General features: G+C 48.6%; 9 protein-coding genes across 12 annotated transcripts; all 9 read left to right on the top strand.

The window, feature by feature from the left end:
* Positions 1–2346: 2346 nt before the first annotated feature.
* HOXD13 (homeobox D13) lies at positions 2347–4416 on the top strand (the record flags this gene model as incomplete). Its single annotated transcript, XM_082630461.1, has 2 exons — positions 2347–3124; positions 3911–4416. 2 exons carry the CDS (start codon positions 2347–2349, stop codon positions 4159–4161), a joined length of 1029 nt encoding a protein of 342 aa, XP_082486587.1. The 3' UTR covers positions 4162–4416.
* Positions 4417–8945: 4529 nt separating this feature from the next.
* Positions 8946–10024, top strand: HOXD12 (homeobox D12; the record flags this gene model as incomplete). The annotated part of the gene is made up of 2 exons (XM_082630459.1): positions 8946–9635; positions 9786–10024. The coding sequence occupies exons 1-2, from the start codon at positions 9062–9064 to the stop codon at positions 10022–10024; spliced, it is 813 nt and encodes a 270-aa protein (XP_082486585.1). The 5' UTR covers positions 8946–9061.
* Positions 10025–16534: 6510 nt separating this feature from the next.
* HOXD11 (homeobox D11) lies at positions 16535–31174 on the top strand (the record flags this gene model as incomplete). Its single annotated transcript, XM_082631230.1, has 3 exons — positions 16535–17309; positions 18044–18499; positions 31041–31174. 2 exons carry the CDS (start codon positions 16535–16537, stop codon positions 18277–18279), a joined length of 1011 nt encoding a protein of 336 aa, XP_082487356.1. The 3' UTR covers positions 18280–18499; positions 31041–31174.
* HOXD10 (homeobox D10) lies at positions 25945–28601 on the top strand. Its single transcript, XM_082631229.1, has 2 exons — positions 25945–26726; positions 28064–28601. Exons 1-2 carry the CDS (start codon positions 25982–25984, stop codon positions 28339–28341), a joined length of 1023 nt encoding a protein of 340 aa, XP_082487355.1. The 5' UTR covers positions 25945–25981; the 3' UTR covers positions 28342–28601.
* A 724-nt stretch (positions 31175–31898) lies between the features above and the next one.
* On the top strand, positions 31899–34117 carry HOXD9 (homeobox D9). Its single transcript, XM_082630462.1, has 2 exons — positions 31899–32819; positions 33167–34117. Exons 1-2 carry the CDS (start codon positions 32030–32032, stop codon positions 33406–33408), a joined length of 1032 nt encoding a protein of 343 aa, XP_082486588.1. The 5' UTR covers positions 31899–32029; the 3' UTR covers positions 33409–34117.
* Positions 34118–38349: 4232 nt separating this feature from the next.
* Positions 38350–41990, top strand: HOXD8 (homeobox D8). Of its 2 annotated transcripts, none has more exons than XM_082630768.1 (2): positions 38350–40138; positions 40524–41990. In XM_082630768.1, exons 1-2 carry the CDS (start codon positions 39592–39594, stop codon positions 40814–40816), a joined length of 840 nt encoding a protein of 279 aa, XP_082486894.1. In that variant the 5' UTR covers positions 38350–39591; the 3' UTR covers positions 40817–41990. The 2 variants fall into 2 exon arrangements, with proteins under 2 accessions (XP_082486894.1, XP_082486893.1); XM_082630767.1 differs by having other exon boundaries at positions 38352–40138; positions 40521–41990.
* Positions 41991–46232: 4242 nt separating this feature from the next.
* HOXD3 (homeobox D3) lies at positions 46233–82353 on the top strand. Of its 3 annotated transcripts, XM_082630336.1 has the most exons (4): positions 66498–66620; positions 76806–76911; positions 77461–78084; positions 80195–82353. In XM_082630336.1, the coding sequence occupies exons 3-4, from the start codon at positions 77544–77546 to the stop codon at positions 80950–80952; spliced, it is 1299 nt and encodes a 432-aa protein (XP_082486462.1). In that variant the 5' UTR covers positions 66498–66620; positions 76806–76911; positions 77461–77543; the 3' UTR covers positions 80953–82353. The 3 variants fall into 3 exon arrangements, with proteins under 3 accessions (XP_082486464.1, XP_082486462.1, XP_082486463.1); XM_082630338.1 differs by lacking the exons at positions 66498–66620; positions 76806–76911 and adding an exon at positions 46233–46303; XM_082630337.1 differs by lacking the exon at positions 76806–76911.
* HOXD4 (homeobox D4) lies at positions 59686–65213 on the top strand. The gene is made up of 2 exons (XM_082630339.1): positions 59686–61241; positions 61785–65213. The coding sequence occupies exons 1-2, from the start codon at positions 60821–60823 to the stop codon at positions 62129–62131; spliced, it is 768 nt and encodes a 255-aa protein (XP_082486465.1). The 5' UTR covers positions 59686–60820; the 3' UTR covers positions 62132–65213.
* A 13443-nt stretch (positions 82354–95796) lies between the features above and the next one.
* Positions 95797–97136, top strand: HOXD1 (homeobox D1; the record flags this gene model as incomplete). Its single annotated transcript, XM_082631234.1, has 2 exons — positions 95797–96442; positions 96802–97136. The coding sequence occupies 2 exons, from the start codon at positions 95797–95799 to the stop codon at positions 97134–97136; spliced, it is 981 nt and encodes a 326-aa protein (XP_082487360.1).
* Between the last annotated feature and the right edge of the window lie 43089 nt (positions 97137–140225).

Raw genomic sequence — 140225 nt, forward strand, 5'->3', positions numbered from 1 at the left:
TATTTATCAGATAGAAAATGGAGCAGAAATTCCAGGGCACAAAAATCACAGATATATTTAGTTTTGAGAGACTGAAAGTTTGTTGGTTCCAGTTATGTCTTAGAAATATTTCAACAGATTTATTTGAGGTAACAGAAAAAAATTTTTAAAAGTATCTCCATGTTTTCCCTCTCTGAGAAAAAGAAGGGGATACAAAGGAAAAATAAGAGCATTTCAGGGGGCGGCATCCCACGACTGGTTTGGTACTGAAATTGTTGGGTAAAGAGAACCCAGCCAAACTCTTCCAAAAAGTCAGCAACCCTGTCACCTGGCCCTGACTGGCATTTTTTTAAAAAAAACAAACAAATCCAGCTTCTCTTGCTAACTTCTGCCTTCTCTCAAGTAGCCGAAATTGTTCTTACCAGCAAACTTCGATTCTCTACAATTTTCTGCAGAGGCTTAGGCCCCTCCTGTCTTTAATTGATCATGAACATGTCTAGGACTTCAAAAAGGTCAAACAAATTCTCCTGCTTTTCCTTTCCAGCACCCCTCTCATAACTTTCCCCTTTATTTGAGCCTTTTATGGTTACTGCGTTTTGCGTGTCAACAGTCCCAACACCAGCAGCCCACCTTGCGATGACGGGCCAGGTCCAAGAGGGCCTCCCTTGCTCTTTTAGTTGCCCCATCCAGGTCCTGTCTTGATCCAGGAACAGTGGGGCTAGGTGACAAGCTGGCTTCACCAATCACAGGCTCAGGGGAGTGATTTTCTTGGAGGTGGGCTGGACTGGGGTGTTGCTGCTACAGAACGAAATGGGCTCACTCTGAGGCTCTCCCACCCACCCCAGTACTGTCGGCTCATCAGATCTAATGTTGCTCCTAAAGTGGAGCCTTAGAGTTGCCGCAGGACTCACATAGGCTCCCCGCTAATGTCTAAGATGGAGGATGATGGACTGGGGTTCTGTGGCTGAGGAATGGAAGGGATGAAGAGGGCTCAGGGTTGTGATCCCTACACCCTGGCGGGGCTGCCCGGAGCCCACCCTACCCCCGCGAAGTCAGGCCCTGTTGCTCTGGGCTGCTCCCATCACGAGCCCCAAATTTGCTTGGGAAAAACACCCTCTTAATTTGCCCCTCTCACTTCACTGCAGTTGGCAGCTTGGAAAAGAAAACGAAACAAAGGTCCCTGGGAAAGTGAACTTTTCAATTAATTGGTGTGAGTAACGGGCGGGGGTGGGTGGTGTCTGCAAAATACAAGAGGCAGTTCGGCTGCTGGGCGAGGCGCAGAAATTTCCTGGAGGGCGGCAGAGTGGCTTTCTCCGGGCGCCCTTCAGAGGGTCGTTCTGCGGACCCGGGGAGGCTGCGCCAGGGCTGGGGAGCCCAGCTCGGGAGTGCAACTCCCGGCTGGCCTGAGTGTAGAGGCGAATAGCGTGGACCAGGCGTTCGGACTTTTCTCGCTGGGGCAGATCCTCTGGTTCGCCGCGCCGAGGACGGGTCTTTTCGTCCGCTTGATTTATTTGTAAGTCTCTGTCCCCGGCCCCAAGAGCGGCTTCATGGGCATTTTCCGGGTGGACGGTGTGTGCGTATGGGGGGGAGGGTCCAATTGGTCTTAATTCGGAGGATCGCCTGGGAGAACACGCGTTAAATGCCTTTGCCCCGTAGCCATACGCAAGGTAGAGAAAATTAGCTTCCTCGGGTTTGGGGTCTAGGTCAGCTAATCCGAGGAATTTAAACAACAGGATCAAAAATCGGTCTGTTTTCACATCATTCCGATCATCCCTGTCCTTCTCCTTCATTAAGCTGTGCAGCTCAGGGAGCCAAGGAGAGGTGGCAAAAACTGCCGTGGCCGAGACAAGGCGCAGGCCTCGGCGCCCGCCTCAGTCGCAGACGGGGCCTAGGATGGGCGGTCGCGCAATCAGCTCGTGGGGGTGGCTGCGGCGCAAACGCCTGGGTCCGGGGGAGGGCGGGAAGGGGCGGTGGGCTGCGCGAGGGCTGGGGAGGGGTAGGGGTCGCGGTGGGTGGGTCCAAGGGGCCGGGGCCCGGAGCCAGGCTGTCCCGCGACCCCACCCCCACGTGGCCCTGCGCAGCCAATGGCACGGCCCCGAGGGGGAGCCCTCGGGGAGGGAGGCGGCCCCCCGACCGGCTCAGGCCCCCTCCCAACCTGAACTTCGTTTTTATAAACGTCCCGCGATGAGCTAACCTGTTGGAGGGCGGGCTGGCGGGCGGGCGGGAGGCTCGCAGAGGGAGAGAGGGCAAGAGGAAGAGGGCGGGAGCGAGAGAACGAGAGAGAAAGGAGAGGAGGGAGGAGGCGCGCCGCGCCATGGGGTCGTGCACGGGGCCGGGGCCAGGGCCGGGGCCGGGCCAGGCCGGGCCATGAGCCGCGCCGGGAGCTGGGACATGGACGGGCTGCGGGCGGACGGCGGGGCCGCCGGGGCGGCCCCGGCCTCCTCCTCCTCCTCCTCCGTGGCGGCAGCGGCGCCGGGCCAGTGTCGCGGCTTCCTCTCGGCGCCAGTGTTCGCCGGGACACACTCCGGACGCGCGGCAGCGGCGGCGGCGGCGGCGGCAGCGGCGGCGGCGGCGGCGGCGGCCTCGGGCTTCGCGTACCCGGGGACCTCTGAGCGCGCGGGTTCCGCCTCGTCGTCGTCATCTTCGGCTGTGGTCGCGGCGCGCCCGGAGGTTGCCTCCGCCAAAGAGTGCCCGGCGCCTGGCGCGGCCGCTGCAGCGCCCCCGGGCGCCCCGGCCCTGGGCTACGGCTACCACTTCGGTAACGGCTACTATAGCTGCCGCATGTCGCACGGCGTGGGCTTACAGCAGAATGCTCTCAAGTCGTCGCCGCACGCCTCGCTGGGAGGCTTCCCGGTGGAGAAGTACATGGACGTGTCGGGCCTGGCAAGCAGCAGCGTACCGGCCAACGAGGTGCCCGCGCGAGCCAAGGAGGTGTCCTTCTACCAGGGCTACACGAGCCCCTACCAGCATGTGCCCGGCTATATCGACATGGTGTCTACCTTCGGCTCCGGGGAGCCTCGGCACGAGGCGTACATCTCCATGGAGGGCTACCAGTCCTGGACGCTGGCCAACGGGTGGAACAGCCAGGTGTACTGCGCCAAGGACCAGCCACAGGGCTCCCACTTTTGGAAATCATCCTTCCCAGGTAGGGACGTTGGGAAAAGGGGAAGGACAAGAGGGAGAGATGCAGGGAGGGAGGGAGAAGAAAAGAGAAAGAAGGAAAAGAATGGACTGGGAGTCTACGCCCCTGCTTGGGAGTTGGGCACTTATCCTCCTCCCCCCAGCCATGGTTAACCCAGTGGAACAGTCGGTCCACTTTGTGTGAAACCTGTAAATTCATCCTTTGATTTAAATTGCCTCTCTCACAACCCTTTTCTTCCTGTGTGCGGCATAGGCCTATTTTTCTCCTAAAGTTGAAGTTCTTTGCTGCCCTTTGCTCGGGCCTTGGCCCCTCCTCCCCAAAGAGGTGTCACGGAGTTGAGCCCCACTTTTCAAGGACATGAATAACCCAGAGTGACCACTGAAGCTTTCAAGAGCTCACAAGCTCCAAACGCAGGAACACGAAAAGTCAAAGTTTGAACAAACAGTCTAGATATTTCTTTTTAAGTCTGTGTATGTTTGTGTGTTCGCAACCAGCATTTGCAGAAACTGTCCTTATGAGAGTCCCCAGCAACTACACCATAAAATCTCAGGCTTGTTAAGATGCCGGTTTGAGAAACCATGATGATCCATCATACTGGCCTTCACTTTCAAGTGTAAATAATCTTTCTTTAATAACATGTAAATAATATGTCTGTGTAAATAATAATAAAGTGTAAACAGTCTGTCTTTCTTCATTCTCTGTACCCCCTCCAAGTCTACACACACAGTCCCCAGCTGGGTGCTCCAGATATCCTGGTCTAATTTTTCCTGTGCTGTTTTTTTATACCAGGGGATGTGGCTCTAAATCAGCCAGACATGTGTGTCTACCGTCGGGGGAGGAAGAAGAGGGTGCCCTACACCAAACTGCAGCTCAAAGAACTGGAGAACGAGTATGCCATTAACAAGTTCATTAACAAGGACAAGCGGCGGCGGATCTCGGCTGCCACGAACCTATCCGAGAGACAAGTGACCATTTGGTTTCAGAACCGAAGAGTGAAAGACAAGAAAATCGTCTCCAAGCTCAAAGATACTGTCTCCTGATGTGGGCCAGATTGGCCACAGAGAGTTTAAATGCTTCCACTTGCCTCCAAAAGACCTTTGGAAAGACTTGAATATGTATTTAATTCCCCCATTCCCCTGCCAGTAATGGCAAATTTTGTGAATTGTTTTTCTCTCTTCCCTTATCTGGCTCTAAAACCTCTTGCTGCCCAACCTGACTTCATAGTTCTGTTTCTTACTTGTTTATTTTTGATTTTGCTCCTGTCTAGGCTTATTTTTATGACTTTTTAATGTTCTGTTTCTCCCTCCAGGCCAGTATAAAGGACTTGAAGTATTTTTAAATAATCCCCCCAAATGAATTTCAGAAGTGCCAGTTTGATTTTAGGGTTTTATTTTTTTAAATCACTTTTTATGCCTGTTTCCAGCACTTCTTATCTTCATAATCCATTAGGGCAGAATGATTTGCAGTCATTCATGTGATTGGGTAATTGAATCATTAGCTCTCAGCAGTCTCCCTGAGGCAAATGGAAACAGCTCTGGGCAAGCAGTGTTCTAGGGTCACTGGGAAAGTCTAAAAATAGGAGGCTGGAGGGACTGTGATGGCTTTAAAAGCAGCTACCTTATTAAATAGGGTTTGTATCAATATTGGAGTGAAGACAATCTTTCTGACTTTGGGTCTTTCACTTGCAGTTGTAATTGTTTGTGTTTAATACACCTTGTAGATTTGTGCTTTTATAATCTTTAATTTGGAAATAATGTGTCCTCATGATGCCTTCATTTCTCTAGATGCAGATATTTAAATGGCTGCAATTGGCAGAGTGACCCACGGATGGTATAAACGCATCCCCTCTCCTTGGCCTGTGGGGCTAGAATTGAGACCATCTCCTCAGTTCCCTGAAAGAGGCTTGAATCAGTGTGGCCATGGGTGGGGACTTTTATCCAGAAACTAGCGAAGAACTTGACTGTCTGAACAAATGTATTGGGCTCTCGTGGAGCTTTAAGACATCTAACAAATGTGGAGCTCTGAAGTCCAGGAAGAAAAAAAAGATGTTTCTGAAAGTGGTGATAAATAACTACTTTTAAAGTGCTGCATATTTATACAACTGAGAGATTATTTTTGTAGATGCAATGTCTGTGAGCTGAGATACATGGGCAGTGCTTCAGGCATTTAAAAATCACTTTTTTACTCCTAGGGAGATGCAAATAAACAGAACTCTTTTGTTTCTTCTGAGTCTTTATACATTTGTTTTCTTTTTCCAAGCTTGTGTTGCCTCTAGAAACTGGTCTTATTTATTATAAAATCTTGTTATCCTGAATGCTGTGGGATTCCCTATAGATGAAGGAAACTCAACACCAGTTCTGGTCTGTAAAACCTCCAGGCTCTCCACTTCCATCACCCCTTCCCTCTCCTTTTCCTGTGCCTTTAAGATAAATAGTGATAACTTTAAATTAGCATATAATTTGTGGTGTCTAAAATTATATTTTTTACCAGACCAGCTCAAAAAAAATTCCCAATTAAATTCTACTTCTGAAAAAGAAACATTTCAGGCTTATCCCTTATCGCCTTCTCCCGGCAGCCTGCACACAGCAGTTGAAGACTGAAACCATAATTATACACCCTAAACCTCTAGACGCAATTTTTAGGCACTACGAACTTTCTTTCTGAGGGCTTTTTGCCACTCAGGGAAATGGCCGCTGAGGAGCTGGATGCCTCGTCGTTGTTAGCGCCCGGGCGCGATGAATTCAATGGCTGCTAACTTTTGGTATGTGAGTTAAACACAGTTGTGTAAAACCTCACACGATATGTAAACTCTTCTGGCGGGAGGATTCCCCTATGGATCTGCCAGAGAAGGCGCAGAGACCCAAGGTTCGGAGCTACTTTCGTTTTCTCCTCGGCTTGATTTCTTTCGTATCTTGCAACCGACTTCGAGCAGGCAACTTCGTTTTAATTGAGCCAGGCAGATAGAGAGAGAGACAGACAGAAAAGGAAAAGTGACCATGATTCAATCTTTCAAGAAGAAATAACTCCTGAAAATGGGGCCACACCGTCCCGACCTTCCACTTCAGGAAGAGTTTACTAACATTTTCTCTCTTTTTCTCACAAGACGTGTTTTCATTTGAAACGGGCCTGTTTCCCCTTCTTCTCCATCGTTCCCCCCCCCACCCCCCCGCCTTCTTTTTTGTAAATTCCAGACTCCAGGGCCGCATCCTATTTCCCAGGTCCATTTCTCAGGTTTCCTGACGTGGATAGGGAGGATTGCCTCGAGGTTTTCCTTTCATCTATCTGTAGTCTGCCGGTCAGTTTTCCCCGCCTAAGAGAAACGGGAGGTTTGCTGAAGATTAAAACTGCGCTCAAACGCTCTCCAGTGGAATTTGAATTGACGGCTAAATCAATAACAGATGAAGACTTTGTTATTTATATGCATTCCTTTTATATTCTGAATTGAGGAGGGATGAGCGGAGCCGGTCGGTGGTCGGAGGGCTGATAGGGAGGCCCGCGAGGCGAAGGGAGCTTCAGGGAGAGGCCTTTGCTTCGGGTGGAGACTGAAAGGCCGCAGGAAGAGCGCCTCCAAAACCTGGAAGGTTACGAGCGCCGCCGGTGGAGAATCAAGGCCGGTGCGTCTACGCGTGATTCAAGAGGCGAAGGAGGCTTCGGATCCGGGACGTACTGCCATACAAAGGGGCGGCCGAGACGCTTTCCAATCTTTGACAGCCCGCTGGGTCCATCTGACTCCGCTGTCCCGGCCAGCTTTGCAGCTACGATCTCCGGCTTTCCGAGACGCTCGGCCGCGCCCGACAGCGGGCCTTGACCGCACGAGCTGGCGACCCCAGGCCGGCTGCGCCGCCCTTCACTGTTGATCTTGACCGTGCGGCGGCGCCTCACCAGGCGTGGAGCTCGCTCGCCATCTCCTGGGCAGTCAGCGGCATTGGCAGAGCTCGCCGTTTAGCTCCTCAACCAAATCCTCTTTCCCATTCTCCAGCTCACCAGCAAAGCCTCCCTCCCTCCCTGTCCCCGTCCCCAGCTGCCAGCTCCACGGTACAACTTTGTCTGCTGGACCTCGGAAATTATAAACCCAGGAGATGAGGTGGGGCGGCTGGGCATCACCTGAGCCAAAGAGAAATGGAGTCTAGTTGTTCTATTTCTCTTTTAATTCCTTTACACCTCTAGTCCCATAGGGCAAACCGCAGCTATGCGGCTGCCAAAGCGTCCAAAGGAGACACACCTGGACCTGGCAATGCCGGAGAATCGTTGTATAATACTGAGGTAGGAAGAGAGAAGACTGCAGGGACCCCTTGGAGCTGGAGCTTTCAGACCTAGGGAGGCTGTAGCTCCTCGAAAACAGGGCGAGTTTCCCAAAATGAGAGCCTAGGTTCCCTAAGTCCCTAGGAACTGAGGTTGCAGCTTGCGCCTACCCCCCGCGCCCCTCCCCCCCCCCAAAGGACAGGGAATGGAATACGTCTCTGTTTCTGAGATCCTAAGGAAACTCCGACAGAGCCCTGAGGAGCCCAGACTTGCCCAACCCCTACCCCTACCCCCACCCGCACCCCCTACCCCCGCCCTAGAGCAAGAAGAAGAGGCCGATTGCGTTCCCCAGAGCCGCCCAGTTGGTCGCCATAACTCACACAATAAAGTCGCAGCGCGCTGGTCAGCCTTGCCCTCCGGCGGCGCCTGTGTGGTCTCCGTGCCGGAGCTGGCGGTCTAACCAATTCCAGCTTGGCTCGGGGACCGCGAGGCGGGCTGCAGGCTGGGGCGGGCGCCAGTCACGGGGTAGCTGGGGGTCTTGGGACCGGAGGCAGGAAAGGAGGATCCTTAACCCTCCGGGAGGAACCGCGGCGGGGACCGCCACATTGCTCCCAGCGAGGGAGCGCTGCCGCCCGCCACCCTGTTCGCCAGACCTCCGAACCCGCCAGCGGCCCGCGCGCCCCTGGAGGCGCTGAGCAGAGGAACGCTGCTAGTCCGCTGCCTCGGTGTGCCCCGCTGTTCCCGGCCGGTGGCTCTGGCTCTTCTGTCCTTCCACATCAGATCAGGGGAGGTCGTCCTGCACGCCACGGAGTGGATTAACACCTTGGAGTTCTGGTTTGAAGGGCTGCAGTCTCCAGGGTGACTGCTGGCGATTAAAAGAATGTAGCCTTTGGCCACGATTGGCCAATCAAGCTGTCCGGGTCCCCAGGCCAGCATTCTCCATGGACCTGGATGGTGACTTTCTTAGGAGCAGAGGGCTGGACCATGGAGAAGCACACCAGGAGTGATGTGAATCCTGCTTCCTGGGCGCCAAACTTAGGCAGAATTTGTGATGCATTCCTCTTCTATCAGCAAACTATGCCTGCGGCCGGGGACCTAGGGCTCAGGCAGCGCCGGGTCTTCCCTGCCAGATCATGCGTGCAGAGTCCAGTCCAGAGGGATGAGGTGGGGAGGGACGGGGTAGGAGTAGCTTTGCTCAGGCCTAGCGACAGAGTTAATGACCCCACCAGACCAAGGGCTCTCTGGACAAGCCAAGAAGTGCACCGTACTGAAAAAGGCCTCAGCTGCGAGTTAAAGCTGGTAGAAGCAAGCCTGGCCCGTGCAGCCAGCGGAAAATGGGAGTGCAAAGCCAGTCAAGACCAAGAAGGGCCCCAAGGGACATTGAGGCAAACGCACCCGATGCCCAATGCCCCCAGCTGCTGAAATCGGCCTGGAAACTCGAAGAGGCTTCACCTTTGCTCAACATGCCTTAGCTCTGCTTGGCAGCCTCGTCATTCGCCATCGAATATTGCGGGTGTTATCATAATACCCTGAATGGGGCGGGGAGGGGAGAAACGGGTCGGGGGATGTAGGCGGTGCTGAAATGACCGGCTTTGAAGAACCTGCAGGCAAAGTTTCGTCCAATCGTCTGAGCCTGTCCTCTTATTCCCGGTTGTAACTAAATACTGCTGCAAGCGCAGCCCAAGCCCTTTGTTGGAGATGTGTGAGCGCAGTCTCTACAGAGCGGGCTATGTGGGCTCGCTTCTGAATCTACAGTCGCCCGACTCCTTCTACTTTTCCAACCTGCGGCCGAATGGCGGCCAGTTGGCCGCGCTTCCCTCCATCTCATACCCGCGCGGCGCGCTGCCCTGGGCCACCACGCCCGCCTCCTGCGCCCCAGCGCAGCCTGCCGGTGCCACCACCTTCGGCAGCTTTTCCCAGCCCTACCTGGCTGGCTCTGGGCCTCTTGGCCTGCAGCCCCTGGGCGCCAAGGACGGATCCGAAGAACAGGCCAAGTTTTATACTCCCGACGCGGCCGCCGGGCCGGAGGAGCGTGGCCGTGCGCGGCCTCCCTTCATCCCGGAGTCTAGCCTGGCCCCCGCGGCCGCTGCTCTCAAAGCGGCCAAGTACGACTACGCGGGTGTGGGCCGCGTCGCGCCGGGCTCTTCGGCCCTTCTCGAGGGGACACCCTGCTCCTCCGGCTTCAAGGACGAGACCAAGGGCCCGCTCAACTTGAACATGACAGTGCAGGCGGCGGGCGTCGCCTCCTGCCTGCAACCTTCGCTGCCCGACGGTAAAGGGTGGCCACGCTCCGCGAGCGACGCTCCCCGGGCCGGGGTGGGAGGTGGGGTGCAGGGGAGAGTGTGTAGAGGGAGGGAGCCGCCAGGGGCGGGCAGGCACCCGGGAGCGGGCCGGGCTGACTTGGGTTGGGGCTGTGTTGCAGGCCTGCCGTGGGGGGCGGCCCCGGGGAGGGCCCGCAAGAAGCGGAAACCCTACACTAAGCAGCAGATTGCGGAGCTGGAGAACGAATTCCTTCTCAACGAATTCATCAACCGGCAGAAGCGCAAGGAATTGTCCAACAGGCTGAACCTCAGCGACCAGCAAGTCAAAATCTGGTTCCAGAACCGGCGTATGAAGAAGAAGCGCGTGGTGCTGCGCGAGCAGGCGCTGGCGCTATACTAGCTCCCCGTGTGGCCCCGGCCGGGCCGGGCTGGGCCTACCTTTTTTCACCGAGGCCTGGCGTGAAGGAAGTGAGGGGATAGGGCTTTTCCTTCTGCTCCTTCTCCGCTGGTTCCAGGTACCCTCCCGCTCAGACAGCAGCTCCAGAAGCCTGCAGGAGATTTGTTTGGAGACCTGGCCGGTTGAGCATCCACTCTTTCCCCTTTCTCAGAGAAGCCTGCAGAAGTTGCAGCACAACCTTGGCCTTGAGGCTTCCAGAGTGGGGGTCTGGAGTCATCTGTCCTAACTCTTAGCTGGGGCGTTATTATACCCAGGGCTCACTCCAGTGTCCTTGTACTTGGATTTCTGCTTCCACCTGATTAGTCTTCTTTCCCCCCCCCTCCCCAGCCCTTTCTGCATCTAGCAGGCACCTAACTAGAGCTCAGAGTGGAATTGAATTTAGGAAGAACTCCCGGGCAGATTAGAAAGGGTTGAGGGCACAATTTTGTCTCTTTGCAGCCAAAGCCCCTTGTGGCAAAGCCAGAATCTCGACTTTGGAGGAAGGAAAGGGCGCCGTCCCCCTCCTGTATGCCCTGGCTGTTTTGGGAGGACAATAGCCATCCTAGACCTTCAGACTTCAGGAGGAAAAGGGAGTAAGGGGCATGGTCAAACTCCAGAGACACCTCAGAGTCTGGCTGGACTGACCCCTCCGGCTGGGCTGAATGGATTGGATACGTCCTTCCAGTGGATGGGACGAGGGAGGCTGGGGCTCCACAGCAAACTGCAGCTTCCAGACCAGACTGGTAACATCCCCCTCCTTCTTCCACCTCCTCACACATGCCCAGTGCAAAGCCCTTCACTCTGCAACTGGACCCCCAGAGCTGAGCTCTGGTGAGGAGAGCTGCTGGTTGGCTTTGAGACTGGGCTGCACTAGGAGGAGGGGGAAATATCTGGGGGGAGGATAAGGGAGTGAGCCAGGAAGGGGGGTGTCCTACCTGTAAATATGGCTTTCCTGTCGAGGTAGGCAAAGGTGTTGACCTGTCTGTCTTTCTTGAATTACGGTAATGGACCACCACAGGGAGAGGTGAAGTCTCCCCCAGCAGTCAACAGTCAGGAGGGCTAGGAAGGAGGCCCTTCTGCTCCTCAGCCCCTTCTCTGCTCTAGACCAAGTAGAGAGAAGCAGAAGTTCCCCTCTCTTCACTCTCTCCACCGCCCACGAGCTCCACCAGGGGCCCTGCCACTGTGCTCCTTCTGAGGCCATGTCTGACCGGCTCCAGCAGAGCCTGAGAGACTCCGGGCCCTGCCTGGCTTCCTTTGTGGAGGCTGCGGTTGCTGAATGCCAGATAGAGATGTCCTGGGTATGCTGGAGTGTCCTGCCTTAGCTTCTGGGAACCCAAGGGCCCCCCAAGCTCCTTCTACCATCTCTGCCCCTTTTCTATCTCCTTCAGAGAAGTAGCACCCCGCCCCAACTCCTAGCAAGATGCACAACAGCCAAAGAGTTGAAGATTCCTTACCAAAGTATGATGATGATTTATTTTCGGTGGAGGACCAGGCCTGAGATCTGGAGCGGGCACCTCACAGGGAGCCCTAAGCCTCATCCCAACTGACCTCAGTTGATGTTTAGATGAATTGCATTTTCTCTGCTATCTAATAGTTTTCATGCATGTTTTGTTTTGTTTTGATTTTGTCAAAAACAATCGCGTGTATACATCAGACATACAGAAATGTTTTGAGTGGAAATAAATATCCAAGTCCCAGTCATGCTGTCATGGGACTGATGTCGATTTTTCAAAACGTTTCAGATTCCCTTCTAATGTTTTTCAGGCCACCAAATTCATTTTTCTTTCCTGGTTGCGGTTCCACTATGGGTGCTGACTGTTCATTAAATGAGAAAATGGCTTCCAAGTCAGTCAGGAAATGGTGTATAAAAGCCTATAAACAAAATGTGTATAAAACATCCAAGGTGGGGGAACCGTGAGCAGATTTCAGCGTGTCTCACACACTAAGCGACCCCTCGGCTTGTTGCTGGCTGGGGCTTCCACGTTTTGCCTAAAGTCTCAAACTTTGAAGCTTGCTGTTCAGGGGGCTGCCAAGATATGTTCCTCGGGTTTCAATACAAAACATCTCTCCCTGCCATGTTTCTGGGTCAGGCTTCTTGTGAGTAGGCAACGCTCTGTGGAAATCCTCCACACTGGCACTTCTGCCTGAAACCCAGCAGATTCCCTTGGGAAACGTGGCCTCTGCACCCCCTAGGCCTTCAGAGCCTCTATCGCAAGCCAGGAAAGCTAGGGCCTGCTTGGTATTCACCGAGCTCTTGCAGGTCCCAGCTCCCAGCTAGCTCAGTTATGGAAACTAGAGAATTGCTAGCTTTTAGTAAGTGGGAGAATTAGCAAAACCGTTAAGTCTCTAATTCCGAGCATTTAGTGGTTCCAACTCCCCTTCCCTGAAGCTAATTTGATGAAATATATTTTAAACAGCTCCTAAAAAAAATACAGGAATAAAGGAAGCAAGAAGCTGCCGAGGGAGGCCCTATCGTTAGAAATGTTTCCCCACCTGGTGGGGCTCAGGGAGGTGACGGTACCAGAACTGAGTCTCTCTGAGTCCCAGAAGGTTTGCCCCCTTCAAGACAACTGAACAAAGGCAGAGGCCACACTCAGACCTCAGGTCTGGAGGGCTGGGTAAAGGGCCAGGGAACCAGACTTAGACCCAGGCCTAAGACAACACAGGGAGACCATTTCTTTGCAATATATACCATTAAATCATTGTGTTCTTTTTTCTGTAGCCTGGGATGTAGGGTGGGAGGAGATATTCATGGAGACCACTCCCCAAAGAGATTGAAATTATTCTAAGTGTAAAATCTTTTCTGTCAATTGGAGCTTCAGCAGTGTTTTTCAAATCCATCCTTTCTACTGATCCATATGAATACAAAGGTGGTGGTGTTCTCTCTCCCTTCCTAACCAAAGTCCTGGCAGGGATTTGGAACCACGATGATATTTGAAAGAAATAAATACCCGAGAGAAATGTTGAAATCTAAGTGTTTAACATTCCCTCGCACAAAGACAAATGCGTCCTCTGAAATGCTGCAGTCCAGGCAGGCCTCTTGACCAAGGAAAAGGTTTTTAAATGAGAAAAAACGGCTTGGTCTGGCATTCAATCGGCTGCGAGCTCAGAGGGCCGACCAGGAGACGCTTTTAAGGCCTGGGGGCTCTCCCCACGGGAGGCGGGCTGGGGAGGCTTCCGGGAGGCGGGCGGGCAGAGGAGAAATCCAGAACCGTTGTAAATATTCATGTCTGTGGAGGTGGAGGGAGGGTGTGCCCCTTCATCCCGCCTCTCCCAGCTGCATCCACCCCCCGTTAGTGGGGAGGGGGGGCTCGGTGCCTGTCCGACCGTCCTTGGACAAAGGTAATCTCCCCACATTTTTGTTCTTCAGTCACTTGACTTAAGGAGCCCATTCCGAAGACTCTGCAGGGAAGGGACTGGCTCTGGGTGCTTTCCCCGCGTTTCTCCTCTTCTTTCGTTTCCTAAAAGAGCATAAATAATTAAAGTTTGGCAGGGAGGAAAAGCTTTCTTGCAGAACTGTAGTGGCAATAAATGAAATGACTCAGAATCCCTTCCCCAGTCAGCTTTTACGAGAGCTGCCAGACAGTGTCTGTTCACGTTCTCCAGATACCAGGGGCGCCCTGACAAAGTTAAGGTCAAGTTAGTGTCTTATCTTGGGTGGCTCGAAATTACCGCATCGCGTCCGGGCGCTGCGCGGAAAGCTACCGCTCGCGGAGCTGCTGGCTGTGCCCGGAGGGTCCGGTGCGCTGCCTGCACTTCGAGTGGGGCCGCGCAGGCAAAGACAAGGCCACAGCTCTGGGATCTTCACGGTAGGTTCTCGAGCGGGACGCGCGGGTCGGGAGGCTGCGGTTTTCCTTGGGTTTCGGGGAAAGGATGGAGGAAAAAGCTGGGACCAAAGGAAGAAGCGGGCTGGGCCCAGAACGAAAGCCTTGGCTTGGGGGTGGGGGTGGGGGCCCACGCTAACGCGCAGAGAGGGGCCAGCCGCCCCTTTCCCTGTGCACCCGCGCGCCGCTGCAGATGGCGCACCCTCCCCCGCCAAAGCAAGGCTCCAGCCCGAGCGCCGTCGCCATGTCGTTGAACTTGAATGGTTCGTCCTCCCCCATTTCCCTCTTTAGCCGTCAGCAGGCTCCACTTTGGGGGCAGCGGGCTGCCTGCGCCCCACCCGTGCAGAGAGAAGGTACCAGAATCTTGCGCACTTGCAGACACATAAAGACCCAGCCGGAGGCCCCTGCGGTCCCTGCCCTGGATCCTGAGCAGCCCCTTGGCTTGTGTGCAGTGTCCGGGGAGCCATTTTAGGAGACAGATCCAGGGGCGTCGACCACGAGCCCGAAAGGGAGAGAGGCTTGGGCCGCGGATGGAGATGGGCAGGCAGATAAGTGTGCCGACGGTCTGGGCTAAGGAGAAGGGGGCGAGCTGGAATCTGGGCGAGAGTGCCAGCTGCGTGGAAGGTGCACATAGGATGGGCAATTCTGGTGGGGGGGCTTCTTGCCCTCCAGTCCCACCGACCTGTTTGCGCAGTGTTCTGAGGGAAGCTGAGATGGGAGGGGGGCGGAGGAGAGAGAGTGGGAGGGAGAATGCCAGGGAGGAGAAAAAAGAGGAAGGGGGGAAACATTGGCCAGAAAATAGATATGAGCTCTGATCACCCGCCTTTTTTCTGTCTGTCGGCATGGTGGGCAGAGCTCACGGCACCGGCACTGCGGCGGCCGGGGCCAGGGTGGGAACCAGCTTCACAACCTGCACTGCCTGTCCTGGGCATAGGGCTGAGGCCCAGGACCAGTGCTGGGATTGCCTGGCAGAGGAATCCTAGGGATAGGGGCAACTTCCTGCCCTCGGTTCTGGGATTTGGGTTTGGGGAGCTTCTTTCTGAGAGACTGATTTTACCTTTGGAAAACGCTGGCTTTCCCAAGGCGGGAGCCCAGGCCTCGCCTGGACCCCCCAGGCTAAAAAAGAGGGACGCAGCCACCGCCGAGGAGAGTGAGGCCTTGGGGCGAGTGGGTGGGGGGCCCTCAGAGCCGAGTGGAGAAGAGGGGCTTGAAAAAGGAGCCAAGAGCTTCTGAGAGCCCGCCCCCCACCCCCCAGAGCCGACGGATCTCCGGGGGGCCCCCAGTGACCCTGCAGGCCCTAGGGTGCCGCAGGAGCCTTGGAAAGGCACGGCACGGATGCGTAGGCCTTGGCGGGGCTCCGACGCCGAAAAGGGGCTGGGTGTGAGGCTAGTTGGTCCCAGTCCAGGCCAGAAGGCAGAGAGGGTGAGGAGGGCGGAGGCACCGGCGTTTTGTCTCCGCTTGCGGGAAAGCGGGAAGCCAGGCACCCTGAAAGTAGGACTCTAGATCCTTTTGTTCACTAGATCCCCCAGCTTCTAGAGGGCCACGGGGTATCTTCGCTGGCTGAACTCCCTTCTTGCTTTAGCACTGGGAGAGAAAAAGCAGAGAGGTGACAGGGAGAGAGATAGAGGCGGTGACACGTAGCTAGGGGAAAGGAGAGGATCAGGGGACAGACAGGAAAGGAGGGGAGTGATAAGAGGAAGGAAGAAGGAAAAAGGAAACGGGGAGGTGAGAGAAGAGAGGACAGGAGAGAAAGAAGTGAGAAGAATGAAGGGAGACAAGGAAGGAGAAAGAGAGACAGGAAGGAGAGAGGGCGACAGGGCCGAGTGGGCACCGAGGCCCTGGGCCGGGTGAGCCCCTGGTAGGGTTTTGGCGTGAGTTTTTTGAGGCTGGCATTCGCGCTCCCGGTCGTCCATGGAGAGAGCCAAGTTACTCCGCGGCGTAAGCGCTGGGCAGAGAAATATGTAAATCAGGGCTCCTTGCGCCCCGAGAGAGGCGCAATTACGCCCCTTGAACAAGAAGCAACAAGCTCCCGGCGGGCAAACTGAAAAGGGTGGCGGCGTCGCGGGGGAGGGAGCGGCTGCAGGAAGGGGTGTGGGGGGTGGGAAACTCACACCCTCACACCTAGTCCCCTGTGCCCGGAGCTGGGGCTCGCCCCTCAGCTCTCCGCTTCTTTCCCTTCCCCCTTCCTCCGCCTTCCTCCCCCTCCCTCCTCCTCCCAGCCGGCCTCGGTCGGCGTACTTAAAGGCGCGGGCGGGCGCGGGCGGGCGGCCCAGCCGGGAGGTGGCAGATGCACCCAGCAGCGGCAGCCGACGGCGGCGCACAGGTGACCGGCCTGAGGCACAGCCTGATCAGGGGGCGCCCGGGGAGAGCTGGCTGGAGAGGGAGGACGATCCGCCCCCAGCGCGCGCGCGCGTCTTGGCGCCAGGAACCGTCCCGGAGTGTGTTGCACTGATATAGATATAAGGACATTTCTCTCCATGGCGTCACGTGACATAATTACCACCAGAATCAATCAAGATGAATAGCACGTCAGCTCCCGGTGGGGATTTTTGCTTAGTTGATCCTGGCCCAAGCCTCTTGTGCAATCGATGGCTCAGGTTGGCGGCGCGGGGAGCGGCCCGGGGCTCGCCGGCGCGCACGCCGCGGAGCCATGAACGACTTTGACGAGTGCGGCCCGAGCGCAGCCAGCATGTACCTGCCCGGCTGCGCCTACTATGTGGCCCCGTCGGACTTCGCCAGCAAGCCGTCGTTCCTGTCACAACCGTCGTCCTGCCAGATGACTTTCCCCTACTCTTCCAACCTGGCGCCGCACGTCCAGCCAGTGCGCGAAGTGGCCTTCCGCGACTACGGCCTGGAGCGCGCCAAGTGGCCATACCGCGGCAGCGGCGGAGGAGGTGCAGGGGGCGGCGGCGGCGGCGGCGGCCCTGGCGGGGGCGGCGGCGGCGGCGCCGGTAGCTACGCTCCCTACTACGCTGCAGCGGCGGCGGCGGCGGCGGCGGCGGCGGCGGCCGAGGAGGCGGCCATGCAGCGCGAGCTGCTCCCGCCCGCGGGCCGCCGTCCGGATGTGCTCTTCAAGGCGCCGGAGCCGGTGTGCGCCGCGCCCGGGCCGCCGCACGGCCCCGCGGGCGCCGCCTCCAATTTCTACAGCGCCGTGAGCCGCAACGGCATCCTGCCGCAGGGCTTCGACCAGTTCTACGAGGCTGCACCCGGGCCCCAGTTCGCCGGACCGCAGCCCCCTCCGCCGCCCGCGCCGCCGCAGCCCGAGGGCGCCGCCGACAAGAGCAACCCCAAGACGGCGGCCAGTGGCGGCGGGGGAAGTCCCTGCGCCAAGACAACCCCCGGCTCGGAGCCCAAGGGGGCGGCAGAGGGCGGCGACGGCGAGGTGCCCCCAGGGGAGGCGGGGGCTGAGAAGAACGGCGGCGCAGGTAGGCACCGGACACGGGGTGGGCGGCTGGGCTCGCGGGCCGCGGGCGCGGGGGGGGCGGAGGGGGCCTCCCTCTGCTTGCGCAGTTTTATGTGCTACTTTATAAGCGTTCGAAGGAGTTTATACATCCTATAAGATTTCCCGGGCCGTTGTAAAGCGTGTTTACGATAGGAAACCAATTTAGGTAGACTTCGATGAGGACATTAATCGCTGCAGAGAGCTTTCCCCCAGTTTTGTGCGTGCGGTGAGGGGGATTGGTCCTAGAGTCCATGGAGGGAGGGAGGAAGGGAGGAGAGATTTCAAGCCAATTTGTGAGTGAGGACACTCGCGCCTCCTGCTTTTAAAGGGGTGGGGTGGGGGGTTGGGGACAGTTTGATGCTTGAACTGGACTTTATCCAAGCCGCTGGCTGCCCGGCGCGCTCGTGTTTCTCTCCCTTCCGAGTCCAGTTCAGAGCCTGCCTCGCCCTCTGCTTCCCCACCTCGATGCCAGGCCGTGTGTGTGTGTGTGTGTGTGTGTGCGCACGTGTGTGTGTCTGGGCGTGAACACACGCCCACGCCCGCACTCTCTCCTGTGACCGCCCATATATCATCCCCCACGACGCAGGCAGGGCCTTTCAGCGGCAGCAGGGGACGTCCCCAACGGGCCGAGGCCTGGCCCTCGCGCGGGCCCGGGCGGGCGGCCGGGGGGTGGGCAGGCAACGGCCTCTCTCACCTCTTGGTCTTTTTGCCTTGCAGTGGCCCCCCAGCGATCCCGAAAAAAGCGCTGTCCCTACACCAAGTATCAGATCCGCGAACTGGAACGGGAGTTTTTCTTTAACGTGTACATAAACAAAGAGAAAAGACTCCAACTTTCTCGGATGCTCAACCTCACTGACCGGCAAGTCAAAATCTGGTTCCAGAATCGCAGAATGAAAGAAAAGAAACTGAACAGAGACCGTCTGCAGTATTTCACTGGAAACCCCTTATTTTGAGAGCTCCAGGAAGCACCCCTCTCCCCTGAGCCCCACTCACCCACTCTCCTCCCCACCAGCCTGCCCTGGGCAGGCCCAATGTCCTTGGGTTTAATGATGCCTCTTCTCTGTGGAACTACACGATTCCTTCCCACGGTCAACTCGGGACCTCCCAGCGACCACTGCAGCCTGCGGACGAGGTCGGGGACTTGGCCGAACGGATCCTAATAAGGGGAAAATGGTAAATGCAAACGTCCCTTTACAATTTTACCGCCAATGCGCTGTTGTTCTCCCTCCCTCTCTCTGAGCTCCTGTGGGCACGCTGTGGGATCTGTAGAGAGTTAGGCCGAGGGGCTGGAAGGCGCTTGTTTTTGTTCTGAGTTTAAGGGACCGCATCCCTTCCCTTTGGTGAATGCAGATTATTTAAACTCTGGGGAATGTACCTTTGGTCTCTCGTATCAAGGCACGGGTCACTGTCTTTTGTGTGAATAAATGGTTTCTAGTAAAATGGAGGTTACAGCTTCAATACACTGTATGAATTTTCCTCTTTGAAGAAGTTTAGTGTCTGATTAGGATATTTTAGTGGCCAGAACCTTCTCTTCCAAGTAACTGAAAATCAAGTGAAATGCTTTTTAATCCCGCTAAAATAAGAGTCGTTCCCTCCCATCCTTTCTAGGCTGCACTGGCATTAAAAATCACTTTAGGGATGAATCTCTGGATTGAAGACGTGAGCCAGCCACACTGGTGCTGCCTTCTCCAGGCCGTGAGGTTGGGGCAGCAGGAACCTAAGAAACAAATCTCCTTGCCCACCCCACCCCCAGTGTAGTAAACTTGGAATTCCTGAAAAAACAAAAGAAACTTTTAAAAAAACTGCTTAGGAGATCCAAATTCACTCTTAACAAGCTGTCAAGAATGAAGGGTCCCTTAAAAGAAGAAATTAAAACTAGAACCTCTCATTGGAAAAAAAAAAGTTTGCTAAAGGGAAGGTATCAGTGGGTGGAGAGGGCCTGGGTCCTTGTTGGTGTCACACGGGCCTGGAGCAGAGAAGGTAACCCCTCCTCCCTGGAAATAGGGCCCAGGGCTGCAGACCCACTTCTCACCACATTTACTGCTTCAAGGTAAAGAATGTGGTAGGGGCCGCACTGCACTTTATGTTGCAGGGCCAGGCCAGGCTGTTTACAAAACCTTGAACTGTCTAGACAACACCATAAAAGCCAAAGTTCTAAACAGCTTAATTGGGTTATATTATACACCTTCTGGTGGGCCCAAAGGAGATTTCCGCAATGTGCAATAAACTGGAAGAGTGAGAAGAGCTTTTCTTTCTCTGAAAAGAATAAAGTGAATCTTATGACTCGTAACCTCTCGTAAGCCCAAAGTCAAAAAATAAATCCATAAGAGGCACAGCACCCCATGCATCTTCCAAGGGGGCATGCATTTCCAAATGCAAAATTTTTTTGATTACCAAAGCTTTTGGGGGGAAGGAAAAACATAAGTGCATAAGTGTATGCCTTTGAACTTCCAAAATGTCAAGGTCATCACCTTTAACCTTTCTGAATAATTAGGTGCCTTAAGGTTCTTCTGTGATATTCAACTGCCACCCACTGTCATGCACACATGCTCACACACATCCAGAACCACACACACGTTTATGACCACACAGAATCATATCGGGGGCTCACCATAAATCTAAGCCAATTCCTGATTTCAGGATCAATAACCTTAATTTCCCTTCAAACATTTGTGTAATTCAATAGCAATTGACTGCTTTTAAAAATACTGGTTATATTAAAATGTCCACCAGCATGCTTTTAATACAGCTAGGAAATGCTGAGATTGTTTTGGGTTTTTTTTGTGGGGGGAGTCATAGATAGTAGTCCTTTTGCTCTAATGAAGAACCGAGGTTTTAAAAGCAGGTATTTGAAAAAGGAAGGTATTACAGACTTACTTCTTTATATTTGAAAAAATTTGTCACCCTATCAAATAAATTATTGCACTTCCTATGATATGGAACAAAAGAAAATATATTTATACTGTTTCCAAAAATGTCCCTCAACCTTTGGTTAAAGATGCAATAGAAACAAAGCCTACAGTGGAATAACTTCGTTCAGAAGGGGATTCCTTTGTTTGGAATTCTAGGCATCCGTTACAGTGTCAGTGCCCTAGTAATGTGATCGTTCCAGGAGATTAAAACTGGTTTATTTCTTTCTCTCTCCATCTATCTATCGCTCTCGCTCTTGCTCTCTCTCTCTCTTTTAAACTGCGTCTAAATGTAGCAAGCTTGTATGTCCACCACAGTAGGAGAGCCGAACCTAGAGATACCATTTCCCGTTTGCCTGGCCTTGGAGAGCCACACGGGGGCGTGCTCACGTTCCAGAAGCCGCGTTTGTCGGAGAGGCAGCGGTACCGTATCTTTCCAATACTGGATTCTAATAGCGGTTAGAAATCGCAGAGGTGTTTGATGTTTGTTTATTCTAAGCAGCCATGAGGTTGGGAAGCTGTATAAAGCCAGAGGAACGGGAGCAGATTCCTGAAACAAGAGATCACCTAATCGTTGTCTTCTTAAAGTTGTTGCAAAGAATACCTCGGTATAACCTGGTGGTGTCGAGGACAGGGTTTTAAAAGACAAATATGTGCATTTCAAAATAGGTCATGCCACTGCGAGTTAATTAAATTACGGAACTCAATTTTCTTGGTGGTTTGAGTGTGGAGAGCCATGGGAAGGTAGAACCACCCCTGCCCAAAACCGCGTCCGCCTTGCACGCTCTCCGACAGCCTGGGGTGATTAAAAGGCTTTTGTTTAAGACAGATCAGGGCGCCGGCAACTTAGCTGAGTGTGGTCTCAGAAAAATGAGACGCGTGGGGACCTAGCGGGTCGTTCTGCGCGAGGGATCCCCCCACCCCCGGTCGTGCCTGGTGCTCGAGGCTACCGGTAGCACCGGGAGGCGCAGGCAGGACTGAGTTGGGGCGCCCGGGCCAGATTGGGCTAATGTGGCTGCGGGGAGCGTCAGGCAGTCCGGGAAACGTTTAAACTTCAAGGCGTCGTGGAATGGGGAATGCATTTGAAGCAAACGGGCTTTGCTTTTGACAGAACCCTGGCCAGCCTTCCAAGCCGTCTGCTGGCCTTGAGCGCCGAGTTTGATTTTGGCACAAGCTCTTGGAAGCAGTTTTCTCACTGCGTGCCCTCCTCGACCCCACTCCCACCCTGAAAAGCCCCTGACGTTGCGGAGGGCCTGTGCCACCATCCGCCGTCCAAAAGGGAAGTTCCAAAATGAAAGGTGGCAGTTCCTTCTTTCCTGAAGTTCATTGTAAGTACATGCAACCTCGGAATTAGTGAGGACCTCCTCACTCCGCTATCTCTGCCCCCCTCCCTCCAGGCCCTGGACCAAAGACTCTGGGTCCACCCCTGGGAGTTGGCATCTGCTTCAGTGGAGGCTGGGGGCCGTGAGTCTCCCCACCCTATGGGAGGCGCCAGCCAGAGGCATTGATGTTCCCCACGCATACCCTGGCTCCTGCCTGTCTGACCGTGGGTCCAGCTTAGCTATTGTGAATCGACATTTCCGGGAGCCTAACCCGGGCCTCAGTCCAAGTGGGGTGAGAGCCCCCCTCCCCAAATGTCGTTGCGTTCCTCTTTAGGCAGCTCCAGTGGGGGAGCTTGTGGCCTTTCAGGGACCCTTGGCTTTGGCTGGCAGCCTCCCCCAGACCACGGATGCCTAGCAATCTGCAGTTCCTTTCCTCTCAGCAGCGCCCAAATTGAGCCTGAAAAAGGCCAGGGAATTGGATCAGGACTTCTGGGGTCTGCAGACCTGACCCCTCTTGATCATTCGCAGCGTGTGGGGCTCATAGAGCATGGCCACATGTCTTGAATCGCTGAGGTCTCAGATCCTGGAGTGGAGGGAAATTGGGAGAAGTAGTCTTTTGTGTCTGCAAAGGGAAGAGGTTCCTAGACTGCTGGTCCTTTTGCATGTCTCCTTAGACCCCTCTTTGTATTGGTGGTGGCTTCTCTAACCTCCCCAGTTGCCCCCTTGATTTCTTTTTACTTTGGCTGGGAGATGCACGGTGCAATCTGGAAGGGTGCTCTGAGGAAGCAGCTTTTAAAATTTGTGCCCATCCACTCTGCCCCCCAAAAGTGGCACAGCCCTGAGAGGCCACTCAGGGCCCAAATTCAGGGTGAACCTAGCCCCAGGTCCACTCAGGCCCAGGGCCGCTGCCCTTCTTCCCGGTGACAGGAGAGCAGAGATGCAAGCCGTTTCTTGAATTACAAATGCTAATTCCTTGCTAAAGCGACCCTTTTAATTTTTCTCTGGAAAGAACTGTGCCAGGGAGAAGGATGTCTTGGTACAATTGTGGATATTCATCTCCTTTATTGTGCAATATTGATTTATTATTAATGGTAACTGATCTAAAGATGATCGAAAACAGCAGCTATGTAGATGCATTAAATACTTGTAAGCAAAATAAAGCCTGGCCTTCAAAGCCTTGCTTTTTCATTCCATTTGCTTTATCTTAGCCTTAGAGTCTTAGGCAAACTTTCCATCCTCCCAGGCTCAGATCATTATCTTGTACTATTTCTATTTTGCTTGATTTTTATAATAAAATCTCTCTGAAATATTGGCAGTCTCTGGCCTCAAGGAGCTGGTCTGAAGACAGAAATTTGAAAAAGAATAAAAGAGAATTTTGTAATAATAGATCCAAAATTATATCTGATACACATTTTTCCCCTGTGAGTGAAGAAGACCTATTTAAAACTAAATCCAATGTGGGAGTGACTTTTGAGCTTGAAGGCACGGGGAGCTGAAACAAAGTCCCCCCACATTCGGAAGGCAGATCCTGCCTGTCCTGGCTCGTGGCAGACCTACCCGTTCGGTGAGGTATCGCTGGGTTTTAGCTTGGATGTTTTATTCATGTATAAATAAAGATTATGAAAGGGCATTTGATGGGCATAAAATTCTCGATTAGATTGAACACTCTTGCCTCTCTTGTGGAATAGAGAGAATTGGACAGCGGAGTTCCCAGCAGCTCCCTTGGCCGACAAGCAAAGGGAGGACAGTGCTGGAGCGCCAGGCTGGCGTCAGGGCGCCTGCCACGAGAGTGTGCAGCGGGCACTTTTTCCAGCCCTGGGCATGCTTAGCTGTGGCTGAGATCATGATCTCCGCCTTGAGAGAAAGCAACTTTAAGGGTGCTAGTCAGTGGCTGTTAGCTTTGAACAGGACCTTAGCAGACTAGAGTCAAAAGTTGGGTTTTTTCCCTGCCTTCCTCACTCCCCCACCCCCAGGCTTAAAAACAGCCACCCTTGCCGAAGGTAATGTTTAAACCTCCGCTTCATCGGCGGCATCCCGCAGCCAGAGCAGTTAGAGGCGCCAGGCTTTTAACCTGACAATGATGTTGTATTTGAACAGCTGCGTAAAGGTTTAAAAGGTCTGTCTCACTGCCACTGCAGAGTTTTTTAAAAGGGGTTATTGTTTGGGCGAGGGCACTGTGAGGGGACAGTCGAAGCGGTCCCAAGGCCGAAAATAATGTCCAACGACTGTTTCCACCAGGCCAGGGGGATTCCTTTTGGGGAGGGGTGGACAAAGAGTTTGTTGGAAAAGGTTTTTGTGAAGGAGTGAGCGGGCTATTATGTCCCCCAGTAGACTAAGCATCAGGCTCCAAAAAAAAAAAGGTTCTGCTGAGGCAGAAACCCAATTTGCCCACAAGTTCAGTCTCTGGGCCTGAAATCCAAGGCCAGCCCATGACAGGACTAGTGTGGGGAGAAGAAAACACGGATGCCTTCCTGGACAGAGAACTGGTTTACGATCAGAGTTTCCAGGGCCCTTATCCTCTCCCAGATGCAGGAAAGGGGATCCGGGAAGCCGGATCAGCTCCAGCGCCCTAGCCGGGGTCCCTCGTCCAGGGCAAACCTTTGGAAATCAAGGTTAAAGCTCCCTGCTGCTACCCGGAGGCCACGGCTTCCGAAGGACAGTTCACCGCCTGCAACCAGAGAACAAGGGAGGAAGTTGTTGAAGAAGTTTCTCATAAAACTCTGAGTTTCCATGGTGGTGCTGGTGGTTGTTCTTTTAATGAGGTTGACCACAACCCCAGACTAAATCCTCTTTATAGAACTTTCCCTCACCAAAGGAAACAGAGGACTGAGGTTTCCCCACCTCCTTTTTCCCTCCCTTCCCTTACCCAAGCAGAATCGAATCATGTCAAATACTTTTAGGAATTGTCCAAAACTATAAAACTCAACTTCTGACAAAAGTATAGCTTTTAATATTTGACAATTTGTGTTAAAACAAAAATTGACCTTCTTGGTTAGCAGCGAAGGGGAAAAATCAATAGTATAATTTTCAATAATTCATAAAGCAAACGCCATTATGCTAAATCTTAACTATTAATCTTATCCTTTACAAAGTCTCAATTGATTTGTTAATAAAATATCTTCCAGTGTGTGGCAACAGCGGGTATAACTCTTTAAAAACCTTCAGAAGCCAGAAAATTACCAAGTAGCCCAAGAATGTAGATGAGAATTTTATTGATCACCCTGATTCTTCTTAATATGTATTAATAAATTCCACAACCTTTTGTACCTTGCACTTGTCAGAAACCAGTGCTTTTACAAAATCCATAAAAGGAAAACATATTTTTCTGTGCAGAAGAACCCAATGACACCTTTGCATCTCTCTCTCTCCTGCTTGGCCCAGTCAGTTTTCTAAAACTTCTGGAGTCTTGAGGGCGAGAGTTTCCTCCTTTCCTAGAAAACATTCTTTTCTCTCTTCCTTCCTCTTTGCCCTCTACTATCAGGGCGTGTGGGGAGGGAATCCTTGGTTTAGTTGGTTTAGTTCTTCCGCTGGGAACCCGGGGGATGCTTTCGCGGATACCGAACTGCTGGCGAGGGACTGTCTCCGGGCTGAAAGCTCCCAGCGGCCCGACCCTCAGAGACTGGGGTGTGGTTCCACGGAGAGCCGAAGGCTCGGGTAGCCCACCGGGGCGCGGAGGCGCCGGGGACGCGGGCGGGCGGGCCGAGTCAGAGGACAGCGCCGGGGCCGGTCCGGTCCTCGGGGCTCCGCGGGGCCGGCCAGCTGCCTGGCCTCTCGGCTCTCGCGGCCCTTCTCGCCTCCGCTCCCCAGGATATCTTGGCCGCGTCTCCGCACCAGATCTCTTTACTGTGGACCCTTGGGGTGGTATGTCTCAGAGCCTGGGGAATCCAACTCACCTTCCCAGGCTGCGTGGGACAAAATGAACCAGGCTGGGCCCCCAACCCCGCCCTGGCCCCGGCCCTCTTGGGCGCTTTCTGCCTGGGCGTGTGCGGAGAATGCTTCTGTGTGCTGGCGCCACGGCGCCCCGGCTTCCCTCCCCGCGTGTGTCCTCCCGGAGACCCCTCGGGCCGAGCCTTTCCTTCCGCCTGCGGGGCCCAGCGGCTGGAGTGGGGGACGCGAGTGGGGCGGGCGGGCCGAGCGAGCCCCGGCAGGCTGGCGGACGGCGGGGAGTGCTGGGCCGGTTGTCTCCAGCGCGCACTATCGCGGTCGCGTAGTAGATGTCGCTGTTGTCCGTGCTTACGCGGCCGGCTGGCCGGGCTCTGGAGCACGTGACCTGCGAGGAGGCTGCGGCTCAAGGCCATTTTCAAATCTCATTGGCTTGGTTGTCATGTGGTCGGCAGAGGCATCCACAATTACACGGGGAATGTTTTCCTAGAGATGTCAGCCTACAAAGGACACAATCTCTCTTCTTCAAATTCCTCCCCAAAATGTCCTTTCCCAACAGCTCTCCTGCTGCTAATACTTTTTTAGTAGATTCCTTGATCAGTGCCTGCAGGAGTGACAGTTTTTATTCGAGCAGCGCCAGCATGTACATGCCACCACCTAGCGCAGACATGGGGACCTATGGAATGCAAACCTGTGGACTACTCCCGTCTCTGGCCAAAAGAGAAGTGAACCACCAAAATATGGGTATGAATGTGCATCCGTATATACCTCAAGTAGACAGTTGGACAGACCCGAACCGATCTTGTCGAATAGAGCAACCTGTTACACAGCAAGTCCCTACTTGCTCCTTCACCACCAACATTAAGGAAGAATCCAATTGCTGCATGTATTCTGATAAGCGCAACAAACTCATTTCTGCTGAGGTCCCTTCGTACCAGAGGCTGGTCCCTGAGTCCTGTCCCGTTGAGAACCCTGAGGTTCCTGTCCCTGGATATTTTAGACTGAGTCAGACCTACGCCACCGGGAAAACCCAAGAGTACAATAACAGCCCCGAAGGCAGCTCCACAGTCATGCTCCAGCTCAACCCTCGCGGCGCGGCCAAGCCGCAGCTCTCGGCCGCCCAGCTGCAGATGGAAAAGAAGATGAACGAGCCCGCAAGTGGCCAAGAGCCCGCCAAAGTCTCCCAGGTGGAGAGCCCCGAGGCCAAGGGCGGCCTTCCAGAAGAGAGGAGCTGCCTAGCTGAGGTCTCCGTGTCCAGTCCCGAAGTACAGGAGAAGGAAAGCAAAGGTCGGTATGAGCAGAGTTGCCACCCCAGCGGGGCGCGCAGCCCGGGAACCCGGCAGAGAGAGGGAACGCCTGGGTGCCCAGTGCCGAACCTGGCAGCCTGGGGCCCCGACTGGCAAGTGCCACTCCTCCCCGCTCTTAGAGGGGCAATCTTAGTCCCGAGATGGTTTCCGCTTTTCCCGTGCTGCCCTCAGCCTCCTGGCTACTCCTGGCCCCGTGCTGAGGGCGCCCTGGCAGAGGAAGGGCTTGCTGGGTTTATTTTTCCTGAGCTAGACCTGAAATGCAACAAAAGAGTGCAAATGAGACCCGCGGCTGGTAAACACGGCCCCAGAACCTCCTTTCTCCTGCTCAGACTTGTAGTCCCAGCCCTGCCTTTCACCCAATGATGATTTTAACGTGGTCCAAGGCACCGTGTTCGTGTTCAAGTGTATGCACCCCGCATCCTGCGAGCTTGGGGACGGCAAGGGGAATGAGGTAGCTGGGCCGGTTGGTGCTTGGGCCGAAGAAAGAACAGGGCTCCTTGCCTCTGCGGAGCTAGGTAACCTTGGCTTTGTCTGGGGAAAGTGCTGCAAGCTTTGCAAACCATTTGCAAAGGGGACAGAGGCAGAAGGGGGAGAGAATGGAATGTGTGTGGCCCACCCAGCAGGGCCAGCCTGAGGGCTGGGCAGGGCAAAGAGCCAGGGGCTCTGGCTTTTCTGCCCCTGATCCTCTCCCCCAGTGCTCAGCAAGGAGCTACATTTCTGGGAGAATGTTTTTGTGTGGGGGCAAGAAGGCATAAGAATTCAGGAAATTCTTGGGCACACAACGATGCCCAAGCAGGGCGGAGAAGGTGGACTCGGTTATCTTTTGAAAGAGAATTGGTACCTATAAACATGGCTATGCAGGGCTCCCTGCCTGCCTAGGAGAAGTGGGAAAGAAGTGGCAGACTTGGGGATCTGAGGAAGCAGTCGGGTTTGTAGGCTTGTCAGGCTGTGTCTTGCTTCTTCCACTCTATCCCTGTTGTAAGATGATCACTTAGAACGTTGCTGGTGAGATCCTGAAAGTTTACTATTGTACTAATATTTTGTGCAGGTCAGAAAGTAGAGAGAGAGAGAGAGAGAGAGGGAACGCTGACACAGAGGGCGAGAGTACCCACCCATCGTGTCATTTGGGGTATTTTAACTAATCTGGCATCATTTACAAATCCCTTCCAGGGCCCACCTCGTGTGAGTAATGTGTAATACCAGCATTTCCCAAAGGGCCTGGCTGCCACAGGGGTCATGGCCAAGGGTACATTTGAACAGACTGAGAGAAAAAAAAATTCTTGATATTTTTTCTTCTTCTCCCTTTAATTTTGTTAGAGGAAATCAAGTCTGATACTCCAACCAGCAATTGGCTCACTGCAAAGAGTGGCAGAAAGAAGAGGTGCCCTTACACTAAGCACCAAACGCTGGAATTAGAAAAAGAGTTCTTGTTCAATATGTACCTCACCCGCGAGCGCCGCCTAGAGATCAGTAAGAGCGTTAACCTCACCGACAGGCAGGTCAAGATTTGGTTTCAAAACCGCCGAATGAAACTCAAGAAGATGAGCCGAGAGAACCGGATCCGAGAACTGACCGCCAACCTCACCTTCTCTTAGGTCCGAGGCCCGTCAGAGGCCAGGATCGGAGAGGGGGCACCAACTTCCAGAGCCGAGTGCTGGAGGACTGGGAAGGCGGAAACAAAACCTTCATTGCTCTTTGTTTTTTGTTTTTGTTTTTTTTTGTTTCCTGCTAGAATGTGACTTTGGGGTCATTCTGTTCGTGCTGCAAGTGATCTGTAATCCCTATGAGTATATATATATATATATATATATATATATATATATATATATATATATATATAAACTAGCACATGTAATTTATTTTTTTCATCGTAATGCAGGGTAACTATTACTGCGAATTTTCGTTTGGGTCTTAACTTATTGGAACTGTAGAGCATCCATCAATCCACTCGTCCATCCAGCAGTGTGACTTTTTCATGTTTTTCCTAACACAAAAGGTCTGTGTGTGTGGTTAGTCCATGAGCTCATGGCGTTTTGAGTACATCCAGTACTTAAAAGTACTTTTACATATATATTTTAAAAAGATTAAGAAAACCCACAAGCTTTGGGGGGAGGGACTAAAAAAGCACATTACAGTGTATCTTTTTGCAAATGAGTTTAGCAGTTGTCCTTGGTGAGATGGAATATTGAGAATTTGCCTTGTAGCCTTTGCCTTGTGGTGCATCTATGGTTTGGTAGAAGTACAACAGCAACCTGTCCTTTCTGTGCATGTTCTGGTCGCATGTATAATGCAATAAACTCTGGAAACGAGTGTACTCCCTCTGCTTTCTGAAATGGAAATATGTTACGGTGGAAATGAAAGACTTTGGTGAGATTGTCTTCCTGTTAAACTGCTTGTTTGGGGCAGTTGACCGGGTGGTAGAGAACAGGAGAGGGGAAATGGGAGAGAAACACTGAAGAGGGTCTTTGGTGCTGAAATTTGGCAGTGGTCAGGGGAGTGATAATCCAGACTGTGTGTGCTGTTTTCCTAGTTGGGAAGAAGGAGGGTCCCCTCTCCCCCTCCCCCCATGATAGTAACATAATTGATTTGTCAGTGGGTGTGAGCTTCCCCTCCAGTCTCAGCCTGGTAAGTAAGCCTGTGCCCAAACCGCATTTTCCTCGCAGCTCCCCACTTGTGTGTCTTCCTCTCTTTGGTTTTGGTTGTTAGTTTTAATGCTTTCAGTGGAGTCTTGGAGATTTCTGGCTGGTGTGCCATCATCAGGGGCTGGGTTGAAATCTGTCTTGCCCACCTGGAAGCCACCAGGTCTCCGTTACAGGAGCAAGGACAAGCAGCAACTTAGCATTGCATCGGATCCAATTCGGCCCCCATTTCCCTCACACCCACCCCCATCCCCATCCCCACCCCCACCCCCATCCCACGTGCAAGACAGCCAGGCCAAAGTGTAGTTGAGGATGGGTGAGTTTTCCCATCCCACGTTGCCCTGGTTTCCTTGTGGAAGGATTTTATGCTCAGTCATTACCTTTTAGTGGCCTACATGAAAAAATTTTTTAGAGGAAGAAAAGGTTTTCCCCAGTTAATCCTCCCCCTATTTAATTACAAAATGCTGGTTGGAGCCAGTGTATCTGGGAGGCAAGAAAATATACGAAGGGTGACCGAAAGAGAATTTACAGATGAACATGACTTCCCATGAAGCCCCGTGTTCCAGCTACCACCATGGCTCAGAAAACTCCAGCCAGCTTTCACGTGTGTGTGTGTATAGGTAGATAGATAGATTGCAGGATCCTCAGCCCAAGAGGGTCCAGACTTTAGTCCGTCCAGGGAGAAGAGAGGAGAGGCCTTGGGGGGATGAGCTGACAGAGAATTCGTTACCCCATGTTGTACTGTGGTTTCAGAGGGTCTCCGATAGATTCAAGCAGCTTCACAAAACACGTCCTTTTCATTTGTCCCCTTTTTTAGGGGGTCTGGGCCTTAAAACCTCATCCAAGGAGTCTTTGGGAGACTCAGTATTTATTCAGAGTTTTAAACTTCCTCCCGAAAACGAAGAGTCTTTCCCAGTTCCAAGACAGAACCCTTTAGGGGAGCCATTTCCTAGGGTGGAAGAGGGATGGCTGCGCATCAGTGCCAGGTTGGGAACACTGGAATAGATTTGCCCAGACCTCCATTGGTTGGGCAGAAGAGGAAGGCAATTTTAGCTTCTCAGTTTACCCCCTGCGATGTGGGGAGCATCATTCGTTGTTGACAGGGGCCATGTCTCGAAGGAAAACCCGTGCTACAGGCAAAGGCAGCTCCTCTGGAATAAAATCAGAAAGCCATTGGCAAAGGCAATCGATTAGGCCAGAAACAGCCATTTCCCCCTTCCTTTCCGGGGCTCGAGGTGGGCTGGGAGCTCTCCAAGGGTGCGCTGGGCAACTTGTAGAGCGAGGAATATATCCTCCACCGCCGGCGCCCTGGCTGCTTTTGTCTCGGCTCCCAGCCGGGCTTCCAAGGCTCTGTACCATGGATTTGGGAGTGACAATGGGCATTTCCCTCAGATTCAAGGCTGCCCAGCCTTACCTTTGGAGGCTTAAAAAAAAAAAGAAAGAAAGAAAGAATTCCTAAGAGAGTAGACAAAGGACCAAGACATTTAAAAGACATATCCGGAGTCCACTCAGAGGCCTTTAAGTGGGAACCATGGGAAGTGGCCCGGCCCAGGGAGATGCTGGCCTCTTTGAGGCGAGTCGGGGGCGGGGGGCAGCGGGTGGGAGCGGGCCTGCTCTACAATCTGGGTTCTGCCCTATGGCGTGTTCTCTTCCAGGACCTTTCCAGAAGTCCCGAAGAAGACAAGGCACCCTGGCCGCCACTGTCCGCGCGGTGCCCACTGCCAGCTTGCGGACACTTACGAGGGCAGACAGAGCCCGGGCGGTGGCCGCCGCCACGCCCAGCCCACGGGCCAGGCCGCCCCAGCTCACCCCTCGGGCCTCGGCGTGTGCTCAGCCTCACATCGGGGGTGTGTGTGGCTGCGCGCGCGTGTGAGTGTGGTAGGGGGAGGGGGCCCTCCGAGCTGCTCCATCCGTCCGTTTTATTAGGGACACATTAATCTATAATCAAATACACCTCATAAAATTTTTATTGAAAGGCATAATATCATTACAGAGGTCTTCCACCTGTTTTAAACAACACGACAAGCTGTGAGAGAGCGTGTGTGTGGGTATGCGTAGGGAGGGGTGGGTTTGGGTCGGGAGAGAGGCACGGGGAGAAGAACTCCCCTCGGGCGCCAGGGGGGCCGCCTCCGAAGGCCGTCCTGTCTCGGGCCGCACCGGCGCTGCGCTCCCCCCCGCCCCCGGGCTACTCTGGGCTCTGCCAAGTGCTGGGTGCGCCCAGGACGCACGGCCGGTAGCTCCGAGCCCAGGAACTGGGGAGGCAGCACCAGCTCCGGACTGCAAGACCGAGTGCGGCCAGAAGTGGGGAACAAATAGTCCCCAGCGCCTCCTCCGGCCGCGATCGGGCGCGTGGTCCCAGGCGCCGCCGGGCTGGCCGAGTCAGGCCGGGCTGAACCCGGCGCACGGGTCGGGACCCGCGGGCTCTAATTGCCACGCTTATGTTGATGATTTTTTTTTTTTTAATCACAGCAGCCCCCAGTTTAGCGGACTGATTTACTCCCGGTATTGGTAAATATGATCACGTGGGCCGCGCGACCAATGGTGGAGGCTGCAGCCTGCGAACTAGTCGGCGGCTCGGGCGCCGGCGGGGAGCGGCGCGGCGGCGGGCAGTGTAACCTTGGGTGGGAGCGCACGGCGCCTCAAAATGTCCTCCAGTGGCACCCTCAGCAACTACTACGTGGACTCGCTCATAGGCCATGAGGGCGACGAAGTGTTCGCCGCGCGCTTCGGACCTCCAGGGCCTGGCGCGCAGGGCAGGCCCGCAGGTGTGGCCGACAGCCCGGCTGCCGCCGCCGCCGAGTTTGCCTCGTGTAGTTTCGCCCCCAAATCGGCCGTGTTCTCCGCCTCGTGGTCCGCGGTGCCCGCCCAGCCCCCAGCGGCGGCGGCGATGAGCAGCCTCTACCACCCATACGTGCCCCCGCCGCCCCTGGCTGCCGCCGCCTCCGAGCCCGGCCGCTACATGCGCTCCTGGATGGAGCCGCTGTCCGGCTTCCCGGGCGGTGCGGGCGGTGGCGGAGGCGACGGTGGCCCGGGCCCCGGTCCCAGCCCTGGACCCAGCGGTCCACCCAACGGGCGCCACTACGGGATTAAGCCTGAAAATGGAGCGGCACCGGCCGCCGCCACCGCCGCCACCACCACCTCCACCTCCACCTCCTCCTCCACTTCCTCGTCTTCCTCCTCCAAACGGACTGAGTGCTCCGCGGCCCGGGAGTCCCAGGGGAGCGGCGGCCCCGAGTTCTCGTGCAACTCGTTCCTACGGGACAAGGCGGCAGCAGTGGCTGGGGGAACCGGGCCCGGGGCGGGGATCGGGTCTGGGTCCGGGGCAGGCGGCTCATCGGAGCCCTCGGCTTGCAGCGACCACCCGAGCACGGGCTGCCCGCTGAAGGAGGAGGAGAAGCAGCATCCGCAGCCGCCGCAGCAGCAACTTGACCCAAGTAAGTGCAAAAGAAATTGCCCCCTGATTTATTGCTGAAACCTGTAAGGCTCGAATGTGCAAAACTGATAGTTTTACTAACCTATAAAAACGTCTAGACGCCTACCCTAGCCTAGGCGAGCAACACGCACCCATAAAAAAGCTTCCCATAACCACCTACCCTGGGCGCGCGGTTTGTACGGTAAACAGAGCGCGGGCATTAAGGCTTTTTATGATAATTCCCCCCAAGTTGTGAAAAGCAGCCATCCTTGGTGAAATTAATTTAACGGCCTCTCTCCCCCACCCTGTCGTCTCTCCCTGCCTCCCCTCCGCCCCTCATTCCCCTTCTCCAAACACCCCTCTTCATAGACAACCCCGCAGCAAACTGGATCCACGCTCGCTCCACTCGGAAAAAGCGCTGTCCCTACACCAAATACCAGACGCTTGAGCTGGAGAAGGAATTCCTCTTCAACATGTACCTCACCCGGGACCGGCGCTATGAGGTGGCAAGGATTCTGAACCTCACAGAGAGACAGGTCAAAATCTGGTTCCAGAATCGTAGGATGAAAATGAAAAAGATGAGCAAGGAGAAATGCCCCAAAGGAGACTGACCCGGCGCGGCGCCGGTGGGACTGCTCGGCTTTGCAGTGGCAGAGGGTTTTTTGTGTGTGTGGGTGCTTGATTTCCAGAAGTTCTCCAGCGATTCGGACATTTCCCCCCCGGCCTTTTTTTTAGGTAGAAGTGACTGTGTGGTTGGTTTCTGTGAGGTATTTGGGGGACTGTATTTGCTCGCTTATGTGTTGGAGAAACCAAGTGGCTTTGGGGTGTTGCCCTATCCCGCTCCCCCGTTTCCTGTCCCTTTGGTTCCTTAGGAAATGCTATATTTTGTGAGTGCACGCCGGCTTGAGGAGCTCTCTCCTGTGTAAATGTCCCCTATGTTTCTGAAAAGTGCTGTAGTTTAGCCCCCAGCGCTGCTCAAGCAGGGGCCAAGCGCACCCCACTTCCGAGAGCGAAGGCAGAGCGACGACAATGAGGAAGCCGGCCTAGGCTGAGCCCCGGCCGTGTTGCCCACCGGTTACGGAAGCCCACTTTCCTCAGGGAGCCCGCGGGCCCTCCACTGAGACCTGGAATGAGGCCGAGAGAGGAGCCCAGGGCCTCCGGTGGGTCGGAGGTTTCTTCTCAGGGCACTGGAGGAGCCGCTCTCTCCCCGGGAGGGCTTGGCTCCCGTGGGCAGCCGCGGGTGTAGGCCCTCCCGGTTCCTGCCTGAGGACCAGTTGTAAATGTTACCGCTTCCTACCAATAAATGCTGACCTGATCAAATGGAGCCCAGACGCTGGCCCTGAACATTGTGTGCTTGCTTTCTCCGGCTCTCTGCAAAATGTCACCCTCATGGGACTTCTCCCCCATCCCTGGGAAGGAGACGCTGCTAAAAATCCGGGGCCCTTCCACCTGAGAGGTTTCTCTGATGTGCCTCTGAGTCTCCCTCTGGGTGGGCAGGCCCAGCCTTGAGCACGGCCCCTGGGGGCACTTGGCCGTCCTCCCCCCGCCCCCCCTGCCGCCCAGCCTGCTTCCAGTGCCTCTGCGAACTCTGTGCCCTGGCCCCAGTGTCAGCCTTGCAGCAGTGCCCGCGGCCCCACGAGCTCCAGAAGCCAGGCACCCTCTCGCTGGGGCTTTGACGTACCGTGCCCCACCTCTCCCTCTGCTCATGGAGTCGTAGCCATCGACACCCCGTCTCCAAACCAGGGAGAGGCCAGTTCTGCACTCTGGGGCAACTCTTCCAGGTTCGCGGGGCTGGCTGGCTGGCTCCGGGAGGGCTGAGCCGGGTAGACCGTGAGCTTCCTCTCCTCCCACGGGAGCCCCAAAGTGACCTTAGCAGATCAAAATGGTCAAGGCTCTCCTCCGCAGCTATCCCCACCCCGCTGCCCCTCCCCCCACCCAGTTTCTGTGTGTTTAGCCCCCAGCTCGGCCTTCTGAGGGCCGCGTTCAGAGGCTAAAATGAAGGTCATTGTAAGTGAAGGATCGGGCCCAGCCCAGCCTTTGCAGGCCGGAGAGGCAGGCGCCGGGCGGCCTGGGCTCGGCGGAAGGCGGGGGCGATGGCAGAGTTTTGGGGGATCCGGCTGAAAGAGGGGACTTGAAGGAAAAGCAGAGGGGGGCTGGGAGGGAAACCCAAGGCCCAGATCCGGCAGAAGGTGCTGCGTACCCCCGCCCCTGCGGCCAACCCGATACCTTGGGCTCTTTGAAAACAGGAAGAGACAAGGTGTCATAAAGCCATCGAGCCGGCGAGACGTCTGGAGGTAATGAGTTTACGACAAGCCCGGCGCTTCTCTTTGAAACCATCTCATTTTGATGTTTGTGTTTGTGGGAGGAAAGGAAAAATGCAGACAAAACTGGGTCTTAAAATCTGGACAATAAAATGTAAACAGGACTCTGTTGGACTAAGAAGGCAGGGGCTTGGGACCCCCGGATGAGCACCTAGGGAATAAAAATGGAGGGCGGTAGGAAGGAAGAGATGATATATTTCTGATTTTTAAAATGGGCTGGGTATTAGAAGTAGCCGGTGGGTGGCTCTCAATAATATTTGACTATGGCCGCCTTCTAGCTTGTACTTTAAAAAAGAGAAAAATAGGCCTGTTATTTGGGGGTGGGAGAGTTAGTGATCTTGGGTCATTTACTTAGGCCGAGCGTCTCCCAGCCGCATGGTCGGCGGGAAAAGATGCAGTTACTTAAATGACCTTTCACAAAAATATCTGGCCCTCCACTGCAAACCTCATAGCAGAAATATTGTTGGAAATTATATCTATTTGCTTATAGAAAAATTAATCGTTACAGCTGAATTAGAGGAAAGAATTTTTGAAAATGAGAAAAAAGATTAACCTCTCAGGAAACACCTAAACTGATTAAAGTCTTGGCTTAAAAAAAAAATCAAGTGGAATGCTTAGTCAATTCACTTCACTATGTGACTTTTGATATAAATTTAATGTCTCATTTATTGTGCATAGAAGTTCCAGTGAACACCGCCCAACAGGGCCTTTTCAGACAGCCATTCAGAGATACAGCAAAAAGCTTCTAATTTGACTTCTATCCCCCCTCCATTGTCCAGTGAAATGGGCCTGAAGCATTAAAATTACAAAGTTAAAGTAGCAAATATTCACGATTTAATGCTAAGTGTAACGGCTTTAAAAGAAAAAAATTAACAAATGTAACTTCTATAATTTCTTAGTTTTTGAAGTCCCTGGCTCCATTGGGGAAAAAAACAGGCCTGTTGCAGTTGATATTCAGAAAGTTGTGATTTAAAAAAATCTAGCCCATCCTATAATTGTGGGCGATTACAGAATGGGGACTTACTGTGTCTGGCAAAAGAAGGGCTGGAAGCTTTTGAAAAAGACACTACTGGAAGCTCTTGGGAGCCCAAATATCTTTGGCATTCAGGAGCCCCTGTTTGCTGCACTTGACTCGTCGACAAAGGGATGAAGCATTATTAGTGTCAATGATCCAAGCCCCAGTCAAACTAAAGAACAAGATTGGAAATGGTTTGAGTCCAATAAAGAGGTTAAGCTCCGTCGGCTAGAGGTGGCATTTGGCCACTAGAGAGCGCCGTTGCTCCACTTTGTGATAGTAAAGCTGGAGTTGCGGCGGAAGAAGGTTTTGATTAAAGATATAATCTTATTTTAAATTTCAAATCAGGATAAATTTAAGCAAAAAGAAGCAATGTGCACTGTTAAATTCTCCAGAAGGGTTTGTTACTTATAAAATTTTGGCTTAGGATTTCAGAAAATTTGGACTACGGCACAGCTGAAACTATAAAACGTTATGGTAAGTCAATGCATTGTATCAGAACAGAAATGTGTAAAAGCATACATCTTTATTTACGAAGTTAATCGCACTCTGTTCCCATTCAGATTATAAACAGAATGCTTGAAGGAAAAAAAGCCCAAAAAACTAAGTGTTTTGTCCCAAGAGGAAATGTTGTGTTATAATGTTTTCTTAATTAGGCCAGAATGCGTAGAAATGAATTCTGTAGTGTTTCTTTTTCGCTCCCCGCCCTCCCGCCCCAGGAATCACAAAGTTCTAGAAGGTACCTTGTATTATTGAGATCTAGGCTCGTTCTTCTTTTTCCCCCATTCCATTCCAAAACCCACTATCGAGGGTTTAAACACGCACACGCACACACGCCAAACAGTGAAATAAAAAGGCACAATTACAATCCAAGGCTTTATTGAAAATAATACTCTTTTAATTGGGTATTTGCAAGATTGGAGTACAAATCGTTAACTGTCAGAATCAGTTCGTTCGCCTTCGGATTTAAAGGAAATTTTACCTGGTGATAACTGGCAGAAAACAACAAGAAAAAACCCTTACCCGTCACCATGCTGACAACAAAAGCCTCCTTGCACTCCCTGCTAATTTAAAAGTTAAACAAAGCATGACTTTATCATTTGGAGATTCATTAGAAATCCGTTTATCTTAACCATTTTCAGCTATTCCCTGTAGAAACAATTGAGTCTTAAACGTTATCTTGTTATGCCTTTCCATCCCGACCTTATTTTCTCCATTTGCAAAATATGATATTCAGTCCACTCGGACTGACCTCAGGAGCTCACTCACAAGCTGGGCCAACCCACAAGGAGAGAGGGGTAGTTGAAATCACTCGCCTGCTGCACCTTTGGGAGCCGTCTGGGGGTTTTAGACGTTCGCATTTGGCGTGAAAAGACGGGGAGGTGTGTTTTAGCTTTAGCTGGAGCTTCCTCGGTGGGCTCGGGAGTGTTTCTGAGGTCGGTTCCCAAGGCCGGTGGGCCTGGCGCCCTCAACAACAATGGATCATCCCAAGGAAAAGGATAACCCAAAGAACCCACGAAAAAGGCAGAATAGGCAAAGGAAAACGCACTCAAATGTAGAGACCTATTACATTTATTGGACATGAAAACGGGAGGAGGGAGTGGGAGATGTGGGGAAGAGAAAGCGAACGGTGGTGTAACGCCAAGCGGCTTCAAAGCGAGTTTCTAAAATCAGAATATTTTGCCGATTCACACGCGATTTCCCCACATGACACGGGACGGTCCTCTTCCTCCTCGCTCATAAGCTAGAACGAGTTTCTATTTTTTTTTCTTTTGGAAAAATCGGTAACTTTTAAAGCTGAGCCCGGCACCCGCTCTCGGCGGTAACTTCACCGGCTTGTTGGATGAACTAGAATCGTCAGAAGACGCGCGCCGCCTGCAGCTGCTTGGAACCGGCGCGATCCGAACGCCGGCCCGGAGGCTCCTAGGGGCGACTCGCGGGCGTCGGTCCCCCGTGCTCCGCCCGGGGCCACCGCCTGCCCTGGTCCGCTCCGCGCCGGGGCTGAGACCCGGGAGTCGTGCGTCTTGCCCGAGGAAATACCACCCACCCCAGCGTGAGTCCTCCCTTCCCGCCTTGGAACATTTCTGTCCGCTTTTCTATTTACTCCCTCAGCAATGCTAATGTTTCCCCCCGCCCGCCCCGCCACATTCTTCAGCCTCCCCCCTGCGCCTGGTACTGACGTCTATCGAGGGTGAAATGATGGAAACTATATTCATGGGCATGATTTCCATTAAATATCAATTAACCTGGGAGCCTCAGCCAGGCGTGCAGTGCTTCAAGGGTAAATGTACATCTCATTTCCACAAGGCCCGCTCGGCTGGAAAAGAAGGGCTTAGATTCGCTTTGATAATGCAAGGTATTGGGGTCACCCTTGTGGCCTTTAATCAAATTACTTGGATAGGACCTAACGCAAATGTTCGGTCCGGATCTTCTACACGGCTTGCCCTCGTTCCCTGGGCTGCGCCCGCGTGTCCAAAGGCGCAAAAGCCACAGCCAGCCTCTGAGGGGCTGCTCCAGGGGCCCGGGGAGGGAGTCATTTGCTCCACAGCCTCCTGGGAGTGTCCTCCCTGCCTCCCTCCCCGCCAAGTGTAAGGCTCTGCTGCGCCCCCGCCCCGCCGGCCGTGGCTCGCATTCCCTCGGCCCCCGGGGGCACGGCAAGCCCTTGGCAGTGCGGCTTTATGGGCCCCCTTTAAGGCCGGCGGAGGCATCTCCCAGCCACTGTGAACCGTCCACCGTGTGCAGCAGTGTCGCCTCCGCGCGGATCCCTCCGCGCGGTTATCTCGCGTCCATCTCGCTCCGTCTCTGCGCAGTGGCTTGGTGCGAAAATGCCTCGCCGGGGCGCACCGGGGTGGCAGCCTCGGCAGCGGCGGCGAGAGCGGTGGGAGGGGGCTGCGGGGGGGGCGAGGTGAGAGGTGGCGGTGGGCAGAGGGTGTTTTTTTCCTTTTCCCTCCAGAGCGGGGGTTTGTAAACCGAAGCCAAAGAGTGTCCCCGTGGGCCGGGCGTACTTTTTTTTCTTGTCCGGTGCGCTCCTGCAGGGCCGCCTGGTGCTTGAGAGGAAACAGTGGAGGCAGCGGGGCAGGTCACCCGGGGCGTCGGCGATTTTACTGAGGCCGAGCCGGCGCGCGCCGGGAGAGGCCGGGCGGGCGGTGGAACGCGGGGGCTGGGTGAGGCCCCGCGACCCGCCAGGGAGGCGGCGCGAGGTAGAGGCGGCGGGCGCGAGAGCGGAGCATGAGCGCCCGGTAGCCGAGTGCCCGCGGCTACCCGGCCTCAGAGGCGACGCGAGGGCGGGCGGGCGGCAGCAGCAACGTAGCCCGGCGGCCCCAGCGGCGCCAGCAGCCGCCCCAGAGGCCCCCGCGGCAGTGCGGTCGCGCTGAGGCGCGTTCCCTGTCTGCTCCGCGCCGCGCGCCGCCCGCCCGCCCGGGGCCGCCCTTCCTCGGCCCCCGGCCGCCGCCGCCCCGATGAGCTCGTACTTCGTGAACCCGCTGTACTCCAAGTACAAGGCGGCCGGCGAGGCCATCAATCCCACTTACTACGACTGTCACTTCGCGCCAGAGGTCGGCGGCCGCCACGCCGCCGCCGCCGCCTTGCAGCTCTATGGCAACAGCGCCGCCGGCTTCCCGCACGCGCCCCCGCAGGCGCACACGCACCCGCACCCGCACCCGTCGCCGCCGCCTGCCGGGCCGGCTTGCGGTGGTGGGGGCGGCCCCGGTCCCGGCCAGGAGTACTTCCACCCCGGAGGGGGCAGCCCGGCCGCAGCCTACCAGGCCGCCCCCCCTCCGCCGCCGCCGCCTCCCCCCTGCGGCGGGATTGCCTGTCACCGGGAGCCCGCGAAGTTTTACGGATACGATAACTTACAGAGACAGCCGATTTTTACGACCCAGCAAGAGGCCGAGCTGGTACAATATCCTGACTGTAAATCGTCCAGTGGTAATATTGGCGAGGACCCAGACCACTTAAATCAGAGCTCGTCTCCTTCTCAAATGTTTCCCTGGATGAGACCACAAGGTTGGGATGCTTTTTTTTTTTTTTTTTTTTTTAAGCGGGGAGAGGGGGAGAAATCTGCTTTCATCTCACGTTGTAGCTTTAAAACTCCCTTTTCCTCTCCCTCTCCTTTTCCTTTTTGTGTAGCTTACAGTGACTCTTATAAAGTAAGATAAACTTTTTTTTAAAGTGGAAACCATTTAAAGATGATGGGGACAGAATGATTGTGAAGACGTTTTCTCTGCCCCTCTTGACTGCCCATCCTATATATATATCAGACCTAAGGAGAGTTGTGTATATTTCACCCCTTAGACCCGTTCCAGAAACCTTCAGCAACCTGCAGATGCACCATTACATTTTAAAAACATTTATTTTCCTTTTTTTTTTTTCTGTTTGTTTTAATCAGCAGCTCCTGGTAGACGAAGAGGAAGACAAACCTACAGTCGATTCCAAACCCTTGAGCTGGAAAAGGAATTCCTTTTTAACCCTTATCTGACCAGGAAGAGAAGAATCGAGGTTTCCCACGCCTTGGCCCTCACCGAGAGACAGGTAAAAATCTGGTTCCAGAACAGGAGAATGAAATGGAAAAAGGAGAACAACAAGGACAAATTCCCGGTTTCCCGACAGGAGGTGAAGGATGGGGAAACCAAAAAGGAAGCCCAAGAGCTGGAGGAAGACCGAGCCGAAGGCCCGACAAATTAACTTCCACCTTTAAAATTTTACCGCAGATTATTGAAACTAATGATCAGCATATTCTGGTGAACACCACCTATTTTCTTTGTTGGAAAGGACTTTACCTGTATTTCAAGCTACCTTCATGTCACTGCTCTTGAGGTTTCTGCGCTTTGAGAGGGATTTGGGTGTTTTTTAAAAAAAGTTTCTAGTGTCATACAGAAACAGCCCTTGAGCTGTCCTATGTAAGAGTAATTTGATACTGACCTTGTAGCTATATTTTTATAATGGTAGTTTTTAATGGCTGAGCTGGTGATTTTGCCTCAACAACGTAAACTTCCTAATGTTTAGCACTAAATAATTGAATATAAAATGCTTTATTAATCAAACAAGTGCACTTGAACATTTAAAATCTTTCCTTTATGGTGAGTAAATTAAAAGAAGTCTATTAATTTTTTTAAAAAAATTATGCCTGCAGAATATTTACTTTATATTATTTGATTAAAATGTATTATTTATATTTTTTCTTTCTACTTTTATAATGAATGGTTCGGGTGCCTTTTGTTTACTCCTAAAAGGTTTCTTTGAGTATTTTGTAAATGTAATATCTCTGGGAAAAAGTCTGGGCCAAATATTCAAAAAGCACATGTTAGCTGAAGAGTGTAGTGTGTAGTCCTGGCTCTGCAGCTGCCTTAAACTTGGGGAAAATGTTGGGCCAGTGACAGAAGTTTCAGGACAATGTCAAAGTTGACATTTAATCATTTTTCTATAGTTTATACAAATTATGGCAATTTAATCATCTAGAGTGAATGAATACTTGAAAAGCCAGTTATAACATTTTCACTCATATACTTTTTACTTTGGCAAGTCGCCTTGTGGAACGCCTCTCGTTTCTGAACTTGTTTTCGTTTTGAACTGTGCTTGGTATTGCCTGAAATTGCTAGGTCTCTGTGCTGTGGCCACCGCTGTGATTCTGTTTTTTTGAGGAGGTGCCATATTTATTTGTATTCCCTTCGCTCTGTTTGCACGCCCATTGTGAGCCAACTTGCTGTGCACGTCTCAGATGTCGGTTGGTACGTCCTCTGCTGTTCTCCAGGTTGGCCTCACCTATTTGAAACAATCCTTGAGAGCAAACGCAGAAAAATCCGAGTGTAAACAACCGCTGCAGAACATAGCTAGCTCCTTAATAAAAGAAATGAATCTTTTTCTAGAGCTAGTGTCTTTGAGCGCCGTCAATAACCCTTTTCCTGAGTCAGGAACAATTGCCTGGGCTCACGTGAAGGCAACATCCTGCTAAAGCATCTATTTGATTTTTTAAAACGGGGGGGGGTATGTGCACCCTTGCTGTAAAAATAAATAAATCAGTGCAAGGAGGGGGGCCTCTCTTTCATTCTAGAGAGGGCTGGCTAGGCTATCCCAGCTTCATCTTGCTCTAAATAACCTTGATAAGATACTTGGAAAGCTTTGAACTTCGCAAAGGACTGGAGTCATAGGTCCAGTGGGGAACAACCCAGAGTCCAGGTTACACCACGGCTTATTCCACTGAGCTGGCGCTGATGCTGGGGTTTGGGATCTGTTATTAACAAGATACCCATTTTCTATTTGAGGCTGCTCCTACAGCTGCCATTTTATGAGGGAAGAGGAGGGGGAAGAGCGGCGGGAGGGAAGAGGAGAAATTCAAGTAAACTAACATTCCTCCCCCCAAGAGGGAAAGCACCTTCATCAGGTAGGCATTGAAGAATTCTCTTCTTTTTCTAGATGCCTGTATATTTTTAAAGAGGTACATTTTAATTTCCAGAGTAGCTTTTATTGCACAGGTAAGAAACTGGATTCCTATAGTTTTAGGCCTGTATCACGCCCTCAGGCGTTGGTGAGCTGTTTGCCTGCTGTTTCAAGGACCACGGAGATGTTGGCACTGGTTCGGCAAGAGGCGAAGCACCACCTGGCTTTCTATCCAGGGAAGAGGCCGTGGCTGTGGCATTCGCTGACCTGAGCCAGGAAAGACAATTTTAAATCACGGGTGGTGCACGAGAGGAGACAGCTGCAAACGTGCATGCTGCATTTGGAAACATTTTGCTCTGTGTATTGCCTGAGACTCTGCTGTTGACTGGTTTAGAGCAAGTATACCAAGTGCCTGAAAGCATGGCTAGGGAACAGCCTGGCTGGGGAGAGGGTGGGAGTAAGCTGGCTAGAGACTGGTGCTGGCTGAGCTCCAGCTGCCCTCCATTTCAGAGACTCCTCTATTAGCAAAATTCGCTCTCTCCTACACAACAATGCTCCCCCAAAATCATTTTTAGAGCCATTGATATGGGCAAGACTTTCTGTATGGTGTGGGACCTGGTGCATGGATATATGTGGAAATCAGTGAAGGAAGGGAGGTAAAAATGTTCTTATTTCCTCTCCATTTTGTGCTACTCTGAAAGTGTTGTACCTTCTGGCCCCATCGGCCCCCTAACCCATGGTAAACTCATAGCTCATGTACAGAAAAAGGCTGTTGTAATAATTAGTACATTTGAGAGTATTTGTACATTTACAAATTTGGTATTTTTGGTATATATTTTGTGTATTTGTACATATATGTAGATTAGTCATGTGTAGAAAGTGTTGGTAATGAATGTAGGTATATATGCTTCCTTTTGTAGCTAGGAAAAGCATAGATTTGTCTGCAAATAAAGAGCTTGTGGAATTACAGATCACACACACTCACCACCTTCTTTCTTACAGTGGCTAGAAACCCCCATCACAGTGTTTCATGCAGACAACTCGCAATGACGAGTGCAGGAGATGCCCTTCTAATTGGCTCAAATCTGAAAACATCCGAGGGTTTGCGGCAATAAGCAAACCAACATTTTTGCTGCAGCAATTTGCATAAACCTTCAGAGAACCCTTTGCAAACAGCCGACACTCTGGTGCTCTGGACTGCTTAGAGAGTCTGCTTAGAGAGGTTTGTAAACCGTTTACCGAAAAATCGGACCCTCCAATGTTAACACTGGATGAGAAAACCAAGAGTCCGAAGTGATTTAGGTTCTCTGTTTGCGTGGACCAGAAACACACAAAAGAGGGTGTGGGTCTCAATGGTTCCTAGAGAAAAGTCAGTTCAGGGGCTCCCATTTTGTGAGATTCCACAGAGCCCAGCACGTGGCTTACAGGCTGCACAGGGGGAAGTGCAAAATATGGCTGCTTTTTCAAAAATGCAGAGTCTTTTCCCAGCCCTCCTTCCCCCAGCTGAAAAGGAGGGTCATAAAGCTCTGCCTTTATTTGGGTAGAGGAAAATTGACAATTGAAGTAATTTCTCAGAATATTTCAGAATTGAACAAGCTCTGTTCAGTTCTCCATGTACAGACCAGTGTAAAGTGCTCTAGCTTGGGAGGGTCCAACAACGTGCTTGATTTTCCTGTATAATTAAAAATATTGTTTAATTATTCTTCAGTGCAGAAGGTGTTGCTATTTCACGACCAAACCTCTGTCCTCTGCTTCCCCAGTGTTTGCTGAATCCTCGAGCATCTGGTGGTGAACAGGGGAAGAGAGAAAACATTTTAATGGACCCTGGCTGCAGCTATGGTTACCTCCAGAAAAGTTGGAGCCCACTGACTTTTTCTAGAAAGAATATGACTTTTGCTGACACGTGACAACAGAAGTACTTTAATCAAAAACATCCAAGGTCATCGGAGCTTTTTCAAGGGATACAAATGGCCTGCTCCAGAGGGTGCTGCGTACTTCCTGCTTAAGTCCATGTCCACTTAGGTACTACTGGGTGTGAGAATGTTAATAGAGAACTTTCAAATAGACATCCAACGCAAATGTTTATAAACATATTACTAGAAATCCAAAAACTGTGTCCTTGAAAGGATGGGGGGTGAGAGGTTACCTCTTAACAGGCAGGTTCTAAAGCCTGATGGCCATGCCCATGCATTAATGATGAGGGGAGCCAGCCAAGGACATTTACTTTCAGCTGGGGCTCACTGGGGCAGCTTCCATGAGAAGTGCAAAGGGAATGTGACTCCTGCCTTTGAAGAAGAAGGACTATTTTTTTTTCAAGCCTGAAACTGGGGAGTTGCTTTTTCCCTAAACAAATGGAGCCCCTCTCTTCTTCAATGTTGCATTGACCAGGCTTGTCAGTGGACAAACATTTGGGGGGCAAGGGAAGAGGGGCTACAATTAATTCCATATAAATGAGAATTGCACTTAGGGGAGACTTAAACAAGGGGTTTCAGAGGGAATCCAAAAAGATTGCCTCTCCTCTAACCCAGGACTGTTCAGGAGGATGTTTATGCCGAGGAAAAGGATAGGCATTGGGAGTTGAAACTATTATTTTGGAGAAGTTGACAAGTACATAAAACCATTTCCAGCCTTTGAGCTGGTTGGCAATTCTCCTACCGCAGAAACTGGAAGAAATGGGAGGGACCCCAACTTATGTAGGAGAGGGTTGGTGGTGGGGAGAGCACATTTTCTTGGCCTGCAGAGCCCAGGTTTTCTGCGCAAGGTCAGACGGGCTGGCTTGCCTGGAGATAAGAGGGACAAAAACCGAAAGTGCTTGTCTGCGGCCTTTTGGTGAGGTAAGGGGAGGGGAAGCCAAGTGAGAGGAGAGTTGGAGGGGTGACCGCCAGGATCACCTCCCCAAGCGAGCGCGGGGGGCAGTACACCGCACTCATTCTCCCTGTAACACAGCGCCCAATGAGCAGAGGTTTCAAGGCAAACCACCAAAAGAAAAAATAAAAGGAAAAGAATTCCTAGAAAAAGGAACCGTGAAGGCAAGAAAGGCAGAGAGAGCAGTAGAGAGGGACGTAGAGGAAGAAAGAGGAGAGGAGGGAGGGAGGGAGGGAGGAAGAGGAGGAGGAGGAGCGGGAGGAAGGAGAGGAGAAAAACAGAGAAGAGGGAAGAGGAGAGAGAAAGAGGAAAAAACATGGCGCTTGCGAGCTGTATGTGCAAAATCCGCAAGGAATTGCAGTAAATTCCTTTTTGTTTGAAGAAAATTTACAACTTGGTAATAGACCTTTTTATGACCTATTTGCGGTCGTCATTGGCTGCGGCTGGTCATGTGCAGGCTCCGCTCGCCTTCACGGCCTTTTTCCTGATTTCCCAGGCGAATTTCCCCCCGCATTCTGCCTTCCTAGAGCCTCACCCCCTCTTTTTCTAACCTTTGTCTCCGCAGAGGTGGGCTCCAGTCGCCGGCTGCGGGATTGCGGGGTCCGCGGCGGTCTCGGCGCCCGCCCGGCGCCCAACTTGGCCCCGCCGCCCCTTCGCCCCGGCCGCGCCGCTGCCGCCCCCGGAGCCGATGGGGAGCCCGGCGGGCGGGAGAGCCCGGAAGGAATCCGGGGCGCCGAGGCCCCGGCCGGCGCCGACACCGCCCGCCGGGAGCAGCCGGCCTGCTCTGGGTGACCGAGCCGCGCGGTTCCGACGCGGCTCCTTCTCTAACATGAGCGGGTCCCTGCCGCGCAGAGCGCGCGTAGCCCGGCAGCGCCTAGTGGATTACAGCAGCCGCCCCGGCCGACCGCCGCCTCCAGCTCGGCACCTCCGGTAAGAGCCGTCTCCTCCCCGCGCCCCCAGCGCTGCCACCGAGAAGCTCGAGGCGCCCACCCGTTTGGGCAGTTCGGAGATCCCTGCCCGACCCCCTCCCCTTCCCCGGGACCTGGGAGTGGCTGCCTGCGCCCCCTGCCCCAGATCACTCCGTCTCTGAGCGGGCGTCCCCTGGGGCCCCGGGTGGGGTCCGGCTGAGCTCAGAAGTCGAAGGGAAGCCCTATTTCCTCTGGAGATTATGGGAGGTGGATAGCGGCATAGATGGAGAGCCCCTCGATCCCCACCCTGTGAAGAGTGTGCAGATGGTTCCTGGATGTGTCAGCTTTGCTGGGGGTCACTAAAGGCACTCTGTAGTACAGAGCGGTGTTTTGCGGTTTGTCTGTGGTCAAAGGTACCTGGGAGGCTAACAGGTGTGTTTTGAGGGTTGCAGCTTGTGGGTGGGGTGGATTCTGTGTATCAGGATGTGCTTGGTTTGATAATCTAGGCTTTGATGAGTGATGCTAATTTCTAGGGTTTATGGTTTATTGGGCCTTGTATATGAGATGGAATTTTAAATATTAACTGCTTCTCTAGTTCTTAGATAATTTTTGTAACAATTCAAGAAAGGTTCCTCACACATCTAATAATCTGTCAGGTGAATTTGGATTATTCTGTGCCACAAAGTGGATGCATGTTTTGAGAGGTAGTATCAGAAAATCTGGTGCAGGTCTTGGGGAAAAACCAAGAGACATTTCAGAAATTCGAAGCATGTCTAAGTTCAGACATCACGTGTGTTTCTTATTTGCCGGATTGGGGAAAAGAGTAGATATTTTGCTCTCTAAATGTACTGTCGTGGTGTGTGTGTGTGTGTGTTGCCTACGAATGAATATTATATAGCAACATTTCCAACTCTACTTCAAAATTACTGGACCAAAATATCTATGAGTCGAAAGAAAATTATTTGCAGAAAAAATGCTATTTTCTCCCACGGATTTTGAACGGCAATTGAGGATGCAGTTCTCAAATCCTATTGCCTGTTCTCTCGTGGACACGTTGTGAAATATTAAAACCTTTGGGACAATCTGCCGCATTGCGCATGAGGTTGACCTGCGCGCGGCGGAGTATCGTTTTTTCAAGCACCCAGAGGAAAACCCTAACATTTTAATGTTCTCCCAAATATTCCAGTGTAACCGTGCTGGCCGTAAAAGCATTTCTGAACAATAAATGACATCTTTGTAGAAAGGTATTTTTAGTAATTAACGATGGAATCATGCGAGTTTCAAAATGGAGGGCCACGATTAGCGGCCAGTTGACGTCTAGCAGAATTGTCGTGGATCCCTATGATCACTAATAAATTAGAAACTCAGAGTGATTTTTAAATCTGGAACGTCTGTATTTTGTGAATATTTCTCTATTACGGTACTGCTGAGATCTTCTTTCATATTGGTTTAGAGCATTACCTACTGAAAAGCAGGGCCCTGGTCAGGGGCTCACAAGGCCCTCCCCTGGCAACTCCAGAGCCTAAGGAGCCCCTAGGTTGCCTGAAAGCTCAGTGGGGGTGGGGATGAGTTGTGGCCTTGATGGCCAAGCCCTTGTGTCAGAGCTTCAGTCGCCTTTCCCTGGGTTGATGGCTGAGCGCGCCCAAGTGACTGAGAACCTGGGCGGGCTGCAGGTCCGATTACGCAGCAGAGGGTGACGTCATGGGTAGATATGGAGGACTAGGGGGCTCTTTGTAAGTCCCATAGTAGCATTAAGAGTTTAAATGGTCAATTGCATTAAGAGCTTAAATGGTCAACTGCATCTAAGGGAATAAATAATCTGCAAATCACATTTGAACGCAGGCCATTTAGTCCAAGAGGAGACTAGTTAACGCTTTTGCCACTGCCAGAAATGCCCCCACTGTCCCGGTTAACCCAATTTTTAAAAAATTAAACGAAATTAAAAAAGAACACTTGGACCCTAGGACCTCACAAGTGGGGGAGTGTAATTCTCAGCGTCCTTGGGCCGAACCTCTATCCCTTTGTACATCAGGGAGCCGGTGGCACGTCCGGGCCTCAGTGTCTAAGGTCAGGCAGTGAGCTGGGCTTGTGCTCTCCGGGAGGACCAGAAAAAAGCTCGTTGTTATAAATGTGGTCAAGCACCAGGGCTGAAAACCAAACGTATTTTCCTGTCAGATGCTCCTCCAAATAAATATATTTCACCAGAATTCTGTTTTCCGAGCTCGAGAAGCAGGGGAAGGAACAAAGACAGTATTTCACTCTGGACTGGCAGGCAGCTGTTAGAGGTATTTACGGCCTTGCCGCAGTGCGGCCGCCGGGCAGGGCACGCGGGGGCACCGGAAGCTCGGGAGAAGCCACCAAGAACTCGGAATTCCGATTTAAGTCCAATTTAGGGCCACTTTTCCGGAATTGGTGTGAATAGATACCCTCTTTCTAGGAACTGGTCCCTTAGACTTCATAGTTGTGCAGACTGAGGGAGAAGTTGTGCTCTCTGAACATAAGGTGGTTCTCCCCCACCCCGCCTTGATTAACGACTTGGGAGAAGGCGTGCATTAGATGTGAAACTGCTGATCCAAACGAAAACCTTGAGAGGGTTCACCGGCAACATGGCGATTTTGTTGGTTTGGCGCAACAGGGCTTGCAGATCACGTTTGAGGCTTTTAACACAGGTTTTCCTGAAAAAGTATGTTTCCTGCCTCTCTAAGATGGGGCGTCCAAGCGCTTCTGGAGGTAGGCGCAGAAGCAGTGCGCGGTGCCTCACACCGCCCAGCACTGCGCACAGCTACCGCACAGCTCAGTGCCCCGAAGAGCCTGCCTTGCCCGCTTGCCCAGCGTCCGGCGCATGTGCAATGAAATAGCCCAGCCTGGGGATCCAACCAGCAAAGCACGGAAGGGGGGAGGGGGCGAGTGGACTCAGAGCAGGAAGATATAACCCGATCTCTCCAACTCCTCCCTCAGGATTCGCCACTCATCTTTCCTTTATTCCAGCCTTCATTCTAAATATAGTCAAACATCTTGCCCTTGACTACGTTATTTTCAATCATCTTGACTCACCACCCCACCCCAATTTAAATCTGTACTTTAGAAACAGTCTGCAAATGCGAGCTAGTGGCCAAAAGGAAACCAAATCTTCTTTCAAGGTGTTAAAATAAGCACTCACACATACATTTTTTAACACCTTAAAAGAAGATATATGTGTGTGTGTGTGTGTGTGTGTGTGTGTGTATCTATCTGATCCTTGGGGAAGTGTATAGATTTTCTTCAGCCTGGTGCTTCTGCTTTGGGAAAAGGCCTTTCCTCTTGGCGCCTGTTCAAACCGCCAAACTTCAGGCCAATCCTTCAGCCGGACCATTCCCAGATCTTGTTACGCCAGCGCAGCACGTTCGAGGGCTCTGTGGGGACCACTGGCTCAGCAGAGAGCGGTCAAACAATAAATAAATAAACGGACAAACTGGAGGGCTTTTCCGCCTGGGCTCGCCTAATTAATGGAGGATGCACGCTCCTGGGCCGCGAGCTTGTTGTCAGTGCTGCGGGGGGAGGCGGCCTCAGAGCCCTCTCAACTCCTTCTGACCGCCCCAGGGGACAGGAGGACCAGCTCGCAGCCTCTGGCGCGGGAAGACCTCCGCCCGCGCGAAGAAGCCCGGGCCTCGGGTTTCCGGGGCTGGCGCAGTCCCCCTGCTCTGCTCTCTGGCACCTTGTCCAGGAGGAGGCGCTGTAGGACAAGCGTCCTGTGGGTTACGGAGGCGCGGGAGATGTCCCGGGCGCCAGCGGCTGGGGGAGGGGAAGACACGTGACCCCGCCCCTCCGCCCCCGCCCCCGCCTCCGCCAAGTGTTTTCCGCCTGCGCGGAGAGTTGGCGGTGCTGCGCCTACACCCAGGGGCGGCTTCCCGAGCAGAGGCAGCCCAGAGTCCCGAGAGCCAGAAGGCAGGTTCGGGGGTGGCGGGCCACCTCAGTTCCTCTGCCTTCCTGGAGGGGGCGCGATTTTCGCGCGCTGGGCTCCTAAGAGCAGGAAGAGTTAGGGTCCGGTGGTGGGGCAAGCTGCGTCCAATCCCAACCAGCCCCCTCATTTGGGCTGCTGTTCTTGCCACTTTCCTTTCCCGTAATTCCTGGTACCTAGAACCGGTAGACTTGAAAAGCCGAGCGTTCAGCCCCTCCTCCCTCAAGCTGACAGGCCTCGCCCCTGGCTCACCTAGAACAAGGCCTGTGTCCTGGGACTTCCTCGGGCCTCCCTCGAGGCTCTGAGATCCCGGGTGAATCCCACTGACTGTGCGGCTTGAGAACAACGCAGATGCTCCTCTCTCCCCTTTTCCACACCACCCATACACTCTTGTTTCCCCGTTGCGCCCATTTCAGGCCTTTGGTGGGGTCCATGAGGTATTGCGTCAGCTGTGACACCCAACTTCAACGACTGGCTCGGATCCAACCCCACTGTTCCTCGTTGCCTCCTGGCAGCACAGTCTTTTGTCTCCCTCTTTTCCCTACTTTAGGGCAGTGATTCTTAATGAAGGCCTGCGTTCAAACCTCTTGTTTATAATGCAGGTTCCTGTGTTTCTTGCCATACTTACTGAATCAGAATGTCCAGAACCTGCAGTTTGTAAACACTCTCCACCATGGCAGTTAGGATGTATGCTTATGTTTGAGTACTGGTCAAGGGTCTCTCTTGCTTCTTCTATGGTTCTTTGGTCTCCAGAGGCCAAGTTCTCTCTACCATTCAGCAACAGCCATTCCCCTAGGTTTGGGGGCTCCCTCCTTAATTAGGTTTTCTAATGTCACTACCCCATAAGCTGACTAGTTGCTCCCATATAGGGAAGGACACATTGATCCCTTGCTAACTTGGAGATGTTTTCAAAGAGGCGAGTAGGTTCTGGGTACAGACCTGCCTTCTTTTAAATCTTTATCACTTACCTGCTGTGTGACTTTAGGCAAGTAGGGCAAATTCTCTGGGCTTGTTTCCTCATTTAGAAAGTAGGGATAATAAGAGTACCTTCAAATGTTGTTATGAGGATTTTTACTTACGTAGCACTACTATATGCCCAGCACTATTCTAACTACTTTACATACATTAACTCACTGATTAAGCACTTAAAATAGTTTTTTTTTGGCACAAGCCAAACATTCAACACCTGTTTCGACCACATATTGAATAACAAGCATTCAATAGGAGTTCCTTATCATCAGTATCCTTTTTCTGTTCAATAATCAGGCCTAGACCTTCAGAGCTGAAAGAGACTGGTTCACTCACCTAATCCTTGAATTGTACAGAGAAGACAGGATGAGGTTTGGTCACAGGAGAACATGGATCTGGGACTTTTTCTTTTGCTGCAGTGGGCCTCATAGGCCCCGCTCCCTTGGGTCTCAGTGTCTGGCCCCTGCCTACAGGTAGACTTCAGGGCCAAACCTAGGAGGAAAGTGCCCCTAGCTCCTCAGTGGGCAGATGTCAGGTAGGGGAGGCTTCACACCCACATGGGCACATCTGTGACTACTACAGAAGGCTCAGGCCTTACCACAGAGCAGCCCTTACTTTCCACCTTCTGGAGTCACCTTCTCCACCACCACCCATCAGTCACACCCACTAGGCCAAGCATCCTCTTTTACAGCCCCAGGGCAAGTACCCTCTTTTCAGTCTCTTGAAAGCTGGGATAGGGTGGGAAAGCAAAAGGCCAGTGAGCAACAGCAAAGGAGGCAAGGAGTGCCCGACTCCCCCTTAATCTGCTTGAGTTCCAAGATCTGGGCTCCAGGACCGTGGCTGAGCCACAGCTCCAAACTTGGGCCACAGTGATGTCAAGGTGTGTCTTAAAGAGGCCTATGCCCCCCAAATCTCCATCAGCCCTTCCAATTTTTTAGATTATTTATATCTTTTAAAAATAATTATATGTATACTATTTCAGGCTATAGCCCACACATATGTGCGCGCGCACACACACACACACACACACACACACACACACCTGCAACCAGGTTCTACGCCTTAACCCTGGCCTCCATGACTTCTGACTATAGACTTTTCGTAAGAGGGCCTCTGCAGCCCTTGGTCAAGCTGCTTCTCTTGGCTTAACCAGGAGTCCACCTGGGTCAGATTTTCTGTCCAAACCCACCTAGTCTCTTTTGCTATCAATCATGTCGGGCAGAGTTTGGCCCATGAAACCGGGCAGTGCTGTAGCCACCCAGCCACCTCCATCTCTTGTGCCATCTACCCTCTGTTCTTGGTTCTCAAAGGACTTAGGTAACCCCCCAGATCCTGCTTTTCTTGGGACTGCTGGAGCCTTTTCCAATCTCTGGCCCCGCCATCAGAGATCCTGCCCCAGAGCCTGTTCTTTTGGATGCCACATCTCACTGTTAGAGTGGTTCCCTCTGGGGTCACCTTTCCTTCCCAGAGGACACCAAGGCAGAGCTCCAATGAGCAGACTCCATTTAGGGGGGAGGGGTGGGGGTAGCAGGAGAAGTGGTCCTCTTTCAGTGATGGGATATAATGCCAGGAATATGGAATTATATTTCTCTCCTGCTTGGGACTCCCTGTTCAGCCCTTTTCTGGCTCTACCGCCAGCCTGTGTCCCTAAGTGCCTGGCCTGGCAGTCTTTCTTTATCAGCCCCCAGCCTAGGGAGTTCATCCAAAGTCCCATCCCCACCTATCCTGGTTGTGCAGACAGTTTAAGGGAAGAGTTCAGTACCACTTCTGGGCAAGAGGCCTCTTGAAAATCAAGGTCAGGATATTCTTTCCTGGGCCACATAGCAAGGGCCCTTAGGTGGGCAGAGAGTGGACCTCAATACATTTGGAGTGCAGCTGATGCCTCTTGGGGCCCCTTCAGTCTCTCCTGCCTGGGAGCGGCTCTGGCATCTGGGTTCCTTCAGGGAACCCTAGCTCATGGAAGCTCTCTGAGCAGGAATTCCCAGGACTGGCTTTTTCCAGCCCAGTGGGGAAGGACAGTGTCCAGAGTCTCAATTTACCCAGAACCCAAATTCCTTACAGGTTTTTAAGAAGGCCCCCACCCCACCTCTTCTCCCCGACCTCTTCTTCAGGACTGTTACCACCACCATTGAAAGTCCTTGGAAAAAACCCAACAAATTGGCCCAAAGTAGTCTTCTGTTCTCCCTGGTGCTTAGCCTTCTTACTAGACAGGGTTTGCTCTTCCCCATCTGCACTCTGTCATTCATCTACAGAAGCCCAGCATTGAGGGCAGGGGCCAAGGAAGATTGGAGGGAGTTAGACACTCTCTCCTTTAATCATGTCGCCTGGCTGTCCTAAGACTAGAAAGTAATTGAAGTTGTCTGCCTCAGTGTCTTCCTTTCTTTTCTCCTTTTCCCCTACGCATAGCTAGTTACTTTGCTGTTATTATCTAAATGTACAGAGTAGGCTATATAGTTTTATTCTTACGAAAGCCACAGTGAATACTGCAGGCAAGTCCCAGTTACCATCCTTTATCACCATTCATTCAAAAAATATCTACTGAGCCCTGAGTAGGTGTCAGACATTGTTTCAAACACCATCTCCTCAGCCTGGTCTTCTCTTTACATGGCCCCTCCCCCATAAAAAGCTCATAACAATTGCCTAGAATGTCATAGGTCCTTTGATTCATCCTCTTGTATTAACTTAAGGACAAATAAAGAAGGCTTTTCCCAACCCCTCAAACTTTTGTTATTTTTTTACAGTGGATTAACAGAGGCTTGTTTAGAAGCTGCTCACCTAGTGCTAATAGAGTCAGAAAACATGTTTTAAAGCATCGATCTTTACTCATATTTTAAAAACAGATGCTACCAACTGTAAAAGGAAAAGGTACTCCTAAGTGGCTAATGGCGGGGGGAGGGAAGAAATAGATGCCGTACAGTCCGGGCTAATAGCCCCCTGCTTTCTAGCCAGTGAACGTGAAATCAAGAAATGGGTTTAGAAATGCACAGAGAATGGGTGGAAATTAGGATGCAAAGAGATTTTTGTGGAAAGGAGTCTCTTTCAAGGGCTTGATGGGTTTGCTGATGAGAACTTTTACAACTGAATTTGATTTAGAAATCATAGATGTATATGTGCTTTACAAAGCTACACAGAACACCCATTCTTTTAATCGGAATAGTCAAAATCATACGTTTTCACACTGGTAGCAACTCTGGCAGGCTATGGAAGGATGTTGGGTGTCAATTCTCTTTTCACTCACTCCCCTTGGTGGGAGCTGGGGGCGTCTTCCCCACCCCCGCCTACCTCAGGCATAGCGTGGCACATTCTACTCCATGGATCAGTGCTCGGCCCAAGCTCCTTCTCTTGGCTTTCACAGCAGGAGAGCCCGCTGCCTGCCCCTCTCTTAGGCTCTCCCTCTGGTGGTGGTGGAAGGGTAAGGGTGGGGGAGAGAGAGGATCCCACCCAGATTTGGACCCCCAAGCCCTGTGGTTGGGACACTATGGGACTGGGGACATCTGACTTCCTGGGCTTGGGTTCCTTGAGAGCCTCATTTACTTCCTCACACCCTGTCCCCTTCACACCAGGGCTGTTTTATTGTTTTATAACCTTCTTTAGAGCTTCAGTCGCCAAAGATGCCGATGGGGCTATTCTCCACTTTCTCACTTTACCAAACCCCAAGTCTTGCTGTTTTAAGCAGTTTGGTCACTTGCAAAGGCTTCCCTTCCAGATCTAAGCAAACTATAGAAACCTCTAGGCATGTGGCTACCTTCAACTTTCGCTGAGCTCATTCGCAACAATACAGAGCCAAGTGTTAACTCCAGCTGCCCCCCCACCCCCCAAGCCCACCCAGCGTCTCCCCAACCACCCTTTTCTTATTGAAGCTAAAACAAAATCTCAAATAACTTCTGGTATAAGCAAGTAAGAAGTGGCCTTTGGCTTTCCTCTTTATTTACCACATCCAAAGCTAAAAAATGATTGAAATAAAGGAGTTGATGGTACTCACAGCGGATGCAGCCAAAGAATCATAAGACATGCCCATCAACCAGCCTTTTCCAAATAGCACTATCTCCCAGTCTCAACAGACATCCCTGAAAAGATGCTATTTGAAAAGCCTGGGGTATTGATATGAATATGACTCCCTCCTTGCATCCTAGATATTTGGAATTATTTAAATGTGAGGGAACAGTTGCAGTGAACCTTTATTTAGTGAATAAAAGTTTAAAGCGGAAGGTTATTTATGGTTCTTCCAGAGATGGAACCTGAGTGGCTATTTACGAACACGTGATCCCAATAAACTTTGTTTTATGGCTTGAGAGTTGACAAGCCAAAATATAATTCCCACCATAAATTAGGTTAAGAGCATACAAGTGCAGATGCTTGGTTCCTGAAGCAGCAATAGAAAAGTGAGAGGCTCCAGCTAGCGCCGGGCTCAGGAGACAGGTCTGCTCCCAGCTCCCCTACCCACTAGGAGAGAAAATCAGTAAGTCATTTATTACTTCTTCCAGGACAACTCCAGGGGTGGGGGATTTCTCTGCCCCATCTTTTCCACCTGGTGTGGGGAGAAGTCCCCTGGAAGTTAATTTTAATTTTAGCTTAAACCTAAATCAAGAGATAGGATGGGAATCCTGGTTTTCTCCTCTCCCTTCTAGACATAGAAAGTTAGGAATTGAGGGCTCCCACCTCACAAGAGGGACTTTCTGTCTCTCTCCTCCTCATAATGGGGCATCTGCTTCTGAAGTGGAATAAAACGGGTAGTCTAGGTGGACAGAGAGAAAGGATAAGGATGGAGATGGCTCTGCCTTTGTGATTTCTCAGAGAAGACTGCCATCCCAGAATAAAACTAGAGGAGACTGAAAACTTAAAGCTGGACACCAGCCCCCGTGAGGATCACTGCTTTGTAAGATTGCTTTGTGGGTCCTCCAGCAAAAATGCTGACGAAGTGATGTCATATCCATAGAGCTGGATAACAGTCTAAAGCATTGCCATTTACCTTTAAACCCATCGGTTTTCCTCTTCCTTGGTTATCATTTGGGTCCTCATTTCCCTTGGAGATTGCTCTTTGTTTTAAATTAGAGCAGAAGTGGGAAGGCAAGTTCCAGCCTTGCCTGGTCCTTCTTTGGGAAGGAAAAGACAGTTTTAGGGGAGTGCTGGTAGGGGCTGGGGAATTTGAAACCAATCTGAAATTGGAAAAGGGGTCTGAATTGCTCCTAGCGCGAGACAGACGGGGAGCTGGGGCAGGGGACAGATGCAGCGGCTAACCCCCTCCCCAGTGGACCTGCGCCCACCCCGCCGATTGTGCAGAAGAAAACACACAAAGGCCCGTTTTCTCCTCGCTTCCCGTTTTCCCACTGGGGAAACCCTGTTACAGACAGCCTGAGTCGGGCCAAGCGAAAAGTAAGGTTTTGCTCAAGGGGTGCATAGAGTGGGGGAGGTGATGGGGGCCATACTCTCCTACCTCGTGGGTCTGCCCTTGAGCACTGCAGTCTCCCGCTCCGCGCTCGGAGAACTTGGCGCAGTTCCTGGGGGCGGGCACCCGAAGCAGGAGGGAGGTCTGTGTATTGGCGGGGTGTCTGGGCCTTGTCATTTTTCTGTGTATCATCTATCTTTATTATCCTGTGGAATTTAAGTGACCCCCGTTTTCATTGCAACAGGTTCGGGACCGTGAGAAACCGCCGCTGTAAGTACCTTCCCGTTTCTTCCGAATCGCGAAGGGGCGGTATTGATAACTGGGGTGGTAGGGGAGAAGGGCCGCGCCAGGGGAGTGGGCGGGGGGAAGAGCAGCCCTGACTCCCCAGGCCTGGCTGTGAGAGGGGAGCTCGAGTTGGAGGTGGAGGATCTAAGTTGGACTCCTGGAAAGATTTTCTGGGGCCTGGTTTACAGTCACCTAAGTAAGGGAACGGGCCGCGGCCTCTCGCCCTTGTCTCCTTGGACCTCCCTGGACCTTCCCGGCCTTCCCAGTCCTCCCCAGCTCGCACAGGTGCAGCTCCGCCGCAGCGACCGCGTCTGTGAAGAGCTTGCAGCTAATTAGCAGCCCGCCCTATTAAGTCGCGGCGAGCATCGCTTTCTGCTCGAATCAACCTGCTGAACACCCAGGCAACGCGATCCCCCTTTGACGCCCAGCCCAGCTCAACCCGGTCCAGCCTGGCCCAACCTTCTCTAGTTTTTTTTATAAAAAGCAAGCAAACAAACAAACAAACAAAAAACCGCAACCCTCTGTGGCTGCGGGTGTGTGGGGTTGGCTGGCTTCCGGGAAGGGCTGCGAATTCTGAGCTTTACGTGGAAGTCCCTCCTCCCCCCTCCCTAGGCCCCAGCCGCGGCGGTTTGGGCCCTGGAATGGGGAACTCCGGCCGAGCGAGGAGGGAGGGATACGGCCCTTCTAGTTCACCTCTGCTTCTCTATAACTGCAATTTGAAAATTTCTGCACCAGAGCCGCTAGCGTTGCAGGCAGACGTGGCGGTGGGGGGTGGGTGCGGGGTGGGGCAGAGATTCTTGGGGTCTTGGGCTTGGAAGTTTGGATCTTTCTGAGTTGCATTTGCCGCAGAAGACAGGTACATTTCTGAGGAGGCCTGTGAAATCTCCAGGAAGGCTCTCTCATTAAGATGATGGTAGTGGGGGGAGAATCAAGGAAAGACCAGTGGCCCCTCCCTCATGCAAAACGGAGATGATTTTATTTTCATAGGAGATGGAATGTGCGAAGGTGTTAGGAACCAGGCACCCTCCCTCCCTGGTGAGACATCCTCTCTCTAGGGTCCGGGAAGCTAAGGCTTGGCTCTGGGCCAGGTTTCTGCCCTCCAGGCTGGGCAGCCTAATCGATTCCCTGGGGGCTGTGTCCACCCCCCAGGAGTGGAGATTCCGCCCAGTACGTAGTTCACCTCTATGAGTCAGGCTGTCTCAAGTGAAACAGGGCTCAGGGCTCCAGGCTGGAAAATCCGGTGTCCCCAGGAACTCCTGGTCTTGCCCTCTTCCTGAGGCTGCCCTGGCTCTGGGTGCTTATCTCTGTGGATTCTCCTTGCTTACAAACCCACGATCAGCACCCTGTAGCTGAACACAGCACAAAAAGCCAGAGACATCAAAAGCATTTGTATGGGCAGTTGAGCGAGAGGTGAATATTTAACGCTTTTGTTCATCAATAACTCATTGGCTTTGACCTGTCTGAACAAGTTGAGCAATAAGGTGAAATGCAGGTCACAGCGTCTAACAAATATGAAAATGTGTATGTACCCTCACCCGGCTCCCCACCCGTCCCAGCAGGCTCCCCCAATTTGTCTGGATAAAGCCTAGGCCCAAGGTCCCCAGGAAGGCAGGTGTGTGGGAGCTCTTGGCATTAGAGGAAGTTGGGGGGAGCCCCCCTGGGACAAGGGAGCTGGGTGTGGGGCAGCCTCAGAACTCTTGTTAGAATTGGCACCCAGGATATCCCTACAAAATAGCCAAAGCACTGGAACCAGAGGATGGTGGTGGGGGAGTGCGCAGGAAGCGTGCACCGGGCAGAGTAGGAGAAGCCAGCCAATTTTTCCAGGCAGAGGGGGGCTCCACCGCACCAGGCCCAGGTTGAGGCTTGAAAATAATTTTTGAATCATGAGGGTAAAATCAAAACAATCAAAAAAAATTAAACACCTCTAGCCTACAGTCAGGGATCCAAAAGCCCCACCGGAGCCCGGGCATCCCTCCGCCCCTGAAATCCATCCGGGCCCTGAGTGCTCTTGGTGCCCTGAACCGAGGGGTGAGCCCTGGACTGCGCTGGGGCGGGCACAACTCGTGAACTTTTGTACTCTTGTGTGCTGCTGTCGGCAAAGCAAAAATAATGAAACTTTGTGATATGTTTGTAAATGATTTCGAATGACCCCTTGCCCTGCCCTTCACCATTAGTGCGCCGGCCTCAGCCCAGGGCAGCTCGGTGCCTGCAAGCAGTGCCTGCCTCGGGGTCTGCAGCAGCAGCCGGACGGAGAGGCCAGCCGGGCTCAGGGCCCTGGAAGGTAAATGCGCGACTTCTTGGAGAACTAGCTTTGTCAGCCAACCTGGCTTGCCCTGACAGTGGGCAGAAGAGTGAGCAGAGGATATTCCCTCTTGCCTCTTTTTCTTCTGCCATTGAGGGCATTTGCTCCTTTCTGGAAAATACCACTTGCTAAGGGAGTGGGGTTACGTGGATCCGGAGAGGGGGGTAATAAAGCCGCCATTTCTGGGATGGATTATTTTTCTTCTTTTCTTTCTTTCTTAAGAAGACTGTCCTGATTCGTTGGCTGCTTGGTAACCCCAGCCCTGGTACAAGGATGGGGAACTCGTTGCTGCAAATTGCCACCAAGCGCTTCAGGCTACCTGAACCATCTCTGAAAGGCAGGGTGGCTGCGTTGGGCTGGTGGCAGCTCCGAGGAAGAGGCAGGGGCTGGCAACGGTCTGGGTACTCGCTCTGGGTGGAACCTGGAGGTAGTAACGTTGTCTATATATACCCTGTAGAACCGAATTTGTGTGGTATCCACGTAGTCACAGATTCGATTCTAGGGGAATATATGGTCGATGCAAAAACTTCACATTTCTCCGCAATAGCCAGAATTAGAAGTGGAGGCCAGAGGCAGCCGGCGGGTCAGTCGCCTCTTTCTGTTTTACTACCTTGGAATCCAGGAGGATCGTCTGAGCCTGGTGACATACAGCAGCCTTTTCCTGGAGAAGCTCCTCACCTTTAAACAGGGCCCCCTGTGTAAACCCCTAATTGGTTGCATGTATGCAGGGCCATAGGGTTAGGTTTGGGGGCACTGGGGAGCAAGGTGGGAGTCCAGGTCGCCCCAGCCCCAGGTCTGCCCTCCAGGGGCATAAAGTTGGAGGGTGCCCAATGAAGGGACTCATTGGCCATTACTGCCATGTGAGAAGAAGGTGAGCTGGGCAGAAGGAGTTTAGGGTCCTTTGGGGTCCATTTGGGTGAGCTGGGGGTGCCCTCACCACCTTCCTGGGCTACCCTTCAGCTGCTCTGGCTAGAGCATCACGGAGGCTTCTTGCCATACCAGCAAGGGCCAAGATTTGGCTGGAAACACCCCGGCCTCGAAGAAAGCTTGGCAGTTACTCATTGCCTAATTTGATTCAGGCCAGCCAGATTGTAGTAACTTTTGGGTGACCCTGATGAAGACAAAGCCGGGATTCGGCCTTTGTATGGCAGAGTCCCCGCTCCGCAGGCTGGGTGGGCGGGAGTCCTGCCTGCCTGGGGTTCTCTGCCCAACTCAGAAGCCACCTCTTCCGCCTACTTTTTGATGCCATGCACCCTGACAGATATGAGGATTCATTCCCCCTTGAACTGTGCCCATTTTGGGGGGCTGATTTCAGGCGGGGTGAGTGGCGAGGGCACTGGAGGTTAGCAAAGTCAGTGGCAGACAAAAGCTGGGGTTACCTGTGGGGAATGAGGATGCTGGGATTAGAACTACTTTAACATCTGGCGGGGGCCCTCAAATGTGCCATGGCAAGTCACTTGATTACACGTATGTTATTTAGTTAAATTTGTGAAAATTATGAGATGCTCACCAACCCGGTGATAAACTCACTCCCTCGCTATTGGCTGGCCTGGTCACATGGCCGCCAACTTTATTCAGTTGACAGCAAGTAGGAGGGCCCTATGGAAGGAGAAAAAAAGACAACACGAGAAAAATTAGTATTTTCTACCTTCTGAAATTAATGGCCATGAGTTCGTATATGGTGAACTCCAAGTATGTGGACCCCAAGTTTCCTCCGTGCGAGGAATATTTGCAGGGTGGCTACCTAGGCGAGCAGGGCGCTGACTACTACGGCGGCGGCACGCAGGGGGCCGACTTCCAGCCCCCGGGGCTCTACCCACGGCCCGACTTCGGTGAGCAGACCTTCGGAGGCGGCGGCGCCGGGCCCGGCTCGGCACTGCCCACACGGGGTCACGGGCAAGAACCCGGCGGCCCCAGCGGCCACTACGGTGCCCCGGGAGAGCCGTGCCCCGCGCCCCCGCCCCTGCCCGGCGCCCGGGCCTGCAGCCAGCCGGGCGGCCCCAAGCAGCCGCCCCCTGGGACGGCCCTCAAGCAGCCGGCCGTGGTCTACCCGTGGATGAAGAAGGTGCACGTGAATTCCGGTAAGGCACGGGCCCAGGACCTCTCAGTCTCCACCCCAGCCCGGCGGCCTGGGCCCCGCGAGGGGGTGCGAGTGGGTGGGGGCGTGTGGGGCTTCAATGGGCGCCGCAATTACTCTCTCCATAAATTTTTATAGCCGAGGGAGCAGGCCGGGACCATGTGGCTGGCTGCTTGGCTCTGGGCGCAAAAGGGGGTGGAGATGGGGGTGGGGTGGGGGAGGACTCCATTTTCAGAGCAGAGGGAACGTGGTGGAAGAGGGGATTTCCAAAATGCCTGGGAAGGCTGGAGCGGGCGGTGGGCTGGGGAGATGGGGGCACGTTTGGGGATCCCCGCCCGAGAGCCCGGGGGAGCAGGTGAGTCCGAGGGGGTGGGTGGGAGTGAGCGTGTGCGCCTAGGAGAGCGGGCGGGCGGGCGGGCGAGAGGCAGGGAGTGGGCCAGGAGCGCTCGGGGAGGGCCCGGGCCGCGGGGCGCGCCAGGAAGTGAGCGGCTGTGGCCTAACCCGAGGCCGGGCGCTGACCTGACTGTGCGGTCTGCTTGTCTCGCAGTGAACCCCAACTACACCGGCGGGGAGCCCAAGAGGTCCCGGACGGCCTACACCCGGCAGCAAGTCCTAGAACTGGAAAAGGAATTTCATTTTAACAGGTATCTGACGCGGCGCCGTCGGATTGAAATCGCTCACACCCTGTGTCTTTCCGAGCGCCAGATCAAGATTTGGTTCCAGAACCGGAGGATGAAGTGGAAAAAAGATCACAAGCTGCCCAACACGAAAGGCAGGTCCTCGTCGTCGTCGTCGTCTTCATCCTCCTCCTCCTCTTGCTCCTCCTCAGCTGCCCCTGGCCAGCATTTGCAGCCGCTGGCCAAGGACCACCACACGGACCTGACGACCTTATAGAAGTGGGGACCCTGGGCCCATCCCTCCCTGAGCTCCCGGCTGAGCCGAAGCTGCGGGGGGTCACCTCCCTGGGCTCTAAGGTACTGTAGGGTGGACCTGGGACAGGCAGGCCGCCCTCGGACTAGGTTAGCACCCTGCCCGAGGGTAGCCCCCTCCCTGGAGCGGGGATGGGGGTCGGGGGGGGCGGGATTCTCTCTCTAAGTATATTATCAAATGGCAGGAGCTACTGAGAACATAAAACCTTGGCGAGTCATTAAACTCCTGAAAATCTCCGCTGTTGGATTTTGAATTTGCAGATGAAGGTTGGATGCTTTATCCCAGTGTGAATTTGAACATCCTTCCCCCACCCTCACCTCCAGGGATCTTTGTGGTTTCATAATGTGGGCGTGTTGAGGCAGAAGGCTGGCCACCCCTGCGCTAGGTGCTTTCAGTGGAAGCAGGAGGGCTGGGCCAGGATTTCTGAACTTTAGGGTTGTCTGTATAATTTCCAGTGTGAAAAAAATTTTTTTTCTCCCGGTGGCCCCATGCCCAAAGAAATGAGTCTAAGAAGGAAGTGCAAACGGGTTGTTGTATGTTTAGATTATATTTGCTTAAATATTTATTTGTTGGGGAATTAGGGTGCAGAAATAACTGACATCTTATCGCCAAAACACTTACCATGGTGAAAGGGGCTGGGTTTCAGGGAGCAGAATCAAGAGATGCGTGGACTGACTTCTGGCTGTAACCAGCATTTTGAACTCCACCCCCTCCCCACTCCCCGGAAATGTGTGTAGGGGGCCCTTAACCCTTCTAGAGGGAAGCAAAGGATCCACTCAAAGTTGAGTTCCTGAAAATATATTTCCACATGTGCGTTTTTCAGCACTGTGCTTACAACCAGTTCTGGGTGATTAAAGGAAAGGGAAAAAAGAAAGAAACAAATGGTCCAACATTTTCCTTATGGGGAAAGAAAACAAAACCTCTGTGTTCTGGGTCATTAGATAATGACTGAATTTTCTGTTCCAACTGGATTCCAAATGTCCTCAAATACCCCATATAGCAGTATTTTATAGGCATTGGTGTATGGCCTGCCTATATGGGAGAGGGAATGTGCATTGGGGAGAAAGTGGGAAGGTGAGGAAGTCTTGCTGTAAAAAATGAAAGAAAAACTAATTGAATCTAGAAGTCCACAAAAGTTGGTCTTAGGGTTTTTTCCCTAAGTTTTAATTTTTTAAAAACAAATCTAAGGAAGTTTTCCTCAACCCATTAATTTGGAGCAGAATTTGTAAAAGTATAAAAGTTTTCAGGCCCTCTCCTCTCCCTTGCCTTGAGAATAGTGGTTTAAAAACAATCGCTGTCAAACAACAGAGAGATGTTCTTCAGTCATTTTTCTTATGCCTTGCCTGGGAAGGGTTCAAAGCTCACTTTTCTAAAATGTTGACCCTTAAGGATAAGGGAAAGAGTCAAAGGTAATGGCCAGAGTTCATAGACTCAAATGAAACAAGGCTTCAGAAATTTAAACCGCAAAGCCTCGGGCTCCAAAAAGAAACCCCTGGTTGTAGCTACCGAAAAGTCACAAAAGTGGGGAGGGAGACGGGGTGAGCTTGAAAGGGAGATTCAGAATTGGGGCTATTTTTTCAGTGCTTGAGAACACTTTAGAAGATTTCAGAGGTAATTTAAAAAATATATTTAAGTGTATATATTAAGTGTAGGGGGAAAAAAGACTTCCTCTACAGGCATGTTCTTTGGTTCTGTGTCTCCTGAGAGCTGAGGGCAGGTATTCACTGGAGTCCCTAGGCTGAAATTCCACTTCTCTAAAGTGTCTTCCAAGCCTTGCTCTTTTGTATTGGACCCTAGGGACAGCTCTTTGTTCCTCCTTGGGGTGAGCCTGGCTCTCAGACTTGCACATGGCAATACTTGAATATCGCCACGTCGGGATATTAAAGATGGATATTCCTGCATTATTCGCATCATTGTTTCTATGACAAAAAGCACAGAGTTCATACATAGTCAAGACGTCTTTTTTCTGATGCCCTCACGTTGAGAAGCTGAAAAGGTATTTTACTGAAGTTCGGCTAAATTACAGAATCAGGTTCATCCAGAGGACAAATTTTCTATTCGATTAGCTGTATTTCAGCCAGGAGGACTGACCTCTAAACCCTTAACCTTTTGGACTCTTAACTACCCTTCTCTTCTTTTTTTCCCCCTCGAACATGGAGAGCAGTCTTTGGATGTAGGATTTGAAAAGGGCCGCTATCCTTAGGCAAGTTGGAAAGTTGCTCAGATTCTTTCCTAAAACCCGAATCTGTGAATACATTGAACCTTCTCCTTGGGAGGGGGTAATATATATTTTCACAACATCCAACTACATATGTATTGCAAAGATTATTATATAGATTTCCCCCTTCCCAGAAGTTCAGGTTACTCACCCCAGCTTCAGACCAAATGCCAAACCACTTAACTGCCTTCACCCCTGCCCCAGAGGAAAGCCAAGAGGCATGTTTTGATGAAGAAAATCCAAGGTCCTTCTTAAAAATAGCCCCACTACTTTGGAAAGTAACTTAATCAGAGAAACAACTTGTTTGTTTATAAGTCTCACTTCTCCTTCTCCTCTTCTAGGGATTGTCTTTTGAAATGTTAATGGAGCCTGGATGGCCCAGAGGGCGGCCCTCAACCCTGAGGTCCCAATCGGACCCCAGCGTCCATTTGGGCCCACAGGAGTGGGGCAGGGAAGAAGCAGGCCCCCCAGTCACCTAGGGCAGGGAAGGAAATGAGTTTCCATCTGGGAACATACTCTGGAGAAACCTAGATGTAGAAAGCCTCAGTGCCCATTTGCTTTTATTTGTTTCCAGTTTGTTCCCCCAAATATGAGCCAGAAGTGTTTGTTTTGAGTTTTTTCAATGGTATGTTGGGGTCGTGACTGGGGGGAGTGAAGTGTTTGGAGAGGACATAGCTCCTCAGACTCCCATCTCACTTTGTCCATTGCAGCCTTTTGTTGGGAGATGACATTGTCAGTCAGCCCCATGGTGTCTGTTCACACAAGATGCTTTTTTAATAGAATTGACCAATGTTCTGCTGCCACTGATTAAAGTATTATTTATACTAATTGTTGCCTGTAGTTTTGATGTAATTCATTGATCTATATTTGAAATAATAAAAGGTGTAGCGAAATCTCCCTCCTGTTTGGTGCCTCCACAGAAGCATTCTTCATTAGGTCTTCTAAAAGCTAACATCCAATGTAAACAATTTATTATTTTCTGTAATGTGCCTGATGTGTGAAGGTTAATCTGTGTAAGGCTTAGCAGTTCTACCATTTTTCCCCTCCCCCATACCTACACACTCCCAATTTGGCCATCATATGTTGTGAGAATTGGGAAGCCTAAGGCTGGATTCAGGCTGCAGTGGGGTGGACATTATTTTTTAAAAGGAAAATAAGTAACTTACCGGGCTAAAAGGAGGCTCCAGTTTGGCTCTCAGCATGGCCCGGATCAGCCCCAGGCCCCCTTGGTCTCTCTTTGTGACATGGTGGGTGAGAGAGATCTCCTGGACCCCCAACTCTGAGGGCGTGTCTGGTGCTGGGTTCTGGGCCAACCTGGGGCTGGCGGGTGGCTGCTCGGATCTCACCCCTCTGGCCTCCAATCTTGGGCTCCTTCTACTTCTCCTGTGCTGTTCAGCCCCACCGGGGCCTCCAGCACCTGCCCCTCCTCCCCCGAGTGCCCCCTCCGCCCTCCAGACCACAATAAACACTCCCCACTATAAAAGTGGCGTGTGCTGTTTTTTTCACGAGGGCTTTTCACGTCTTGGCCTCGCCTTGAAGAGGGGGCCAAGACAGGAGTCCCAAAATAGATGGGAGGGGGACTTACTCGCGACAGGAAATGAGCAGAATGCATAAAATCAGACATGTGTCCTTAATATATGGAAGGGCTCGCCTCAGACGCGTGGACATGTGTATTTATAAGTGCGCAGACAGAAGTTTAAATATTCAGACACATTTTATGATTGTTCTCTGCCCGTCTTCTGGTTAATGGCTCCTCCTGTGCCCACCAATACATCAGTACGGTTGTGTGTATTGAATCGCGGGCAGGGATGAGGAGGAAGCGAGTGCACAGCCGAGCCCGCCGGAGTACAGTACAGTAAATCGGGACCCTCGGCAGACTGCGCTTCCCGCGCGCCCGCCATGTTGGGGAGCCCTCCCTGCCCCCCGCGCCGGGCTGGGCGGCCGGGGCTCGCCGCCAGCCGGGGGAGGGCCTTTCATAACCCGGAGAATTTTCAAAGTGCGAGGAAGATGATAAGAATAGATTTCTACAAGTCCCGACCACGTGATTGGTGAAATAATTAATTCAGCACGTCCCTTAAGAAACACGGAGTCGTCATTAATCTGCCACGCAAAGGGCTCTCTCCGACTTGGAAAGTGCAGGGATCCCAAGAATATCACCCGCCGAGGGGGGCCGTGCGGCGCCCCCAGCCCTCCACCCTCGGCCCCAGGCGGCGGGCGCGGGAGCGGGGCCGGCAGGTAAATATTTTCGCGACTTTTATTTATTCTGATTTAAATCCTTAATGAACTTAGCTGTCAGGCCACTGACAAATAGTTCCCTTTGCTTCCTGATTTGGAACCGTGCGCTGGCGAGAAGTTGTTAGTGGCTTGGATGGTGACCTTTGGTTCAGCAAAGCTTTGCACTTATGAAAAATTACTGAGAGCCGCCGAGTGTGTGTGTGTGTGTGTGTGTGTGAGAGAGAGAGAGAGAGAGAGAGAGAGAGAGGGTGTGTGAGGGTGTGCGGGGGGCGAGGGGCGAGGGTGCGCGCGGGCTGCTCAGAGGCGACAGGAGTAGTAAAAACCCGCCCGGCTGGGGGACGCGCCTGGCGCACGCGGGCCGAGGTTGCCCGGTCGCCTGTGTCTACCGGGAACAATGGTCGCTGTCACGGCATCTGCTGCCTATTCTTAAACCGGTGAGAAAAGGCCTCGGCCCTCTTTTCAAGCGAGGGTCGTAAATTTTTCTTTGCGTCATAATGGAAGGCTATAAAATCGAGTTGAAATTTTACCCCAGGCAGGTTTCAACCAACAGATAATGATTTCCGAGTTGCTTCTCCCACTACCCACCCACGCACCCACGCTCTGCTGCTTCTGTCACCCCAGCAAGGAGTTTGCCCGTCTTCCCCTCGATTTTTGTATCTTTAATTTGGGGAGAAGATCTAAAATAAAGGCAGGGAGAAGTCCCCGCCGCCCGAGGAATGGGAGACCCTGGGGTGAGGGGAAGTAGCCTCGGGGGAAGGGAAACGGGGTTGGGGGGGAAGACGCCAGGGTGAGAGGCAGGAGCTGTCTCTCCCGCTGGCTCCAGTTTCAGCCTTTTTTCTCCTGAACTCCAAGGAGCTGCGAGGTCCCACGGACCACTCCACTCCCACCCCACCTTACCCCACCCCCAGCTTGCCGGAGATCTGTGCTGGGGGCAGCAGCGGGCATTCTCCTCCAGCTCGAAACTCCGGCCCTGATGCCGGGGTGGAGGGCCTCTCTTTTTTGCCTCCTTCCCTCTAGTTGGCTTTGAGGATGACATCGGCGAGCTGGGGGGCTGTCTGCGTGTGGTGGTTGTTTTGGGATTGTGTGTGTTTTGATTTCTTTTTTTGGTGTGTGTATATTTCCCCGTCAGGACAGAGACAAAGTTTCCTCCGTTGTGAATTATACATTCAAACAATAACACATTAATTCAATTATTCAAAGATGACAAATGTTTATGTGCTTTGCAAGTGACTCTGGCGCAGATTCCGGGCGCTTTCTCTGAGCTGCTTGCGTTTTTTTCTCAATGAGAATTGGCTGCCCTCCCACCCCCCAACCCCATCCACCCACCCACCCCGACATCCCCTGGTAGGCCCAGAGAGGAACCCACAAAAAACCTCCTCAGCCCCGCCGCCAGCCCGGCAGCCAACAGCCTCCTAAGGCCCGGGCTTGGCGGGCACCGGCCCGGGCTATTTTATCAGTGTGACAATTGCCCGGGTTGGTGTGATAAATCATCGTAAGTAATTCCTGAAAGGGTGCGAGGCTGTTGGGGGCCGGGCGAGGACTGTAAATCTTTCCGGTTTATTGCTCTATGAACATATGCTCCGATTGAAGAAGGCTCAGATCCTTTCCTGGAGACAAATTCCCGCAAAGCAGCCCCCCTCTTTGGCTGGAGATTAACACTTACTGCGGGCCGGCTGCTCGGCCCCTGGCGGGAGGCTAGGGGGCGGGGTCCTCCGGGTGAGGGTGGACTGGGGGCACCCACGGTCCGACTCCAAGAGGCGCCCCGAGTGGGCCTCCAGCCAGGCCGGGCCGGGTGAACAAAGGAGGGGCTCGCTGACAGGTCTGGGGGCTCCAGCCTGTGACCTGTTCTCCGGGACTTTCCCGTGCTTCTGGAGTGGGAATGCGGAGGATCTTACCCCCTTCTCCCCGGCTCTTCCGCGGCTGCCGGGCACATTCGCCTTCGCCTGTCCGAGACCTTGCAAGTGGCGACAGGGCATCTGCTCCGTGCCCGATGCCGCTAAGAAGCAGAGCTGGCTATGAAAGCGAGACTTCGGGGATGGAATGGACACCCCCAGATGGTGCGAGATTCCGGGGTGCGGGCCGAGTTGGGGTAGTGCCGTGGGGCTCACCGCAAGCCGGGAGCTGGAGGCTGGCTGCTCGCCCTGGCCGGGAGCTTTTAACTCTTCTTCCCGCAGGCAGAATTGTTACCGTAAATTCCACCCAACCACTCGGAGAGTGCTGGAAACCTATCCTGATTTAATATTTCTAAAATAGAAGCTCCTCTTCTCCCAGATAAGCCCAGCCAGGACTGATTCGCAGCCCCCCTCGCGTTCTTGGAGGCGCCGCAGGAAGCGGGAAGCCGCGGCCTGGCGGTTGCTGGGCCTGCGGGATCCGTGGGCCCTGCCTGAATCTGGAGGCGCACAGGTCGTGGCAAACAGCGACTCAGCGCCTCGGCGGCTCCAGGCCGCGCAGGACCTGGGTGGAGTTCGCCAGACACAGAGAGGGGAGAACGCTCCGGGTCTCGGCCCGTGCTTCTGCGCCTTTTCTGGCTCTGGAAGTGTAGGCTCATCGGCCGCGTCCGCGGAATGAGCCAAGGCCCCAAACTGTGGTGGTGGTGAAGAGGAGTGTTCCTCGGGTTGACCAGCCTGGTCTGTGGGCTGGAGCCTCTCACCTTAGGGCCGGAGCCTGCGCTGTGCCACAACGTAATTGCCTCCCCGGGGAGGGGAAGAGCGGCGCTTCCGACTAGGCTGCGCCTTGCCCGGGTGCTTGAGGATGCGGAGTACCGGGCGCGGCTGGGGAGCTAGGCGAACCCTGGGCCTCTGATACTCCACAGCTGCCTCCGGAGACGCCCGTAAGAGAGGCAGCCTCTAGAATTTCCAATCCCCGGACCAGCCTGATGGAAGGCTGGGCCAGGGTCAGAGGTCGTGTGGGAAGAGACTCTCAGCGCTCGCATCCCACTGCCGGCGGCCAGGCTGGAGCTAGGTCACTCCCGAGCCGCGGGATGGGGGCTTTTCTTCCGCCCCATACCCACCCTTGTCTGCCCAAGGGAAGGGACCGCGAGATCCCACGTCTCCTGCCCCTCCTCCCAGCCCCCAGGCCTGGCTGCGCTCCGGGGCTGGATGGCGTGAAAGTTTCAGCCTCAATCAGTACAATCTTCCCTCGGGGTCACGTGAACAAATATGCTCGCATTTGAAGGCAGCGTCTGTATTTGCCGACTATGAGGGGGTTTCCGGGGCTCTCTTCAAATCCAGAAAGGGCCACATTCCGAAAGGAAAACAAACCCCGAGCTCTGGGGGGCCTGGGAGGGCTGGGCAGGAACCCAGGAGTAGGTGGGGGCGCGGGTGGCAGCCGCTCTGGGCCTGGGAGCGGACAGGCGGGCGGGTGGACCGACGGTCGTGCAGCGCAGGCAAAGCCGGCGCGGGGACTACAGACTCTTTCTTCCTGCGTTTATTGGTAGCTGAACCTCAGTCTGGTTCCGTTCTACCGGGAATTCCGTGTGCTCGGGTATATGGCCGCGTCTTCGAGCGCGCAAGACCAGGGTTGGGACAGTGTTGTCTGCAGACAAAGGGGGAAGGCTAGCTCTGCCCCCCACTGGCGCCCACTCTGAGGCCGAGGACACCAGGTTTATGATAAATTGGGATCCAGGTAAGCAATTGCATGACAAAATGAAATCTTCGGGCACGGGGCTGCTTGCTGCCCTGAGTGGGATACTAAATATGATTTATTTTGCGTAATCTGTGATTTTGATGATTGCCAATTGGTGAGGCAGCACTCGTGGACCTAACTACACTTCCACATACACATCCAGGACGGTGATTAATCGTAAGGAGGTGCGCTTTGTGGGGATGCTCCCCGCCTACCCAAAGGTTAGAAGGACACACTACCTTGCCAGGCTGGGAAGGTGGCCGGTGGCATTGTGGGGGGAGGTGGCAGTTTGAGGAGAGGGCCGATGAGGAGGCTGGGGGCTGGAGGAGGTATTTTGGGGGTAAATGTACAGTTATGAGAACGGGTTGAAAATGAAATGAATAAAAAGAAACTTTTTTTTACACTGTCACTGCCAAAGTAAGATGGAGCATCATATTAATTCCATGTCTTGAGCCGCCTGGCTGGGTGCAGGCAGGTTGATTTATACGTATTTAAAATAAACTGTGTGACCAGCCAGCTCCCTGCATTGTTCTGGGAGCTAGCTCCACATACGTATGCCTTTATCTGTTGCTGTTGGCTTAATATTTTCTTCTTGCGAGGTTAAAGTGCTATTCAAGCTTCTCCCCCAAATTCAGTAGAACCCCCAAACTACCCAAAAGTTTGGGAGGCTCCTCCCCCTCACTAATCTGGTTTTTGACTGCGATAGTGGCAGAGAAAAGGTTTAGGGCTTCTGGGTCCTTCACCTCAAAGAACCCAAAATGAAAACTAAATCATATTTTGGTTCCTGCATCCCATCCATCCTTTTGTTTATTGTGTCCTGTGGCTCCTGGATGTGAGAGGACAGGACAGGTCATCCTGGGTCTTTCCCCGGGGCCAAAGCCTGAGAAAGCCGCTCCATGAGTTGGAGTGAGCGTCTCCATGCTCCTGGGAGCCGCAGGGCAAGGCCAGACTGGGCCTCTGTGGGGAAGGGATCCAGAAAGCAAGGCGCACTCCCTTAGCCTAGGTTGGGACGGGCCCCAGCCGGAGAGGGACCGACTTCCAGGGGTGCTGCCATCAAAGGAGAGCAGCAAAGTTGTTTTGTCAGTCTCCAGCGCTTGGCTCCATCAGAACTTAAAGTCGCTGGACATTTTTCTTCTCTCGCTGCCTTGGAGCTGCGCGCCTGCCAACTTAGTCAGCTGAATCCAATTACTGCGAGCAGCATTTCATTTGGCCCCATGGAGCACTCACTTATAACTTCCCCGAAAATTTCAATAATCTGCACCAAGGCTCCCTATTCAAAAGACTCTTCCCGGTGGGGGATGGGGTCTAGGGCCAGGTCTGCTGGGGACCAGCTCTTCCTTGACAGCTCTCAGACGGGTCTCCCTCCCGCTTGCTCGCCCAGTTCCTGGCTGTGGAAAGGGTACTTGAGGCTGGTGGCTCAGAGCCAGCCGGATAAAGCCTGCGATTCTGGGCAAGCAGAAGGCTGAAGTTGGTTGGGACTGTGCTGGGTGCTGGGTGGGCTGGGGAAAGAGCGCGGGAGAAGATGGTGGGGGCTCTGGGTAGCCCAACTTTGGCCACCTTGGGGTCCTCTTTACTTTCCCCTTCCCAAGCCTCCTGCGCCCAGAGCGCACTGAGCACCCCAGAACCCCCGGGAGCAAACTTACCCTGTTCCTCCGCGGCTGGGAAAAAATAATCTAGCTACAGCCACGGGGGAATCACGGCACCGGGTGGTCTCCCAATTTAGCCCTTCTTCTGAGGGGAAGCTCCTAATTTTAAAGAACTCTTTTTTTTCCAAATAAATAAATAAATAAATAACCAAGCGGCGAAAGTTGACGTCCGCTCACGTGAATGTATCATATAAAGTGGCTTCGGGACCCGCTGATCTGGTCCGAGGGCCTGGGTGCATCGTGCTTCCACCGAGCCGGCCCGGAGGGCCGGCTCAGTGGAGTGGAGCCCCTGGGTCTGGGTCTGGCTGGGGAGCTGAAGCCCGGGTGCGATGTTAGGAGCCCTACCAGTACGGGATCTCTCCGAGGCGCTTCCGTTGGGTGTTCATTAAGGGGTGAGTTATTGCCGCCTGAGCCAAAGGTCACTTCAAAGGCTTATGGCTGCGCGCTCTGGTCTTTAGAAGGGCCCTGACGCTTTGTGTGGGGCTTTCCCGGGCGCAGTTTGGTGTTTGCAAACTACTGAGTCGACTAATTGGCACAGGGCAGATGCAAGAGGGGGGATTGCGTCTCTCCTTTCACCTGACCGGGGCGGGCACCCGCTGAGCACAGGCAGTGGTGGGCAGCTTGGTCTGTTTTGGGGTGAGGTGGAAGGGATGTTTGCTTCTTAGGCGGTTTGCAGCCCAAACTCGACCCAATTGTGGGCAGCCCAGGCCAGGAATGTGGTGGGTACCTATTGGAATAAAATAAACTGAGGGAAATCATCGGAGATATAATGTACAAACCAAGAAATAACACCCAGCTCCCTCTCCACTGTGGTTGCCTGTGGGAGCCTTGACTAGGACCCACCCAGGCCCACCTACATATCCACCCTCCTTTTCTGGTGCCCTGTACTGTAGCCTCCCTCCCATCCCAGTCCTGCACAGTCCCTCCCTTTTGCTCCTAAGAGGGGTGGGCTTGACCTGGGGGATTGGGGAACCTGGGGCGTTTAGGGCTTGTTTGGAGTAGGAGGAGAAGAAATGGCTTCCCTGTGCCTCTGACCCACTTGGCTCACCCCCTGCGGAGGCTCTGGCCCTTGCCTACTGTCCTGCCTCCCACTTCTCCCATGCAGTCAAGGATTTTGGTGTTAGAAGCCACCTGCTCCCCAGGAGCCAACTGAATCTCCTTTCTGCCAGTAAGAAGGTGCCTGGAGTGGCTGCGGACACCATGTAAAATAGTGACATTGATTATGACACCCTTGAAGGGAGTAATGCGTCTCTGCATGTGTTTGTAAGAAAGAACTGGCTGCCACTGAGAGTTTTCCGTTTTGTTCCAGATCACCTCAACAGAATAGACTATCAAAAGGAACCCGAAGAGCCTTCATAGAGTTAGAAACAAAATTAGAAAAATCTTTCTCTCTCACACACACACATACATTGTGGTGAGTGGTGTGATTTTTAAAAATAATTTCCACTACATTTCCATTTGTCCTGCAACTCGAGGTAGCCATCTCAGGATTCATACATCAAGACATAAAACAAAGGGCGGCTTTGAAGTGGATCACCTCAGTGTGAACTGCCGCCGGTTACATGATAACCGATCATCGGCCTTCAAATTTATGGCGCTTTAATGGGGTGAGCCCAGTGCCTTAAATGCAGGGCGTATTACGTATTAAGTTATCTGGGCTAAATAAGAGTGATTTAGAAGGCACGTCCAGGGCTTCCCATAGGGCAGAAGAGCTCTGGCTGAGAGATCGGGAGAACGTGGGCGGAAAGCTGCCCCAGCTCTGCGGTAAATACATCCCATTCTGAGCAAACCCGAAAAGTAGCTTCGAAATGAAATCCCGAGGTAGTAAAGCCCACAGGAAGGGAAGAAGCGTTGCTAGCTTCCAGTGAATTAATGGGGATGCCCAGCAATATTGGTGTCCGCCAGAAAGAGATCTGTGGGTTTCCAAGGCCCTGATTTAGGCAAAACAGAGAGGAACCGAGGCCAGCTCGAACCTTAGAAAAAATTGAGAGGAACAGAAGCAACCGGCACTCCAACGCCTCCCCCTTCTCTTTCAAGTCTCACGGTCTAACTCTACCCGTCCGGGATTCACGACGATCGCGGCGCTAGTCACAGCCCAACGACTGCAGCCGTCTCTCTCCCCAGTCCCCTCGGCCTTTGCGCCGCCACCGCGGGCGGCGGGCGAACAGCGCGGGGCCGGCCTCCGCGCGCCCGGCGAGCCTCCCGGCCTCCCGAGGCCGCGGAGGGCGGCAGGTCTTCGGCCCCCAGCCAGGCTACGCACGTCCCGTCCCGCGTCCGGCCGCCGAGCAGAGCTGCTCCGAGAGGCCGGTACCGGCCACTTTATATAATCCCCCGGCTCGCGGGGCGCGGGGCCGGGAAAAGTGCGGAGCAGGGAATTCTTTTGCTGCGCTTCCTCCTACGCGGAGCCTGTTTTCCACTTCTGAAAAGTGCCAGGCCTTGGGAAGTGTTTTTCTTTTCATTCCTTACTGAAGCGTTTACTGCAGCCGTGCTCGCAGTCATAAATTTTGCTACAAACCACAATGACAGGTGCATTGATATGCACCGTGAGAGCTCCAGCTGCTTAATAACTCCGTCCCCCGGCCGCTGTGAGCGCCTTTTATTTATTCGGTATCATATTTAGGTATTGATCCGGGGCAGAATTAAGTGCAGTGAGCAAGCATCAGGGTTCGGCTGTTTCGGAGGCGCGGCGGGTGCGGTGGGCCACCACGGCCCGGGAAACGGGCGGTGGTCGCTCCGAGGCCGCCTTCCTTCCGGCTGGGGACCGTTTGGCCTTGCATTCCCGGCCTGCGGTTGGGCCTCGGAGCTGAGCTGGGCAAATTCCCGGGACCACGAGAAAGAACCAGCCAAACCTCGTTTGGTGCCCCTTCCCCAGGAGGAGCCGGGGATGGTGCCGGCGGGGTTCTGGGGAGGCTGCCTTGGCCGGTGTTCCGGGCCGGGGGGCTGGTGGGCCGGGGGGGCGGCTGCTGGTTGTAGGGTGGGAGCAGGATTGGGAGGTAGAGGGGAGGAGGAGAGGAAAGGGCAGCTGAGGACTTCGAAAACCACCCCTCCCCCTACGCGAGTTAGTCTTCACCCCAAGGCATTTGGGTCCGGGGGCCCAAATGAGCAGAGGTACCAAAGGGCGAGAAAAGAAAGCCTTAAAAGGGGGGGGGGGATCGAAAAGATGAGCCACTGAACAGTTGACCATTGTCCAAGTGATTTATGACCCGTTCCTGCTTCTTAGGTTCAAGCAGAGTTCACAAGGAGTAGCGATTTCTGGAAAGAAATAAGCTTTTTTTTTTTTTTTAACCAGTTTTGTAACAATATCCTCAGGTTCTGTTTTAGGAAAGATGACTTTTTTGGGGCTCTACATTTTGGGGTGGGGGAGAGGCTGCAAAGCCCTTTTCAGTGAGGAGAGAGCTACTGCCCTTGCCTCTGGGAAGTTGGACATTTGGGTGGTGGATCATCACTGAGTGACCCTTGAAATTCCTTAAGACAATGAAAACAGAAGTGGGAGAACAGACTGTGCTTATTCATGGAGCTGCCCAGTATTTGCACTTTTGAGGTACATGCACAGAGCTTTGTCTAGGAATATGCCATAGGAACAAATATATATGTAAAGCTATCTGTTTCAAAGACTTGGTCAGTTCCTAAGGAAGCTATTTTAATGTGACTGGTCTACCTATCAAGATAAACTTGGTCATCCTGGGAGGCAAGAGGGGGGATGTTTTGCTTGCACTGCTGTAAATGGAGTGACAGAGAAACAGCAGCGAGTTCTGGTGGTCTGAGTGTCAAATGTGACCATTTTGACATCCAGAGGGCCCAAGGTTTAAGACTGGAAGCAGGATCCCAGAAAAGTCCAGAGATTTAACCAAACTCAGAGTACATGTAGTCCTTTGGCCTGTGGGCAAATAAATATTAGTCACAGGATGAGGATGTAGCTGTCCATTTAATATTCAGTAACTTTAATAGTCAGAGAATGATACAGAAAATGAATGAAAGAAAGATTAAGACCAGCTTTGTTTGGTAGATATCCTAATTACATAAGTTGAAGAACAACAATAGAAACTATTCCTAAAACATTACATCCTAGTATTCTGTTATTCCATTGAGAAGGGTCTTTCTCTTATCAAGATTAATGGCATATTCACTTTTATTTGAAAACAAAATGGGCAACTATACTACCAAATAAAGGCTAATATGAAGAATTTTAAAAATTGAGTTAGGCTGTTTGGTGAAAGTGTAGGGGAAATGAGTAAATGGAGGAGTGGTTTTACTACTAGTGGTCAAATCCATTAGGCTACATAAGTTGTCTAGATAATGTGGTCCATCATGATGTCCCTGATGGAAACCAGGGAGTTTGGGGGAAGGAAAGTTGCCTGAAAGATGAGATCAAGAATTCAGACCTGGGAGCTGACCTATGAGTTTTCTTTATCAAGCAGATGAAAGTGGTTGAATGGTATTAGTTATACTTTAACTCATCAGGGGCTTTCAGGAGAAGAGGGGGGCGGGTGAGAAGGTAAGCCCCCCATCAAGAGTCAGAGGACACAAAAGCGGTAGAATTTTTCTTAGTTTTTTTTCTTCTTCTTCTAATTCTGGGTCCATTCATCATGCCAAGAGAGGTTCTCTCATTGGTTGTAGATTGGGTGGGAGGTGGGGTGGAATGGATGATCCAGAGCAGAGGTCAATAGTAGTATCTATTTATACAATGGATGCAGGATTAAAATGATAGAGTTATAACATAAAGCATTTTTCATTTGCCCATGCCCATGCATTTCAAATTCTAAATCTCTTCACTCATTTCCAGTGGTATCAATTTAAAAGTAGTGGAGGACAAAGTTAAGCATCTAGAAAAATGTAGGCCAAAGAGAAGAAACTTTTCTAGCCTCAAAATAAGTCTGGGAGTCTTTAAGTCCTCTTCTTGGCTTTTATCTCCTAGTAGATTTCACAGTGCTGACCCATGAGCTAACCGGGCAATTCTCACCCAGTCACTGGAGAGTGGACTATCTGTGTCTCCGTGAAAGATGCTGTGATTTTGAAACCAGGTGGGGGAGATACTTTTTTTGAGAGCTCTGGCTTTTCTGAGTGTTATAGGACTTTCTTTTGCCCATCAAAACCCTGGGATGATCTAATGAATGACTGATCCATTCATTCATTCACTCATTCAACAAGCATTTACTGCACTTACTACATGTGGTGCACTGGGCTGGATGTTAGGAATACGCAGGTGAATAAGACACAGTCCCTTCCTGCAAAAGGCTCAAAGTCTAGTGGGAGAATCAGTCATTAAAATGCATCAGGCCATAAATGCTCTTCTATGTAGTTTCAAAGGCTAAATTGACAATCTTGGAGAAAGAAAATTGTATATGGAAAAAAAAAAAGCCCCTTCCCTTGGATAAAGGAAACTCTTTTTTTGTGTTTATGAGAAATTCCTTCTGACTTTTCCAAGGGTTCAAATAAGTTGAACTTTATAAAATCTCAGATCCTCCTACTATTAAGTTGGTGGGAAGCAGAGAGCCTGGGCTAGTCCTTCTGTACTGACTGGTCTTGCCAATGACAGTCCCTCTGGGGCCTCTCATTTTTCTTCTTTGCAGGTTGTCTGGAGCCTGGAGCTGCCCCAGCTCTCTCAGGATTTGGCAGACATTGGAGGTGGTGGTGAAGGAGACAGTGGTGGTCAATGTTATTTGAGCAGGGTCAGCAGGCCCCGGAGCTTCCTGAGTACACGATGCAGAAGGCTGCTTACTATGAAAGCCCAGGACTCTTCGGAGGCTATGGCTACAGCAAAGCTGCTGACACTTATGGCTATAGTGCCCCCCATCAGCCTTATCCACCCCCTGCTGCTGCCAACTCCCTGGACACTGATTACCCGGGCTCTGCCTGCTCCATCCAGAGCTCTGCACCTCTGCCAGCCCCAGCCCACAAGGGGGCTGAACTCAATGGAAGCTGCATGCGGCCTGGCACTGGGAACAGTCAGGGAGGTGGGGGTGGCAGCCAGCCTCCTGGTCTGAACTCAGAGCAGCAGCCACCACCCCCCCCTCCTCCCCCACCAGCCCTGCCCCCATCCTCGCCCACCAACCCTGGAGGTGGAGTACCTGCCAAGAAGGCCAAGGGTGGGCCCACTGCTTCTGGCTCCTCAGCCACCATCAGCAAGCAGATCTTTCCCTGGATGAAAGAGTCCCGACAGAACTCCAAGCAGAAGAACAGCTGTGCCACTGCAGGTAGCTCTCTGAGGGGGCTCATGCCTGGGCTAAGTGCCCCAGACTGACCCCAAGAAACTAGCTCGCCTAGGAATTAAGAGGCTCAGGGCTGGAAGTGCAACTGTGGAGGCCATATGTGTAAACTCCTCATGCAGAAAAAAAGTTTTTTTTTTGGCTGTGCTGCGCAGTCTGAGGGATCTCAGTTTCCTGACCAGGGATTGCAGAGATTGAACCCGGGCCACGGCGGTGAAAGTGCCGAATCCTAACCACTAGACCACCAGGGAACTCCCTGTTCTTTCTTTTTAGTGTCTCTGATTGTGGTCATATCCTTACAGTGACAGGGTGCTCACGTCCATTCCAGGCTGCTGGCGTCATTGCCGGACATGTCTCATAGTTACTCATAGACAGCTCTTCCTTATACTGCCCTAATATCTGCTCTCCTGGGCTGCTGGTCATAACTCAACTCCTTCTTCCAGCCAACAGCTCTTCAAAACTTGAAGACAGATACTATGATCCAGGTGGTTATATAGCCCATATCACATGATTCCCACTCGCTTAAATTAATAAGAACTAAAGTCTATGGAATGCTATGTTAAGAACCATGTTCAGTGCTTTACAAACATTGTCTAATTTCATTTTCCAAAGAACCCTTTGAGGTAGGTATATGATAAAACACCCATCAGGAAACTGTTAGAGATGATAAGTCACTTGCCCAAGATAACAAAACTACAAAATGGCACACCTGGGGAATTCTCTGGCAGTTCAGTGGTTAGGACTTCTCACTTTCACTGCCGAGGGCACAGGTTCAATCCCTGGTTGGGGAACTAAGAGCCTGCAAGCTGTGAGGCCTGGCCACCCCACCCACCCCCCCCGCCCAAACAATAAAAACAAGAACAAAAAAACAAAACAAAAAACCCCAAATGACACACCGGAATCCAACGAGGGTCTGCAAAGAATAACCATGGGGCTCTACTTAGCCCACCCCAGCTCAGTTCTCCCCATCCCATTAAATCCCAAATGTGGAGGCACATATGCTAAGGGAAGAGGATGTACTCTGAAACAGGAGCAGCCTTGGGTTTTTCCTCTCTGGAAAAGGAGACCCTGGAGTTGAGAATGTTTCCCGTAGGTCCATTTAGGGGGTGTGGAAGAAGACAGGTAGGGCCAGGAGCTCTGAGGCCTTCTCTGTGCTCAGCCTGTTTGGTTCCTGAACTTTTCTGGCCTTGTGTTCTCTGAGGTGCTTTCTCTTCAGGTAGATGAACTTGCTCCCAGCCCCAGGGCTAGCTTGAGGCCTGGGATGTAGTTAGCTTGTAGTCCGCTCTCTGGTCTGCCTGCTGCTCTCTGGGCTGCTGCTCCTAGGGGGAAAGTGTCTTCAAGTCTTTAAGCTCCTTCTCCTCCTGCCCCTCCTTCTCAGTTGCACACCCAGGCCCTCCCTCCCAGGAGAAATCCATTTGTCTTCCCAGGGAGGGAGTGGACAATCTGCTGAGAGGTGGCAGGGGTGGTGGAAACCAGGGCTGAGGCTGCTGCTCCTAGCATTGCAGTATTCAAAATATGCCCAGCCTGGTCTTGGATCCTCTAAAACTCTGGGGCTGTATTTTTATGGTTTGTCACCTCCCTGCATTTGGGTATTGAGCTCATGGGTGCAGCTGAGCTGGAGTGAGGTGCCAGGATCTCCACCCTCATTCGGTGCTTGGGGTGCTTTGCCCAGGAGCCAGACTCTGAGCAAGGCAGTTTGGGGCTGCCTCCAACCGCACCCCCCGCAACCCACTTCCCAGCTGTATGTTCAAAGAAGTCTGGCCCTGCTTTGACACGGGGAAGGGCTTACCAGCTGCTACTAGTCTCTTATTAAACTCCTCCTCAGCCTCTGGGACGAGATGATGGGCTAGGCTGAAGGGGAGGGGGTGGGCAGAATGAGTTGGCCTTCAGAAGGCGGGAGTTTCAGGTGCCACTGATAGGTAGGCCTGGGGCCTTTGAGTTCTTGGAATCTCACCTCTCAAACGCCCCTCCCCCGCTCCAGCCGAGATTAAGGTGGGGGGGGGGAGGAAGAGGAAGGAGCCTGGGAAGCACCTCTCTCCGGCCCAGGGTGTCCCCACCTCTCCCGCTCAGCGTACCCTCTCTCTCCCTCCTTGCCCAGGAGAGAGCTGCGAGGACAAGAGCCCACCGGGCCCAGCGTCCAAGCGGGTGCGCACGGCGTACACAAGTGCACAGCTGGTGGAGCTGGAGAAGGAATTCCACTTCAACCGCTACTTGTGCCGGCCACGCCGCGTGGAGATGGCCAACCTGCTGAACCTCACCGAGCGGCAGATCAAGATCTGGTTCCAGAACCGGCGCATGAAGTACAAGAAGGACCAGAAGGCCAAGGGTATCTTGCACTCGCCGGCCGGTCAGTCCCCGGAGCGCAGCCCGCCGCTCGGCGGCGCCGCGGGCCACGTGGCCTACTCGGGCCAGCTGCCACCCGTGCCCGGCTTGGCCTACGACGCGCCTTCGCCGCCCGCCTTCGCCAAATCTCAGCCCAACATGTACGGCCTGGCTGCCTACACGGCGCCGCTCAGCAGCTGCCTGCCGCAGCAGAAGCGCTACGCGGCGCCCGAATTCGAGCCCCACCCCATGGCGAGCAACGGCGGCGGCTTCGCCAGCGCCAACCTGCAGGGCAGCCCGGTGTACGTGGGCGGCAACTTCGTCGACTCCATGGCTCCCGCATCCGGGCCTGTCTTCAACCTGGGCCACCTCTCGCACCCATCTTCAGCCAGCGTGGACTACAGCTGCGCCGCGCAGATTCCCGGCAATCACCACCACGGACCGTGTGACCCTCATCCCACCTACACAGATCTCTCGGCCCACCACTCGTCTCAGGGACGCCTGCCCGAGGCCCCCAAACTGACGCATCTGTAGCGGCGGCCACCGGCCCGAACTCGCGGCGCGATTACCTCTTTTGCTTGGGTGGCGGGGGTGGCGGGCGGGGCCCGCGGGGCAGCTCGGTGACCCCTCCCTCGCTCTGGCCCGGTCGCTGCCTTCCGGTCTCGGGCCAACAGCGGCCGAGGCGCAGGCGTCTGGGCCTCCTCTCCAGGCTCGCCCTGCTTTGGGTGACTCGCCAAGGATTCTCCTCTGTAAGCCTGACAGTGCCACATAACTGCGGACCGAGGGACCCTAATCTGGTAATGGTGTCCCGAAGGTAAGTCTGAGATCCATCGGCGGCGCGCCCTGCAGAGGGTCCAGAACCCGGAGAGTCCGGGCATGGCCCGCGTCTAGTTTAGTTGCGGAGACCTTAATTTATATGCTTCTTCCCGTCCCGTAAGGATTGCATCGGACTCAACGATCTGTATTTATTATTTGAAGCGAGTCATTTCGTTTTCCTGATTATTTATCCTCGTCTTAATGTATTTATGTGTATATCTGTAGAATTCTCCAGCCGAGCTTAGGAACGCGCTCCCAGGCCGCGGGGGCCACATTTCACCTCTTTAGTCCCCTTGGTCTGAACTAGTTGAGAAAGTAGTTTTGAACAGTTGTAACCGTGGCTGGTGTGTGTAGTTGATGTAAAGGATTAAGACCGCAAATTGTCCTTCACGGGTAGAGTCAGGCGGCCCCATGGCGTGGCACGACACCCGTTATTCTCTTCCCAATAGCCACAGCCCTCACCACTCGACACAGTTTATTGATTTCAAATTGTCTGGTACTATTTGAACAAATATTTAGAATAAAAAATTTCTCAGTCTGAAGTGTATCTGTGTTAATCACGCACACTTGCAAGTAGATCACTGTACCTTTATCTTGCGCACAATCCCGGTGTAAGGCCCCCCCAGTAGGCTGACCCTTTGAAATATTTTTTCCACTTATTTGGAATCCAGTACACAAGTTGGTTCTGGGGATAGATACTTGATTACCTTCCAGCTATTGACTTTAGGTTGTGTGTGTGTGTGTGTGGGGGGGAATATTTGAGGATGCAAACCTAGAAATGTTCTGTGTGGGATGATCTGGGTAGGGCGTTTCACTGCTGCCTGTTTTGCTGTTTCTATCGCCCTCTTTCTAGACACAAATCCACTTTTTTAGATTGCACTTACATTGGGGAGGCCAGAGCTCACTTTTCTGCGCTAAGTAGTAAAAAATGAACTTTGAAAGAAAACTGACAATCAAAGACACAAGAGAAGTCATAAGAAGAACTGAGCTATGAAAAAGCTAAGATGCAGAAAAAGAAATAATCATTTGAAGCCATGCACCTAAGCTTTTTCTCTAGGAAATTCTGTCATGATTTTTTCCTTATAGAAGTCAGTAGTTCATTTCTCAAGAAGACAAACGTTCCCCGTGATGTAAAGTAATAAAAGTTTCATTAATGGAACATAACAAGTATAAACACTTTGTTCACTCCTGCTTCTTTGTACAAAATGGGCAAAATGTCTTCGAGGATTTATAACCATTTTGTAAATATTAGTGTGGTTTTAGCTGGGGAGCACTACTTACACCCGCTTCTCTAGAAGGAGGCACTCGGAGAACGCCTTCAGATAAGGTTCAATTCTTTTGTATTTCAGCAAAGTGGGCCCACGCATCTCTATTTGGTTTGACAAATAATGCAACTCCTACTACATCCCCGGTGACACGAGGTGACATTCCTATTGTGTGGAAATAATTTAACTTCTAATCTTCTGGTGGAACAACAATCGTTTCTATTTGGATGTTTGTGTTTCGCTAAATAGTGATGGCTGAAAATAATATTTAGTTTCCTTGTTCCTCTGTGCTGTTTTTAAAATGGCATGTTAGATTGGGGGTGGGAGGGGATTATCCTTTTTGCTAAATTTCACTTCATCCGAGCAGGTTTAAAGTATACATGTTGTAGAAGTGTATCAACAGAATAAATGACTTCAATTGAAGGGATATTTTACCCACTTTCAAGGCTTAAAATTGTTTTTCTGTGAAATTTGCATCCATAGGCAGAATTTCTAATTGTCTTGTAAGAAATTATTTTTTAAAGCTATTAGGGAAATCAAAGAAGAGCTTGCTGCCTTGCAGGGATTACAACAACCCTTCTTAACTGGCTAAATATTAAACAGATGAATTGTCAGGCTGTTTAGATTCAGCCCGGTTTTCCCTCATCTCCTCTTCCCACCATAAATAATAATAAAAATACATAATGCATCATGGCTCCAGGCGTTTTCCAGCGCGGTGTGTTACCGCAGGAGTATCTGCTGAGTCTGCGGGTGTCTGCAAGGCCCCAAGTGTCATCTGCGGCTTAGCGTTTCATGGATTAGATTTTAAACGGTGTCTAGCCCGGCTGACATAGCCTCCTCTCACACTCGGGCTGAAAGAAGCGCGGGGTTGGGGGCCCCCTCTTCAGGCAGCCGCAGCCGCCCCTCGCTAGTGGGGTGGGAGTTCTCTTGGGACAAACCTGCGGTCCTCTCTCACCTCCGGAGAAAGGTTCCCCGAGGCTTCTGAGAGCCGCTCGGATGGATCCGTTCCTGCCACTGGCGTGAGCGTCATGCGATGGCCACACTCGGTGGCTCCCGGCGCGAGTGCGGGCGGCGGCGAGTCTGGGGAGGGCGCTTCCCGCGCGGCCGCCGGCCAGGGCGAGAGCGGGGGCCCGCGCACGGCCATTTAAAACTTCATAAATTATAAACAAGCCGCCTTGGCCTTCGCCATAAATTCTGCTGCTTTTGAGCCTGCAATTAGTGTTAGGAAGCACCGGAGTCTAAACACAACCAAACACCCTCTGAAGGGCTCCAATGCCCGAGGTTGCAAACCTTTATTTCCCAGTGCCACCCGCTCCGCACCCCGAGGTTTGCACACAGTCGCCTCCTCCCCCGCCACCACCGGCGGTAGACACCCGGCTGGCTTCCCGCTCTGCGAGGGAAGGTCACAATAGCTGCTCTATCGGCGAAGGCGCCCGCCTCCTCCCTCCCGGGTCTCGGAAAAGCAGAGAAAGAAGAGTGGGGGAGGGGAGCCCTGGGCCCGGCATGGCGCTCCGGGTCCAGGCCTCTCCTTCTCCCGGAGCGGACTGCAGCGGGAAGGGGCAAGTTTGCAGCGGAAGGAAACCGCCATCCCAGACCGAGGCTTCTTCCCGGGCGCGGCGCGCGGGGGGCCGTGGGGAGCTCACCACGGCCTCGAGGCTGCTGGCCCCTCGCTACCGGGCGCTGGGTCCAGGGCGCCCGGAGCAGCGGGTCTTCCGGGAGCGGCGGCGCCATTGTGCGCGCGGTTTCCCACGGGCCCTGCGGCGGGGAGGCCGCACAAAGGCGGCGCGGGGGCCGACACCGGCAGGTGGTGAGGGGCCGGCCTCTCTCCGGGCCTTGGGCTCGAGGAGGCTTTACCTCGTCTGCGCAAGGGGAGGAAATGGCTCTCTGGCTGTGGCCGTGGCCAGCTCTGCCTTTGTCCTACAGAGACCGCTTTGAGGGAGGTGGGATCAGGGAGTTTGTGGGGGAGTCTCCTGGGACCTGAAGAAAGGGCTCGGGGCCTCAAGCCCAGGCCCACGTATGGGGGGTGGCGGTCATTCGGGAGCCCCCGGTTGCTCCGTCGAGACAGTCAAACGTGAATTAAAGCAGCGCTGAGGTGAGGTAGCTGGAATGGCCAGCTGCAAAACGGGAGGTGGGGTGGGAAAAGATTTCGGCCGAGGGAGAGCCTGCCTTGGCTACGAGGAGAAACTCAGGACCCAGCCTGGAGTGGAGTCAGAAGACCCAACTGAGCTAGCCAGGGGGGTGGGGAAGTTGCCGAGGAAAGGCCTGAAGAGTAGTCCTGGCCCCTGGAAAGGTGGCAAGGAAGGGCGACTACACATTCTAACTCCTGGCTTTCAGACCTCAGCCTTATCCAGCGACCTGACAGAGAAGAATCCGCCTCTGATGGAATCATTAAGTTAACCCTCCATTTGTACCATTTCTTTGTACAGGCGTTCAGATGAGAGAGGGAGAGAATACAGAGCAAGTGCTTTCCCCTTGGAGCAACCCAAGCCTAGTCCCTATCAGAGACACATCAGCCAAATTAGTTTCCCAGGCCCTGGAGGCTGCTAACCTTGCTGAAAAGGAGTTTTTGAATTTCTGTCTGTAAGGAGTATTAAAAAAATAGTGATTAACTATACTAGCTACTCGTCCCTTCTCCCTCCCCCATTCTGTACCAGCCAACTGACCCTTGAGTGAAGTGATCTTCTCAGCCAGCAGGCTTGGGAGCCTAGGCTCCCCATCTGTTGAGGTTTTTCATTAGGGAGGGTGAAGAGGATGTGTGTGGGTGTATGTTTGAATAACAAAGAAGAAACCCAACATTCTAATAAAAAGTGTTTCTCTGCTTGGCCTGGGGGAGCCAGAAGCTTGTTTACACCATGAATATTCAAGGGACAGTCACAGGCCTGTTTTGACTTTATCCTGAGAATTAGTTGAAACTTCCTCCTCTAGTCAAGAACGGGTCAATCCCAGTTGGATCCAGGAAGGTCCTCTTCATCTGGCAACTCTTGGCCTCACTCTGCTCCTTCTTTCAGAAACTGTAAGAAAAGAATAGGGTGAACAGAAGTTTATATTAAATAAAAATAAAAAGAGAGACAGAAGTCTCCAGTCCCCACAGGCCTATAGCCTGATTACTTCAGGACACTGCAACTTCCCAGAGAGGGGCTTAGCTATGGCCTGGGTGAGGGGACCCATCCCTAGACACTTTGGGCACAGGGAGCTGAGACTGAGTTGCCAGCCACACCCTCCTCGCCTCTGACGATGGCTCACGTAGACCTCTCTTGCAGAAGGCCTGGATGGTGAGAACAAAGGGTAGATGAATCCTCTGCACTTACTGCATTGGTGATACTGGTGGTGGAGAGGATCATCACAGAGGATGAAGTCTGAGTGATCATAGCTCCCTTGTGTTCTACTCCAGCTACAGATGCCCTTATTTTCGGGGCTCAAAGTGGGTTCCCAATGGATTTTTATACCTGGCCCAAAGCCCATGCCTAAACACTTGGCTCAGGTCTCATACTCACCTTGGCAAGTTAGGAAAGTACAAAGACAATTCAAAGACCCACTTTCAGGCCCGGTCCAGCCTGAAGCACAGTGAACAAAAGGTTTCCATACATGCAAGAAGAACCAAGGTAAATAAATGCATGTTCAGTCATTTGCAGTAGCAGAAGCAGGTGAAGGGTCCCCAGGAGATCAGCATGGTGGGAGATAGGACGGAAGTCTTCTTGTCCCAGGACTTGTGGCAAAATATCTTGACTGGTTCCTATATCTAGTCTGGATCATTTTTATGGAAGAATAAGAACTGGAAAACCATTAGAATAGGATTTTAACATTAGTAAGAGCGCAAGGAGGAGATCTTAATTTAAATGAGGATGCAGGGAGAACCCCGATACAAATGCAGTGTTTTTGCTGGGGAAGTGGGGCCAAAACCGGGCCAAGAGGACCTGTTGGACCAGGGCCTTTTTGAAGCAGCGGAGAAGAGTGTCCCTGACTAATGAGGAGACAGGGAGAAGGTCTTTTGATGGCTCTATTGTTCAGAGCGCTGCCTTACAAATACCACATCCCTCCCAACCTCCACGAGGGCCCAAGGGCCGAGGGAGCGGGAAACTGGGTCGGTTGGGCTGAGCTCCAGGCAGTGGCAGAGCCACGACTGACCTCCCTCACCCGCGTCTCCGAACCTCTTGGGGCAACAACGATGCCATCTCCGCCGCCGGCAGAAAACACACAAAGAAGGCCCCCACCCATCCTCGAACCTGGGGACACACTGGGGAGGGGGCTGGCGTGGACCCCGAGTTCGAGCACCTCCCACCCCCGCGGGGAACAATAGCCGCCGCCTCCCCGGGGCGGCGGGGCGGTCGCGCTGCACAAAGGCCAGCTTGGCCCGCGCCTTGTGACGCACGCTCGATCCGGTCTCCCGGAGGCGGCGCGGCGCGGCGCGGAGCGGCGGGCGGGTGGGTGTTCCTGATCCACCTGGAACACTTTCCGAGAGACAAACGGTGAGTTAATCACCCAACCGGCTGGCGACCGCGTCCCCCTGGCCCGCGGGGAGGCCGGGGGAGGGGCGGGGGTGAAGGCCTGCTCTGCGTGTGTGTCTAGGGTGGGGGCGGGAGAGGTTAGTCCTATTAAGAGTTCATCAATCACCGGTGTGCACTTTTCGCTCGACAGCGGTCCCTCCTACTTCGGAGCAAGTCCGGGCCAGCTGGGATCCGACCAGAAACCGCAAGCGGAGGAGACGCAGGCACGCAGGCTGAGCGCTAACGGAGGGCGCGACCCGCCGCCACGCGCTCCGCCGCGCGAGGCCCGAGGGCACCGCGGCCGCCCGCCAGCCCAGCTCGCGGAGCACGCAGGGCGCGCAGGCCCCCCAGCTGCCCGGCCCCAACGCCGCCCAGCCCCGCCCCCCACGCACCTCCCGCCCCCCCCACTGACCCCCTTCAACGCTGCTGTCCCCCCAGAAAGGGACAAATCCATCTCTGAGGGCAGGACAAGAAAAATCTCAATGGGTCGGAAGGTTCTTGCATACACTTTTATTTAAGAGTTTTATACACGATGTCCCGAGGGATCAGAATTAGGGGAGACGCTGAACTAGTTTCGTTCTCTCATTCACCTGCAGGACTACTTGCGTGGGAGGAAGCAGGATGAGACCCCTATTGAACTTGGAACTAAACTTGAATGCCATTTAAAGTAACCATAAAGATACACTTAGAACACTAACCACAATGATACGTCTCTTCTCTCTTTTATGGTGTGAGGGAAGGATTGGAGTATATCTACTTTGGCTCTTTTGGGTTCATTTTCGAAGCACCATGAAGGAGGAGACTACAAGCGGTGGGGGCGGGGCGGGGGCAGGCTTCAAGTCTTACAGCTGTTCACAGCAGGAAGGCCTGGAGGAGCGGGTAGCCCGGGCCTTGTACCCCCTCTTGAGCGGTACCTGTTGTCCTCTCTGTAATAAGTTCTAAGAGAGTTCTGGGCTACCCTCTCTTTAACCTTTGTTCTAAGTGACAACAGATGAGAAGTTTCTCAAGTTAATGTGTTTGCCTCAGCCCATAGGAAAGAGCCCCTGAAGGATAGAAAGTCCCAGATTTCTCCCCCTCCCCTCAGCCCTCTTCTCTCTCACCGTCCTCTTGGGTGGAAAAAAACGTGCTCTGGAGAAATGGTCTACTGCCATTTTCCTAGAAAGATACAAACTGAAGCATTAAGCCTTGCGCAGGGTCCTGAACTTCTCAAGCAATTAAAATACTGGACCTCTTGTCCTTGGTTCAGAGTCCTCTCCCTTCACCAATAGCTACTGAACAGCTCCTACGTGCACTGTGCTGGGCTCTGGGATACAAAATTGATGTGTGCGCCCTTCGATCTACTGGGGGGAGAAAAAGAATTAATCCTAAGACAGTGTGACAGATGCTATAACATAGGTGTGGCCAAAATGTTCCTGGAATAAAGGAGCCACTGACAGTATCGTAGTGTCAAAAAAGGCTTCTCAGAAGAGGCGACTTTGGGTCCCTGAAGCACAGGAGTTTTTTTTAGGCCCAGGAAGGAGGGACATACCAGATGGAGAGAGCAGCACATAGGAAAGCAGGGAGGGAAGAAAGGGCAAGGTGTGGACCTGGAACAAGGAGAGGAGCTGGAGTGGGGCATCTGGCTGGACAGAGAGGTTGTGTAAGGGCCATGGAAAGGCGTCTGGACTTGATGTGTAGGCAAGGGAGAGCCACTGAAGGTTTTAAGCTGGGACATGTGGTTACCTATTATCTATATTTGGAAAGCTGACTCTTGGGGGTACTGTGTCTGAGGGGACAAAGGAGAGATAGCAAGCAAGAAGAACAAAGGAGGAGGTTGCTGCCATCATCAAGCCTAGAGAGGAAGAAACCTAATACGGATGAAGAGGAGAGCATTTAGGAGGAAGAATTCACAGGACTTGGTGGTGATCAATCAGATCCGTGAAAGAGGAGTTGTGGTTATTAATCCCTAGGTTTCGATTCTGACGCCTGAGGGGGTAGTCAGGTCATCCACCAAAACGAACAGTGGAGGGGGAAGAGAAGACTCCATAGGGGAAATGAATGAGTTCAGGTTTAGGTCTCTGTACATTTGTTTCTGCTTTGCTAACTGATACACTGTGTGACCCTAAGAAATTCACTGAATCTTTCTGGCCTTCAGTTACATCATCAATGAAACAGTCAATAAAGACATCTACCTCGTAAGTTTATCATAGAGCGCATGTGTGCATGTGTGTGTGCACTCCCACACTTAGGTATTATCTTTACCAGGTCCAAGTGAGTGTCCTATATAATGCTAAAACCTAGGGAAAACGTCCTCTTACCCACACCATGATGATCAATACTTAGATCCGGGGTGGCCAGTGAGAAATGTAAGTCTCAGGGAAATTAAAAACAACACCCTACTGCTTCCCAGATATTGAATCCAACCTAATGCTTAGGGCTAGGTCAGATCAGATTGCTAATCAGAGTCCCTCAGCTTCCAGAGGGTACTCTCCAGGGGAACATGCAGAAATGTGGTCTTGGTATCAGACCACTAAAGGAGAGGCCTCTTAGCAGATGTCTGAAAGCTTCTGTGCTTTTTTTATACCATGTGTCTTTCAGGGAATGCTCTTTGAACCTCCTTAGGCCTCCTTGTGGCACAGTGCAGTATAGGAAAGAGTGCTGAACATCTGACTTTGGCCATTTACATTGGATGTGACTACAGGAAATTGTTTATCTTTTTTCTATGTCAGTATTAGCATTTGTAAAATAAAACTGTAATAGGATCAAATATGATATGGAAGAATGACATTTTTGGAGATGCTATAAGGGTAAGTAAAAGGTATTATTTTTCACTGATCAGATTGGCAAAAATAAAAAAAAAACTTTAATATCCCACTGACTTGTCAAAGGTGTGGGGAAACACGAATTCTCATATGTTGCTGGTAGAAGTATAAATTGATTCACTTCTAAAGAGATCAATTTAGCAATGTATATAAAAATTGCCAGTGCACATACATTAGACTAAGTAATTTCATGTCTAGGAATTTTTCCAATAGGCAAAAATTTGAACATGTGTTTCTAATACCAAAATGAAAATAAATAAATGCCCATTAATAAGGGACTGGCTAAATAAATTGTGGTAGATGCATACAGTAGAACAGCATAAAATTGTAAAAATAAAGTAGACAGTTCTGTATGAAATGATCTTCAAGATATAATAGGGGGAAAAGCATAGTGCAGAAGAGTCTTGTAATATGTTATCATTTGTGGAAAAATGCGGGGAGATGTATCTATAACCAAATATATATCTGTCTATAACTGTAAAGGTATAAAGTATTTCTGGAAAGATATACTCATAAAAGTGGTGAAGAAACTCGTAAAATTGTTGTCCATGTGAAGGGGAACTAGGTGGCTGGGGACAGGGGTGGGAGAAAGGCTTTGACTGCATACCCTTTTGTACCCTTTGAATCTTGAACCATGTAAATTCAAACTTGATACCCATTATAAAGGAGCAAAAAAAAAAAAAGATCAGTATAATTGACCTGGGTGTACCTATGTGTGTTCACACATGTCCTTATTTGTACTTGCCTAGCCAGCTACATTAATCTAGGGACACCTCTTGTTTTGCCTCCAGGGCCCTGATGCTGATCAAGCTGAACAGGAAATGAGGGGATCCTTTACCGTTGCTTGGTGGAGGGTGTGAGGACCCGGGCTCAGTTCTGCCCTTTCTCGAAGGAGCAGCTCAAGGTGGGGCCTCAGAAGTCTGGGGCACAGGTTTAGCAAACAAATGGCAAATGGAGGGCTGCAGGCCTCCCAGTCAGCCCCACTGGCTGTGTGGTGTCCTTGCTCAGCGTGGAGGCCACCACTGTGCACAGGACGGGCTGCCTGACCCCGTCCTCTGTGCACACTGTGGGGATTCAGGAGACCCAAGTTCGTTCCCTCATCTTTTGAAGGATGGCTTTGTCTTTTAAAGTCTGAGTAAATAAAGTAACTTCCCCACTAAAATGAGGGGTTTGATGTCGCCTATCTCTAAGAGATCTCCTAGCATTGACATCTTATGCTGCTAAAGGTCAATCTCTAGCCAGACTAAGAGTAACACCTTAGGCCAAGGGATGGTTGGCCCCCTCTGGAGCCTGAGGGCTCAAGTGCTCATTCCAGGCAATCTGGGAGACATGGAAGGAAATGAGAGTTGGCGCCTCTCTCTTGAGACCCCCATTCGTACTCCTTCCTTCTTCCCATTGCCTCAGAGCCACTCAGCTTTCTCTGAAGGGATTGGGAGAGACAAATCCCTTTCTTTCACTTCCTACCCCACTGGCATTCTCAAAGCCAAGTTAGGGAAGTGGCAAGAAGTAAGCTGGGTCTCTTCAAAGCACTATTTTGTCAGCAAAACTTGAGACATTCCCACTGACTACCTTTTAAGGATATTTTCTGGAACTTCAGCCCAGCCAGACTTAAGTTTGACCTTGACATTGACCTATCTGCCCCTACTACCCAACAGGCTTCTGGACACTTTTCAGGTATAATCCTGCTCCATTTAGCCATGAACTCTCACCTTGCTGGTCAAGAATCACCCCTCTCCCCACACTGCCTCCCACCCCCACTCCTAAAGCAGAAATTTTGAAAATGTGGTTCCGAAGAACACTGCTTTAGAATCGCCCAACAGGCTTATTAAAAAGAAAGACTCCTGAGCCAGACCTATTAGATTAGAAGCTCAGTGGGGATACAGGGGAGGCTGAGGAACCTCACATTTAAACAAGCTTCTCTGGTGATTCCTACCCACCTGGAGTGGTGCCGGGAGCCAATAATCTAAGGATATCCTTTAGCCAATATTGGTCACGGTGAAGACACACCATTCTGTCCATTTTTATTTCTGCCTAACAAACGTTTCTTTTTTTTCCCTTTGAATTTTATTTATTTATTTATTTTATACAGCAGGTTCTTATTAGTTATCTATTTTATACATATTAGCATATATATGTCAATCCGAGTCTGCCAATTCATCCCCCCCTCCCCGCTTTCCCCTCTTGGTGTCCATATGCCAACAAACGTTTCTCGATTGCCTCCTGTGTGCCAGGCACAGGCTTGACCCACAAGTCTTTCACAAAACTCTAGGGAAAGGCACAGCACACTAAACTGTTTTCTTCAGGGAGGGTCACGTTATCAGACTTCGGACAGGTTTTGAATTCCTGTCTTTAGGATCCTGTTCATCCCTACCTCTACCTTAGGATAGAAGGATGCTGCAGAGAGCTGCAAATCTTGCTTAAGAGAAAAGAACCCTCCTTTTTATCCCAACAAGCAAGAGCCTTTCTGTCCTTTGGGGCTGTGGAGCCAAGAGTTTGCATGTGCTCAAGCATCTCCAAGGGATAACACAGTGGGGCTTGTGGAGAGGGATTGTAAGAGGCTTCTTAGGAACAACTGTAAACACACAGAAGACCAGACTGCCACTCTCCATCACTTCTGTCTGCAGAAAAGAAGACTGTTGTTTGACTGGGAGAGAAAGGTAGTCCTGGGGGGTGGTTAGGGGGTGACTGCTGTGGTGAGTACGATGGGACAGATTTCAAAGCATTCCTACATCAAACACAACCTGGCAATCAGGCCCCTAGGCTGTCACCTCCTGCTGAGAACTCACAGCACCAAGACCCAGCAGGGTAAGTGACCCTCAAGAATCCATGACTCGAACAAGCAATAAAATCAGTAAGACATTTCTTCCATACTCTGTGAACTTCTAGGAGACAAACTTTAAAGTTACTAAAAATATCCTATATACGTATCTTTATACACACAGTTGCCCCAATAATATCTTCCAACATCTCCTTAGAAAATTATAGATTCAGATTTTCCTAGAGTAGATTTATAGTATAGCTAACATGTGCCAGAAATGAATCCCTTGTTCCTTTGGTTTGAGAATATCTTTTTTCTCAGCCTAACCTTCCCCTAACAAAAAAGTTCTTACACAGTAGGTCCTTGGCAAATGTTTATTGAATCTGAGTCTGAGATGAGCAGAGTCTTGACTTTCATCCTGAGCAAGTCAAGAACCAGCCCAGGAGTGGAGATGGCCACTCTGAGCCCCAAGGTGTAGCATATGCCAAAGGCTGGGAGATGAAAGGGAGTAGAGAGAAGGAGGAACAGAATGTAGCTCTGCCTGCAGTTATCAGGGAACTGCTTCTGGGTCTGAACACATACTGAACACCCCATCCACCCACCCTCAACCACAGTTGTTAAAATAGCACGATTTTTAGATTATTAATTTTAGATGTCCCTTTCAGGACATTCTCTTCTCTCAGCAAAAGCTCAATCTCCAAAATTTCTCTTTGGGGAAATAGTGTGTACAGCTCACTGGTGCACCAAAGTCAATGCACAACTGTGACATGAAGGACCCAACCTTTGTTCCAAATGCTTAGCATTAAAAACCTGGTCTTTGTTGCAGTGAAGGTTGCCAAGGCACCTAGGCTGCCTGTTTTTCCTGAAACCTTAGAGAAAAGGCCTATAACTTGCTACGTTTTGGTCAGATTTGCCAAACAATCAGGCTGGGTTTCCTGTCCTACATCTGGGTTGCAGCCAGCTGGTGTCTTTCTCCAGAGACGTTTACAAGGCCACCCTTCCTTCTTGACCCCTTGGGGCCTCTGGACCTAGAAGCTGTGATCAGATGAGAACCATTTGAGAGCGGGTCTTATAGTTTTGAGACAAGAGTGTGAGAGCTGAGACATTATGCTGGTAAAAACTGGTAAAAATTAAAGTCTAGCCAGTGGGGGGATGAGGAGGCATTGTGAACTCAGCAGCATCTGACCTGCTGATACTTTTGCATTAAGGGCACAGAAGGAGGACAGTGAAGAAATGCATCTATATTTGATGCCTGAGCTAGCTCTGCAGAGCTCTATCATTTCCCAACCAAGGTGCTAGAGAAGAGCCTTTTTCTCTTTTTAAAAACTATTCAAAAAAAAAACTATTTAGGACCTTTGTTGTGTGACTGGCTACGGGAGATAACTGAAGTAGCAATATCAAATTTGAAGGGCTATTTTCCAGCCCAGGATTTTATTTCCCAATTAAATCCAAGAACTTCAGCAGTGCAGGAATCCTAGACCTCTTTAGCTTTGTGCTCATTCCTAGGCATCTACCCTCTACCTACCCTCTCCCCTCCAGGCTCAACCCTCCCCCATCCTGGCTCAACTTCAGCCTCAACACTGGTAATACTTTTGGTGTGGCTCTGTTTATTCACAAGTTCACATCCCTGTAAGGAACTGGCTCCCTGGACTGTAAAAGCTCCTGTTTTCCAGACTTCCTCAGAGTGGAATTTTAGGCAAGGGCTTAATCGCTCTTTCATGACAAGTGGATCAGTAAAACAATAATAAAACCTCGGTCACCATAACTGAGAGGCTGTAATAGATCAAGTCCTCAAGGGCACTTGAATAAGCCAAAAGTAGACTCTGTATTCACACAGAGTTTTAGGAAACCACCCTCTTTCATTACCGCTGTGTGTAAATAATATTTATTTATTTAATTTGTTATTTGTCCTAGAGCCCAAAAGAGGGAAACATTTAAAAACATGCTCAAGGAAGTTGGAAGGTTTATCACTGTAAAGCTTGTCTTTGTAACCCTTCCACTCTTCATTTCCCGTGCCAATTGCACTTTTATTTCCCGTCTCTCTACACTCAGTAAACAAAACCATATTATCAAGGGAAAGACGTGAGCCCATTAACATTGTGAGACCTCAGATTTCACTCGCAAGAGACGACGCAGCACTTATCTGATGGAACAGAAGCTTTAATTGCTTCGAGGTACAAGGCTCTCCAAACCTCTGAGGTCTGACCGGTCCCTGGGAAGCCTTTGCGCCCTGAAGCCAAAGCGCCTTGGAGAAACCGTGCGCAGCAACGGTGCGTGTGCCAACCTCCCAGAGAGCAGCACAACGAGCGTTCCACTTCAAGGGCAGATTCTTTATTTTACAACCTAGTCAGAAGGGGAGAGTCTGCTAAACGTCCCACAGGCAGAAACTTTCTTCTGTCCAAATCAAACCCCTGGACTCCAATACTCGCCCTTATCATGCCGCCACAAATGAAAGCAATTGAATAAGTTGCGAAGTAACGTGAAAAATCTAGCTTAAAAGTGAAGAGTTTGTGCCGCCCCAGCTACACAGCACCTACAGCGTAAAATTTAGTCCCCAGAGTCGGGGGGAGAGGGAAAAGAGGGGAAATTAAACGTCTACTCCATGTTTAGGAGAGAGATTAGGAGGAGTGCCAAGAACACTGAAAGCGCTTAAGGGCTCAGAGAGAAAGGGAAGAGGAATAACTTTACCTTCCCAGGAGGAGGCTAGGAGCGGTCCCCGAGGGCCTTTTAACACTTTCCACACCGCGGCGCCCACCCTTCACACCCGAGAGACTAGCCACCCACGATGCAGAAGAACGAGCTCTCACCCTCTCCACCCTCTTGTCCTCAACCGAGCGGCCAGTCCTGCCTTTCTGCCCCCACCTGGTCCAATACCTGTCCGGGAAGCAGGCGTCCCGCGCTCTCGCCCCGCGCTTCCCCAGGCAGCCCCAGGGCAGGGCGCCTCTCCGCTGGGCCGGGGTAGGGCGCTGGGCGGCGGCCACCCGCCGGTTGGCAAAGTTGGCGGCCGGGCAGGCGCGTGCAGCGGCGCGCCAGTCGGGACCCAGGCCGTGCTGAGACGGCGCCCATTGGCCGGCCAGCGCCACGTGGCCACCCCGCCCCTATATTAGGCCTCTATTTACCCCCCGGCTGGCTTGCCATGGCTCGGCAAGGGCAGGTCGGCTAGAGAGGGAAGGCGGAGCGGCGCCGACCGCGGCGGTCCTGCGGGCCCCGCACCTGGGCGCGGCCGGTGCGCTCAGGTGGGGTGGACCGGAACCATGAGTTCCTACCTGGACTACGTGTCGTGCGGCAGAGGCAGGGGCGGCGGCGACGTGCTGAGCTTTGCGCCCAAGTTCTACCGCGCCGACGCTCGGCCAGTGGTCCTGCAGCCCGCCTTCCCCATAGGCAGAGGCGACGGCGCCTTCGTGAGCTGCCTGCCCCTGGCCGCGGCCCGAGCGGCGCCCTCGCCCCCGGCCGCTCCGGCGCAGCCTCCCGCGCCGCCCCCGGCCGCGCCCGCGTACGCGCCGTGCCCCCTGGAGGGGACCTACGAGCCGGGCACGGCACCTGACGCGGCTGGGGGCGCGGACTACGGTCTCCCGGGGCCCGGGCCCCCGTACGACTTCCCGTGCGCGCTCGGGCGGCCGGCCGACGACGGCGGGGCGCACGTCCACTACGCCACCTCGGCCGTCTTCTCGGGCGGCGGCTCCTTCCTCCTCAGCAGCCAGGTGGACTACGCGGCCTTCGGCGAGCCCGCCCCCTTCCCGGCGTGTCTCAAAGAGTCAGCCGACGGCCACTCCGGGGCCTTCCAGACCGCGTCCGCCGCCCCCGGCGTCTACCCCAAGTCTGCGTCCCCTTCCTCCGGCCTCCCCGCCGCCTTCAGCACGTTCGAGTGGATGAAAGTGAAGAGGAACGCCCCGAAAAAAAGTAAGTGCTTGGGTCTTGGATGGACGGACGCCACTGGGGTTGGGGACGGAGCCTGCCTCGCGGAATTGCGCCGGGGGCGTGCTGTAGCTGTCCCTCCGGACGGCGGTTTGGGTTTTATGGGGGAAACGTGGTCCGAGGCATCATTAAAGCAGGCGAATTCCATTTGAGCGTGCCCCGAGTGCCAGGCGTTGAGAAAATTGCGGCAAGGAGCACTCGGTGAAGCTTTTCTCCTGGCACAACTGTGTTCGGAGACCCAAGAGGGCCGCTTAGTGACTTTGATTCTGATGTGGCCCCAAAGCTCTCCCGAGCCTCGTCTCCGCGTCCTCTCGCCCCGCTGATTCCCTGTCTTTACGTTGCAGGCAAATTTGCCAAGTATGGAGCCGCCAACTCGTCCAGCGCGATCCGCACGAATTTCAGCACTAAGCAACTAACAGAACTAGAGAAGGAGTTTCATTTCAATAAGTACTTAACTCGGGCCCGACGAATCGAGATAGCCAACTCACTGCAGCTGAATGACACCCAAGTCAAAATCTGGTTCCAGAACCGCAGGATGAAACAGAAGAAAAGGGAACGAGAAGGGCTTCTGTCCCTGGCCACCACCGTGACTTCCCTCCAACTTCCCCTCTCAGGAACGAGCCCCACTAAGTCTGGCAAGAACCTGGGGAGCCCTTCTCAGGCCCAAGAACCTTCATGAGGTTTAGTCACGAGGCTGAGGAACTGTGGCCTGTAGAACTTACAGGCCACCCCACCCCTATCTGGACTTATTAGCTCAGTTTGGGATGGAGGTGAGCAGGGCAGAAATAATAAGAGGTTTCACTTGGGAGAGGAAGTATCCTGGTGGCTTCTGAGTTCGGAGCTGTGGGTATACAGATGTTAATTTGAAGTCTCTAAAGCCACTGATCTGTGTATGAATTGTGTCTTATCAGGGAACAGGAGCCCAGCCGCCCGCCCAGCCCTGCTGCTATGTTGCCTAACTTAGTCATGTGCAATTCTCGGTGCAGAGTAGCAGAGCATTCCTTGCTGAGCTCTACCAACACCTTGATGTGCTCAGAAGAGCATCTCCCCAAAGTTTTATCCGATTTTAATTTAAAAGACAAGACTGCATGTATTCAGCTTCTAGAGATGACCAAAGCTAGTTATAGTTAGGGCCTCCTTGATGTATAAGCTGCTTGAGCAATGATCTTCACGTTACAGGTTTTGTTGGTTTGTTTGTTTTCTTTAAAAAGCAGTTTCTACCTCTCTATGTGCCTGAGTGAAGATACAATCGCTGTTTAGTTAGTAGCTGAACAAATCCACAGGGTGGGTAAAGATCCTGAACTATACCTTGACACCAGTTACTCAAACTTGAATGTAAATATATACAGTATGTATATTTTTAAGAGGTTTGCTTGCAGTGAACTCATATATGACATTTAATGTCATAGCATGTAAAGGGTTTGAGCTTTTTTTTTGTAATAAAAATAACAGAATGTGCTACCTTCTGCTTTTCCTTACACTCTTATGTTTTGATTATCTTTCTTTAAAGCTGATTCAGTTTCTTCTGTTTGGAATTTCTTGATGCAGCTATGGGAATTTGTTAGGCTGATAACTTTAAAAAACAACACTTCTTAAAGGCTGTGTATGTGAACTAGTTAGGGACGATTATCTGAGCCGTTTAAGGGAGAAAAAAACCTACTCTGCCCAATATCCAAGTAATTATGGAAGTATTTCCTTACCTTAAGTGCCCTAGTTTTATGGTGAGTATGTAGACTGCACATTAAGTGTAGATGTCCACTGTGGGAATGTTGTATAGCCAAGGAGACACTGCAGAGAGATCTCCTTGTCTTTTTCTCTCCTGCTCTCACAAAAGGAAGAGGAAAGACAACTTGAAGACTTTGTTAGTTGGTTAGTGTTCTGAGAAAGGTAGCTGCACATCAAAAAATCTCAATGGCTGAGTTCCCATTTCCAAAGTCAAGAATTACAAAGGAGGATGGGAGAGGCCAGTAGTCGCAGCTTTCCACTTCCTGTAACCCGGACTGTCTAACCTTGTAAGAGCACAGAGGTGCCTTTCTGTTTTTTAAAAAAATGATATATTTTCAAATGAATTCTTTGGAAGAAGTACAGGCAGAAAATTTGAAAGTTGGCAAGAAAGTATGTGATAAAAAACTTCTAGCCTTATTTCCATCCAGCCCCCCAGTTCCCATCCCTGAAGGCAACTGTGGTTGAGCAGGCTTTTATGTAACCTTACACAAGTATGATTTGAAAAACTGTGGTGTTAATACGCAAAATCATGTGGACACTTGGGACAGTTGTTGGGGGAGAGGGCAGGTCATTTCCCTCACTTTATAGATAGCTATAGCTCTATCTTTAAATTCTCTGTGTAGTTCAGCTGAAAGGCTTAAAGGCCCAAACTAATCCAGCTAAGAGCTTCAGCTCTCCTGTTCGCTGAATTTCTAGATTCTAGTGTAGTACTTCAACCCAATAATTCAGAAGTTTAATAATTGTGGAGGAATACTTTCCCTATAAAACAGTCGTGATTGTCTTAGAAGATTGAAGTTACACTTAAACTCTTGTCCATTGCACCCACAGTTGAATGGATTTGAAGAAATAAAATTATCAGCTCTAACAAACTCAGCTGATTAGGGGGGGAAAGATACCATTTAAAAAGCAGGTCTGTCAATATTATTCTTATGTTTCACCATCTGCCCTTCACTAACTTGATGCTAATCGGGTCTTGTTTGAGGCAACAGCTCCCCCTCTGAGCTCTGTAGCCATTTGAAAGGACTTGTTAAGGAGCTGTGATCTGCTTGCTCACAGCTACCTCTGGGCTTACCCTGCAGTGGTCTTTGACAAGACAATGTTTCTTTTTTGATAAGCATTCAAAAGTGCACCTAAACAAAAAAATACCAACACGCTTGGTCATTTCCTTAACCTACCACCCTTTTCTCTGAGAAAATAAAGCTTTTCCTTTTGAAGATACTACTAGCACTCAGCCCTGATGGATGTCTTCCCTGATGAAGGTGGCTATTTTGTCCTACGTATAATGCTGTTCTGTGAATCAGGCCAATATTAGCTATTTTTTGACCAACCCCAGGGATCTTTAAAAGCTTTCTTAATGCATATCGCTCTACAGCTATATTCAGTATTAGGGAGAGTCCTGGCTGGAGATTGGGACGAACTAGGTGACCTCTGGAGGTCCCTTCCAGCAATGAAAATGTTACAGAAACAACTCAATGACTTCTGCCAATTTTATTTTAGGCCTATCATTGGAAGAAAGAGTTCAGTTCTGAGAAAGCAAATGCAGCCCCTAGGATTACAGTGATACTGTATTTATACAGGAAAAGTGGATATTTGACATTATTAAATACATCTCACCATTGGAGATAACCTGGCCCATGTGGATGTTTGTAGAACATTCCCCTTCCCATTATTCAGAGCCTTGTGTTATTGTGAGTCAGATCTTCGATGAAGTATGATGGTTACTACACAAGTTGTGAAATTGCTAAAACAATCCATCCCATTTCTATTTTATAAGATTTTTGAACTAAATATGCTAATTTACCCTCTAGCAACCCGCTACAAGAATGAATACACAGTGGACAGCTCTATCTGTTATATAATTAACTATTCAATGTTCCTTTGTCTTCACAGAATGACCATGTGTCTATTTTTCTGGATTCAGGATAGCTGGGAGTGAGGACGAAGAAATAAAGCATTTAATAACATAAAAAAATTTTCATTACTGTTCCTGACTACTGCAAACAAAGGACTTGCTGATGTAAAAACCAAAAGCAGGGCCTCCCTGGTGGCGCAGTGGTTGAGAGTCCGCCTGCCGATGCAGGGGATGCGGGTTCGTGCCCCGGTCTGGGAGGATCCCATGTGCCGCGGAGCGGCTGGGCCCGTGAGCCATGGCCGCTGGGCCTGCGCGTCCGGAGCCTGTGCTCCGCAACGGGAGAGGCCACAGCAGTGAGAGGCCCGCATACCGCAAAAAAAAAAAAAAAAAACCAAAAGCAATGTCACCTAGATCCTCAAAAGATTAATTGTATGTGATTTATTCTGCCTCAATCTTACATAAGGTGAGGCCCAAGACCAGAAGAGGTTATGTATGATTATCATGTCATCAGAAAGGAGGAACAGGCTCAGGAGAGTTGCATTAACTCCGAAGTTCTTAATTGTTTCTTATGGCCAAACAAATGCTCTGTATTTGCTGAATATTGAATTTGAAAACATCAGGACCTAATCAAGTTCTAAGAGATGTTTAGCTTGACCACAGACCTCTCAGCGAGAAAAATACCCATTGCTAAAACTTTATTTGTGGTTTTAAAGTGAAACCATACTGGACATATCTCACAAATAATGATAAATCTCCATCTAAATAGAAATCAAGATTTTCATGGCTTTGAATTCTATAGCATATTTCCGGGGCCTGAACATGCAACAAATATACAAAATAGTTCTATTTAACATCTCACTTGTAACTGCTTCTGAAGTTATACTTGTTATGCAGAGATATAATTTCAATAGAAACTGTTTAATTCAAGCCAAATGGAAAGAAATTCTAAATATTGGTATGAAAGTAATGTCTATTATTTAGATTGTAAAGTTTTAAGCACTATGTCTTCTATCTCTAATAGTCTTATTGGTATATTTAATAACTATAAAGAACAGCCAAAGAGTGGTCCTTTGGACTTGTAATAGCTAATAAAGCAGGTCACTGACATCTTCGAGGCATTTCTAGAGGGCTCTAGACTATTTAGCACATCCCATTCTTAGGGGTTTTGTGCAGCCTAAACTACAATTTGAGGGAGACTCTTTAAGAAAAAAAAACCCCTCAAAATCATAAATACAAAATTGCTAGGGCACCTCCCTAGACCTGGTAGGGCCCAGGTTAGTGAAGTGTAAGTTTCTCTGGGTTCATCTCTGTCCCTTCCTGAAATGGTTGCTCTATTCCCACTACCCAGCCATTGCCTGTAAGATGATATCAGTAATTGCTTTTCTCTGACATCTTGGAGCCAGAATTACTGTTTACTCCTCTTCAAGTGTATCAAATAGTAGGTAACGTGGACAATGGCAGACTGGGGCTCTGTTCCGCTCTCTGAGCATCTCAACCCCGCTCTGTTCTTCTGGACTGCCAGCTGGATGAATTACTTCACTGCCTTGGAGTGGGAGCTGTGTCTCATCCTGGAGGTCCTTTTCTGGTGTGTTTCCTTCTCAATGATACAAAGAGAAGAGAATTGTAGAGCTAAAGATGACACAGCTGCACTGCTGACTTCTAAGCATTTCCTGGAAGGGTGGAATCACTGAGGCTGAGGAAAAGGGCTGGGAAAATAAGAACACTTCTTAAGGGAGGGGACCTGGATTTTAGCAGTAGTTGTATTTTCGGATTAAATGGGAAAATAACTTCCCTGGTCTCGGTTTCTCCTATAAAACGAAGGGGGTTGGTCTGGATGATCATTACATTTCCTTATCATCTTAGTATCCTTCCATAATCCTTTACTCTGCTGGTTATTACTGAAAAGTTTATTTAACTATAATGTAGCTCTGTAAGATTAGCATCAACAAGAGGCGCTTATTGAAGTAATATCCGAGTCTTTGATAAGTTAACCTATGGAGCTTTAGAATGTGTGTGTGGTGTGTGTGAACTGGGTAATGTTTCTCATGGGTCTTGATGCACAAAAAAGTTAACAATGAACAATGGTGATAGCCCCCCTCCCCTGAAGTTACCACTTTGCTCTGAACAGATAAATTAGGGTCTACTAAGAAACCTTAAATGGGTGTCAGCGCTTTACCTTCAGATTCTCAATTTCCTTGTTCTTAAGTCCATATTTCAAGCTTTCAGAATGAAGAAGTAATTTTGAATTTGTCTTCTTTGAAGATATGTGGGACTCCAAGGTAAGTGCTTTGTTCTGTTGAAGACAAGAGATATGGATAACCAACTCACTCATGCTTTCTATTAGTCACGAAGTTCTGCCTATTTTTCCTTCATGGGCTCCATCATCATTCATCTGTGCAATGGATGCCTTCCTTGTCTCCTTGCCTTCAGTCTCCTTGGCCAATCCATTTTAAAGCCACTTCTTCACCATGTTGTTCCACTGTTGTTTTTTAAAAATATTTATTTATTTATTTAGGCTGCACTGAGTCTCAGTTGCGGCATGCGGACTCTTAGTTGTGGCATGCATGCGGGATCTACTTCCCTGACCAGGCATCGAACTTGGGCCCCCTGCATTGGAAGCATGGAGTCTTACCCACTGGACCATGCTGTTGTTCCACTTTTAAATTCTTGGTAGCTCCTGGTTGGTTGTCAGTGGGAGAAACTCAAATGTCTTTAGCCTGAGACTCAAGTCCCCCAACATCTGTTTTCATCCATGTTAATCTCATACCATTGCCTGACATAAACACTTAACCCCAGGTAGTGTGATCTGTTCATTCTTTCCCCAAGGCAATTTATGCTTTTCTGCCTCTGAACCACTTCTCATGATATTCCTCTCTTGTAATTTTCTCCCACCTTCTCTTTGCCTATCCTACGTCATCCTTTATGGCACAGCTCAAATCCTATCACCTCTGTAAAATCTTTTTGCATCATCCAAGTTTAAAGTGAGCTCCTCTGGGCTTCTGTAGCATTTATTGTTTGTATGACTTGTTCAGCACTGACAATCTCCTGCCGTTTTATGAGACCTTCTCTCTCGTTCACTTTCTCTTCCCTTCTCCCGCTTCCTCCCTGCCACTGTCTCCCTCTTCCCCCACCCTCATTAGTTCTCTCTCTATACTATTTGCTGAAAGTTGAATGCAGTTTTAGTAGATGAAGCATTCAGTGCTACTTGTTAAGTGCCTCTTCTACCAGGTGAAGAACACTATAACCACTTATTTGCTAAGTACTCTTTATATTTTATTATTTACTGTAGACGACAAGCTACTCTTGACCACAGGATAAAATACCAATAGCAGGCTAACAGGTGAAGGAGGGAGAACTATAGACTTCTTTCATTGTGCCTCGAGGCGCATTCTTTTGATTGAATACATTGTAAACTCACTAAGAGTGTGAATGTTGTCTAAAACGATCCCTTTTATCCTTTCAGACTATAATTTATAATGCACTTTGGTTGTTGTTTGAGGCTTTCTAATATAGTGTGTTAATTACTTGCTACAGTCACTTGAGGACCTTATGGGAGCAGAACCTTTAGAGGAGGATTGGTGAAACCAAACAAGGTCTAGTGTGGAGTTTATTAAGAAAGGTCTGGAAACAATTAAATGTAGTGGTTACAAGAGTGGAGGCAGATAGGCTTGGGAGCAAATGCCGGGACAGATGACTCAGTAACACTTAGCTTCTACGTTCCTCCCTTAAGAATGGCAATAATAACGGGACTTCCCTGGCAGTCCAGTGGTTAAAACTCCAGGCTTCCACTGTAGGGGGCATGCGTTCGATCCCTGGTGGGGGAACAAAGATCGTGAATGCCGCGCAGCGCAGCCTAAGAAAACCCCAAAGTAACCATAAAAATAAAATAAGAATAAATAAAATAAAATAAAAAGCTTCTGCACAGCAAAAGGAACAATGAACAAAATGAAAAAGAAAAAAGAAAGAAAAAAAGAATGGGAATGATAACGTCCTTACTTCATTGACTTTTGGAGATGAACAGAGATAATACATGCAGACTGCTTAGCACAATGTCTGATGTTTAATAAGCAGTCACTAATTACTAATACAGAATGGATTATGAGAGTTGTAATAGGCAGCCAGAACGAAAAGATGCAGGCTAAGGGAGAGAAATAATTTCGATATACAACAAATATTTATTGAGCTCCTGGGTGCCAGGCACAGAATATTAACAACCAGAATTGAAGAGATATTGAGAAGAAAACAAGAATTGCAGAAAATCAGTTTGGAGAGAATAAGTAAAGTCCTAGGGTTATTGATAAAATTAGCAAAATTTGGTGGTACATGATAACAGACTAAGGTAAAATGGCAGGAAATGGATACCTGATGAGAGCAATGGCTGAGTACTCTCTGAATTAAGAGCCCAGGACCTTAGAAGAAGCCTGGGGGAAATAAAAAACAAAAGGGGCATTAAACCATTAAATACTGCTTTCAATTTACTGGATCATTCCAGGCAATGCAGAAAACTTAAATCCATCACACTTCTGCTCAATTTTTCTCTATCCAAAGGACATGTGAATTGACATGCATGGTATTTTAAGGGTCAGGTGTCATAAATTAGAACCAAGTGCTGATTTACATGACTTTCCTACATTGGGACACTTCCCTGTGTTGAATGGATCATCCTTAAAAATAGAGACTCTGGTTGCTGTGTTCTGTTGACTTCAAAGTTAAAATGGGATCAACCACATTTTTTACTTTGTTACTGCAGAAAGAAGAAATTCCTCTCTTTACCTACTCTGGCAGTGGGGAATTGTGAATTTCTCAACTGTGCATAAACCTATAACTATTTCCATTGTGGGTTTAAGAAAGCCTGCTCTTAACCTAAAACAACAACAACAAAACAAAACAAAACAACTTGCTGCGAAAAGGACACTTTGAGGTCTTATATAAAGTCCTATATAAATGGAAAGTATTTTATTTTTCCTAAATGCCTAGGACCTAATTGTCAAAATAGTGTTAGTATTCAATTGCTTGTATGAGTTATTATTCTTCTACCATATATAAATGTTTATATCTTCTCTTCCATTTGAAACCTGAGCTACATTTCAAATTCATGAATTGTGTTGACTTCCCTATAGGGGGCAAGAAAGAAATGATCAGCTTATGAAAGAATTGTAGAAAAGATAGATTCAATGTAAATAAATAAAATGAGCTCCAAAGGACAAATTAAACTATCATATTTCTCATTCAGATGAAGATAGCATACTATTTGTCCCTAACATCTTCAATTGACTTTAAAAGCAATTTGCACTTTCTTCAGTTAACCTGACAAAAAGCCCAATTTATTCTTCTGTTTTGACTGCAAATAAAATCCCACATGCAATCAGAATAATCTATTTTTCTAGCAGCATATGGTTCCTTTGCAAACTTCAAAAGCAGCTGTGTTTGTACCTCTGAAGATGCTTTGGAATTTGTCACATGTTTACGCTATCCAAGAACTAAGTCCACTGTTATTGAAGGTTTGTGATTTTTGCCTTGGCCCTCGATTTTGAAAATATATATATTTTATAAGAAAATGTTACAGGTTTCTTAACTCATTCCATACAAACACAGGCTATTGTAAGTTACATATTTTGTTATACCAATGAACTGAATAATCTTCATTCTGAATGATTAAAGATAATAAAAGTATTGTTTTATACCTGTCCCTAACTCAGTATGCATCACAAGGACAAAGGCAAGTTAGCCCCAGGTTATTCATAAGTAACAGTTTCATATTTTCCAATTCTGTCCTCTTTCAATTTTAGTTATAAAACATAATTATCATTTGAACTCAGGACAAATAGAATTAACTTAAAACTTTCTCAATTAAGGTTATGTGGTATTATGGACACTTTAATAAAATTCAAAAACACATTTGGGTCACTAAAAAATCCAAACTCTTAAATATTTTCTTCCCTTAATGTCAGAAGGCTCTATTAGAGGCTGCTCTCTTAGTGAAGAAGAAACAGTTATCTAACTGTTAGTTTTATCTGTTTCTCTCTTTTGTTAAATTAATATTTTTATTTTAAAAATAATATGCATGGTATGTAGCCAGTTTTATAAAATTATTTCTGTGTACCAAACTATCTCTCTATGTGTTCATCTATCATTCCCCACATCTGTGTATATAGAGAGATGTTAATATTAGTGATGATTATTTCTACATAGTGGAATTTTGTTGATTTGTTTTCTCTGTAGTACATTTCTATATTGCTTAAATTTTTCAAATAATGAATCATTAAATGTAGAGATAATAAAGTCGTTACTTTAAAATATATGAAAAAGGGAAAAATGCATTTGGTAGCCACATTCTTTGCATTTATTTTTGCCGGTGGAAGACCCCAGAGGAATTAGATAATGCATCTCATGTGCCAATTCCTGAATAATTAAATAAAAATGTCTGTAATATACATGGGTGTACACACGAGTCAAATAAATGATAGATAAGGTCTATCATTCATTTCTTCAATAGGGAATTCAGTACTTGGGTGTCACATATGTTCAATTTTCATCCTACCAGTTGGAAACCAGCTCTGAATTGTGCTGATAAAAGCAGAATTCATGACTAGCAAAAGAATAAGAATACCTTTAGCCTAAGGAAAATGGAGAACCAAGAAATAGGGAAAGCTACACTTCAAAGTATCATTTTTTCCGTACTTATAAAGCAAAACTAAAGAAATACTGCCTTTTATTTTAAAAGCAAGTTTATAAAGATACAAACTTTTTATAAGAATGCGTATTCTTTTTTTTTTTTTTTTTGGCTTCGTTGGGTCTTCGTTGCTGCGTGCAGACTTTCTCTAGTTGCAGAGAGCGGGGGCTACTCTTCTTTGCGGTGCGCGGGCTTCTCATTGCTGTGGCTTCTCTTGTTGTGGAGCACGGGCTCTAGGCGCGCGGGCTTCAGTAGTTGCAGCACGCAGGCTTAGTAGTTGTGGCTTTTGGGCTCTAGAGCACGGGCTTAGTTGCTCCGCGGCATGTGGTATCTTCCCGGACCAGGCCTCAAACCTGTGTCCCCTGCACTGGCAGGTGGATTCTTAACCACTGCACCACCAGGGAAGTCCCTATGAATGCACAGGGTTTTTTTTTTTGTTTTTTGTTTTTTTTTTTTTGCGGTATGCGGGCCTCTCACTGTTGTGGCCTCTCCGTTGTGGAGCACAGGCTCCGGACGCGCAGGCCCAGCGGCCACGGCTCACGGGCCCAGCCGCTCTGCGGCATGTGGGATCTTCCCGAACTGGGGCACGAACCCGTGTCCCCTGCATCGGCAGGCGGACTCTCAACCACTGCACCACCAGGGAAGCCCGAATGCACAGTTTTAATGAGCTTTGCATTTTCCTGGAGAGCAACACCAAAATATTCTTTAATTTCTTTCTTGCATTTCTGTTGCAAAAAGACAAAATTTCATAGTGGTCTGTGAGATAAACACACAAAAGAACAAGTCTAGTTAAGCCTCTAAGAGGGTAGTTAGGAATTAGATAACCATGACGAGAAAATGCTAATTCTTTCACTGTTTTGTTTCGAAGTTGGCTTATTTCATTAGCAACTTGATACCTCTAAGCATGTGTGAGAAAACTTACAATAGATGCCTATGTTTTTCTAGCTGTATTGGGTACCTCCATTCACCTGAAAGTGTGAAAATTCTGTGGAGCCTCTGCTCTACAATGGCTGCTGTCGTTTGGTTCTTCTGGGTTGCCCAGTATCCACTCTTCCTTCCCCTAACAGCCCTTCAGTTTTCCTTAGGGGAAAGGAACGGTTGATTCTAGTGGCCGTGGTGGTGATGCCAGCTCTGGGGCCTGAGCCTGACTTACTTTCAGGGTGTTCTCAGCCACCTGTGGAGTCACCTCCATGCCTAGTTCCATGGCCCTCCTGGAGATAACTAAAATTAATCTTTTTTGTTTTCTGTTTAAACTGGCTTGAAGGGGTGCAATATTTGTCTCTCAGAACCCTGTGTGATGCACTGCCCTCAAGGAACTTATAAACTCAGGAGTAAGGGAGATCAGACGAGTCCAAAAATAACGTTAAGTGCTTTAGGGGAGCTTCACATGCTGCGGACGGTGTCTACACAGCACAAAATGAAGTGGCAGTTGGGCATGCATCCAGTTGCTTTAATAATTTTGGCAGCCCACTGAATACATAAGGCTGCAGGGTGGATCATGAGATCTCTGGGGAAGGGGATCCTACAGCTTCCACTGGGAGCTTGCTGGGAATTTCTTCACAGACTCTGGCAATGGAGAAGAGTGGGGTTTTTTCCTTCATCTCTTTTGGTTCCGAAGAACTTTCTCAGCTCAAAGTGGGAATTTTGGACTAAATGGTAACAAAGCTCTCACTACCAATTGCTCCTTGCTTGGTTTCATGGTTTGATTAATTTTAATTCCTTCTGTTTCCACACCCTTCTGTGCTCCACTCTGTAGTACACTTCATACACATCTTCATTGTATTCGGATTGCTGGTTATTGCAATGATCTGCATCCACGTCTCTCTCCTCCAGGGCAGGAGCTGTCATATGCTCATCTCCCTAACTCTGGATTCTCCACCACACCCATTTTCGCTATGTTTGGTGTTATGCTGATTTTATGTACCATAATTACTGAAGAGATTTTTTTTTTAAAGAGCTGTCCATGTGCTCCACTCTGATCCTTTTAGAAGGTGCTTCCTCCCATGCTTGGGTTAGAATGATAAAGTAAGACAAGCTTGTCTCTGTATCTTCTTTTTCTGAGGCTCCTTCTCTCATAACTCCCCTGTGGGTCTACCCACACCTTCCAGTCAGTCGTGGATTAAGTCAGCTCTAAAGCACTCACTGGCAATGTTCTGTCTTAACCTGGTTACATGAGTGGTCTCTTTTATTGTTTTTTAAACTGTACCCAAAAGTTCAATGCACCCTTCTGCAATCAAAATAAGTGAAATAATGCACATTAAGAACATGTATCTTGGGACTTCCTTGATGGCGCAGTGGTTAAGAATCTGCCTGCCAATGCAGGGGACTACGGGTTCGATCCCTGGTCCGGGAAGGTCCCACATGGCGCGGAGCAACTAAGGCCATGTGCCGCAATTACCAAGCCTGCGCTCTAGAGCCCGCGAGCCACAAATATGGAGCCCATGTGCCACAGCTACTGAAGCCCATGCACCTAGGGCCCATGCTCTGCAACAAGAGAAGCCACTGCAGTGAGAAGCCCGTGCACCGCAAGGAAGAGAAGCTTCCGCTCGCTGCAACTAGAGAAAGCCCGTGCGCAGCAACAAAGACCCAATGCAGCCAAAAATAAATAAGTAAATAAAATAAATAAATAAATAAACAATTAAAAAAAAAAGATGGGATGCCCAGTTAAATTTGAATTAAAAAAAAAGGACATGTATCTACCACTACATATACTGGGCTTCCCTCTGTGTGAGAGAGAAGACTGTTTTACTACATTTTAAGCTTCTTCTAGAGGCAAGAACGAGACACTGAGAGTATTAAGCTCTGAGATGCCATGGAAAGCAGTGTTGTAAGATGGATTAGATGGGAAGAGATGGAAGTCAGCCAGGCCATTTCAGGGTTCATTTCCATAGCCTTGATGAGAGATGTTGAAGTCTTGAGGCAAAGAAGACAAAAACATAAAACAGGCACTTTGGAGGAAAAATGGGAAGGTGTTAGTGACTGATGCAAAAGAGGAGCCATAAGACCAGATACAGACCTTAGAGCTCTAGAAACAGAAATGACTAAAACAATTTTTTTTATCATGGTAATATACATAAATTAAAAGTTACCATTTTACCCATTTTTAAATGTACAATTCAGTGGTGTGAAGTGCATTCATACTGTTGTGCAATCATCACCCCATCCATCACCAGAACTTTTTCATCTTCCCAAACTGAAACTCTGTACCCATTAAAAACTAACTAACTTGCCATTACTCTTCCCCTCAGCCCCTGGTAACCTCTACCCTACTTTCTGTCTCTGCGAATTTGCCTATTCTAGGCACCTCACATAAGTGAAACATAATATCTGTCCATTTGTGTCTGGCTTATTTAAATTAGCATAGAGTTTTCAAAACAAATGAGTTTGCTGTGCCTCACCTCCATTACAAGTCACTTAAAGATAAAGTTGTATTTTTCAAAATGACATCCATTATGTATATGCTTAAAGTTAAAAAGCCTATTTCTGAGTTTTCTGATTGCAAACTTCCGGATAATTGAAGCCAAACTTCTCTCTCTATGTGTGTCTGGGGTGTGAGTGGGGTGTATGTGTGTGTAGGGGGTACTCTCTGCTCACCTACTAGGCGCTCCTCCACTGCTCGGGAGGCCTTCCAACACCTGGAGATGCTACATTTTCAGATCTTCCTTGGACTCACCCCAGATTCAAATGTATCTGGCCAGACTCCTATTCCCTTTGGGCTCTGTTCTCTGCTAATAGGTCAAGGAGGGTAACAACAGGTTGGTGTGCATTTCCCAGGTTAAATATTTACACTTTAACCAGGAGTATTTTTAATGGACCCTAATGAATCCTGGAGACAATGTGGAAATGGAAATGTCAGGAGAGCAGCAGGCTGATGGAGGAGAAGGTGAGACTCATGTGGCCAGGGCAGGCGTGGGGCTCTCCCAAACCTCCCGTGCAGATGAGCACCCAGGATGGCTGCATGGCCCCGGCACACACCTAAAGGTGGAGGTGCTTTAGGTGCCACGAGGTAGGGTGGAGGAGGAGCTCCTCACGGCACAGAATCCTAACTGTTTGGGCTGGAAAGAGCATTAGTGATTGCCTAGTCCAGTTCCAGAATATGGGCTTGGAAATTAGAGGGCCTGAGTTTGAATTTTGGCTTCATGCCTTACTGTATGACCTTGGGCACGTCATTTGACCTCTTCTGTGCTTTCCCCACAAGTTGCCTTGTGGGGAAATGAACAAATGGTATCTACCTCATAAGACTGTTGTAAGGATTAAATAAAGACAATCTATTAAAGAGTATTTAAGAATGGTTTTTGGTATATAGTAAGCACTAAATCTATGTTAGCCATCCTTCACTTTACTCTTGAAAAAGACTGAGGCCCAGAGGTATTGCCCTGACGGCTCAGTGTAGAGCCAGGGTTGGAGCTACAGTAATAGGAAGCTTCATGTGCCCATTAGCTCTCTGGGTTTCTTTTTTTTTTCAATTGAAATATAGTTGATTTACAGTGTTATATTAGTTTCAGGTGTACAGCGTAGTGATTTAGTGTTTTTACATCTCTGGGTTTCTTAAAGCCAGGAGGAGGGAGAATAGCAGGTCATAATCAAGAATGTTTCTGTCCAAGTCTGAGGGAGAAGGTGACCTACTGCCCAAAGCACTGCATTTTATTTTCCCACTATAGAAAGAAGTCAGGTGTGGGGGGAGCCTGGTGACGCAGAGGCTGACTGCCAGTGAGACTCCTTTACACGCGTGCATGCGCGCGCGCACACACCCCCACACACCCACACACACCCCCTACCTGTTATTTCGGCATTTTTTTTTTAAGTGAGAGATTCTGGTTAAAGTATAAATGCCCCTCAAGAGGGGTTATATATTAACCTCCTGCATTAGTTATCCATTGTGGTGTAACAAATCACTCCCAGACTTAGTGGCTTAAAACAACAATAATCATTCATTAGACCCCCCAGTTTCTGGGGGTCAGGAATTCTGGAGCGGCATGGCCGGACGGCTCTGGCTCAGGGTCCCTCACCAGGTTATGGCCAGACGTCAGCTGGGCTGCATCAGCCTGAGGGCCTGACTGAGTCTGAGGATTCAGTCCCAACCCGGCTCGCTCACGTGGCTGGCAACTCGGTCCTCTCATGTGGGCCTCTCTGTGGGGCTGCTTGAGTGGCCTCCTGACATGGCTACTGGCTCCCTCCAAAACAAGCAGTCCAAGAAGCCAAGGTCTTTCTGAATAAGCCTCTGAACTGACACACTATCACTTCAGAATGTTCTGTCAGTCACGCAGTCAACTCCACTCGGGGCGGGACGGGACAGCAAGGTATGAAGACCAGGAGGTGAGGATCTCAGACGCTGGCTACCACGCCCATCTTCAGCTCCAATCCCAGTCGTGAATTAACCCAGGAATAGGAGAAACATGGAGGTGGTGTGGCGTCTGGAGGGAGGTCTTAAATTGGCCCTGAGGGGGAAGGCAGGAAGACAGGAAGGCAAGCTTCATCCACCTTTCTCCGCCCTAACAGAGGGCCCGAAAGGCAGCTTGCATCACGAAGGCGTAGCCCCTGAAGGAGGCGACAGACCTCAGAAGCACACTCATCACTGAAAAGTACCGATAAAATGTTTCCTCTTTGAAGCAAAGCAGTTAGAACTTTGAAGCTTTTGACAAATGGCCTGGTACTCACTGTCACCTGGCTGGACAGCAGTTTGAGATAGCTGCTGTTGCTTCTGCCAGTCTAATGTGTGTGACATCAAGTCAGTCTCTTCATGTCTTACCGTCTCCATCCCTAGAATGGGTTTGACAATATTAATTCACTGGTGGTTGTTTTGAAGAACAGTTTTATCATTACCAATACATATTATACTTATTTTCATGTTACCATTTTGCTTTAAAAAATTCATTAGTATGTTTAAAAGATAGTACAAAGATTCTCATAGATGCATTACTCAACACATTTACTTGCTCATTTTTCTTTTAATTTTAGTTTTCAAAAATGCCCAAAGGCTACATCCATTACAGGGTAATGGACTGCAAAATGTTATTTAATTGCAACGAACATATTTACTGGAGTTACGGAAAAGAAAAAATATATAATTCTGTGAACTTCTATCAATTTAAAGGAATCAAAACAACCCCTGGAAAGGGGTAAGAGAACGCTTCCTCATGTTCTCACTCTCCCTCTTGCTCCCTTCTCTGCTCATTCACCTTAGCTCCACTGACCTTGAGAAAGCAGGAGACCTTGGGCCAGAGCATCTTCTACACTCAGAAGGCCTGAGACCTGTGGCTCAGAACTCTTGGGAGATGGATGTATCTAACACCCTCCTGGTTTGATTCTGATACAGGGCTTTAGAAAATTGCTCCCCACCAGCAATTTTCCAGAGCCTTCCTCCTCTGCAGTCTGAGAATGCTCAGCAGATGGATCTTCCAGGGACTGGCGGGGGGGCAGGGGCTGGTGGGCGGGTGGGGTGAGGGTGGGCACAGCAGCCACAAGCAGTCTCACTCGTTGTGAGTTTTTCTGGTGCTTTCCTCACTCACCTCACAGATAGTCTGAGCATTTTTTGGAGGTGACTGACCCTGGCCTTACACCAACAATCTTATTTATGATTCTTGAATTATAAAATATTTTAAAGGAAGATTTTCCCCATAAATTTAAAACTGATAATTAAAAATATCAATAGATAAAACACATAAGTTCAGGTATACTTAATATACCCCAAAATTTCCAGCAGATCCTGGTACCATTACATATACAATTATATTTAATTCCATCAAAGATGATTACTTTGAACTGGATTCGCCTGCTGTCTATTTCTTGTTCCTCAGGGATCCTGTGAAAAATCCAAGGAAATTCCTTGCTGATTGGGGAGATATTAGATGCAACATATGGCCCACACATGTGATTAGTATTCCTCCAAGGAGAAACGCCAAGGGTTATATTTAGAATATGGGGTATGTGTTCAGTGGTTCTGGATGATCCAGGGGATTATTAGATTCTTCGTGTGGAATTTTCTGTAGTTAAAAGAGGAATCTGGAATTCTGACTGTGTGTTGGAGCTCATCTGTAGGCTTTGTCAGGTGTGAGGCCTGCCACATTTTCACTATTGTGTAGTTTCTTGAAAGCTATTCCTATGGCTCTTCAGAGATTATCTGAGTTTCAGGGTCTCTACCATGTATTTTAGAGGAGTCTAAATTTTTACTTTAGAAAGTACACAGGTACTTTCTAAAGTAAAAATTAATAATTCACGAACAATGTTATTGGCCCCCAAATAAAATGGATTGAGCATATAATAGCATTGCCAGTTTTGCGCCTACCTTAAATGAAATAATTCTACATTTTATTTTATTGTTTGTCCTGTTGTTTCACCACAATGGTGTTTTACCATGCATTTGATCATGGAACTAGAGAATGGGATAGGATTTCTGATAAAATTCTGATGTTCATGTCGCGGTCCTGGGAGGCCACATGCTGATAAGTCAGGATTTCTGCTGCCTTGGTCCAAGGTCTTGGCTCATCTGACCACCTCAGAAGCTCCACAGTCCCTCCTGAATCTCCTGGTAGGATGTCATCTACTGCACTATGAACTCCTAGTTTTCTGTGTACCCTACTTATGCCGCTGAAGTCCTGAAGAATGTAAGGGCTGTCTATACTTGACTTTTCCACCTGAATATCCTACTCTCAACTCAGAATCAATACCCCTGCCCAATTTACTCCTCAGAACTGGAGGTTCCCTTTCCCGGTTACCTGACTGCTGTCCCTGTGGTGACACCTACTTCTCTTCACTTCCAGTCAGCCAGATGAGAACTCTTGGGAAGTACACTTTTCTTCATTGTCTTACACTAATATCTAAGTCCCTTTACTCACTTTTCTCTTCAAGTGTTTGGATTCACTTTCCATGTTCTTCTCATTTGACATTGCACAGGAAGCTTTGATTCTAGCTATTTGCCGTGACTCCTGTGTCCTCTCTCTCTCTCTCTCTCTCTCTCTCTCTCTCAGTGGTGCTGCTCCCCTGGCCTCTAGGCAAACTGCACCAAGCTTAACTAGTTTATCTCACTCTTAAGGGCCACCTCTAGTAAGAATTTGCTTAACTCATCCAGCCTGGTTTTCCACTACTGCCAAAAAAACCTTCACTTCAGTCAGGTTAATTTCCTTTTGTCTTTTATTCATATTAAGATTTTACTTGCTTCTGTTTATTTTTTCAGGCATTTTTTCTTCCTGAAATATTCCTTTTCCCATCTTTCAGTTCTCCATATTCAGACCTCTGATAACCCCGCCTCACAGTACTTTCTTCTTATCCTGTACTTGAAATTAACAAAACAGATCAAAACCATATAAATATGTTCATACTCTTTGATCCAGTAATACCATTTTTAGAACTGTATCCTAAGAAATGAAAAATTATCAAATGAGAGAAAACTCTTGTGCACAAAGTTTCCTCTCCCATACAACATTATTGATGATAATATTGAAAAACTGGAAACAAGCTATATATCCAATAATAGAATTAAATAATTATCATACAGCCCTCTATGGAAATTTTACATGCACAAAATGAATATTATAAAGACTGGAATTATATTAAATTTTATTTAAAATATAAAGTTAACTAAACAATAGAAACAGAATGTATAATATTGTATGTATATAAACATTTAAAGTCAGTCCTTAATGTGCAAATTTTAAACAAGCTTGGTTATTCCCCTTTTTTAGATAATTTAATACTAAAGACATTACTGACAAAAGAAAAACACATCCATTTACAAGTTTCTACGTAAATAAATTTGAATTTTTGTTAAAAAGAATCTAACATCTCTTATGTGCGTATGACATTCTAGTTACTTTATAATCATTTAATCCTTAAAACATATCCAGTGAGGCAAGTATTATTAGCTCCATTTTGAAAAAAACAAGCCAGTAGAGGGTAAATAACTCTCCCAGGATCACACAGCTAGGAAATGGCAGATTCAGAATTTTCACCAGACTCTGCTGCATGATAATCTGAAACAAAACGTTTCAGAGGACTTCAATATTAAATAATGTGACTATTATCATCCTTAAAAATTAGGGGACAAGAGAAAGAGAAAGAGAGTTTTGGAATTACTTACATGGACTTCTTCCTAAGGAGTAGTGGAAAACATCACAGAGGTTAATGACAAAGGCCATGGTGGTGGACAGGGTGTCTTCTGGGAGTCCTGGTTCACCATTCTTAGCTTAAGGTTTATGACTCAGAGGTGACAGTGATAAAACTCTTCAAGCACTTGAATGGTTTGATGAGGATGCAACCCACTCTCAAAATCAGATAGAAGATTGGATGCTACCATCTTTCTATAGATGGCAATTCAGCTTGGTCCTTCATGAGACTTTGGTTGCAAGTAATCTGTCAGCTTTCAAAAGGTAGTTGGAGCTCCAGACTCAGTGCTGTTTCTGGAGCACAGAGGATCCTGGAGTTATCTCCCATGTGTAGGTCATTAGAAGCTGTGAGGTTTGGGCAATCTTTGGCTGCAAGTGATACCTTGATCTGCAGAGAATTTTGCAAAAATAATGTTGGTAAAAAGCTAATTTTACTTAATTCATGGAACTGGTAGCCACCTGGAAACAGGTATTTCAGAGATTCATACATTTTCCTCTGGGACTTAAAAGTGTGGATTCCTGATTGAAGAGGACAGGTAAGATGTAGTTTCTGAGCTTCTTCCATGCTCTTTGAGCTAAATGGGGGTGGCCTAGGCACCATGGATGCAGTGCTAGCAAGAATTTTAATCTCACAGTGATTTGGTTATTAGGTCAACCTTTGATTCTACCCAAACTGTGCTGTACTTGTCAGAGCCTATGGATAAATAACACCATTAGTTAAAAAGATGAGACTGCTCATACCTAAAAAACTCAAAATTTGTTTCGCATGGCTATGGGCAGAAAAAAGGTCAGTGGCTAGTTTAGTTACTCACAAGCACCATCAGATAATTTTCAGAACAGTCCATGGGGTTAGCATGAATTGGGGAAATAATGCTTAGAGAGAGCCCTTTGTTACTAGAGTGACCAAGACAGGCAAGGATGGAGTGTACATTTGTCGTGTGGGAAGAGGGTCGAGGTAGGATGGCTGAAGCTCATGTACAGTCAACTCTTATCAAGGTAAAAGGGAATGGAACTGCCTTTCCCCCTTTCCCCACACACATTTCAGGCTTCATATTATTCATATTGCATTTATATATAGTATGATTCATATTATTCATATATATTCATATTGCATTGTTTTGACGTTTTGTTTGCTTTCAAGTCTGCCCATACTGTGTATTTTAACTTGAAATCCACTGTGCAAAAATTCTGGGGTGTGGGAGGTAGTGAGGAAATTTTAACTTCCCCAAACATGGTGCTAGCTTTTGTATCTCCCTCAGGGTGGCACTACTTTGGTTAAAATTTGCAGTTTTGTGAAATCTGTTCCCTGTTGAAGAGTGAGGAGTCCAAAGTTTAGAGGTGCCTCATGTCCACCAGTAGCCCTAGCATTGTTACCAACACATTGTTAAATAACTCGGTTGTGTGGTATTTGCTAATGTGGGTATTAAGATTCCAAACAATTAAAAAAAATTAAAGCTTCTAACGTGAGCAGCTTCAGGGGACAGAATATGCTGAAATTAGCAGAGGGGCATGGAATGACTAAGAAGATCCATCAACCCTTCTACCTGAAAATCTTAACGCCAGAGTAGAGAGGCCTCTTGGATCTTTGTTTTTATTTCTTTTCTTTTTTAAAAAAAATTTTATTATTTATTTATTTTTGGCTGCATTGGGTCTTCGTTGCTGCACGCGGGCTTTCTCTAGTTGCAGCGAGCGGGGGTTACTCTTTGTTGTGGTGTGCGGGCTTCTCATTGCGGTGTCTTCTCTTGTTGTGGAGCACAAGGTCTAGGCATGCGGGCTTCAGTAGCTGTGGCACGTGGGCTCAGTAGTTGTGGCTCATGGGCTCTAGGCACGCGGGCTCAGTAGTTGTGGTGCACAGGCTTAGCTGCTCCGTGGCATGTGGGATCTTTGTGGACGAGGGCTCGAACCTGTGTCCCCTGCATTGGCAGGCAGATTCTTAACCACTGTGCCACCAGGGAAGCCCTGTTTTTATTTCTTTTTAAAAGTACTTTTAAGCTTACTTAAACTCTCTTTTTATTATGGAAATTTAAAAACAAATATGCCGTCTAAACTTATCTTGAGAATTCTATTCACTTGGATGATTTTCAAGCTAGATAACTAGTGATGCAACTTGGATATCTTCTTAGCTTATGTTTTCTGAAAAAAAGATTCAATATTTTGCTTTTGATGTACATCAGATGAGCAAAGAATAGAATATCATATCTCGGTGTGCTATTTAGGGATTCTATTATGAAGAACTTTTGGAGTTTTCATAGTGGTTGTTATATGAATGGTATTATTTTTAATAAAAGCATGACTTTTGGCCATCATTTTATTCCCCTTTCACTGAGCTATAAGCAGCATCGATAACTTTCTTAAGATTGTGAAGAAAAACCCTATTATTCTATCGGTGACCTTTGCCAGGCACCTGCTCTCTTGAACTGCTCATGTCTCTGGAGTGTCTGACTAAGGTTTCTTCTGGTCAAGCCATCGACAATCCAAATGTCAAACAACAATGTGGCCATTTTTCATCTTGAGATAAGCGTTTCTCCGGTATGATGATCAATTAGTCTCATTCACATTTTAACACTCCTCCCCATGTATTTTTATGCCATACAAGGATCTCTATAGTCCTATTACCTTCTTATTAGAAAACCTCTTCATTTAGATTTCAGGCTATTAGAACACATAATCATTCCAAACACACCTCATGTATGACCTATACGTGTACTGACAATTTCATTATACCAAAACATCCTGCAAAGGTGGTATTATGAAAAAAAAACTCTCTTCTTAAGGATATGGACTAAAGTCTTTCATAGAAAATGTCCCACTTTATTTCAAGTTCTGGAAATGCTTTTTTCCTGAAGCAAAACTTATGTTTAATTAATTACAAATAGGATTTTTTTTACTTGGAAATAAAGCATTTCATGGAATGCTATGTAAGAATAATTCCAAAATGTATTTGCTTTTTGCTGGAAAGACACTTAAGATGGTATATTTTATTCTAAAGAAAAGTATAATGTGGGAAACATTAGGTGTACATTTTGAGAATAATTCTCAGAGAATCATTACATATTACTTTTGGAAAGTTTGAGCGCTGTCTGGGTTTGCATAGATATAGCTATAACCACTGCTTCAAATGCAGCCAGATTTTAAATATGAACTACTGTTTTTTTTCTTAATTCTTGTTAATGGTTCATCATCCACCTCTACCCAAGTTTTTGAAACTGTTTTACATTACAGCTGGACGATTTATAAATCCTGCCCAAGAGATACCTACGTTTTAGAGAGACTTATGAATGTTCTCATTTTTAGAGAGCTAATTTTTTTAATGTTTTTTTTAATTATTAGTTTCTGCTTTATAACAAAGTGAATCAGTCATACATATACATCTGTTCCCACATCCCTTCCCTCTTGCGTCTCCCTCCCTCCCACCCTCCCAATCCCACCCCTCCAGGCAGTCACAAAGCACCGAGCTGATCTCCCTGTGCTATGCAGCTGCTTCCCACTATCTATCTACCTTACGTTTGGTACTGTATATATGTCCATGCCATAAGAGAGCTAATTTTTAATTAATGAAATTTAAAAAGACCTTTCAGAGAATGTTACTTGGGAGCTCAGAGTGCTTACATCTCTGAATATAAACTGTTTCAAGTCATTTTAGGAAGCACAATAAAAATATAGTACTAAATATATACGCATATGTGTATCTGTGTAGAGTGAGAGAGAGAAATAGTTCCATGTCCAGAATCAGTCTTTAGTAACACACTTCAGAAATTTGGAATATTTAACATAATCAAAACAGCTGGCTTAAAATAATAACAAAATGCTTTTCGACATTTGAAAGTGAAACAGCAGTTCCAATAGGCATTATAAATAGAACGATCTTCATTGGTTTATTAATTCATTCTTTCCTAAGACAAGCCAGTGACGAGCACCTAATCTGGGCCAGGTAATGTACAAGGCACTGGAGATACAAAGATAAATGACAATCTGTGCCCTCCTAGAGATTTTTTTCCTCTTGGAGTTTTAATGTTTAATTTCTTTTGTGCTTTTATTAGGAAGGAACGGCAGAAGAGGAGGAAAATGATTGTCTAAAATAGGAATGGAAGCTTGAGTCAGAAGCCTGAACTCATTCCATTATTAGAATGGTCTCAGTTCTCCAACTGAAATGAAACATACACACTCCTTTTCTCTCATGCAAAGGTAGGATGAATAGTAACAAGAAAAGGGCATGGGTTCTGGAGTCAGGAAGGTATGGGCTGGAATACTAACCCTACTACCAGCTGGATTGTGCCTTTCTGTAATTTACTTAACTAGCTTCCTCACAGATTGCTTTCTTCATTGCAGAATGGGAATAGAAATATAGGTTGGTCCTTGCTAAAAGCCAGTTCTTTTCCCTTCTAGTCCCTTCCTTTCCCTTCAAGCACTGAATATCACTGATCTGAAAACAAGGCTCCAAAGAAAAAAAATTAAAATAATTTGAAACCTGGGAATTATAACTTTCAAATGATGTAGCTTAACTGCTAACCTTGATGTTTTATAAGTTACCGGAGTAAAAATGATGTTGGGGACCCCTAATTTCTTGGTCTGGCTGTGCATGCTTGGCACTGGTCCCAGACTAAATATAGCACATCTTGCTCCTTGGATCAATATAATTTCTAATCCCTAGGTTGAATGAGTAAACCTTCCCAGACAAGATTTAATTCTCAAATGTATTTAGGTAGACAGTGGATATATCTAACAAGGCATCACCAAGTGAAAACAGGTCATCAACATTAGCTCAGCTAACTGAAAAGAAACTTGCATTAGGAAGCCAGCAATCTCACCAACAATCCTGCTGGGGATTGACTAAACATAACTGTTAATTGAAAAAAAAATTAAACATAGGGATATATTCTCCCACATAATTCCCCAAAGTGTAAATGGAAGCTCAGCAAGTGCATCCTCAGAAGAGAATCTACCTCTTAACATCCATGTTCATCGCTCAAGCTCCATTCACAGACTCTTGAAGGGGGTGAAAAAAGAAAGAAAATCCCATGGAATTTTCAGGTAAGAGGAGTCCATCTCTTTGCACTTACCAGTTCATCACAACATAGCCTTAGCTTTAAAATGGCTGAACTGTTTAGAGTCACATGTTCTCATCTCTGGAGGATGGACTTGGCCCTTTACCTTTCTAGAATAGATTAATGGGTTTCATCTCACTTACCCACATGAAAGACAAGGTTTAAAAAGCCAGGCCCCTATGATTCAGATGGACTGTAAAGCACTTTTTTTTTTTTTGGCCTTGATCAAAATGTCTCTGAATTCTTAGACTTAAAGCTGAAAACAGGCTTTATGCTCTCAGAGTATCAGGAGAAGTTAAATGTCTTTTTTTGAATGAATTTTTCCATTCATTTCCCTTGAAATAAAGAAGCCTATATTTTCCAATTTCTTCACTAACTGGAATCAATTTCTGCGGTGGATGAAAGTTACTATCACAACTGAGTGTGAAAAATCAATGAGAAATTTAAGACTGCTGTTCCTGCCACCACTTGTAATGATTACGACAGCAGGCTTAGACTGCCTACACAGTAGTCCTATAAGCCAGGCCCCAAAGAATCCTTATATCTCTGTGCAATCCTTCCTAGTAAAACAACCATTTCAATCTAAATGAGACTGAAAAAGGTATCCTTTAGCAATTTGTTGTTTGGCTTGTGGCTGGTATTTGTTTTCTGTAACTACCTTAGCAGAGTAGCACAAACTTAGTGGTTTAAAACAATCCAAACTGATTATCTTACAATTCTGGAGGTCAGAAATCTGATGTGGGTCTCACTGGCCTAAAGTCAAGGTGTTGGCAATGCTATATTCCTTTCTAGGGGCCTTAGGGGAGAACCTGTTTCCTGGCCTATCCAGGCTCCAGAGGCTCTGTATTCCTTGGCTCAGAATCCTCAAAGCAAGCAATAATAGGGTGAGTCTTTGTCATATCACATCACTCAACACTGATTCTTCTTCTGCTTCCTGCTTCCACTTTTAAAGACCCTTGTGAATACTGGATAACCCAGGATAATCTTTTTATTTTAAGGTCAGCTGACTAGCAACCTTAACTCCATCTGTAACCTGAATTCTTCTTTGCTCTGGAACATATATCCACAGCTTCCGGGGATTAGGACACAGACATCTTTGTCTGCCACAGGCTGAATAAAACCTCCTCCCCAAACAAATAAAAGCAAGCAACAACAAAAAAGGCAATACATTTCCCCTTTTCAGAAGAGTAGAATAAAAACCCTTTTCAGATGAAGACATTTGTCATTTGGTTGGAGCCTTGGGATTGCGCAACTATGTTTGAATCACAAACCCCGAGTGAGCCTTGTCGAGCTGGAGGAGTTCCCAGACTAGTGACAGTCGCAGCTAAAATAAAGTTCTGAGTCCTCTGGGGGTTCACCTCCTGTTTCAAACAGTAAACTGGAGTAAACAATTACTTTCTTACAGGTGTCTGGAGGAAACAGTTTAAATATGTATCATTCTAATCTGAACGGGGCTGAGAGAGCTAGATGTCTCCCCTTTCCTAAAAGCTTACATTACAAGTTCCTGTACTAGGTGTGAAGACCCTGACTACTGTACTGGTAATCCAGGGTGGGCAATTTTGTAGAGAATGGCTTTGATTGGCAGCTGGCACATAATTAGATACTAACTATCATTCCATAATTGATGCATCTTTTTCTGTCTCTTTCTGATAATTTGGGGGTAGGGAGTCATCTTTATTTCCTCTTCTTCCTCCCACCCCTCATTTCTGCCTGCTTGTGTCTTTTACCCAGTGCCTCGCAAATGGAAGGGTATAAGTTATCATTCTGTGAAATGTGTGAAGTTTTTACAGCAGAATCCTATGTAACTGAGGCAAATCACCAGATTGGGTTTGGTTTTTCTCTATTGCCGTCTCATTCTTTCTTTGACCGTTTAAAAAATGTGATATAAAGGATCTTTCCCAAGTCAAAAGATTCAAAGTATTTCCATATTGCTATAAAAAATCTTTGTACTTACAACTTTTTATTTATTTACTTATTTTTGGCTGTGTTGGGTCTTCGTTTCTGGGTGAGGGCTTTCTCTAGTTGCGGTGAGCGTGGGCCACTCGTCATCGCGGTGCGCGGGCCTCTCAGTATCGCGGCCTCTCTTGCTGCGGAGCACAGGCTCCAGATGCGCAGGCTCAGTAGTTGTGGCGCACGGGCTTCGTTGCTCCGCGGCATGTGGGATCTTCTCAGACCAGTGCTTGAACCCGTGTCCCCCTGCATTGGCAGGCAGATTCTCAACCACTGCGCCACCAGGGAAGCCCTGTACTTACACCTTTTAATGGCTGCATAATATTCTCATAAGTGGAAGTACAGTAACTTACCTGATTTCCTCGTTCTCTTTAGGCATGTTGGTTACTTCCTATTTCGTTATTTCAATTTGCAGTTGAAAATAACAGCAATTATCGTCTTGTGTATCTGATGCTATCTTCTTTTTTTCTTTCACCACTTTGGTTTTTCCCATGCCGTTCTCTTCCTTGGTACAGTTCTCCATTTGTTGTAGTAACTCCTCAGATAACCCTCAGTGGTCAGTGGATGGCAAAATTTCTGAGTCACTTCGTGTCCAAAGTTATCTTTGTTTTTCTCTTCATTAAATATTAATTTAGATGGCTATTGATTTTGGGTTGAAAATAGCCACATGCAAATATATGGCAATATCAAACAAGAGAAATTCCATCTCCCCAGTAAGAAGATAATTTAAAAGTTTTCTGCTAAAATTGAATATACAATTTTATACATGCAAACAAAATAGGTAATGTATATTTATAATATTTAACTTTATCTTTAATTTCATAACACAAGCATTTCAAGCAACATTAAAAAAATCACTTTTTTTTGTTTGAAATACTGCTTTCTTGTTGAATTCTTTAATATTTTTGTTGTGGTAGAATATACATAACATAAAATTTACCATTTTAACCATTTTTTTTGTTTTTTTTTTTGCGGTACGCGGGCCTCTCACTGTTGTGGCCTCTCCCGTTGCGGAGCACAGGCTCCGGACGCGCAGGCTCAGCGGCCATGGCTCACGGGCCGAGCCGCTCCGTGGCATGTGGGATCCTCGCGGACCGGGGCACGAACCCGTGTTCCCTGCATCGGCAGGCGGACTCTCCACCACTGCGCCACCAGGGAAGCCCATTTTAACAATCTTTAAGTGCACAGTTCAGTGGCATTAGTACCTTTACATTGTTGTGCAACCATCACTACTATCTATCTCCGACTGGTATTATCTTCCTTCTGGATTCGGAATTTATTGTAGGTGTGATTATGTGGTTAGAGGGTTTGAATCACCTGCCTGCTTTGAAATTCAATAATATTGTAGTGTCAAGTGCATGGATTATAGCGCTAGACACACCTAGATTTGAGTCTTGAATCTGAGTAATACTTTACAACATTGGGGAAGTTATCTAACCTCACTAAGTCTCATTTTCCTCTTCTCCAAAGTGGCGGTAATAATGGGACCTAATAATACCTAATAATAATCTGTCTGAAATTCTATATATAAAGTACATAGTATGGTGCCTGGCACATAGTAAACACCCATTATTTATTTAATAATATGTAAACATATGTAGTATGTAAACCTATTATTTATCATTATTATCATCATATTCACAATCATATAGAATCAATTATTCTTTGAATACGGTGGCTTCTGGCATTTTACCACCATACTGTAAGGATATTTTAAACAATATTTGCATTTTGAACAAGTTGTGATAGTATCAGGATTATATAAGGTGCCATTGGGGTGGTTCTTGTTAGACTTGAAGGATCACCTTTTCACAGAACATGGAATTAAACCACAGCAGTATTCACAGCACACCACAGGGCAGATTTCAATATCAGATGAAGTGCAGTGGGAAAGAAAATAAAGCAATGAAAGGGAGAGACAGAGAGAGAAGGAAATAGATTGATTTTGAAAAAATGAATAGAGAACCAGGGAAGCTCCTAGTTATTAATCCATTAAGGAAAGCAATTGTAGAAAAAAAGGGGATCAACGTATAATCAAGTCCTGCAAATATCCTCACAATACACTCATGAGACAGTGAAGAGTGCCTAAGCCTAAATACAGGAAAGCTTACTATTCCCAGCCTCACACAGCCATTCATTGGCTGATTAGAATTTAGGTTCCCAATCCCATGATTCCATTTGCCTGTGGCTCACTGATTAAGGACTGATTTTAGAAGGAGGTCCTTTTTACTTGGAATAAGTGGGTCTTTACACAGACACAGACTCATGGAGAATAGACAGCACAGCTGAGCAGCAGAGCTGACACTTGTCCTCTGAGATCCCTGCCTACCCTTCTCCACCTTGCTCCCTGCATCAGAATTGGCGGGCAGAAGTTGCACTAAAGGGCTCTCTCTTTTTTTTTTTTTTAACACCTTTATTGGAGTATAATTGCTTTTGCGTCTCCCTCCCACCCTCCCTATCCCACCCCTCTAGGTGGTCACAAGGCACTGAGCTGATCTCCCTGTGCTATATGGCTGCTTCCCACTAGCTATCTATTTTACATCTGGTAGTGTAGATATGTCAATGCTACTCTCTCACTTTGTCTCAGCTTCCCCTTCCCCTTCCCCATGTCCTCAAGTCCATTCTCTACATCTGAGTCTTTATTCCTGTCCTGCCCCTAGGTTCTAAAGGGCTCTCTTGCCCTCCAACTTTCTGCTGGTTTTGGCCAAGGAGACTGGAGGGAGGAGAGTATTATCCTTCTGGTCTCCTCCCTGCGGGCTTGGGTCAGGCTGGCTGTGTCCTGGCTTCTGTCTGGCAGCCCTCTGGGCACAACCCCTCAGTCTTCAGGTTCTGGTAACTTCTCTACACTCTTGTTAGTGCAGGGTGAAAACAGCTCCAGTGCACTACTGTATTGTTCCTTGTTCATTCCTTATACCCTGATCATAATCTTGTAAATAGTTCTTTTACCAAAATCTCCTCAAACAGTCCCCATATTATCAGTTTTCTGCTGAGACTCCAACTGATACACAAGTTTTATTGCTGCTAACCAGAACTTTTGGGGAAGAAAGAGGAGGTGACCTAGCCTAAGAGGGATCTAGATGCTTACTACTCCAGACTGGGTTTGGCCCATGCTGATGGGAAAAGAATGTGAGTGGAGTTATTCCAATAGCTATGAGTCCTCCAGAAAACTGGATCCTTCCTCTTCCAGTCAAAGGGGATATGACATTTGCTTTGATGGGGTCTCACCAGGACAAGAAGAGAGACCTGGACTGGGTGGTGTCCTGTTGCCCTGGGCTGTCCTGGAGAGTTGGCCATGAGGCCCCTCCCCTGAGTATAGCCTTTTGTCTAGAGTGGCCAGGCAATTTGGATCTGGGCAGCCCAGGCATCTACTGATTCTTAAAAGTCATAGAGCTAAAAAGGCAGCCAAATCTTTACATTTTAGACCTATCATTGGCACCTAAATTACAGTGAGTTTTTGGCCGCACTGTGTAGCATGCAGGATCTTATTTCCCTCACCAGGGATTGAACCCATGCCCCCTGCAGTGGAAGCATGGGGTCCTAACCACTGGACTTGCAGGGAATCCCTAGTATATATAATCAATATAATATCCCAGTATTATAATCAAGCTTTATATCTAAGGCTTTCAGTCTTTGGATACTTTAAGCAACAGTTTAGTGACCAAATAAAGTCATTTGTTTGGAGGCCTCTAGACTCCAGAGAAGAGATTGTCCTGGGAAGCCCTACCACAAGACCAATGTTGTCCCATATGGGGACAGCAGCTTTGACGTTGGAGTTGCTGCTTTATGCCCTCTCTTGGGAATGCTTTACACATTTGATAGGCTGCCAGGCTTTAGCCAACAGGGAGAGCTTCTTCTATTCTGTACGAAATGGGAAAGCCCAATTCTAAACTTACCTCTGAACCCCTTGACTATCAGGCTTTAATTTTCTACCCCTCACTTTGGTAGCTGACTGTGTAGAGGCTACCTTTTGTTGTTACTTCAATGGTGTATGTTCATTTATTTATTCAATTATTTATTGAGTGGGCAGGGACTGGGCTATAATGGGCAACTGTGAATATGATGAATATAATCTCTGCTGTCCTAGAATTTATAGTCTAGTGGAAGATACAGATACATGGAAAGATAATTACACATGCTTGTTCCTTGTTTTGCCAACTTTATTGTAAGCAGGAAGCAGAATTCATACCTACTGTTTTGTATCCATCAAGTACCAAGTACATAGTAACATTCAGTAAATATTTTGTTTTATACATTTCCTGTTAATAGTTCAAAGTTTGTTACCCTGTGTATTCTTTGGTGTCAAAGGCATCAGATCTGGCCTCCAGGCAAGGAAGGAAATCAGATTGCAAACTGATGCTTGCTCAGCCCTCTCTCTACACTCCGGGACAGCAGTCAAAGCAGACTAGGTCGTTTCGGGTGTCTGCTAGACCTGGCCAGTTCCCCCATTCTAAGCCTTCTTCCTGGAGGTGCTCCCTCACTGATGAGCCTGCCCACCGCACTGGGAAGAACTATTTTACAGTAAAGGAAAGAAAAAAGAGGAAAGAACAGAAAGCTCTGTAGTTAAACCAGTTTCATCTCTCAGGGATAAGAAGCTGTTCTCCAAATGACTTCATTGTAGGGAATGGGAAAGGAGTCTATCTCAGGCTCACTGGAGTTCAGCCACTATCTCTCACTTTGGTTTTCTTGCTAAATTCTGGATATGTATTGCCACAGCTTGATGTATTTTACTATTGCTCTTTTAAGAACTAAAGCCCAGTTATTTCCAACTAATATATTCTAATATTGTTTAGGAATAGTTAGTTTCAATTATTAATTTAATTTCCAACATTCTTGACAGTTTAAGACTTTTAATTAAGATGAATTTGTTAAATGCATCAGGATTTGCATGATGGAAATGGTTCTTTGTGAGGTTCTTTTTAAACTGAGTGGTTTTAAATGGACAGTAGCCCTTATATTGGTCACTATCATTTAGTATTAATACCAGCCCTTCCATCTAGATCAAATTAAAGACAAATCAAATGCAAATTCAAGAGTTAAATCAATTATAGTTATAATTACATTCATAAATTTCTTCAAATTTTTATTTTTATGAAGTTACCCACTTATGTAACTTAATTTTCATTCATCTTAACCGGTTATGATTTTTATTTAAGATTGTTACCTTAACCTGCCAGCATGTCCATCTTATATATTATATTTGTAGTAATTTTTTCATGATCTTAGGCTTTATTATGTATGTATTTATTTACAGTTTTATTGAGAAATAATTGACATATAACACTGTATAAGTTTAAGGCGTATAGCATAACGGTTTGATTTACATATATTGTGAATAGGTTCAGCTAACATCCATCTTCTCATATAGACACAATACAAAGAAAAGAAAGAAGAAAAGAATAACGGAAAAAAATTTTCTCCTTGTGATGAGAACTCTTAGCATTTACTGTCTTAACTTTCCTGCCTATCATACAGCAGTGTTTGCTATAGTCATCATGTACATTACATCCCTAGTACTTATTTATCTTATAACTGGAAGTTTGTACCTTTTGACCACTTTCCTTCAATTTCCCCTCACAAGTCTGATCTCTTTTCTATGAGCTTGGTTGTTTTTTTTTTAGATTTCCCATGTAAGTGAGATCACATAGTATTTGTCTTTCTCTGTCTGACTTATTTCACTTAGCAAAATGCCTTCAAGATCCATCTGTGCTGTGGCAAATGGCAAAATTTCATTCTTTTTTTACAACTGAATAGTATTCCATTATATACACACACACACATATATGCTGTATCTTCTTTATCCATTTATCTGCTGATGGACATTTAGGTTTCTTACATATCTTGGCTATTGTAAATAATGCTGTTATGAACATTGGGGTGCATGTATCTTTTTGAATTAGTGTTTTTGTTTTCTTTGGATATATACCCAGGAGTGGAATTGCTGGATCAAATAACAGTTCTATTTTTAGTTTTTTGAGGAAACTTCATATTGTTTTTCACAGTTGCTACACCAATTTACATTCCCATCAACAGTGTACGAGGGTTCCCTTTTCCCCACATTCTGGTCAACACTTGTTATTTGTGGTCTTTTAGATGATAGCTATTCTGACAGGTGTGAGGTGATGTCTCATAGTTTTGATTTGCATTTCTCTGGTGAATAGTGATATTGAGCATTTTTTCATGTGCCTGCTGGCCATCTGTATGTCTTCTTTGGAAGAATGCCCATTCTGGTCTTCTGGGTTAGGCTTATTTCTAATTTTGAGGCCACTGGAACTTCTTCTATCACTGTCTGCAGGGAACTAGGTAAAAGGCTCCTCTGCTGTTTACTCTGCTGCTAGACTAAATCCTAAACTACTCTTCTAGACCCAATCTGGTGCTCCCCGATCCCACTGAGACTTTCTCCACAGGTGACTATAACTCATTTATCCATATAGTTAATTTATCCATCTAGTTCTTACCTTGTCCTTCTGACTGGAAGTGCTCCAGTCGTCTTCTGGCTTACAACTTCAGCATCTCCTAACTTCCCCATTCCAGCAACAACTTCAATGGCTACCACAGGAAATGTTATCCCAACCTCCACATTGGAAGGGAAATGATGCTCCTACCAGACTTGTCCCAGGCTTGAGGTGGAACCCAGATGCCCTTTTCCTTAAAAAAAATTTTTTTTTTTTTTTGCTAATTAAATGTTGAATTGTGGAAACTGGTGGGATGGATTGGATCAGAAACCAACCTAGAGGTGGGCTTAGGGCTGAATGCTTTAGATAGAATTAGAATATAGCATGCTTTAGCAGAATTAGAATATGGCAGAAAGCCAATAACTGGTATTTTCAGCTATTACTTTAATATTTGCATCTATTCTGCTGTTTAAATCCTTTTTATAACTAGGATGAATTAACCGGAGCTGTGAAAAGCATAACTTTTCTCAAGGGATCTCTAGGAGAAGGAGCAATGATTTTCAAGGTAGAGAAAAAAGTATAAGTATTAAGACTGAATTCACCTAAGATGGAATAAACCAGGAATCTATAAGAAAATATATCAGTTAGGATTAGACCTTGTAGCAAGTACAGGAACCCAAAATAATAGTGGCTTTACCTAAGTGGAGCTTTATTTCTCTCCATGTAAAAATATTTCTCGATTTCTAGATTTCTACTTCTGTAGGCAGTCCTTGAAGTCATCAGGGATTCAGGCTCCCCCGTCTTTTGGCTTTACTGTCTCTAGTGTTCCATTTCCTGGCCCAAAGTGGCTGCTAAAGCTCCGGCTGTCACATTTGCATTCCAGCCAACAGGGAAGCAGGCTATTACATATATATATTACTTTATCACATTAGATATAACTTAGTCATATGGCCATACCTAGCTGCTAGGGAAGCTGGGAAATGTCTTTTACCAGGTGGCCACATGCCCAGCTAAAAATCAGTACTATTGCAAGGAAGAAGGAAAAATGTTGGGGAATAGATAAATATGATGTAACTGGGGACTGTTGGGGGTAAAAGGATCCATGAGCATTCTATGAAAACAACTCCCAAAGAATTTCTGCCTTCTAACATTAAGCAAATAATTTAAAATAGATGTGAAATCATTTTCTGGAACATTTTTATAATAGAACTACAGCACAACTCTCAAGAGCCCGGTAGTAGAAGCACATGACAAGTTATAACTCTTAATGTAGGTGCTGAGAATGAAGAAGAGTGAGTGACTGTTGAAAACAAAGACCTCAGAGACTTTCGGATGAAGGAACACCAGAAGTGTAACAGCAGCCTGTCACAACGTGAGGAATGATTTTGATCATTGTCAGAGGAGTACCTCTGAATTGCAGATTTGGGACTTGCAGAGTTTTATTTGGGTCAGCTTCTCATGGGAAGCATTTCTGTACTTAGATTTTCAAATCAGAGAAACTGAAATCTCAACTCCAAAGGATACCAATTTTTTTCAAAGTAGCATTTTCCTCCCAAATGAGTCAATTTCAGTCCCTTCTTGCCATTTCCTGAAGCAATAATATATTTACCCAGTGTACTCCAAGTTAACTTAATGTGCTTAATTTGTTATGAGGGAATGATTCATTTAGGGAAAAAACCCAAAAGAATGTTCCCTATGAACCCAGATCACTTACCATTGCATCGGCCTCATTTGTTCCCTCTGGAGGACTTTCAGATCAAAATCTCTTGAGGCTAGGGAATCTTTCTATTTCACTTGGTATCCCAAGTGCCTAGCACAGTGGCTCTCACAGAGCTAGCTCTCCATAAACATTTGTTGAAATAGTCTGAAGATGGCTCATCAGAGACATTGACAGAAAAGCACAGAATAAAAATTAACAACACAGCTCTTAGTTAGTCTTGGGTTGTTTTTAGTACTTCTAAGAGAAAAGAAAATTCACAGCAAGACGGCCCTGGGAAGTCTTGAGCTTTTGTAAAGAAGTGATGAAGGAAAAATATTTATTTGACAACTGCTCTTCAGTGTGAAAAATCCACAGCTGTAAACCACAATGAAGCAAAGAGAACCTAATCTATAAGAGCTTAAGCATTTTTCCATACTACATTTCAGGATTACACGATTATTCCTTTTGCTACGTCTGTTTGCCAGTTCTGCCCGTTTGCCAAAATAAAGACGTCCTTTCTCCAGCCAAACCTCAGCTGTGAGAGTGAACTAATGAGTTCAGAATGGAAGACATGTTTCCTGCAGGAGGATTCCCGGGGAAGACAAAAAACATGTAACTAGGACCAGTTACAGAGTTTGTGAGGCTCAGGGCAAAATGAAGATGTTGGGGCCCTCTGTTCAAAAGTCAGGAAAAAAGTGCCATTAAAGTTACTAAAATATAAAGCTTTTTCCTTTCTTCCACCACCTCTCTCTTGGCTTGTCACATTGCTTTTTATTATTACTTAGTTTTGCTCTAAGTAAAGAAGAATTAGACAGTTTAAATCACTGGCATGATTTTTACCATTCATCTTTTTATCGTGGAATTCCAGTTTTAAATGTAAATATGAGAACATTTAACTTGCATGCAGGATCAGCGAAATTACACAATTTGTATCTTGTAGCTATTACCTGCATATGTATTTTGTTCTTACTAGAACACTGGAAATGCTGCAAAAAATGACCTCAACTGTTTTTTTGGGGTTTTTTTGTGGTACGCGGGCCTCTCACTGTTGTGGCCTCTCCCGTTGCGGAGCACAGGCTCCGGACGCGCAGGCTCAGCGGCCACGGCTCACGGGCCCAGCCGCTCCGCGGCACGTGGGATCTTCCCGGACTGGGGCACGAACCCGTGTCCCCTGCAGCGGCAGGCGGATTCTGAACCACTGCGCCACCAGGGAAGCCCCTTCAACTGTTTTTTATTTCACTACTCGATACACGCACATTCTACCAACACTCCACAGAAGCCAATGTCTTCCATAAAATGCTTACCTTGTACTTGCTTTGAGTCCTGCTGAACTGCCATGCTGAGTCCACTGGAATTCTGTGCTCATGCAGCACCAGGAATGCTACATGCAAATGAACTGGCAAGGAACTGTGGACACACATATATTGTGCATATCTGCTTATGCTGCACTACGTTGGGCCTTTGGACTTCACTTACAAAACACACGTTCAAAGATAAAATTATTATGAATTTCAACACAGTGACAGTACCACATTAAACCAATCATGGGGCCCTTCTGAGTGTGGGGCTAGATGACTGCCTAGGTCACACATCCCTGAAGCCAGCCCTGCAAGTAACCAAAGGAAGAGTTACTCTTTCTGTTTCAATAATTTGAAAAATGTGTAATCATAGGAAAAGCACAAACAAAATGAGCACATGCCAATAGGGGCAATATTAAAAAATAGTACTGTAATGGGTAACTCAAGCATGAGGTGAATCTTGAAATATTTAAAAGAGTTAATAGGAAAAAAAGAATCTGAAGGCAAAGTTCAATTGAGAGACATCTAAAGTGCAATAATTACATAGTTGTGTGGAAAATTAGTGGATTAAGATTTTTTAAAGAATTAAATATTTTTGTTTATTGCTGCAAACCTTACAACTTTTAAGAACGAAAGTTTGAAAATTACAGAGCGGTCATATTAAAAAATTACTCACAATTTTAATATATTTTGAAAAATCTGCTGCATATATCTCTAACATAACCATTTTTACTCCTAAATCAGGGAGATGACTTAAGAATAAACAGTCTTGTTCTTTTCATGCACTCAAATTTTGTATAAGTTTGTTGATGAGAGTCAGCACCATAATAACCCCAAAGGAAAATCCATCTAAACATTTTCAACTTGAAGAATTTAAAGAAACAATGATAAATAAGCCATTAATTTGTTTTCATTTTAATGTATCTTGTTTTATATTAGGGTGAAAAATTCAGCTATATTTTCAAATGATCAATAAAAATAGAAATAACCATATTAGAATGATACAGAAAATCATTTGTGACAAGAGGGCCATGATTAAGTTGTATGAATATACAGCTCTGTGAGTATTAAAGTGTTGCTGCCAAATAAAGATGTATTATACACTCACTAATAATTTTTTATAATAAAATTAACCAAAAGCCAGATTATTCTTGTGCTTAATCAAATATTCCTTAAAAATAACTCTTCCAAACACATACACATGTGTGCACGTACACACACCCACACACACGCACACACTTGACTATGCATTGAATATTTCTAAAAGGACGTTCAAGAATGTGTAGTTAGGTGGTTCCACACCTCTGGGAGTGAGATTGGGTGTTGAGAGAAAGACTTACTTTTCACCCTTTCCCTATCTTCTATGCTATTTGGATTTTTTGTCATGAACTTGATTTTGTTTTAATAATTTAAAAACTGGTTAATTAACAAAGGTAGTCATTCAGTGTGTATTCACTAAAACACAGTCTACAGGCACACAAGGAAGATACATGTTTCTACCTTGCCTTCATTTCTTTCTTAGGTTGGTTGCAGCCGGTCTCTAGCCAGGGGGGAATCTTTGCATTAATAATGTCATTGGAGGTCCCCAGAGAAACAAGCGTCTGCAAAGGACAGGCACTTCTTGCAATAGAAAGGCTCAATTTTCAATCATGAGGGAGAGCAGTATCCATGAACCTTTTCCTGTCATATGTTGTATGTAAATGATATTCTCTCACACTTTTAAAACATTTTTTAAATGGAAAAATTCAGATATATACAAAGGTAGAGAGAAACGAGGCCCCACGTATCCATCACCCAACTTCAGCCATGGTCAACTTATGCACAATCTTGTTTTGTTTATACTCCCACCCATCCCCCGCTCCCAACTGAATTATTTTGGAGCAAATCCAAATATCCTATCTTTTCATCCATAAATATTTCAGTATGTATTCCTACGAGGACTATACAAAAAATAACCACAATACATTATCACATCTAAGAAAATTCTCAGGAATTCCTTACTGTTGTTAAGTATCCAGTTACTCTTAAAATTTCCCTGATTGTCTCATAAATGTTTTTTATTTGACTTGTGTCTCTATTTTTTTCCTTACCCTTTATTTGTTGAAGAAACCAGGTACTTTGTCCCATAGAGTTTTCCTTAGTTTCAATTTTGCTGATTGCATCCCCCTGTTATTAACATGTTTTCTGTCCCCTGTGTTTCTTGTAAATTAGTAGTTAGATCTGGATGCTTGGTCAGAGCATCTCCTATTATTGAGGAAGACTGCTTCATAAGTGGTACTGTGTACTCCCTGCTACATCACCTCGGAAGCTGCATAATGCCTGGTTGTCTCTCTCTGTGTGAGGTTAGCATTGACCGGCAGTTTAGGGGCTGTCAGTAGAGCACACTGTAGTATCCTCCTCACTGGTCTCCCCACTTTGCCCTTGCTCCCACTCCATAAGGGGTATTTTCTGGGGGGACTGAGCTGTGGGTTGGCTGGGTGATTCTACTGATCTCTGCGGGTCGGCTGGGCTTGGCTGGGTGATTTTTCTGGGCTCATCTAGGGCTCACACACTAGTTGGTCAACTAGCAGTCTGATCTAAGGTGGCCTCCAGTGGGATGGGATGAGCCCAAGCATGTTCTCATGGGTAATTACAAAGGTCCAAGAGTTTCCATATTTGATATAATCTGAGTCATTAAAAAGAGCAATCCTTCTTAGCAAATTCTTCATTAGGCTTCCAGTTAGTTTTCAATATGAGCATTCAATACAGATACACTATCTGATAGAGCTGACCTTTCTGAAGTTTTGGCAGTTCATTTTGTTTCTTATGTAACAGGATAAGGTTTATTATGAACGCTTTCTTGTTCTTGTACTTACATAGTTTTATAGACTTTCTGACCTGATTAAAGGTCTTTATCATTTTATTCTTGAGCTTGTCAGTTCAGTCCACACCAGAATTCTTTATTTCCTTTAATTTGTCTCATTGACTCTTTTACTTCCTGCACAATTCTTCTTTTTCTTTTGGCAGCCCAAGCAGATTTACAGACATTCCCGTTTTAGGTATGCCAGCCTATTTACTCAATTTATCCTTAGGAGATTCAGGTGAAACCTGTTGCAGTTAGTTTATAAGCTTCTGTGATATTTACTTAACAAATGTGGCCTTTAGGAGATCAAGGTAGGCATTGACTGAGTTGACAAATAAGAAAAATAGTGGGATGGCAAACTCAGGCACAGGTAGAGGGGAGAGTCACTCTGGAATGATGCTTATATGAGATGAGGAATATTTCCCCCCTCAATGTCAGAAGCAGCTCTGCCAAATCATTCATTTCTTCAATAATTTACAACTTCTTGGGCCTCTTAGAGTATAAAAATGATATCTATATCTATATCTATTTTTGCCCCCTTGGCTTGACCAAATATATCTTATTTGTTGTTTCATACTCTTCAAACAATTTTAAGAGTAATAATTCACTTAATAGTGACAAAACCTTGTGTCATACTTGAGGAAGTATTAATTCAGAGGCAAAAAAAAAAAAAAAGACCCTAAAGCTCAGGAAGATGGCTTTCCTCTAACTCATGGAAGAGGCGAGAGCACACAAGCCTAACTCTATGCTTACAGGCAACCCCTTACTCACCCCATATGCAAAAGCAGGTATCTTACAGCCTGAACTTGAAGGATGTTACATAATAAAGTATTTTGCTGGAAATTAAAAATTGAAAGCCTTGGATGGATTTTGCTAAACAACACAGTGATCTGTGAATGCCAAAGAAGTGGAAAAGAAAAAGAAAAGCAACTCTTTTTTCAGAGCTTAGCCAGCCTTATGTGGATCCTAAGGGACAAGCTCAACAATAATTAAAAATGAGAAAGGGCTTGAGTGTCTTACATTATAAACAACCTTACAATCTGGGAACTTCAAAAAGCCTTCTGGAATACCATTATGACGAATCAGTTTAAAATATTATCAGCTTAACACTGATCAATAAAACACTCTCAGTTTAAAAATATTTCTTGAATGTCTTAACACTGTGGTACTTCCAAGGAAGGCAGATGAAAAGAAATTGGCCCTCATAACTTCTTTTTTTCTTTGCGGTACGTGGGCCTCTCACTGTTGTGGCCTCTCCCGTTGCAGGGCACAGGCTCCGGATGCGCAGGCTCAGCGGCCATGGCTCACGGGCCCAGCCGCTCCGCGGCACGTGGGATCTTCCTGGACCGGGGCACAAACCCGTGTCCCCTGCACCGACAGGCGGACTCTCAACCACTGCGCCACCAGGGAAGCCCACTTCACGACTTTAAGTATCATCTATAGGCTGATGAATCTGAGGTTCTCAGAACCTCTCCCCTGAACCCCAGATCACCTGCTTATCATCTTTCATTGGGTGTCTAGTGAACAACTGAACATTTCAAACTTAATGTGTTCCAGCATGGCTCCAGATACTTCCTTCTGCCCCCAAATACTTTCTCAGTCCTCTGTATTTTAGTTAATAGCAACTCCATCCTTCCAAAGCCCTACAACTTCGGCATCATCATTGGCATTTCTCTTTCTCACACACCACATCTAATCCCTCAGTGATTCTTGTTAGGTATCTCAGTTTATCCAAATGATGAAAAGTTTTTGCATAAAGATTGAAGAGTAATACTTTTTAAAACAGAAATACTAGGAGAATGCCAATATAGCCTCTGTGCCCATTGAATATGGGGATGGAAAATGAGCAGCCTCCATTCCAGAGGGCTGCAGAGGGTTGCTGGGGCACAGAATGTTCTCAGATTTTCCACAGGCAAGAGATAAGTCAGATTTTGTAAAGAGACTGAGGATGAGAGGAATTTGCTAACATTAGAATTACTGTTCAGAGAGCACAAAGGAGAAGACTCAGGAGATAACACTGGGAGGTTATGTCATCACCATCATCATCATCATCACTGTTGTCATCACCATGTAGTCTAACAGCCTATTAGAAGAGTAGTAGGGATACATATACATATAGATGCATTGGGTTGGACCCTAACGTCTTAAATGTGATATACATGTGGCAATGTTAACTTAATAATTTAATGCCAAGGCCAAGTAATCAATAATGAAGTCCCAAATTGTATCTAATTTATAAGAATTGAAGAGAAAGGACAAATATTGTATGATTCCACTTACCTAAGATACCTAGAGTAGTCAGATTCATAGAGACAGAAAGAATGGTGGCTGCCAAGGGCCAAGGGAGGAAGGAGGGGAGTTAGTGTTTAATGGGTAGAGAGTCTCAGTTTGGGAAGATGAGAAAATTCCAGAGATAGATGGTGGTGGTGTTGATGGTTGCACAACGATGTGCATGTACTTCATGCCACTGAACTGCACACTTAAAAATGGTTAAAATGGTACAGTTTATGTCATTTATTTTTTACCACAATAAAAAAATTGAAGCAGTGTGCATTTTAACACTTGCTAATCCAAGTGAGTTCACAGAATGTCAGTTGCACACACTAATAGGGATCTAATGCTGTGGAAAGTGTTCTATTCAGTTCCTCTTGTTTAATCCTCACTCAGCCTCATCAGGGAAGTATAACTATCTTCATCATAGAAGAAGGAAAACAGAGAGACAGAGAGTGTTCCTTTTTTTTGTTTGTTTTCTTTTTTAGTTGATTTATAATGTGTTAGTTTCAGCAAAGTGATCAGTCATATACACATATATATACACACACTCACACATATATAAAAAATATATATATAAGAATCTGAAAAAGTATGTATATGTAATATAGATTATTACAAGATATTGAATATAGTTCACTGTGCTATACAGTAAGTCCTTGTTGTTAGCCAGAGAGTATTCTTATCCAGTCATATAGCTGGTAAGCAATGGAGCTGGGAATTATATCAAAGCAAACGTGTCTCCAAAGTGTATGTGCTTTCTACATGCTAACCCCATCACACTGCAATAGGGGAGATGTCAGTTCTGTTTTTAAAATGTTCTGAGGTCCACATTTTAAGCATGTGGCACAGTAGCGGACTGCTGGCAAACACTAGCAACAGACAGTTAAGGCAGCTTCTTTTAGACAAAAGCCAGACTGTGCTCAAGTTGAAAAGCCAGTGCTGTGAACCAGAGCAAGCTCCAGGAGAAGTGGCCGAGGTCTTTAATGAAAGAACACTGCTCAGTGGGAACACCGCTGAAGGACTCACCAACATACCTCGGATTCCTCAGCCATCTCTGCACACACAGGGGGTAATTGCTGTCATGGGGCATCACCTCTGGACAACGCACAGCCAAAACACGATGTGCTCAGAGGTAAAATTAAAATTTTATATCTGTACTTTATAAATATAAGTATTTCATAAATACAAGGCATTAAAATGATTTAGATTTCACAAAGCAGTGTGGGAACAGGAACGGTTTTATTAGATGCGTGTCATAAAGTTCATGAACTGCCAAAACAACAGTGCCCGAAAGGAATTAGGTACAGACCACTCAGGGAAGCTTTGTATAATGCCACCTTGATTTTTTTTTTTCTTTTTCCCACCAAAGCATGTTTTGGAAAATCTATGCATGTATCCTATTGTATAGAAAACTTCAAAAGACTAAAGTGGACCACTGCAGAAACCTCAGAATACTGTCTTGAGAATACTTCAAATATTTTCAAAACACATCAGTATAAAACATCTGCACTGTAAGTTAAAGATGCCAATTGGGTTGCCAGTAAGGGCAAAGTTTAATATTCCCAGATGTTATTATACAGTATCTATGATATGCTGGCTGAGTAGGGTATGCACATTTGTACACTGTGGTATTTTTTCAAAATGTAAATCTAGTCCCTGGAGATATAACGATAGCAAGACTGAATAAATTGTCTGAAAAGTAAAATTCATATTTCTTGGACTTCCCTGGTGGCGCAGTGGTTGAGAGTCCGCCTGCGGATGCAGGGGACACGGGTTCGTGCCCCGGTCCGGGAGGATCCCACGTGCCGCTGAGCGGCTGGGCCTGTGAGCCGTGGCCGCTGAGCCTGCGCATCCGGAGCCTGTGCTCCACAACGGGAGAGGCCACAGCAGTGAGAGGCCCGCATACCGAAAAAAAAAAAAAAAATTCATATTTCGTTTTTATTGTTAGTTTGAAAGATGGGGGAGGGAAAGAGCAAGAGAGCTAATTCCTCTATTAAACAATATTTTTTTCTTATTAAGATTATAAGCAAATTCTTAATAAGATAGATATGAAATGAATGGTTTTTTATTTTGGCATTGAATATTCCTATTACAGATCTTCAGGAGGAAGTAATGGAAAGTAAATATGCTCATTTACTTAATAAACTCTCTTGTTGAGGTATTGACTGTGTTATAGTATACTCCATTTTTAAAGCTTCCTATATTTTAAGACAATTGATTGAATTCTATCTAAGATGTTCAAAACAAAATGAAGCATGGTGACTTCACATCAAAAAGCCACACCTACATTACAGAAGTATTTTGGAGAATTCATAACATCCTTGCCCTTATGGGAGTAGGTAGCAACAATAGAATAGTAAAAGCAGTTTCATTCTCGAAACTTTCTCCTACTTAACTCCATTCGGAGTTGAGATTCAGTGATAATAACCACCAAGGACATTTTTAAGTGCAAAATTATTTTGGTTAACCCAAAGAAAAATTTTTATCCAGTCACTGTCTCGTTCAATTAGTCAATAGATTTTGAACTCAAAATGTCATTATAGAAAGCAGAAAGGGAAAGTTGTCAAGTTGTCCTTCATAAAAGTAATACAGATAATGTACCAGTCTCCAAATATTCTGGCATTGTGCAGAAACCTTCAAGGTATAGGTCAGTAAATGAGGTTTCTAAACTCTAACAGTGGGCAGTTGTGAAACATTGGAAAAGTAATTTTAGCTCTTTGGAACTATGTTTCTTTATCTTCAAAATAAGAAAGTTAGGTTAGATTGATGAAGTTAGCTTCATCATCAGAGTACCTCATTTCAGCAGTTGTCAGAGGTGTCCTAATTGGGAACTTCCAACTAGCTTATGTAGTCAATCTGAGGGCAAATGCACAATGTCTGTTTGATGTTAGGCTATGATGGGGTTTTCAAAGTTTCC

Source organism: Mesoplodon mirus, assembly GCF_964341445.2.
Source record: "Mesoplodon mirus genome assembly, chromosome: 8".
In the NCBI taxonomy this organism is placed as follows: domain Eukaryota; kingdom Metazoa; phylum Chordata; class Mammalia; order Artiodactyla; family Ziphiidae; genus Mesoplodon; species Mesoplodon mirus.

What these genes read in the sequence shown, in the direction of transcription:
- HOXD4 (XM_082630339.1), top strand. Translation starts at nt 60,821, where the DNA reads ATGGCCATGAGTTCGTATATGGTGAACTCCAAGTATGTGGACCCCAAG. An exon ending in GAAGGTGCACGTGAATTCCG is followed by an intron (nt 61,242 to 61,784) that starts GTAAGGCACGGG and finishes CTTGTCTCGCAG; the next exon opens with TGAACCCCAACTACACCGGC.
- HOXD10 (XM_082631229.1), top strand. Translation starts at nt 25,982, where the DNA reads ATGTCCTTTCCCAACAGCTCTCCTGCTGCTAATACTTTTTTAGTAGAT. An exon ending in ACAGGAGAAGGAAAGCAAAG is followed by an intron (nt 26,727 to 28,063) that starts GTCGGTATGAGC and finishes TAATTTTGTTAG; the next exon opens with AGGAAATCAAGTCTGATACT.
- HOXD8 (XM_082630767.1), top strand. Translation starts at nt 39,592, where the DNA reads ATGAGCTCGTACTTCGTGAACCCGCTGTACTCCAAGTACAAGGCGGCC. An exon ending in TCCCTGGATGAGACCACAAG is followed by an intron (nt 40,139 to 40,520) that starts GTTGGGATGCTT and finishes TGTTTTAATCAG; the next exon opens with CAGCTCCTGGTAGACGAAGA.
- HOXD3 (XM_082630338.1), top strand. Translation starts at nt 77,544, where the DNA reads ATGTTATTTGAGCAGGGTCAGCAGGCCCCGGAGCTTCCTGAGTACACG. An exon ending in GAACAGCTGTGCCACTGCAG is followed by an intron (nt 78,085 to 80,194) that starts GTAGCTCTCTGA and finishes CTCCTTGCCCAG; the next exon opens with GAGAGAGCTGCGAGGACAAG.
- HOXD9 (XM_082630462.1), top strand. Translation starts at nt 32,030, where the DNA reads ATGTCCTCCAGTGGCACCCTCAGCAACTACTACGTGGACTCGCTCATA. An exon ending in GCAGCAGCAACTTGACCCAA is followed by an intron (nt 32,820 to 33,166) that starts GTAAGTGCAAAA and finishes CCCTCTTCATAG; the next exon opens with ACAACCCCGCAGCAAACTGG.